General features: G+C 44.8%; 2 protein-coding genes across 3 annotated transcripts; one reads left to right on the top strand and one right to left on the bottom strand.

The window, feature by feature from the left end:
- Positions 1-49478: 49478 nt before the first annotated feature.
- Positions 49479-66787, bottom strand: LOC138663549 (oocyte zinc finger protein XlCOF8.4-like). Of its 2 annotated transcripts, none has more exons than XM_069749792.1 (7): positions 66728-66787; positions 57556-57703; positions 57247-57426; positions 57040-57163; positions 56865-56962; positions 56226-56316; positions 49479-52510 (listed from the first exon to the last, which is right to left on the bottom strand). In XM_069749792.1, the coding sequence occupies exons 2-7, from the start codon at positions 57625-57627 to the stop codon at positions 51564-51566; spliced, it is 1512 nt and encodes a 503-aa protein (XP_069605893.1). In that variant the 5' UTR covers positions 57628-57703; positions 66728-66787; the 3' UTR covers positions 49479-51563. The 2 variants fall into 2 exon arrangements, with proteins under 2 accessions (XP_069605893.1, XP_069605892.1); XM_069749791.1 differs by having other exon boundaries at positions 51440-52513.
- A 30-nt stretch (positions 66788-66817) lies between these two features.
- LOC138663551 (oocyte zinc finger protein XlCOF8.4-like) lies at positions 66818-120421 on the top strand. Its single transcript, XM_069749793.1, has 7 exons — positions 66818-66904; positions 72310-72459; positions 72589-72768; positions 72852-72975; positions 73059-73156; positions 73355-73442; positions 118046-120421. Exons 2-7 carry the CDS (start codon positions 72382-72384, stop codon positions 118978-118980), a joined length of 1503 nt encoding a protein of 500 aa, XP_069605894.1. The 5' UTR covers positions 66818-66904; positions 72310-72381; the 3' UTR covers positions 118981-120421.
- Positions 120422-144179: the final 23758 nt, after the last annotated feature.

Below are 144179 nucleotides of genomic sequence, written 5' to 3'. Positions count from 1 at the left end.
CATATGAAATTTTGTTTGGATCTAGTCCCAGGTTAGGCCGGTTTCACACGTCAGTGGCTCTGGTATGTGAGGTGACAGTTTCCTCACGTACCGGAGACACTGACTCACATAGACACATTGAAATCAATGTGTCTCTGCACATGTCAGCGTGTTTTCACGGACCGTGTGTCCGTGTGCAAAACACGGAGACATATCAGTGTTCGTGGCAGCGCACGGATTACACGGACCCATTAAAGTCAATGGGTCCGTGAAAAAAACACGTACCGCACACGGACGCTGTCCGTGTGCCGTGCAGGAGACAGCGCTACAGTAAAGCCCGCTGTTAATAAAATACCTGGCTCTCTCGCAGCGTCCTGTCCTCGCCGCACCTTCTGTATGAGCGGTCACGTGGGGCCGCCGATTACAGTCATGAATATGCGGCTCCACCTCCCATAGGGGTGGAGCCGCATATTCATCACTGTAATGGGCGACACCACATGACCGCTCACACAGGAGAAGGTGCGGCGAGGAAAGGATGCTGCGAGGGAGCCAGGTGAGTATTTTATTAACAGCGGGCGGGTGCACAGGGGGTGGGGACAGAGATCTTTATTTTAACCCCTTTCTGACATCGGACGTACTATCCCGTCGAGGTGGGGTGGGCCCCTATGACCACGGACGGGATAGTACGTCCAGCGCGATCGGCGGCGCTCACGGGGGGAGCGCGGCCGATCGCGGCTGGGTGTCAGATGCCTATCGCAGCTGACATCCGGCACTATGTGCCAGGAGCGGTCACGGACCGCCCCCGGCACATTAACCCCTGGCACACCGCGATCAAAGATGATCGCGATGTGCCGGCGGTGCAGGGAAGCATCGCGCAGGGAGGGGGCTCCCTGCGGGCTTCCCTGATGTGATCATGTGATCGCGTTGCTGCGAGGGTCTTACCTCCCTCCATGCCTGCTCCAGACCCGGATCCAAGATGGCCGTGGATCCGGGTCCTGCAGGGAGGGAGGTGGCTTCACAGAGCCTGCTCAGAGCAGGCACTGTGAAGCAGCCTGCACTGCTATCAGATCGGTGATCTGACAGAGTGCTGTGCAAACTGTCAGATCATCGATCTGTGATGTCCCCCCCTGGGACAAAGTAAAAAAGTTTAAAAAAAAATTTCCAAATGTGTAAAAAAAAATAAAAAAAAAATATTCCTAAATAATGAAAAAAATATATATATATTATTCCCATAAATACATTTCTTTATCTAAATAAATAAAAAAAACAATAAAAGTACATATATTTAGTATCGCCGCGTCCGTAATGGCCCGACCTATAAAACTGGCCCACTAGTTAACCCCTTCAGTAAACACCGTAAGAAAAAAAAAAAAAACGAGGCAAAAAACAACGCTTTATTATCATACCGCCGAACAAAAAGTGGAATAACACGCGATCAAAAGGACAGATATAAATAACCATGGTACCGCTGAAAGCGTCATCGTGTCCCGCAAAAAAATGAGCCACCATACAGCATCATCAGCAAAAAAATAAAAAAGTTATAGTCCTGAGAATAAAGCGATGCCAAAATAATTATTTTTTCTATAAAATAGTTTTTATCGTATAAAAGCGCCAAAACATAAAAAAATGATATAAATGAGGTGTCGCTGTAATCGTACTGACCCGAAGAATAAAATTGCTTTATCAATTTTACCAAACGCAGAACGGTATAAACGCCTTCCCCAAAAGAAATTCATGAATAGCTGGTTTTTGGTCATTCTGCCTCACAAAAATCGGAATAAAAAGCGATCAAAAAATGTCACGTGCCCGAAAATGTTACCAATAAAAACGTCAACTCGTCCCGCAAAAAACAAGACCTCACATGACTCTGTGGACCAAAATATGGAAAAATTATAGCTCTCAAAATGTGGTAAAGCAAAAAATATTTTTTGCAATAAAAAGCGTCTTTCAGTGTGTGACGGCTGCCAATCATAAAAATCCGCTAAAAACACTATAAAAGTAAATCAAACCCCCCTTCATCACCCCCTTAGTTAGGGAAAAATGTAAAAAAATTTATTTATTTCCATTTTCCCATTAGGGCTAGGGTTAGGGCTAGGGTTAGGGTTAGGGCTAGGGTTAGGGATAGGGCTAGGGTTAGGGCTAGGGTTAGGGCTAGGGCTACAGTTTGGTTTGGGGCTAAAGTTATAGTTAGGGTTTAGATTACATTTACAGTTGGGAATAGGGTTGGGATTAGGGTTAGGGGTGTGTCAGGGTTAGAGGTGTGGTTAGGGTTACCGTTGGAATTAGGGTTAGGGGAGTGTTTGGATTAGGGTTTCAGTTATAATTAGGGGGTTTCCACTGTTTAGGCACATCAGGGGCTCTCCAAAAGCGACATGGCGTCCGATCTCAATTCCAGCCAATTCTGCGTTGAAAAAGCAAAATAGTGCTTCTTCCCTTCCGAGCTCTCCCATGTGCCCAAAAAGGGGTTTACCCCAACATATGGGGTATCAGCGTACTCAGGACAAATAGGACAACAACTGTTGAGGTCCAATTTCTCCTGTTACCCTTGGGAAAATACAAAACTGGGGGCTAAAAAATAGTTTTTGGGGGAAAGATTTTTTTTAAATTTTCACGGCTCTGCGTTACAAACTGTAGTGAAACACTTGGGGGTTCAAAGCCCTCACAACACATCTAGATGAGTTCCTTAGGGGGTCTAGTTTCCAAAATGGTGTCACTTGTGGGGGGTTTCTACTGTTTAGGTACATTAGGGGCTCTGCAAATGCAATGTGACACCTGCAGACCATTCCATCTAAGTCTGCATTCCAAATGGAGCTCCTTCCCTTCCGAGCCCTCCCATGCGCCCAAACAGTGGTTCCCCCCCACATATGGGGTATCAGCGCACTCAGGACAAATTGGACAAAAAATTTTGGGGTCCAATTTCTCCTGTTACCCTCAGGAAAATACAAAACTGGGGGCTAAAAAATAATTTTTGTGGGAAAAAATGTTTGTTTTATTTTTACGGCTCTCTTTTATAAACTTCTGTGAAGCCCTTGGTGGGTCAAAGCGCTCACCACACATCTAGATAAGTTCCTTAGGGGGTCTACTTTCCAAAATGTTGTCACTTGTGGGGGGTTTCTACTGTTTAGGTACATTAGGGGCTCTGCAAACGCAATGTGACACCTGCAGACCATTCCATCTAAGTCTGCATTCAAATGGCACTCCTTCCCTTCCGAGCTCTGCCATGTGCCAAAACAGTGGTTTCCCTCCACATGTGGGGTATCTGCGCACTCAGGACAAATTGGACAACAAATTTTGGGGTCCAATTTCTCCTGTTACCCTCGGGAAAATACAAAACTGGGGGCTAAAAAATAATTTTTGTGGGAAAAAATTTTTGTTTTATTTTTACGGCTCTCCATTATAAACTTCTGTGAAGCCCTTGGTGGGTCAAAGTGCTCACCACACATCTAGATAAGTTCCTTAGGGGGTCTACTTTCCACAATGGTGTCACTTGTGAGGGGTTTCTACTATGTAGGTACATTAGGGGCTCTGCAAACGCAACATGGCGTCTCATCTCAATTCCTGTCAATTTTGCATTGAAAAGTCAAACGGCGCTCCTTCCTTTCCGAGCTCTCCCATCCGCCCAAACAGTGGTTTACCCCCACATGTGGGGTATCAGCGTACTCAGGACAAATTGTACAACAACTTTTGGGGTCCAATTTCTTCTCTTACCCTTGGAAAAAAATGAAAAATTGGGAGCGAAAAGATAATTTTTGTGAAAAAATATGATTTTTTATTTTTACAGTTCTACATTATAAACTTCTGTGAAGCACTTGGTGGGTCAAAGTGCTCACCACACCTCTAGATAAGTTCCTTAGGGGGTTTACTTTCCAAAATGGTGTCACTTGTGGGGGGTTTCAATGTTTAGGCACATCAGGGGCTCTCCAAACGAAACATGGCGTCCCATCTCAATTCCAGTCAATTTTGCATTGAAAAGTCAAATGGCGCTCCTTCGCTTCCGAGCTGTGCCATGCGCCCAAACAGTGGTTTACCCCCACATGTGGGGTATTGGCGTACTCGGGACAAATTGTACAACAATGTTTGGGGTCCATTTTCTCCTGTTACCCTTGGTAAAATAAACCAAATTGGAGCTGAATTAAATTTTTTGTGAAAAAAAGTTAAATGTTCATTTTTATTTAAACATTCAAAAAACAAAAAAATCCTGTGAAGCACCAGAAGGGTTAATAAACTTCTTGAATGTGGTTTTGAGCACCTTGAGGGGTGTAGCTTTTAGAATGGTGTCACATTTGGGTATTTTCTATCATATAGACCCCTCAAAATGACTTCAAATGAGAAGTGGTCCCTAAAAAAAAATGGTGTTGTAGAAATGAGAAATTGCTGGTCAACTTTTCACCCTTATAACTCCCTAACAAAAAAAAAATTTGGTTCCAAAACTGTGCTGATGTAAAGTAGACATGTGGAAAATGTTACTTATTAAGTATTTTGTGTGACATATCTCTGTGATTTAATTGCATAAAAATTCAAAGTTGAAAAATTGTGAAATTTTCATAATTTTCGCCAAATTTCCGTTTTTTTCACAAATAAACGCAGGTACTATCAAAGAATTTTTACCATTGTCATGAAGTACAATATGTCACAAGAAAACAATGTCAGATTCACTGGGATCCGTTGAAGCGTTCCAGAGTTATAACCTCATAAAGGGACAGTGGTCAGAATTGTAAAAATTGGCCCGGTCATTAACGTGTAAACCACCCTTGGGGGTAAAGGGGTTAAACACGAAAAAACAAAAAAAAAAGGATTTTTCATATCTTCTCTCCAGCAAACGCTGCTGGACAGAAGATATGAATGGCGGCTTCAGCACCAGATGCAGGGGACAGCGCTTATCTCTAGCGCTGTCTCCTGCACGCTCCGTGTGGTACCCAGTCGGCACACGTGTGCCGCACATGTGCCACACGGATGGCCTACGTGAGCTCATGGACACGGATAATTTCGGTACCAATTTTTTCCGGTACCAGAATTATCTGGACGTGTGGGACAGGCCTTAGGGGTATTCTTTCCCTCAGCAGCTGACTATGTAATATGATACTTTGTCTGCTTATGTAACTGACCTCACAAAGAAACTTGCTAATATCCATTCTCGAGTTTTTTTCTTCATTGCCAGATCCAGATTCAGTGTCCGGTATGCACTCCTTGAAGCCAGGAGACTGGGTGTTGGTGAAAAAAGTTTGTAAGGAGAACACCACTCGATCCCAGATCTGATGGTCCTGTCCAAAGTGCCGCTGATGACACCAACCTCTGTGAAGCTGGAGGGAAGACCCACTTGGATCCACGCATCGCATTGCAAGAACGCTCCTCTACCAGAAGATGACACCCAAGCCAGAATGATGTTGTGGATGCCCTGCCTGACCGAATAGATGACCTACCTGATAAAGAATACACTACCCATGCTGTTGAATAAGAGACTGATTGCAACGAACCCCCGTTAGGGACAGATCTCCTGACCGCCCATTTGCAAAAAGTCTGTACGGAGTGGGACGTAGGCACTAGGCTTGCGTCAGTTCACCCACAGCACAAAAGAGTTGCAGCGCTTTGGGACAGGAGGCTAGGTTTAGGGCAAGTGATATCTAAGGGGGGCTTGTGATAGAAATATTTAGATCAGTGTAATAACATCTCTGAGGGTCGGCTCCTCTTCCTGCGATATGCCTTCAGGTCCCCCACTCGCCCCTGCCATGCTGCCTCTCTCCTTCCCCCTCTGTACCTCATGCTTCTCAGCCATGCCTGCATCCTCCTCCTCCTTGTCAGCTCCAGATCCTTGTTCTGCCTCGTCCGCAGCCTCCACCCTGGCATACTGCTGCAGCTTTGCCGCTACCTCCATGCGCCGCTGACATGCAGCATTCTCCCTGTCAGCGTATTCTCTGACCTCGGCGCCATCTTGGCCGGCTCCTGCATCGCCGGCTCCTGCATCTTTCTGCCGCCTCCTGGTCATTATCGCCGATGCCGGTACTGCTGCTCAGCACCGTTGTGCCCTCCGGACCTTCAGCCAGCCGGTATACGGTAAATACTCCTGAAAATCGGGGTTAAAGCTGGATTTTTATCCTTCTGGCAGCGGGAGCGCCCTTCCCTGCGTCCGCTCACATGGCCAGCTAAGACACGCCCCCCCCGGCACAACTATAACTTACCAGAGCTACATAACTAAAAAAATATTAGTGAGTGGGAGGATAGGTGTATTTGTTTGGTATCACAACTCTTGAAAGATGGATAATTCAAGAACTTGTGATAGAAATATTTATATCATGTAGATCTCGCATGTATACTCCTCTATAATCATATATACTCCTATAAACGCAAATATATCTATATACACTATAATCAATTGCTTAAAATGGCTGACATAAACTGATATAAGCCAGACAAACTGTTCTTTGATTTCCATCCAAAAAAGCGGAAGAACTCCAGATGTCTTAAGTGCTGATCAGATGTCTCAACTTTGTCCTAAATGCCGAGAGGTACATTTTAGTTGCTTAATCAGCAATCATATTTGCATTAATCACAATATTCCATATATATTCAGATAACCAATAACAGAGGAGCTAGACAATATGGTAATTTACTAACCCCTAACCCCTAACCCCTTTCTATATGCAATTATAAAACTATGTATGTACAATAAAGAGTCAGTATTGATGGAATGCATTTCTGTCACAATGGTGTACAGTCCATTCTTGATGAGCGCTCAAAATACTCAGTCTTATTGGTAACGGCCGCAGCACACACAGGGATACATTTATCCAAACCAAATTTCCATATCAAGCTCTGAACAAATAAATGCAGATTTTAACCTTCCGCATTGGCTGTTTTATCAGTATCTGCAAATACGTCATGTGTATAGTGCACAACTTACAATAGGTGCCATACTGATTGATAGACATAGATATCACTGAGCACAGCGGTGGATACAAAAGGTCTAATATCTTTTATAGGCAGTTACTGGCCCTATGTTTTGATAGTTAAGACAAAATGGGAGGAGGATGTGGGTCCCTTATCTGAGGGGCAATGGGGGAAACACTGGATTTGACACTGAAACTTTCCTTGTCAGAGTCACAAAGATTGTCCCAAATTCTGCTCATCGATAGGGGATATAGATCCCCAAGTATTTTATTTAAAATACGAATGGATGACGCATGCCCTAAAAGTGGTCACAATGACGCCCCCCTGATGCATATGACGTGGGAATGTGTGAATATTGGCGACTACTGGAAGGGGGGATCGCTCTTGTACTATGTGTATTTGGGATACAACTTCAGTTGGAACCTAAAATCTGTATTCTAGGACTCCTGGGAGAGGATGTAGACCCAGACTCACATATGGCAATAGCTCAAGAATATTATTCTAGCCAGAAAGCTGTTGGCTCTACATTGGATAGACAATTCTCCCCCAACAATAACAGAACTTAAATCCAGGATAAATATCACTCTGTGCTTGGAAAGGGAAGCTTATATTAAAGGAACGCGCTCATATGGAACAATGGTTAATTACCCCAGGTTTTGTTTAAGAAAACCTCAGAAATACTATACTAGACCACTTCTACATTTCCTTACAGTAAACAGGGAATTTATATCCTTTTACCCTAGGTGTCTGCAGATAATAATTGTCTCAGACCACACTATTGCCCCTTCTTAGATATTTTCTTTTGATGTCCCAATAGTTGAAAAAAATAATCAGTGAGGAAGTATTCAGATATTTATGTCTGTACAAATGTAAAACTACTATTCCGAAGCCTTGTACTGTAGAGTGAAATTGGGATTTATATCATTGTAACCGGTTGTTGTATTGTTTACTGGTTTTTCTTTCTTTTTATTGTTTTTCTTACAATTTGTGTAAGAAAAACAAACTGTTAGTAATTCTTTGTTTTGATTAATAAAAACAATTTTATATTACAGGAGGATTTATGTAAACTAGAAGCTTGGGCTGATAAATGGCAAATGAGCTTTATTGGGGATAAATGTAAGGTCATGCACTTGGGTAGAAGTAATAAGATATGTAACTATGTGCTTAATTGTAAAACACTGGGCAAAACTGTCACTGAAAAAGTCATGAGGTATGGGTTGATGACAAACTCACATTTAGTGGCCAGTGTCAGGCAGCTGCTGCAAAGGCAAATAAAATAATGGGATGCATTAAAAGAGGCATAGATGCACATGAGGAGAACATAATTTTACCTCTATACAAGTCACTAGTGCGACCACACTTAGAATACTGTGCACAGTTCTGGTCTCCGGTGTATAAGAAAGACATAGCTGAACTAGAGCGGGTGCAGAGAAGAGCGACCAAGGTTATTAGAGGACTGGGGGGTCTGCAATACCAAGATAGATTATTACACTTGGGGCTATTTAGGTTGGAAAAACGAAGGCTAGGGGGTGATCTTATGTTAATGTATAAATATATGAGGGGACAGTACAAAGACCTTTCTAATAATCTTTTTACTCATAGACCTGAGATGGGGACAAGGGGGCATCCTCTACATCTGGAGGAAAGAAGGTTTAAGCATAATAACAAACGCGGATTCTTTACTGTAAGAGCAGTGAGACTATAGAACTCTCTGCTGTATGATGTGGTAATGAGTGATTCATTACTTAACCCCTTCATGACCCAGCCTATTTTGACCTTAAAGACCTTGCCGTTTTTTGCAATTCTGACCAGTGTCCCTTTATGAGGTAATAACTCAGGAACGCTTCAACGGATCCTAGCGGTTCTGAGATTGTTTTTTCATGACATATTGGGCTTCATGTTAGTGGTAAATTTAGGTCAATAAATTCTGCGTTTATTTGTGATAAAAAACGGAAATTTGGCGAAAATTTTTAAAATTTCGCAATTTTCACATTTTGAATTTTTATTCTGTTAAACCAGAGAGTTATGTGACACAAAATAGTTAATAAATAACATTTCCCACATGTATACTTTACATCAGCATAATTTTGGAAACAAAATTTTTTTTTGCTAGGAAGTTATAAGGGTTAAAATTTGACCAGCGATTTCTCATTTTTACAACGAAATTTACAAAACCATTTATTTAGGGACCACCTCACATTTGAAGTCAGTTTGAGGGGTCTATATGGCTGAAAATACCCAAAAGTGACACCATTCTAAAAAATGCACCCCTCAAGGTACTCAAAACCACATTCAAGAAGTTTAATAAACCTTCAGGTACTTCACGCAGCAGAAGCAACATGGAAGGAAAAAATGAACATTTAACTTTTTAGTCACAAAAATTATCTTTTAGCAACAATTTTTTTATTTTTCCAATGGTAAAAGGAGAAAATGAACCACGAAAGTTGTTGTCCAATTTGTCCTGAGTACGCTGATACCTCATATGTGGGGGTAAACCACAGTTTGGGCGCACGGCAGGGCTTGGAAGGGAAGGAGCGCCATTTGACTTTTTGAATGAAAAATTGGCTCCACTCTTTAGCGGACACCATGTCACGTTTGGAGAGCCCCCGTGTGCCTACAAATTGGAGCTCTCCCACAAGTGATCCCATTTTGGAAACTAGACGCCCCAAGGAACTTATCTAGATGCATAGTGAGCACTTTGAACCCCCAGGTGCTTCACAAATTGATCCGTAAAAATGAAAAAGTACTTTTTTTCACAAAAAAATTCTTTTAGCCTCAATTTTTTCATTTTCACATGGGCAACAGGATAAAATGGATCCTAAAATTTGTTGGGCAATTTCTCCTGAGTACACCAATACCTCACATGTGGGGGTAAATCACTGTTTGGGCAAATGGTAAGGCTCGGAAGGGAAGGAGCGCCATTTGACTTTTTGAATGAAAAATTGGCTCCATCGTTAGCGGACACCATGTCGCGTTTGGAGAGCCCCTGTGTGCCTAAACATTGGAGCTCCCCCACAAGTGACCCCATTTTGGAAACTAGACCCCCCAAGGAACTTATCTAGATGCCTAGTGAGCACTTTAAACCCTCAGGTGCTTCACAAATTGATCCGTAAAAATGAAAAAGTACTTTTTTTTCACACAAAAATTATTTTCGCCTCAATTTTTTCATTTTCACATGGGCAATAGGATAAAATGGATCCTAAAATTTGTTGGGCAATTTCTCCCGAGTACGCCGATACCTCATATGTGGGGGTAAACCACTGTTTGGGCACACGGCAGGGCTTGGAAGGGAAGGCGCGCCATTTGACTTTTTGAATGGAAAATTAGCTCCAATTGTTAGCGGACACCATGTCGCGTTTGGAGAGCCCCTGTGTGCCTAAACATTGGAGCTCCCACACAAGTGACCCCATTTGGGAAACTAGACCCCCCAAGGAACTTATCTAGATGTGTATTGAGCACTTTAAACCCCCAGGTGCTTCACAGAAGTTTATAACGCAGAGCCATGAAAATAAAAAATAATTTTTTTCCTCAAAAATGAATTTTTAGCCTGGAATTTCCTATTTTGCCAAGGGTAATAGGAGAAATTGGACCCCAAATGTTGTTGTCCAGTTTGTCCTGAGTACACTGATACCCCATATGTGGGGGTAAACCACTGTTTGGGTGCACGGCAGGGCTCGGAAGGGAAGGCACGCCATTTGGCTTTTTAAATGGAAAATTAGCTCCAATCATTAGCGGACACCATGTCACGTTTGGAGAGCCCCTGTGTGCCTAAACATTGGAGATCCCCCACAAATGACCCCATTTTGGAAACTAGACCCCCAAAGGAACTAATCTAGATGTGTGGTGAGGACTTTGAACTGCCAAGTGCTTCACAGAAGTTTATAACGCAGAGCTATGAAAAAAAAAAAATTATTTTCTCAAAAATGATCTTTTAGCCTGCATTTTTTTATTTTCCCAAGGGTAACAGGAGAAATTTGACCCCAAAAGTTGTTGTCCAGTTTCTCCTGAGTACGCTGATACCCCATATGTGGGGGTAAACCACTGTTTGGGCACATGTCGGGGCTCGAAAGTGAAGTAGTGACGTTTTGAAATGCAGACTTTGATGGAATGCTCTGCGGGCGTCACGTTGCGTTTGCAGAGCCCCTGATGTGGCTAAACATTAGAAACCCCCCACAAGTGACCCCATTTTGGAAACTAGACCTCGAAAGGAACTTATCTAGATGTGTGGTGAGCACTTTGAATCCCCAAGTTCTTCACAGAAGTTTATAATGCAGAGCCGTGAAAATAATAAATACGTTTTCTGTCCTCAAAAATAATTATTTAGCCCAGAATTTTTTAATTTTCCCAAGGGAAACAGGAGAAATTTGAACCCAATATTTGTTGTCCAGTTTCTCCTGAGTACGGTGATACCCCATATGTGGGGGTAAACTACTGTTTGGGCACATGCCGGGGCTCGGAATTGAAGTAGTGACGTTTTGAAATGCAGACTTTGATGGAATGCTCTGCGGACGTCACGTTGCGTTTGCAGAGCCCCTGATGTGGCTAAACAGTAGAAACCCCCCACAAGTGACCCCATTTTGGAAACTAGACCCCGAAAGGAACTTATCTAGATGTGTGGTGAGCACTTTGAACCCCCAAGTGCTTCACAGAAGTTTATAATGAGGAGCCGTGAAAATAATAAATACGTTTTCTTTCCTCAAAAATAATTATTTAGCCCAGAATTTTTTATTTTCCCAAGGGTTACAGGAGAAATTGGACCCAAAAAGTTGTTGTCCAGTTTCTCCTGAGTACGCTGATACCCCATGTGTGGGGGTAAACCACTGTTTGGGCACACGTCGGGGATCAGAAGGGAAGTAGTGACTTTTGAAATGCAGACTTTGATGGAATGGTCTGGGGGCGTCACGTTGCGTTTGCAGAGCCCCTGGTGTGCCTAAACAGTAGAAACCCCCCACAAGTGACCCCATTTTAGAAACTAGACCCCCAAGGAACTTATCTAGATATGTGGTGAGCACTTTGAACCCCCAAGTGCTTCACAGACGTTTACAACGCAGAGCCGTGAAAATAAAAAATAATTTTTCTTTCCTCAAAAATGATGTTTTAGCAAGCATTTTTTTATTTTCACAAGGGTAACAGGAGAAATTGGACCCCAATAATTGTTGCGCAGTTTGTCCTGAGTACACTGATACCCCATATGTGGGGGTAAACCACTGTTTGGGCGCACGCCGGGGCTCGGAAGTGAGGGAGCACCATTGGACTTTTTGAATACAAGATTGGCTGGAATCAATGGTGGCGCCATGTTGCGTTTGGAGACCCCTGATGTGCCTAAACAGTGGAAACCCCTCAATTCTACCTCCAACACTAACCCCCCCACACCCCTAACCCTAATCCCAATTGTAGCCATAACCCTAATCACAACCCTAACCACAACCCTAATTCCAACCCTAACCCTAAGACTATGTGCCCACGTTGCGGATTCGGTGAGATTTTTCAGCATCATTTTTGAAAAATCCGCGGGTAAAAGGCACTGCGTTTTACCTGCGGATTTACCCCGCGGATTTCCAGTGTTTTTTGTGCGGATTTCACCTGGGGATTCCTATTGAGGAACAGGTGTAAAATGCTGCGGAATCCGCACAAAGAATTGACATGCTGCGGAAAATACAACGCAGCGTTTCCGCGCTGTATTTTCCACACCATGGGCACAGCGGATTTGGTTTTCCATAGGTTTACATGGTACTGTAAAGCTGATGGAAAACTGCTACGAATCCGCAGCGGCCAATCCGCTGCAGATCCGCAACCAAATCCGCACCGTGTGCACATAGCCTAATTCTAAAGGTATGTGCACACGCTGCGGAAAACGCTGCAGATCCGCAGCAGTTTCCCATGAGTTTACAGTTTAATGTAAACCTATGGGAAACAAAAATCGCTGTACACATGCTGCAGAAAAACTTCACGGAAACGCAGCGGTTTACATTCTGCAGCATGTCACTTCTTTCTGCGGATTCCGCAGCGGTTTTACAACTGCTCCAATAGAAAATCGCAGTTGTAAAACCGCAGTGAAATGTGCAGAAAAACCGCAGTAAATCCGCCATAAATCCGCAGCGGTTTAGCACTGCGGATTTATCAAATCCGCAGCGGAAAAATCCGCAGAGGAACAGAATACGTGTGCACATACCGAAACCCTAACCCTAACCCTAACCCTATTCTAACCTTAGTGGAAAAAAAAAAATTTCTTTATTTTTTTTATTGTCCCTACCTATGGGGGTTACAAAGGGGGGGGGTCATTTATTATTTTTTTATTTTGATCACTGTGATAGATTATATCTCAGTGATCAAAATGCACTTTGGAACAAATCTGCCGGCCGGCAGATTCGGTGGGCGCACTGCGCATGCGCCCGCCATTTTGGAAGATGGCGGCGCCCAGGGAGAAGACGGATGGACCTCGGCAGGATCGGTAAGTATGATGGGGTGGGGGGGAGCATCGGGGGGTCGGAGCATGGGGGGGTGGATCGGAGCGCGGGTGGGGTGGATCGGAGCACTGGGGTGGAACGGAGCATGGGGGGTGGATCGGAGCACGGGGGGTTGGATCGGAGCACGGGGGTGGATAGGAGTGCAGGGCTGTTGGATCGGAGCACGGGGGGGTGATTGGAGCACGGGGGGAGCGGACAACAGCACGGGGGAAGCGGAGCACAGGACGGAGCGGTGCATAGCACTGATCTGAGGACTGGGGGGGCGATCGATGGGGTGGGGTGGGGGCACATTAGTGTTTCCAGCCATGGCAGATGATATTGCAGCATCGGCCATGGCTGGATTGTAATATTTCACCAGTTTTAATAGGTGAAATATTACAAATCGCTCTGATTGGCAGTTTCACTTTCAACAGCCAATCAGAGCGATCGTATCCACGGGGGGGGGGGAAGCCACCCCACCTGGGCTGAAGTACCACTACCCCTGTCCCTGCAGATTGGGTGAAATGGGAGTTAACCCTTTCACCCAATCTGCAGGGACGCGACCTTTCCATGACGCCACATAGGCGTCATGGGTCGGATTGGCACCGACTTTCATGACGCCTACGTGGCGTCAAAGGTCGGGAAGGGGTTAAATTTAAGAGGGGACTGGATACATTTCTGGAAAAGTAAAATGTTACAGGGTATATACACTAGATTCCTTGATAGGGCGTTGATCCAGGGAACTAGTCTGATTTTGCCATATATGGAGTCGTGAAGGAATTTTTTCCCCATGTGGAGCTTACTGTTTACCACATGGGTTTTTTTGGCCTTCCTCTGGATCAACATGTTAGGGCATGTTAGGTTAGGCTATCGGTTGAACTAGATGGACTTAAAGTCTTCCTTCAACCTTAAAAACTATGTTACTATGTTACTATGATCTGATTGAAAAAAGAAAGAAGCTAAAGTCGTTCACCCAGGGACATTTTCCATTTTTTGCTCCCTTTCATCCCAGAGCCATAACTTTTTATTTTTCTGTCAATATGGCCGTTTGAGGCTTGTTTTTTGCAGGATGAGTTGTACTTTTAAACAACACCATTGGTTTTACCATATAATATACTGGAAAACAGAAAAAAATCCTAAAAAGTGCTGTTTCACAATTATTTTTTTTTTTTTTACCATGTTCACTAAATGCTACAACTGACCTGCGATTATGATTCTCTAGATACCAAACTTTATATAGCTTTTTTTTATATTTAACTGGTGAAAAAATGGCGCTATTTTCTGAGACCCGTAGCGTCTCCAGTTTTCAGGATCTAGGGCTGGGCGAGGGCTTACTTTCTGTGTGCCAAGCTGACGTTTTTATCAATATTATTTCTGGGTAGACACAATGTTTTGATCACCCCTTATTGCATTTTAAACAATTCTGGTGTTTTGAATTTTTTTCTCATTACCGATTGGATTAATTTTTTTATATTTTGATAGATCGGCGTTTCTGGACTCTGTGTATTTTATTTTTTTTTTTTACAGTTTTATTTTGAATAGGGCGAAAGGGGTTGATTTGAGGTTATGTAGTTGTAAAACTTTAAAAACATTTTTAAAAACCTTTTTTTTTTTCTACTTCTTACTTGCTTCAGCAGTCTCCTTAGGAGACTAGAAGCTGCAATCATTCGATCACGTGTGCTGCACATAGCAAGGCTTCAGCCCTGCTATGTATGGTAAACATGCTCATCTGCTATGAGTGCTGGCCACAAGGTGGTGCTCATAGAAGATCTGCTATGATAACCACAGGGGTCTTCTGCAGACCCCGGGTTGCCATGCCAACCAATTGGCACCCCGCGATCATGTCACAGGAGCGCCGATAAGGGGATCTAGTGATGCATTTCCGACGTGGCCATGTTAAATTCCGCTGTCAGAGTTTGACAGTGACATTTAATATCTTAACAACCACGGGTGCATTGCGATGCCATCAGCGGCTGGTAGGGGCACATGACAGCTGATTAGATCAGCTGTCATGTGCTTGAAAACATGCGAACTCAGTGCTGGAGCCAGCATGGAGTATTCAGACCCCTTTAAATTTTTCACTCTTGTTTCATTGCAGCTATTTAACAAATTCAAAAAAAGTTCATTTTTTTCTCATTAATGTACACTCTGCACCCCATCTTGACTGAAAAAAAACAGAAATGTAGAAATGTTTGCAAATTTATTAAGGATGAGGCACTACCAGCAAGCAAAGAAAAAAAGGCCAGACAGCAACACCCAGAAGTGACAATAAAAAGTACAGCCAAGAAGCGAAGAAGAGTGGTTCTGGTGGGAGACTCACTACTGAGAGGCACAGAAGCAGCCATCTGCAGACTGGACAAAACCACAAGAGAGGTATGCTGCCTCCTAGGTGCGAAGATCAAGGATGTGACCGATAGGATACAAAAGCTCATCAGTTTCAAGGACGTCCACCTATTCTGATACATGTTGGCTCCAATGACATGGCAAGGAAGGACCTACGTACAATCAGCAAGGACTTTGAAGAGTTGGGGAAGAAAGTAAAGGACCTGGATGCACAGGTAATTTTTTCTTCTATCCTTCTAGTAGATGGGCATGGCACCAGGAGATGGAACAGGATCCTTGATGTGAACAACTGGCAAAGACGAAGGTGCAGACAACAATGATTCGGATTCCTAGACCACGGAGTAAATTACCTGTACGACAGAGATGGACTACACCTTAACAAACCTGGGAAACACTCATTTGCCAGAAGACTCGCTACACTCATCAGGAAGGCATTAAACTAGAAGAAGAGGGGATGGGAAGAAAAACGTTAAACACGAACATGAAGCCAGAAAATATACTGATGAAGGATAAGAGGAGCGGCAAAGAAGACCCAAAACAACATATTCAGAAGGGAGGTAAGAACAATTCTAAAACAATCCTCAAGGATCAGTTTGGAACAAAACAAAATCCTCTAAACTGCATGCTCACAAACACCAGAAGCCTGAGAAACAAGATGGAAGAACTAGAAGCAGAAAGATCTACAGGTAACTATGACATAGTGGGAATAACTGAGACATGGTTAGATGAAAGCTATGACTGGGCAGTTAGCTTACAGGGTTACAGTCTGTTAAGAAAGGATCGAAAAAATTGGAGAGGAGAAGGGGTTTGTCTTTATGTAAAGTCTTGTCTAAAGTCCACTTTTAGGGAGGATATTAGCGAAAGGAATGAGGATGTCGCGTCCATATGGGTCGAAATACATAGAGGGAAAAATAGTAACAAAATTCTCATTATGGTCTGTTACAATCCCCCAAATATAACAGAAATCATGAAAAGTCTACTACTCATGCAGATAGATGAAGCTGCAACCCATAATAAGGTCCTTGTTATGGGGGACTTTAACTACCCGGATATTAACTGAGAAACAGAGACCTGCAAACCCCATAAAGGCAACAGGTTTCTGCTAATAACCAAGAAAAATTATCTTTCACAATTAGTGAAGAATCCAACCAGAGGAGCAGCACTTTTAGACCTAATACTATCTAATAGACATGACAGAATAACAAATCTGCAGGTGGTCGGGCATCTAGGAAATAGCGACCACAATATTGTACAGTTTCACCTGTCTTTCACTAGGGGGACTTGTCAGGGAGTCACAAAAACACTGAACTTTAGGAAGGCAAAGTTTGACCAGCTTAGAGATGCCCTTAATCTGGTAGACTGGGACAATATCCTCAGAAATAAGAATACAGATAATAAATGGGAAATGTTTAAGAACATCCTAAATAGGCAGTGTAAGCGGTTTATACCTTGTGGGAATAAAAGGACTAGAAATAGGAAAAACCCAATGTGGCTAAACAAAGAAGTAAGACAGGCAATTAACAGTAAAAAGAAAGCATTTGCACTACTAAAGCAGGATGGCACCATTGAAGCTCTAAAAAACTATAGGGAGAAAAATACTTTATCTAAAAAACTAATTAAAGCTGCCAAAAAGGAAACAGAGAAGCACATTGCTAAGGAGAGTAAAACTAATCCCAAACTGTTCTTCAACTATATCAATAGTAAAAGAATAAAAACTGAAAATGTAGGCCCCTTAAAAAATAGTGAGGAAAGAATGGTTGTAGATGACGAGGAAAAAGCTAACATTAAACACCTTCTTATCCACGGTATTCACGGTGGAAAATGAAATGCTAGGTGAAATCCCAAGAAACAATGAAAACCCTACATTAAGGGTCACCAATCTAACCCAAGAAGAGGTGCGAAACCGGCTAAATAAGATTAAAATAGATAAATCTCCGGGTCCGGATGGCATACACCCACGAGTACTAAGAGAACTAAGTAATGTAATAGATAAACCATTATTTCTTATTTTTAGGGACTCTATAGCGACAGGGTCTGTTCCGCAGGACTGGCGCATAGCAAATGTGGTGCCAATATTCAAAAAGGGCTCTAAAAGTGAACCTGGAAATTATAGGCCAGTAAGTCTAACCTCTATTGTTGGTAAAATATTTGAAGGGTTTCTGAGGGATGTTATTCTGGATTATCTCAATGAGAATAACTGTTTAACTCCATATCAGCATGGGTTTATGAGAAATCGCTCCTGTCAAACCAATCTAATCAGTTTTTATGAAGAGGTAAGCTATAGGCTGGACCACGGTGAGTCATTGGACGTGGTCTATCTCGATTTTTCCAAAGCGTTTGATACCGTGCCGCACAAGAGGTTGGTACACAAAATGAGAATGCTTGGTCTGGGGGAAAATGTGTGTAAATGGGTTAGTAACTGGCTTAGTGATAGAAAGCCGAGGGTGGTTATAAATGGTATAGTCTCTAACTGGGTCGCTGTGACCAGTGGGGTACCGCAGGGGTCGGTATTGGGACCTGTTCTCTTCAACATATTCATTAATGATCTGGTAGAAGGTTTACACAGTAAAATATCGATATTTGCAGATGATACAAAACTATGTAAATCAGTTAACACAAGAGAAGATAGTATTCTGCTACAGATGGATCTGGATAAGTTGGAAACTTGGGCTGAAAGGTAGCAGATGAGGTTTAACAATGATAAATGTAAGGTTATACACATGGGAAGAAGGAATCAATATCACCATTACACACTGAATGGGAAACCACTGGGTAAATCTGACAGGGAGAAGGACTTGGGGATCCTAGTTAATGATAAACTTACCTGGAGCAGCCAGTGCCAGGCAGCAGCTGCCAAGGCAAACAGGATCATGGGGTGCATTAAAAGAGGTCTGGATACACATGATGAGAGCATTATACTGCCTCTGTACAAATCCCTAGTTAGACCGCACATGGAGTACTGTGTCCAGTTTTGGGCACCGGTGCTCAGGAAGGATATAATGGAACTAGAGAGAGTACAAAGGAGGGCAACAAAATTAATAAAGGGGATGGGAGAACTACAATACCCAGATAGATTAGCGAAATTAGGATTATTTAGTCTAGAAAAAAGACGACTGAGGGGCGATCTAATAACCATGTATAAGTATATAAGGGGACAATACAAATATCTCGCTGAGGATCTGTTTATACCAAGGAAGGTGACGGGCACAAGAGGGCATTCTTTGCGTCTGGAGGAGAGAAGGTTTTTACACCAACATAGAAGAGGATTCTTTACTGTTAGGGCAGTGAGAATCTGGAATTGCTTACCTGAGGAGTTGGTGATGGCGAACTCAGTCGAGGGGTTCAAGAGAGGCCTGGATGTCTTCCTGGAGCAGAACAATATTGTATCATACAATTATTAGGTTCTGTAGAAGGACGTAGATCTGGGGATTTATTATGATGGAATATAGGCTGAACTGGATGGACAAATGTCTTTTTTCGGCCTTACTAACTATGTTACTATGTTACTATGTTACTACAATCAGCCAGTTAGTCTGCCTATCTTTTTCCTGTCTAGTGTAAGTGCTGGTCTGTATGTGACACCTATATTAGGATCCATACTAGGAGACATAGGGACAGCCGACGGTGAGTGGGGGCGCCAATCTCGTATCTGTGCTTAGGGTGCCAACCTCCACTGATAGGTAGGCAGTACTAAGAGGTATTGTTTGACAGGGTTATCCCAGAGTGCACGGTTGTGTGTTTTATGTGTTTATCTGGTTGTATTTGTGGCATGGTTTTAATTGGTATATTAATTAAAAGCTATATTTTATCTGTGCTATCTTTAGTACATAAAGGGTTCCTATTGGTATAATATAGATTGTCGTTGACCTTTAAGTAGCTGCTAAGACAGCTCCAAGTGGTGTTGGAAAAAATACTTTATCTAAAAAACTAAAGTTTCCAAAAAGGAAACAGAGAAGCACATGGCTAAGGAAATTAAAACTAATCCCAAACTGTTCTTCAACTATATCAATATTAAAAGAATCAAAAGTGAAAGTGTAGGTCCCTAAAAAAAATTGTGAGGAAAGAATGGTTGTAAATGACGAGGAAAAAGCTAATATATTAAACATCTTTTTCTCAACAGTATTCACAATGAAAAATAAAATGCTAGGTGAAATGCCGAGAGACAAAGAGAACCCTATATTAAGGGTCACCAATCTAACCCAAGAAGAGGTGCGAAAATAGATAAATCTCCGGGTCCGAATGGCACACACCCATGAGTACTAAGAGAACTAAGTAATGTAATAGACAAACCTTTAATTCTGATATTTAGGGACTCTATAGCAATAGGATCTGTTCCACAGGACTGGGCGCATAGCAAATGTGGTACCAATATTCTAAAAAGGCTCTAAAAGTGAACCTAGAGATTATAGACCAGTAAGTCTAACCTCTATTGTTGGTAAAATATTTGAAGGGTTTCTGAAGGATGTTATTCTGGATTATCTCAATGAGAATAACTGTTTAGCTCCAGATCAGCATGGGTTTATGAGGAATCACTCCTGTCAAACCAATCTAACCAGTTTTTATGAAGAGGTAAGCTATAGACTGGACCAAGGTTTGTCATTGGACGTGGTATATCTTGATTTTTCCAAGGCGTTTGATACTGTGCCATCCAAGAGGTTGGTACACAAAATGAGAATTCTGGGTCTGGGGGAAAATGTGTGTAAGTAGCTAAGTAACTGGCTTAGTTATAGATAGCAGAGGGTGGTTTTAAATGGTATATTCTCTAACTGGGTCACTGAGACCTGTGGGGTACCGCAGGGGTTGGTGTTGGGACCTATTCTCTTCAACATATTTATTACCAATCTGGTACAAGGTTTACACAGTAAAATATTGATATTTGCAGATGATATAAAACTATGTAAAGCAGTCAATACAAGAGAAGATAGTATTCTGCTACATATGGATCTGGATAAGTTGGAAACTTGGGCCAAGAGGTGGCAGATGCGGTTTAACAATGATAAATGTAAGGTTATACACACAGGAAGAATAAATTATTATCACCATTACACCTTGAATGGGAAACCACTGGGTAAATCTGACATGGAGAAGGACTTGGGGATCTTAGTTAATGATAAACTTAGCTGGAGCAGCCAGTGCCAGGCAACAGCTGCCAAAGCAAACAGGATCATGGGGTGCATTAAAAGAGGTCTGGCTACACATGATGAGAGCATTATACTGCCTCTGTACAAATCCCTGGTTAGAACGCACATGGAGTACTGTTTACAGTTTTGGGCACTGGTGCTCAGGAAGAATATAATGGAACTAGAGCGAGTACAAAGGAGAGCAACAAAATTAATAAAGGGGATAAGGGAACTACAATACCCAGAGAGATTAGCAAAATTAGGATTATTTAGTCTAGAAAAAAGACGACTGAGGGGAGATCTAATAACCATGTCTAAGTATATAATGGGACAATACAAATATCTCTCAAAACTTCTGGAAGAAGGTAATTTGGAGTGATGAGACCAAAATTGATCTTTTTGGCCACAACCATAAATTTTACATTTCGAGGAAGGTCAACAAGGTCTATGATGAAATGAACACCATTACTACTGTAAAGCAAGGAGGTGGATCACTGATGTTTTGGGGATGTGTGAGATGCAAAGGCACAGGAAACTTGGTCAAAGTTGAAGAAAATATGAATGCAGCACGTATCAGCAAATACTGGAGGCAAATTTACAATGATCAGCCCGGAAGCTGCACATGGGACATACTTGGATGTTCCAACATGGCAACAATCCAAAACACAAGGCCAAGCCAACCTGTCATTGGCTACAGCAGTACAAAGTGAAGGTTCTGGAGTGGCTATCTCAGTCTCCTGATATCATTGAGCCACTCTGGGGAGATCTCAAGCACACAGTTCATGCTATACAGCCCAGGAATTTACAGGAACTGGAGGCTCTTTGCCAAGAAGAGTGAGCAGCTTTACCATCTGAGAAAATAAAGAACCTCATCCACAACTACCACAATAGACTTCAAGCTTTCATTGATGTTAGAGGGGGCAATACACGGTATTTAGAAATGGGGTATGTGAACTTTTAGATCAGGGGATTTGGATGTTTTGGGTTGTCATTATGATTTAAAAAGAAAAAACAGTAGTTTGACAATAACTGGCTTCACCCAACCACCAGCCATGAGTGTAGAAAAAATTTTTGGTGTTATCATTCATATTCTCTGAAAAAATGCCAAGAAAGCAAAAATTCTGCAGGGGTATGTAAACTTTTGAGCACAGCTGTATATCTGTATATGGAAATATATGTTACAGAGGTGCATAAATCCTCTTTTATAGTTAACAACTGTCAATCAAGCCAGCATCCAGAGGTAAAGGGGAAGAATGGTAATGAGATCAACTTTCATTATTTAATTGTGTCATCCATTTGCATAGTTTTTCCTCCTCTGTTTGCAAGCCAACAAGAAAGCTGGCCTGGAAAATATGTATCCAACATATCAGCAAAGATCATTATTCAATTATCCTGGGCCTCTAGTCATCCAGGATAACAGCACAATATGTAACATCAAATGTCAATTTACAAGTCAATATTATAGGTTTATAAGAACAAAACACCAAGGTTACTTACCGGTAGCTGGTTTTTCCAGAACCTATGACAACAAACCTGAGAGATGGATTAGCACCTGGGTTAGAGCATGAGAGGTCCTCCGGTTAGTTTACATGGAAAACCAACACCACATTATATCAACAAAACACACCCAAACTATAGTGCACACCCAAGAGATGAGAAGGGGGGAATATACGGGTGTTGTCATGGATTCTGGAAAAAACAGCTACTGGCAAGTAACCTTGGTGTTTTCCCTTCACCCATGACAGCACACCTGAGAGATTTTTGGAGAAATAAAAACAGCTTAGGGAGGGACCACCGCTTGCAGCACCCTTACACCAAAGTTTAGGTCAGCCGAGGAGGACAGATTCAGTCTGTAGTGCTTAAGAAAGTAGATGGTGAGGACCCGGTAGCAGCCTTAAGGTACCTTCACACATAACGATATTGTTAACGATATCGTTGCTTTTTGTGATGTAGCAATGATATCGTTAAGGACATCGTTATGTGTGACAGCGACCAATGATCAGGCCCCTGCTGGGAGATCGTTGGTCGCTGAACAAAGTCCAGAACTTTATTTCGTCGCTGGATCTCCCGTGGACATCGCTGGATCGGCGTGTGTGACACCGATCCAGCGATGTCTTCACTGGTAACCAGGGTAAACATCGGGTAACTAAGCGCAGGGCCGCGCTTAGTAACCCGATGTTTACCCTGGTTACCAGCGTAAAAGTAAAAAAACAAACACTACATACTTACCTACCGCTGTCTGTCCCCGGCGCTGTGCTCTGCACTCCTCCTGTACTGGCTGTGAGCGTCGGTCAGCCGGAAAGCAGAGCGGTGACGTCACCGCTCTGCTTTCCGGCTGCCCGGCGCTCACAGCCAGTACAGGAGGAGTGCAGAGAAGCTGAGCGCTGGGGACAGACAGCGGAAGGTAAGTATGTAGTGTTTGTTTTTTTTACTTTAACGATGGTAACCAGGGTAAACATCGGGTTACTAAGCGCGGCCCTGCGCTTAGTAACCCGATGTTTACCCTGGTTACCGGCATCGTTGGTCGCTGGAGAGCTGTCTGTGTGACAGCTCTCCAGCGACCAAACAGCGACGCTGCAGCGATCCGGATCGTTGTCGGTATCGCTGCAGCGTCGCTTAATGTGAAGGGGCCTTTACAGATCTGATCAATCGATACCTCTGCCTTTTGTGCCCAGGAACTAGCCACGGCTCTGGTGGAGTGAGCCCTGATGCCTTCAGGAACCAGAGCAACACTCGCAGAGTAAGATAAGCTAATGGCCTCTCTGATCCATCTGGCAATGGTACCTTAAGATACCCCATAACCCTTTCTGCGACTCTGAAAGGCTACGAATAGGGACTGATCTTTCCTCCATTGACTAGTCATGGACATGTACTCCAACATGGAACTCCTCATGTCTAAAGTATGGAATTTTTCCTCTCCTGGATTTTTATGGCTATCACAGAAGGAGGGTAAGGTGATCTCCTGGCTCCTTTGGAATTGGAATTTAAGAACTACTTTGGGGTGATAAGGTGGATCTGGTCTTGAAACCACCCTGTCCTTAAACACTTGCGTGTATGGGGGGCATATAGACAGGGCTTGTATGTCACTTTCATTACAGGCTGATGTTAAGGCCACGTGTTTTAAGCATGAGGAATTTCACAGGTAACTCCTGTAAGGACTCAAATGGTTCCCTAGTTAGTGCCTCTAAAACTAGGTTCAGGTCTCATGGAGGAATTTTAGAAATTATAACCGGTCTAGATCTGTTACAGGATTTATAGAACCAAAAACACATGGGCTACTTGCACAGTGAACAAGTCTGTAGAAACCTGTTCACACCACCAAAGAACTTGAAGACACAAAAGCGCACAGAGAGGTAAAAAAATACTCTGTTGTAAAAAAAGTCACAGTAACTAAGTAAATGCTAGTCAAAAAATGAAAAAATACAGAAATACAGGGTATTTAGTTAATACGTTTTTTTGCAAAAAAAGTATGTTAAGCTGCTCCACCAATCGCCAAGGTATACCCATAATAAAGCAGTCCTATCTAATGTATCTAATCCCTATCTGATGTATTTAAAAACCTGATCATCTGTATAGTACCTGTATGAGCAGGATTCAGAGAGAAAATATCCATGTGGAACTTGCAGGATGGAACAGCTACAATGCAAATGACCCACAGAGGAGTGGTGGACTCACCAGTCTTGTAGAAACAAGAGAACAATTATAGAACCAAAAACACATGGGCTACTTGCACAGTGAACAAGTCTGTAGAAACCTGTTCACACCACCAAAGAACTTGAAGACACAAAAGCGCACAGAGGGGTCAAAAAATACTTTGTTACAGGATTTAATAAATTGGGATACCGTATATACTCAAGTGTAAGCCGAGAATTTCAGTCCATTTTTTTAGGCTGAAATTGCCCCTCTCAGCTTATACTTGAGTCATACCCGGCAGGGGAGGGGGAGCGGCAGCTGTGTAATGTCATACTCACCTGCTCCTGGCGCTGTCCCTTCACGTCTTTTCCCGGCACCGGCAGTTTCTTCCTGTAGTGAGAGGTCACGTGGTACCGCTCATTGCAGTAATGAATATGCGACTCCACCCCTGTGGGAGTGGAGTTGGATCCATATTCATTGCTGTAATGAGCAATACCATGTGACCGCTCACTACGGAAAGAAGCTGCCGGCGTGGGAGAACCAGGGACGTGCATGGACTGCGCCAGGAGCAGGTGAATATGACGGGCAGTGCGCGATATTCACCTGCTCCTGTTCCGTCGGTGCCGCTGCGTCTTCCCCATCCTCTGCAGTGACGCTCAGGTCAGAGGACGCGGTGATGCGATTAGTGTGCGCCGCCCTCTGCCTAAACAGTCAGTGCAGAGGACGGGGAAGACACAGCGGCGGTCGGCGCTGGAACGGGGAGCAGGTGAATATAGCAAGTTCCGGGGGCCTGAGAGATGAGTGATTTTTTATTTTTTTAATCTCAGCAACAGCATATGGGGCAAATAGCTGTATGGATCATCTTATGGGGCCATGTGCAGCATTATATGGGGCAAATATCTGTATGGGGCCATGTGCAGCATTATATGAGGCAAATATCTCTATGGAGCATCTTATGGAACCATAATCCGCATTTGTAGAGCATAAAAACAGGGCAAATGTGTCTATGGAGCATCTTATGGGGCCATAATCCGCATTTGTGGAGCATTATACGGGGCAAATGCAGTGGCGTAGGAAGGGGGGTGCGGGGGGGGCGGTCCGCCCCGGGCGGCACAATGCGGGGGGCGGCCGGCGCTGCAGGAGGAGAAAGAAACAAACAAAAAAAAAGGACGCCCCTTTAAATCTTCGGGCGGCGCCGTCCGCCGCCACGACCAGGCTCCACCCGCCGCTCTCCGCTCTAATACTCACCTCTCCTGGTTCCTGCGGCTTCAGCGTCCTCTGACTCTGCGATGTCTCAGGGCAGAGGGCGCGATGACGTCACTACTGTGCGCGCCGCTCAGCCTCTCTGTCCTGAGCGTCGCAGAGCCGGAGAGACGCTGACTGCACCGGACCTGCGCTAGGAACGGGAGAGGTGAGGATTTTACTTTTTTTTTTTTTTTTCTTTATGTCTTTATGTCTGACTCTGGGGGCAATGCTGGACACACTGGGGCAATACTGGAGACCATGGGGCAGATTGCTGGACACACCGGGGCAATACTGGAGACAATGGGGCAGATTGCTGGACACACCGGGGCAATACTGGAGACCATGGGGCAGATTTCTGGACACATTGAGGCAATGCTGGAGACCATGGGGCAGATTGCTGGACACACCGGGGCAATACTGGAGACCATGGGGCAGATTGCTGGACACACTGGGGCAATACTGGAGACCATGGGGCAGATTGCTGGACACACTGGGGCAATACTGGAGACCATGGGGCAGATTGCTGGACACACCGGGGAAATACTGGAGACCCTGGGGCAGATTTCTGGACACATTGAGGCAATGCTGGAGACCATGGGGCAGAATGCTGGACACACTGGGGCAATACTGGAGACCATGGGGCAGAATGCTGGACACACCGGGGCAATACTGGAGACCATGGGGCAGATTGCTGGACACACCGGGGCAATACTGGAGACCATGGGGCAGATTGCTGGACACACTGGGGCAATACTGGAGACCATGGGGCAGATTGCTGGACACACTGGGGCAATACTGGAGACCATGGGGCAGATTGCTGGACACACCGGGGCAATACTGGAGACCATGGGGCAGATTGCTGGACACACTGGGGCAATACTGGAGACCCTGGGGCAGATTTCTGGACACATTGAGGCAATGCTGGAGACCATGGGGCAGAATGCTGGACACACTGGGGCAATACTGGAGACCATGGGGCAGAATACTGGACACACCGGGGCAATACTGGAGACCATGGGGCAGATTGCTGGACACACTGGGGCAATACTGAAGACGATGGGGCAGAATGCTGGACACACTGAGGCAATACTGGAGACCATGGGGCAGAATGCTGGACACACTGGGGCAATACTGGAGACCATGGGGCAGAATGCTGGACACACTGGGGCAATACAGGAGACCATGGGGCAACATGCTGGACACACTGGGGCAATACTGGAGACCATGGGGCAGAATGCTGGACACACTGGGGCAATACAGGAGACCATGGGGCAGATTGCTGGACACACTGGGGCAATACTGGAGACCCTGGGGCAGATTTCTGGACACATTGAGGCAATGCTGGAGACCCTGGGGCAGACTTCTGGACACACTGGGGCAGATTTCTGGACATACTGGGGCAATGCTGGAAACACTGGGGCAGATTTCTGGACACACTGGGGCAATGCTGGACACTGGGGGCAATATGCTGGACACACTGGGGCAGACTGCTGGACACACTGGGGCAATGCTGGACACTGGGGCAGGTTGCTGGACACATTGGGGGCAGTGCTGGACATACTGGGGCAGATTTCTGGACACACTGGGGGTAATATGCTGGACACACTGGGGCAGATTGCTGGACACACTGGGGGCAGGACTTGAGGCATGGGCAGAATGTAGATACGGGGCATGATTGGAGACACGGGGCAGGATTGGATCATGGGGCAGGATGGATACGATGGAGGCTGGTGGGGCAGGATGGGGAGATCATATGGGGTAGAATGGATACTCATGAGGGCAGGATGTGAGAACATATGGCTGGAGCCAGGAATGAGATAAACGGGGCCAGGGTGGGGAATAGTATTACCATAGGGGCTAATTAAGGGATATTATTACTGCAGTGATGTATTTATTTTATTTTTTGAGTATACTGTTTTAAATGGGGAGGCGGTCCTGTTACTGTGCAGAGTGACACTATATCACCTTTTTTTCTTCATGTGATGTAATGTAGAAGTTGTGAAAAATTAAGTAATGTGTTCTGCAAGCGGAGCTCGAGATAACTGTGTTATTTCCTGCAGAAACGAGTCCTGGCTGGAAGGAATGATGGCGGTCTGTGCTGGATGAAAGATGAAGGACTTCACCTAGAGACGTCACTGGTGAGTCAGTGTTACCTATACACTGACACTATACACTGTATACTATATACAGCGGTTCTGTGTACAATGTCACCAGTGATCTCTGTATTATCTATACATTATATACAGAGTTCCTGTGTATAATACCACCAGTGATCTCTGTATTACCTCTACACAGACACTGCATACTAAGTACAGATCTCCTGTGAATACTGGCACTTATGGTGATAGTATTGTGTTTTTGTTTTTTTTATTACTGATCAGTATTGTAGTATTCAGTCACTATGTGGTGGTAATATGTGGTCTGGAAATGCTGTTGTGGTATTTGTCCCTTGTATGTAGTATTATTCAGTCACTATGTGGTCTGGTCATGGTGTGGTGGTATTGAGTCACAGGTTTGGCATGTGGGGGTGACACCATTAGGCCCAGTTTAAGTTCTACAAAACAGGAAAACCATTTTTGGTAACCTTTGTGTGTATTGAGCCGGGGGAGGGGGGGGGCGCCAAACTCGGGAACAGCCCCGGGCGGCAAAAGCTCTAGCTACGCCTCTGGGCAAATGTGTCTATGGAGTATCTTATGGGGCCATAATCAGTATTTGTGCAGCATTGTATAGGGCAAATGTCTGTATGGAGCATCTTATGGGGTCATAATCAACATTTGTGCAGCATTATATGGGGCATATTTTAATATGGAGTATCTTATGGAGCCCATCATAAACTGTTTGGAGCAATATATGGGCGTATTATGTATGGAGCATCTTATGGGGCCATCACGAACTGTATGGAGCATTATATGGGGCTCCTGATTCAATATGGATATTCAAAAACACTTAAACTACTGATGTCTCAATTAATTTTACTTTTATTGGTATCTATTTTTATTTTTGAAATTTACCAGTAGTTGCTGCATATTCCACCCTAGGCTTATACTCGAGTCATTAAGTTTTCCCAGTTTTTTGTGGCAAAATTAGGGGGGTCGGCTTATACTAGGGTCGGCTTATACTTAAGTATATACGGTACCTGTTGTGAATTCAGCTTTTGTGCTCCCTCCGGTGGTTGTAGAGGGTAATGCAGTTGTGCCTGGACTGCAGGATTGGACAGGTGTATCTACTAATTGCAAAACTGACTGGGGTATATAGCTTTGCAGGACTCTTTAGTCCCTGCCAGTTGTCCATTGTTTTTGGAGGATTCACTTCCCTGCTGGTCTCTCCAGTTTGCTGTGCTTTTCTACAAAGATAAGTCCTGGTTTTGTTTTTGCTGTCCACCTGCTATGGACCTTATAGTTCTGTGCATATTCATGTTTTTGTCTTGTCCAGCTTTGTCTGTGAAGGATTTTTTGCAGCCAAGCTGTGTCTCTGGAGATGCAGATATACCTTCCATGTCTTTAGTCAGATGTGGCGATTTGTATTTTCTGTGGTGGATATTTTCTAGTGTTTTAATACTGACCGCATAGTACTCTGTTCTATTCTTTCTTTTTAGCTAGTATGGCCTCCTATGCTAAAATCTGATTTCATATCTGCGTATGTTATTTCCCTCTCCTCTCACCGTCAATATTTGTGGGGGGCTATCTATCCTTTGGGGATTTTCTCTGAGGCAAGATAGGTTTCCTGTTTGTGTCTTTAGGGGAAGTTAGTTCTGAGGCTGTGCTGAGGGGTCTAGGGAGTGTTAGGTACCCCCCACGGCTATTTCTAGTTGCGCTGCTAGGTTCAGGGTTTGCGGTCAGTACAGGGACCACCTTCTCCAGAGTCCGTCTCATGCTGCTCCTAGGCCACCAGATCATAACAGTACAACTGGCCAATAATGAGTTAAATGCATCTCAGAAGAAGGGAAGGAAGCTCTTGAGCCATTTTTTTTCTCTCCAGTCTATTCTGTGTTCTCTTCCCTCTTAATCTCTGGGTGGCTACGGAATCTAATAATAACATGAATGTTCAGGAGTTAGTTTCTCGGGTGGATCAGCTTGCTGCTAGGGTACAGGGTATTTCAGATTATATTGTTCAGACTCCTGCCTTAGAACCTAAGATTCCCACTCCTGATTTATTCTTTGGTGACAGATCCACATTTTTGAGTTTCAAAAATAACTGTAAACTGTTTTTTTGCATTAAGACCCCGGTCTTCTGGTGATCCTATTCAGCAGGTTAAAATCATCATATCTCTGCTGCGTGGCGACCCACAGGATTGGGCATTTTCCCTGGAAACTAGGAATCCTGCTTTGCTTGATGTTGATTCTTTCTTTCAGGCATTGGGGTTGTTGTATGATGAGCCTAATTCTGTGGATCAGGCTGAGAAAATCTTGTTGGCCCTGTGTCAGGGTCAAGAAGCGGCAGAATCGTATTGCCAGAAATTTAGAAAATGGTCTGTACTGACTAAATGGAATGAGGATGCCTTGGCGGCAATTTTCAGAAAGGGTCTTTCTGAATCCGTTAAAGATGTTATGGTGGGGTTCCCCACGCCTGCTGGTCTGAGTGATTCTATGTCTCTGGCCATTCAGATTGATCGGCGCTTGCGCGAGCGCAGAGTTGTGCACCCTGTGGCGTTGTCCTCTGAGCGGAGCCCTGAGCCTATGCAGTGTGATAGGATTTTGTCTAGAGCTGAACGTCAAAGATTCAGGCGTCAGAATAGGTTGTGTTTTTACTGCGGCGATTCTGCTCATGTTATTTCTGATTGCCCTAAGCGTACAAAGAGAATCGCTACTTCTGTTACCATTAGTACTATACAACCTAAATTTCTGTTATCTGTGACCTTGATCTGTTCATTATCATCATTTTCTGTCATGGCATTTGTGGATTCAGGCGCCGCTCTGAACTTAATGGACTTAGAATTTGCCAGACGTTGTGGTTTTCCCTTGCAGCCTTTGCAGAACCCTATTCCTTTGAGGGGCATTGATTCTACACCGTTGGCTAAAAATAAGCCCCAGTTTTGGACACAGCTGACCATGCGCATGGCGCCAGCCCATCAGGAAGATTGTCGTTTTCTGGTGTTGCATAATTTGCATGATGATATTGTGCTGGGTTTTCCATGGTTGCAGCTACATAATCCGGTGTTAGATTGGAAATCCATGTCTGTGACTAGTTGGGTTTGTCAGGGGGTTCATGATCATGTTCCTTTGATGTCAATTTCCTCTTCCCCCTCTTCTGAAATTCCTGAGTTTTTGTCAGACTTCCAGGATGTATTCGATGAGCCCAAATCCAGTTCCCTTCCACCGCATAGGGACTGTGATTGTGCTATTGACTTGATTCCAGGTTGTAAGTTCCCTAAGGGCCGACTTTTCAACCTGTCTGTGCCAGAACATGCCGCCATGCGGAGCTATATTAAGGAGTCTTTGGAGAAGGGGTATATTCGGCCATCTTCTTCACCGTTGGGAGCTGGGTTCTTTTTTGTTGCCAAGAAGGATGGCTCCTTGAGACCCTGTATTGATTATCGCCTCTTGAATAAGATCACGGTCAAATTTCAATACCCTTTGCCCTTGCTTACTGATTTGTTTGCTAGGATTAAGGGGGCTAGCTGGTTTACTAAGATTGACCTTCAAGGGGCATATAATCTTATTCGTATTAAGCAGGGTGACGAATGGAAAACTGCATTTAATACGCCCGAAGGCCATTTTGAATACCTTGTGATGCCATTCGGACTCTCTAATGCCCCATCTGGGTTCCAATCCTTCATGCATGATATCTTTCGGAGTTATCTTGATAAATTCATGGTTGTATATTTGGATGATATTTTGATTTTTTCCAATGATTGGGAGTCTCATGTGAAACAGGTCATGATGGTATTTCAGATCCTCCGTAATAATGCTTTATTTGTGAAGGGGTCAAAGTGCCTCTTTGGAGTGCAGAAGGTTTCTTTTTTGGGTTTCATTTTTTCTCCCTCATCTATAGAAATGGATCCGGTTAAGGTTCAGGCCATTCATGATTGGATTCAGCCCACATCTGTGAAGAGCCTTCAGAAATTCTTGGGCTTTGCTAATTTTTATCGTCGTTTCATTGCCAACTTCTCCAGTGTGGTTAAACCTCTGACCGATTTGACAAAGAAAGGCGCTGATGTGACGAATTGGTCCTCCGCGGCTGTTTCTGCCTTTCAGGAGCTTAAACGCTGATTTACTTCTGCCCCTGTGTTGTGTCAGCCAGATGTTTCTCTTCCATTTCAGGTTGAGGTTGACGCATCTGAGATTGGGGCAGGGGCCGTTTTGTCTCAGAGGAATTCTGATGGTTCCTTGATGAAACCGTGTGCCTTCTTTTCTCGGAAGTTTTCGCCTGCGGAACGCAATTATGATGTCGGCAATCGGGAGTTGTTGGCTATGAAGTGGGCATTTGAGGAGTGGCGACATTGGCTTGAGGGGGCCAAGCACCGTATTGTGGTCCTGACCGATCATAAGAATCTGATTTACCTCGAGTCTGCCAAACGGCTGAATCCGAGACAGGCTCGATGGTCCCTGTTTTTCTCCCGTTTTGATTTTGTGGTCTCGTACATTCCTGGTACTAAGAATGTTAAGGCGGATGCCCTTTCTAGGAGTTTTTTTCCTGATTCCCCTGGGGTTCTTGAGCCGGTCGGCATTCTGAAGGAAGGGGTGATTCTTTCTGCCATCTCCCCTGATTTACGACGGGTTCTTCAGGAATTTCAGGCTAATAAACCTGACCACTGTCCAGTAGGGAAGCTGTTTGTTCCTGATAGATGAACTAGTAAAGTGATTTCTGAGGTTCATTGTTCTGTGTTGGCTGGCCATCCTGGGATTTTTGGTACCAGAGATTTGGTTGGTAGGTCCTTTTGGTGGCCTTCTTTGTCACGGGATGTGCGTTCTTTTGTGCAGTCCTGTGGGATTTGTGCGCGGGCTAAGCCTTGCTGTTCCTGCGCTAGTGGGTTACTTTTGCCATTTCCGGTCCCCGAGAGGCCCTGGACACATATTTCTATGGATTTTATTTCCGATCTTCCTGTTTCCCAAAGAATGTGGGTTATCTGGGTTGTCTGTGACCGATTTTCTAAGATGGTTCATTTGGTGCCTTTGCCTAAATTGCCTTCTTCTTCGGATTTGGTTCCGTTGTTTTTTCAGCATGTGGTACGTTTGCATGGTATGCCGGAGAATATTGTGTCCAACAGAGGTTCCCAGTTTGTTTCTAGGTTTTGGCGGGCCTTTTGTGCCAAGCTGGGCATTGATTTGTCTTTTTCATCTGCATTTCATCCTCAGACAAATGGCCAGACTGAGCGAACTAATCAGACTTTGGAGACCTATTTGAGATGCTTTGTGTCTGCTGATCAGGATGATTGGGTGGCTTTTTTGCCATTGGCCGAGTTTGCCCTTAATAATTGGGCTAGTTCGGCTACTTTGGTTTCGCCTTTTTTTTGTAATTTTGGTTTTCATCTTCGTTTTTCTTCTGGTCATGTTGAGCCTTCTGACCTTCCTGGTGTGGATTCTGTGGTCGACAGGTTGCAGCAGATTTGGGCTCATGTGGTGGACAATTTGGTGCTGTCTCAGGAGGAGGCTCAATGTTTTGCTAACCGTCGTCGGTGTGTTGGTTCCCGGCTTCGGGTTGGGGATCTGGTTTGGTTATCTTCACGTCATGTTCCTATGAAGGTTTCTTCCCCTAAGTTTAAGCCTCGATTTATTGGTCCTTATAGGATTTCTGAGATTATTAATCCGGTGTCCTTTCGCCTGGCGCTTCCGGCCTCTTTTGCTATTCATAATGTCTTCCATAGATCTTTGTTGCGGAAATATGTGGAGCCCGTTGTTCCCTCTGTTGATCCTCCGGCCCCTGTGTTGGTCGATGGGGAGTTGGAATATGTTGTTAAGATTTTGGATTCTCGTTTTTCGAGGCGGAAGCTTCAGTACCTTGTCAAATGGAAAGGTTATGGCCAGGAGGATAATTCTTGGGTTTCTGCCTCTGATGTCCATGCCACTGATTTGGTTCGTACCTTTCATCGGGCTCATCCTGATCGGCCTGGGGGCTCTGGTGAGGGTTCGGTGACCCCTCCTCAAGGGGGGGTACTGTTGTGAATTCAGCTTTTGGGCTCCCTCCGGTGGTTGTAGAGGGTAATGCAGTTGTGCCTGGACTGCAGGATTGGACAGGTGTATCTACTAATTGCAAAACTGACTGGGGTATATAGCTTTGCAGGACTCTTTAGTCCCTGCCAGTTGTCCATTGTTTTTGGAGGATTCACTTCCCTGCTGGTCTCTCCAGTTTGCTGTGCTTTTCTACAAAGATAAGTCTTGGCTTTGTTTTTGCTGTCCACCTGCTGTGGACCTTATAGTTCTGTGCATATTCATGTTTTTGTCTTGTCCAGCTTTGTCTGTGAAGGATTTTTTGCAGCCAAGCTGTGTCTCTGGAGATGCAGATATACCTTCCATGTCTTTAGTCAGATGTGGCGATTTGTATTTTCTGTGGTGGATATTTTCTAGTGTTTTAATACTGACCGCATAGTACTCTGTTCTATTCTTTCTTTTTAGCTAGTATGGCCTCCTATGCTAAAATCTGATTTCATATCTGCGTATGTTATTTCCCTCTCCTCTCACCGTCAATATTTGTGGGGGGCTATCTATCCTTTGGCGATTTTCTCTGAGGCAAGATAGGTTTCCTGTTTCTGTCTTTAGGGGAAGTTAGTTCTGAGGCTGTGCCGAGGGGTCTAGGGAGTGTTAGGTACCCCCCACGGCTACTTCTAGTTGCGCTGCTAGGTTCAGGGTTTGCAGTCAGTACAGGGACCACCTCCTCCAGAGTCCGTCTCATGCTGCTCCTAGGCCACCAGATCATAACAGGTACCCATCTATTGGATGCCAGGTTGCAATTATTCAAGGCACACACCTGTATCTTGAGAGAATTAGTTGCTAACCCTAGTTGCAATACCAACCATAGAAATTCTAGAATAGTCCCTACCGGAGCTTCATCCCCCAAAGGCTGCCCTAAAAACTCCAGGAATTTCTTCCATGTTCTACTATAGATCTTTGAAGTAATTGGCTTCCTACTTTTCAACAGGGTGGAGACTAGCCCTGGTGAGAATCCTTGCCGACTCAAAATGCCCTCTCAAATTCCATGATGTCAGATGGAAGCCCTTCACTTGAGTGGCACATTGATCCCAGTAAGTAGGTCCGGGATCTCTGGTAGAATCCATGGATCAGTAACAGATATCCATCTTAGAAGAGAGAACCACAGTCTCCTCGGCCAAAATGGAGTAGTGAGAATTACTTTCACCTGATCCTCTCTGATGTTTCTCACAACCACTAGAATCATTGCTATCAGGAGAAACACGTAGGCCATACTGAACTTCCAAGGTATCTGAAGGGCATCTACCGCAAATGGATTTTCCCTTAGGTCTTACGAGCAGAAGTTCCTAATTTTCCTGTTGTGTAAACTGGCAAACAGATCTATCTCCGGCCTGCCCCATGCCTGCACTATTTGCTAGAACACTCAAGGATTTAAAAACCATTCTCCCTGCCTCAGTTTCTTGCGACTTAGGAAGTCTGCTTTCTATACCCCTTATGTGAAGTGCCGTAAGAGATAGCAGGTGTTGTTCTAGCTGGAGCAGGATGTCTGCTGCCCCCACAAGGGTATGGGACCTCGTTCCCCCCTGGTGGTTGATATGAGCTACCACCGCACCACCACAGTCGCGAGACTGTCCGACATGACCCGGGCATGGCGACCCCGAGGAAGGGAAGAAAGTGTCTTAAGGCTCTTTCCACAGCTCCTTTAAGTTTGAATCCTGATCTCTTTCTAGAGAACAGGTTCCCAGCACTGAGTAGTACCTCAGATGTGCACCACCAGGCAAGGGAGTCTCTACAGCTAAGAAAAGATGTACTTTTCCCTCTAAACGCCCTTTTAACGACCTCTGTGCCAACAGGACCTCCCACTGTAGCTGCCTTAGGTGAAACTGTGCCCATCTTACTTCCGGTATGCAAGAGGTTATGGATCCTAGCGAGGACATTACCTTCCTTAATGTCATTATAGGTTCCTGCATTGTTGATAGCCAAAATAATGAGCTTGGCACGATCTTGTCCTCAGGTAGGAAACAGACCTGGCGCTTGGACTCCAGAACCAACCCCAGGAAGGATTGTATTTTTTCCGGTCTTAACTTTGACTTGAGGGTATTTATCACCCAGCCTAGATCCTTTAGAGCCACAGCCACTTTGCTCACTTGCTCTGTACAGTGATCTTCTGACCTCCTGACAATAAGGAAGTTGTCCGGGTACGGGATGATAACAACATCCTGAGAACGAAGGCAGGCCAATACCTCCGAAATTACCTTGGTAAAATATCCTTGGAGCCACTGACAGACCAAATGGGAGGGTTGCATACTGATAGTGCCTGACCTGTCCCTGGACAGACAGAGCCACCTTTAGGACCTTCTGATGGTCACGTTGGATTGGGATGTGATAATAGGCATATTTTAAGTCTATGACTGCCATGAAGCAATCCTAGAATAACAGTTTTATAGCCATCTTTTCTGACTCCATTTTGAAAGAGTAATTCACAACCCATTGGTTGAGCTTCCTCAGGTTGACGATGGTCCTTAGAGAACCGTCCTGCTTCTGCATCAAAAAAGAGGGGGATGAAACACCCTTCCTAAAACTTCCACCTGGACTTCGCGCAGAACCTGCTTCTGCATCAGTCTCAAAATCTCCGCCTCCAGAGCTAGCTCCTGGAGATTTCCTGCGGGGTGTTAATATGTCTACGGGGTGGATGGACTATGTCTATCATCAGACCGTTCTTGATGACACTTAGGATCCAGCAACTGGGAGAGATTTTTACCAAGGCAGGAAGAGAGAGAGATCCTCCCCCCTACCTCTGACCTGATGTCATTGGGGGAGAATTCTTTGACGATGAAGAGGGTCCCCTGAACAAATATCCAGACCCTTTCCTGTCTTTGAAGTTTCAGCTTCTAAGATGTCCTCTAGTTTCTGACTGAAGAGAAACTGACCGTCACATGGAATGGAGCAGAGTCTATTTTTAGAAGGCAGGTCTCCCGGACACCCTTTTAGCCACAAGGCCCATCTAGCCGCATTGGATAGGTTTGCCGTCCTAGCTGCCAACCTCACCGAGTCGGCTGAGGAGTCTGCTAGGAAATCTGCTGCTCCTGGCCACAAAGTCATATTGGCCAAGATTTCATCTCTTGGAACCTTACTCCTCAGCTGTTCCTCCATCTGTTTTAGCCAGACCATAAGGGAATGGGCAGTACACATCCTGGCTATTGCCGGCTTTAGACCCCCTGCGGCTGCCTCCCAGGTGTGCCTAAGGCTAGTTTCACATTTGCATTCGAATCCGCAGCGTTTAATCCGCATCCGCAAGTGCTGGAAAAAACACATAGAAACATATACAAACGCAGCGTTTTTTAGACACTTTCGGGAACACATGCGGTTAAAGGGAACCTGTCATCTGAATTTGGCGGGACTGGTTTTGGGTCATATGGGCGGAGTTTTCGGGTGTTTGATTCACCCTTTCCTTACCTGCTGGCTGCATGCTGGCTGCAATATTGGATTGAAGGTCATTCTCTGTCCTCCATAGTACACACCTGCACAAGGCAAGATTGCTTTGCGCAGGCGTGTACTATGGAGGACAGAGAATGAACTTCAATCCAATATTGCAGCCAGCATGCAGTCAGCGGGTAAGGAAAGGGTGAATCAAACACCCAAAACCTCCGCCCATATGACCCAAAACCAGTCCCGCCAAATTCAGGTGACAGAGTCCCTTTAATAAAATACTGCGTTTTCACGCTTTTCCATGCGTTTTGTCATGCGTTTGCGTTTTTTGTGTGCATGGTGGAAAATTTTACAGGAGAAAAATCTAGATAACCAGACACCGCCAATGGGACTACAGAGGGCGTGTATTATGGGATATCTGTATATAGACCCTAGGACTGCTGAAATCTTAAGTGTGCTACTGTATCCTGTGTCATGATGAATCTTCGCATGGATAGCTTTTATTTCAACCTGGATTTAAGCATCAAGCTGTTTCTTGCCTGTGCGTTTGCTTGGGAGCAACACAGAAATCGCAAAAGATCGAGAAGGACACGGCATAGGCGTTTTTGGAGACACCCCATTATCGAACTACGTGAGAGCCGTGGAGCCTATCACACGCTGTATGGCGAGCTTAATGCCAACCCGGACAAATTCCCAGAATATACAAGGATATTGCAAGTCTCTTTCCAGGATTTGCTTGCTCATGTCCAAGGAGCCATCCAGAGACAGGACACCCAGCTCCGTAGAGCGATTCCACCAGAGGAACATCTGCTGGTTACATTAAGGTACGTAACAAATCTAAACAAATGCCAGTGCTAATTTTGGGTGTTCTGACATTTTTTTTTATTTTCCTTTATGTCTTTAGCATAACAACACCATAAATAGAATTGATGGTATTTTTTTTTTTCTTCCAGATTTCTGGCAAATGGAGAGAGTTTATCATCCCTCCACTTCCATTACCGGCTTGGAATTTCCATCCTGTCTGGAATAGTTGCGGACACCTGCCGGGCTTTGTGGAATGTTCTCCGGGATGAGTTTATACCCTTACCCACCGCGGACATGTGGATTGAAATTGCTGAAAAATTCTGGAGTGTATGTGATTTCCCCAACTGTTTGGGAGCGGTGGATCGGAGTACTTCAATTATAAAAAATATTTTTCTGTTGTGCTCATGGCAATAGCCGATGCGGACTGTCGCTTCATCGCCGTGGACATTGGAGCTTTTGGCCGTGGCAACGATTCACAGACTTTCAAGAACTCGGATATGGGGCACTGTGTGTATGGCAAAAAATTTTATTTTCCACGGCCACAACCACTCCCCAACACTCAAGGTCCACTGATGCCATTTGTTATGGTTGGGGATGAGGCCTTTCAGATGTGTGAAAACCTACTGAAGCCATATTCCAGTTGGGACTTGAACCACACTAAAAGGATCTTTATCTACAGACTCACCAGGGCCCGAAGAACAGTAGAGTGTACCTTTGGGATAGTCGATGAGGTGGTCAAAGCCTGTATGGTTCTCCACAATTACATAATGGCTAAGGAGCGACCCAACATTGAACTGGATGAACCAGTTGGAAACCCATTGTCAGATTACTAGCATCACCTGCTGTGGTCAACTGCTGAAGTTGGCCACATGCGGGACCAATTTGATGCCTTTTTTGATTCAGATATTGGACGTGTGTCATGGCAGGACAATGTTGTGTAAATGTCCTGTTGGGATTTGGTCTGTAACAGTTATTTTTTAAAATGTTAATAATATTTGATGTTAATAAACTTTATTTTTTGGTATCTTGACCGTGTCTCCTATGTATTTCCTCTACAAACCAAGGCTGCCCTCACACTAGCAGTATTTGGTCAGTATTTTATATCAGTATTTGTAAGCCAAAACCAGGAGTGGGTAATAAATGCAGAAGTGCTAAATATGGTAATATTATACTTTTCCTCTAATTGTTCCACTCCTGGTTTTGGCTTACAAATACTGATGTAAAATACTGACCACATACTGCTAGTGTGACGGCAGCCAGGTTGTTAGTGGTAAGGTTGTTGACGTCATTGCGTCCTGATTTTGTTCTGCAGTTTCCATTAGACACAGACTGAAGAGACACTGGCTGTTATACAAAACAGATCGATATGCATCAAGTCAGGTGTCAGAAATAATGAATTCATGATGCACATATAACAGCCTCATGAATTCACTATTTCTGACATGTCCAGGTGAGCATAGATATGCCTTGTATGACCGCCATCGTCCCTTCACTTTGTGTGAAATAGATTACGTACACAGAAGAGAAAATGGAGGTTATACAAGGCAGTTCTCTACTCACCAGGTCAGGTGTCCTAACTAATAAGTTTTTGGAAACCTGACCTGTTGAGTATAGTTCTGTATTGTATTGCCGCCATTTTCTCTTCAGTCTGCAACACTAGTCACAGACTAAGCTGAAGAAAGAGATTATGGAGTATAAAGTATTTATACAAGTATAAATTTTTTGGCCCACCTCATATCTCTATACTAAAGACACACAAAACTGCAGTGTTGGACTTGCTAACTACTGGAGGTATGATGTGGGCAAAAAATAAAGTGTACGACGCAGTTTTTTATTTGGCGCATGGTGTGTGTTGCCGGCGGCGAAATACACAATTAACCAAACCTTTTTGGGGGCAAAAAACATTATTATTTATTTTGTTAATAAAAAAAAAATTAACCGCCTGCCAGGGGTAGAGTGCTGTAAATGGGGGAAGGAGGGGATTGTAGCTGTGAAGCTAGCTTGACTCACTGTGGACGACAGAGGGATGGCAGGAGAAGGGGCAAGTAAATTCCAGGTGTCTGGCAGATCGGGGATGGGGCTCAATGCATGAGAGGGCTGAGACACACTGGAAGGGTGAGACAAACCTGACATAACAGACACATTGGGAGGTGAGAGGGGAGGAATAAAAATAGTCCGCTGTTTTTTTCTCCCTTTTTGGGATCGGCGCAGCGGTCTGGGGAGCCTCGGCGGGCTCATTTCTTGCCGCCTGGTCATAGTGGCCAAACTGTCACTGTCTTTATCATGCTGCTGCATGGTTGCGGTAGAAGTTTGTAAGGCTATGCCAGGGTCCTTCTGCATCGTGGTGGCGGAGAGGAAGGACATGCCAGGGTCCTGCTGCATCTTGGTGGTGGAGCGGAAGGCCATGCCAGGGTCCTGCTGCATCATGGTTGCGGAGCGGAAGGCCATGCCAGGGTCCTGCTGCTGCATGGTGGTGTCAGTGGAGGAGGTCCAAGCAGGAGCAGCAGTTGTCATGGTGGTGGCGGTGGGCTGTCCTACAGCACTCGGCATGGTGGTGGTGCTGTAGTGGTGTCCGGCAGTGTTGGAATGGAGGTGGTCATGCATTGGTATGCAGCAGAGGTCGGCATTGAGGTCAATCGTGACAGTGTAGGCACAGGCGGATATGCCGCCACTGTCTGATGAAAATACCGACTCTGCTGCATAGCCTGCACGTAAGCAGCATTGCAGGCCTGCATGACACTAAGCTGGAGATCAGGAGTAAGGTGTTCCAACATGCCCTGTTCAATTTGGTTAAAAAAATGATGTGCTGGCCTCTGGAGGTCGGTTTTTACTTGGTCAAGGCTTTTGGTGACCTCCTGGATATGTGTATTCATATGGCTAATGGCAGTATCCAGTTGGTCAACCAAAGCCTTGAGTCCATCGTGAAAAACCGAGCTCAAGTGCAAAAACTCGGGCATGAGTGACCTGTCCGATGCCCTCTGCCGCTGCCGGGAGGAGCCCCCAAAAAAAGGGGCAGAGGCAGAGGACAGGGAAAGGGGAACACCTGATGGACCAGCTTCCTGGCCTCCATTTAGTGTGGCAGGCCCACTTGCTGCAGCGCTGGGATGGGTCCGTGGCTGTCTGATGAAGGACCGCTTCAGAACCTGGGTCAACAGTGCTGCTCCATGTGCTGTAAAAAAAAGTAAAAAAAATAACACCAAAAACTAAAAAAAGCCAACTCCTGTTGAATAGAAACGTACAGATTATGGCAATACAACACAACCTAATACACCGGAAAAATACTTACGTTCTCTGGGCAAGGACCAGTCTTAAAAATGCCAGAATGCGGTGGTATTTATACTTTCGGATAATTGCGGAAGAAAAACGCTGCGGACACAACTGCAACGTCAGCCCCGTACATCACTGTCCGAGGAGGAATAGGAGGATGGTGAGGAGGAAGAGGAAGGGGACAGGGATTCCACATGATATTCCCCACCAGATTGCGAGGCCTCTGAAATCGTGATGAGCCCACAGAGCTCTCTTGCTTCTCTTTTTCAAAGCTGACTTTAGGGAACCTTTCACCTCCGCCCTGATTATTGCCCTAAGGCTCGTGGCAAAGTCGGGGGTCTCTTCCGGTAGGGTTTACTGAATGCAGTCAGGGCAGAGATCCTTCTGCCACTGAAGTGACAGTGGGGTTTGGCAAAGGGCACACTCTTTATTCTTTGTCTTGGCACTATCCTTCCTAGGCCCCCAGTGATTAAGCAGAAAATGGTCCCTATTAACAACAAAGGTGACATTCTCATAGATCACTCACCACCCGCTGTCAAACCAAAAGTACCATATATGGAGGCTGATCAGGGGTACAAACTATGTCCCTCCTAAATACTGAGGAGTCCCGCGAACTCTGGCAGGGAGGGTTGCCACCACTTAAGCGGCTGCTCCTCTTAGTGCGCCCAAGCTGGTGACCAGGCAAAGAATGGAATGCTCCTGCTGCTGTAAGGGCTACTGTCCACTGTGATCCTCCATAATGGAGAGCTTTGAACACGAGCACCTCTTCTGTGGTCATCTCTCCTTATAAGAGGGATCCACTGCGCTTCCTGCCTCCTCCGGTACCGATCCATGCACTTCCCTCCTCCAGCCACCCTGCTGGATTTTTAGCCATGGGGGCCACCATAGTGGCCCCAGTGCACACCCCCCGACGTCATGCGGGCACGCCCATTCCCAGTGTGCCTTGTGCACAATGTCAGAGGCGTGCACCCGGTAGCCCAACTCACTATGGAGTGGTGGTTAGCAGGCAGAGGGAGAGCGGCACAGCAGCTGCAGAAGAGTCACTGGGCCCATGACTACACCACTCTGCGCCTGCACATATGTCGAGGCCCAACAGGACTTGTGGACAGCGCTTCCACCACCTGAAGGCCAGCATACAGGTGCTATTCCTGTTCTTCTAGTGCCGGTACAGGCATGGGTGAGTGGATAAGAAAGTCTTCAAACAAGAATCCCTGTCAGGACAGGAAACCCAACTGAAGTGAGGGAGAGGTACCGCCCTTTTATTTCAGTAGGTTTCCTGTCTTGGCCAGGTGGATCCCTCTCTCAGGTGTGCTGTCAAGGGTGAAGGGAAAAGTCTGTTTTCTTGAACAACCAGGAAAACACATTCACAAGTGATTATATATGTATATATATATATATATATATATATATATATATATATATATATATATATATATATATATATAACAGTCAATGCCTCCTGGCTTACTGAAAATAGACCTCAGATTGATTAAGATAAAATTCTGTGTCATCACAAAACCCTTAAAGGCACAAGGTGGAGTGCCTCATAAAAAACACTCCTAAAGGCTTTGCACAAATGATAAGGAGGATCAATCATACACCCTTGAAGGCAACAACTGGAGGGCCTCTTTCGAATATTGAACATTAAAAACACTTTTTGTGCAGCTGTCATCTGGTAGTGTGAAAAAGTATGGGCTAATCCAGGCTTTATTCATTTTTGAGGATGAGCCTGTCAGCATTCTCTGTTGACAAGCAAAAGCTCCATTCTGCTATGACCCTTCCTGGTGGCATTAAAAACCCTCTCAGACAAGACGCAAGCGGCAGGGCTGCACAACATGTCCGGTGTCCAGCTTTGAGACCCAATAGTTGAAGGTCGCAGAGGAATTAGGGAGCGTGCTGGTTTTGTCAGCCAGGTATTGCTTGACCATTTTTAACCCCTTAATGACAGCCAATACGTCTTTTAACTGACCTGAGATATAAGAGAATAGCCTCCCCATACAGGTGACAATCCAGCAGCCATCAGCTGTACACTATAGCTGACAACTTGCTGTATCAGCCATGATCAGTGTTTGCACCCTCCAACTCTGTTTAACCCCTTAGATGCTGCTGTCAATAGTGACTACATCATTATAAATGGTTAACAGAGTGTGGGGGCTTCCTATTTAACCAAATTGGTGCCCTCAGATCTTGATTTTGTGGTCCATATTTTTGCCATGGCAGTTCATGACCAAATTGCGGCCTTAGAGTCTGATTGCTGTAGTAATCTGTTCAGAAGTTAGAGGCATTTAGGTGGTAAAAATGCACATTTTCATTCCTATCATGCCTCTTTGCATTAATTCCTGTAAAGCACCGGAAGAGTTAATAAACTACCTGACTGCAGTTTTCAATATGTCAGGGGGTGCTGTTTTTAAAATAGTATCATGTTTGGGGGTTTCCCAATATATGAGACCCCTAAAGTCACTTCAAACATGGATAAGTCAATAAAAAAATAAATTTAGTAAATTTTCTGGAAAAAATGAAAAATTGCTGCTACATTTTTAATCCTCCTAAAATGCTAACAAAATAAAATAACATTTTTCAAATGGTGCTGATGTAAAGCCGACATGTGGGAAAAGTTATTTATTAATGGTTTGCTGTGGCATGACTATCTGGAGTAAAGGGATAATCATTCAAAGTTTGAAAATTGCTAATTTTTTTAACATTTTTCTCAAATTGTTGATGTTTTTTTTTATAAATAAACTCAATACATATTGACCTAAATTTACCATTATCATAAAGTATAATGTGTCACGAAAAAAGTCTCAAAATCACTGGGATTTGTTGAAGCGTTCCAGAGTTATTACCACATAAAGTGACACTGGTCAGATTTAAAAAATGTGGCTCCGTCACTAAGGGGTTAAAAATGTTTCCCTCCTTGTGAAAAATACCCGGTCATCAGGCCCTGGATGCTAGGTTGGTGTAATGAAATTGGACCAGTGTACCCCTGCTTCTGCTGTGTGTCTCCTTCATCTCTCTTCCTGGGTTGGGCAAGGAAGCTTCCCCCCTGCAGCTAGTATTGTCTAATGGGAATTTTTTCAATTTATTTTCCATAATGGCTTTCTGGTATAGCAGCATTTTAGAAGACCTCTGCGCCTCAGGAAGGAGAGATGCAAAGTTCTCCTTGTAGCATGGGTCTAGCAGGGAGTACGTGTTGAAGCTGGTATTGCACAACTGGTCTCTGCTGCTCACAAAGCCTTACCAGTATGTGCAGCGTGAAGTTCCAATGCGTGGTCACATCGCATAGCAGTCGCTGAGCTGGCACTTGCATGCGCTACTGCAGCACTGCCAGAGTGTCAGCTGTAGCAGGCTTGTGAAAATGGGCAGTGATGCAGCGTACCTTGATCAGAGGATCTGGCAAATCTGGCTCAATGCTGTGCTCGGAGAACAATTTGGAATTGCCTAATGATGGTGCATTATAATGTGCAAAGACAGGTGAAGAGTGGAAGGCATCTGCACCAGTGTCAAGAACCAGAGATTGGGAAGCACCTAGCAGAGAACAAGCAGTGGTGTCACTCGCTGGCACCAATCATGGAACCAGGCATTGGGTGCTTAGATGACATGTGCTTAATCATGCTAATGGTAGTTAAGCTCTTAGCAGTCAGGTCTCAGAACTCTCTTTAAAAAAGTCCCATACTGAGGAACTCCTAACTTTTTCACGTAGAAATTCACGAATGTTGGTACTCTATGCAACACTTGCTTACCTTCTCCCTCTGGTCACCCCACTGCCTCTTTGTCTGTTTTGGTACTGCCAATTCATCCTCCTCAGCGCTTCTGGCCTCTCTGCATGCCACCTTGGGTCAGTGACTTTGTGATCCACCACCTCATCTTCAACCACTGCATCCTGGTCCTCATGACTTAGTAACTTGTCAATAACTGTGCCTCATAATCATCTTCCTCCTTAGACAAAATGTAGGTACTCTAAGTTCTGGGCATAATTAAACAGAATGTCCTCTTGTCCCTCTTAGAATATGCAGGTTGAGAGACCACAATCAATAAATTAAGTTGTAAAGAGCTTCTCGGAGTGTCTTAGTGTGGGATCACTAATCTCCTGAGAATGAAAGGAGGATCAGGGTGAGGATTAAGTGATCCAGACTGTTGACACTGGACAGCATGGAAGACTGTGATGCTGCCAAGCATGCTGGAAGCATTGTCTGCTATTCAACGGACCACCTGATCGCACTGTTCTGGCTTCAGAAGTGGTGTACCTTACTGTGATGGTGGGATATGGTATGTGAGGATCATTTTGTTTGTATTAATATTTTACTAATTGTCATGGTGTTCTCTTGTAGGATGAGTTGTTATTTGCTGATTGATGAATAGCTGTTGTTGCCATCTGATATCAGCCCCCCATAGTACTGTATTGTTATCTTTCCACGGGGTCAGTGAATAATGCTCTGTTGTGCTAATATGCTAATGACTTATTGAACTAGCTTGTTGACACAATAAGCCCCTGCGACCCTTCCCCATGACCTGTGAATAAGGAGCGGGACTTTTAGGGTATGTGCACACGTTGCGGATTTTGCTGCGGATTGACCGATGTGGATTTGCAGCAGTTTTCCATGCATTTACAGTACCATGTAAACCTATATTCCATAATAGGAATCCGCAGGTGTAAAATCGCAGGTGGAATCCGCACAAAATCTGGAAAAAAGTTGCGGGAAATCTGCGGTAATTCCTCAGGAAATCCGCAGTGTGGTTTACCTGTGCATTTACCAAAATCTGTGGAACTATGATGCGATCACAGCACCTCAGAGAGAAAGAAGAGTATATGGACTGTGTTATCCTCTGCTGGATTGTTGGAATCTCATTTCCCAGGACTTTTATCCTGTTACTGAACTGCATTCGGGTTCTGGACTATCTTATCCTTTGTGTGGTGGATTATATATGGGCCCATCGTATTTCTGCCTAAAAAAATGTCTTGGGATTGTTCACTCTTCTCTTGCTCTGTTGATTGTGTGATACCGAAGCAAAATCCGTGGCACTTACCTTCCTGCAAAGTGGGACAGAAACCTAGGTGAAGTGGATGGGCGCGGTTCTTGTGCTTCAGCAACAGGCGTAGTCGTATCTGCCCCACATCCTCGTTGTCTACGTGCACCATCATTAGCACCTCCACTTCCCTGTCCCTTCCTGCATGCATTACAAATTTTCTAATTGCTATGTCTCTGGAAGCCAAGTTTATTTTTTATAAAAAAAAATTGATCACCTGCACCAGTCAAAGCGTTGTTTTTTTTTTAGTTTAATATCACCATAATGTAATACAAAGCACATAAAAGTGTATGGATGACAAATAAAATCCAGAAAAATTTCTCAACACTTATTTGGATTGTTGTATTCCACAGAAATGCACCACAAAGCACGTAATACTCTATGGATAACACTATAGTCTATTTTCACCCACGAAAAAATGAATGTGGTCAACTGCTGCTATATATTTAGCAACAAACTGCAAAGCACTAAGCCCTGTCTAGAGACTGTATTCAGCCACTCCCCTGCTCATGCAACTGTCCCTCACTTCACTAGGCTAAATGCAGAATGTATCTCATACAAAAAACAAAGCACAAGATTAGCCCTTACAAGGGTTGTTAATATGTTGCTTCAGCACCAGTATCATCACTACAGGACTCTGATCCGTTATACTGTGCACACACAGGCCTGTACAACCACTCTCTTCTTCCAATAAGAACTGTCTCTGAGCTGTGCAATGGTGTCATTATGCCGAGCGTGGCGGCACCTGTTCTTTTATAAACCCGGATTATATAATACGGCCAGCCAATCACAGTAATGCCACTACTGAGATGGCTATGGCATCACAGTGACTGGCAGGGAATCCCCTGCATTTTTCTTGGCTGTGTAACATACAGTGAATTGCGAAAGTATTCGGCCCCCTTGAACTTTTCAATTTTTCCCACATATCATGCTTCAAACATAAATATACCAAATGTAAATTTTTGGTGAAGAATCAACAAGTGGAACACAATTGTGAAGTTGAATGACATTTATTGGTTATTTTAAATTATTGAGGAAATTCAAAAACTGAAAAGTGGGGGATGCAATATTATTCTTTTAACTTAATACTTTTTTGCGCCACCTTTTGCTGCGATTACAGCTGCAAGTCGCTTGGGGTATGTCTATCAGTTTTGTACATTGAGAGACTGAAATTCTTGCCCATTCTTCCTTGGCAAACAGCTCGAGCTCAGTGAGGTTTGATGGAGATAGTTTGTGAACAGCAGTTTTTAGCTCTTTCCACAGATTCTAGATTGGATTGAGGTCTGGACTTTGAGTTGGCCATTCTAACACCTGGATACGTTTATTTGTGAACCATTCCATTGTAGATTTTGCTTTATGTTTGGGATCATTGTCATGTTGGAAGACAAATCTTCGTCCCAGTCTCAGGTCTTTTGCAGACTCCAACAGGTTTTCTTCAAGAATGGTCCTGTATTCGGCTCTATCCATCTTCCCATCAATTTTAACCATCTTCCCTGTCCCTGTTGAAGAAAAGCAGGCCCAAACGATGATGCTGCACCAGCATGCTTGACAGTGGGGATGGTGTGTTCAGAGTGATGAGCTGTGTTGCCTTTACGCCAAACATATCGTTTGGCATTGTTGCCAAAAAGTTAGATTTTGGTTTCATCTGACCATAGCACCTTCTTCCACATGTTTGGTGTGTCTCCCAGGTGATTTGTTGCAAACTTTAAACAACAGTTTTTATAGATATCTTTGAGAAATGGCTTTCTTCTTGCCACTCTTCCATAAAGGCCAGATTTGTGCAGTGCACGACTGATTGTTGTCCTATGAACAGACTGTCCCACCTCAGCTGTAAATCTCTGCAGTTCATCCAGAGTGATCATGGGCCTCTTGGCTGCATCTCTGATCAGTCTTCTCCTTATTTGAGATGAAAGTTTAGTGGGACGGCCGGGTCTTGGTAGATTTGCAGTGGTATGATACTCCTTCCATTTCAATATGATCGCTTGCACAATACTCCTTGGGATGTTTAAAGTTTTGGAAATCATTTTGTATCCAAATCCGGCTTTAAACTTCTCCACAACAGTATCACGGACCTGCCGGTTGTGTTCCTTGGTATTCATGATGAGACTATCACAGAGCAGGTGCATTTATACGGAGACTTGATTACACACAGGTGGATTATATTTATCATTATTAGGCATTTAGGACAACATTGGATCATTCAGAGATCCACAAGAACTTCTGGAGTGAGTTTGCTGCACTGAAAGTAAAGGGGCCGAATAATATTGCACACCCCACTTTTCAGTTTTTGAATTTCCACAAAAATTTAAAATAACCAATAAATTTCGTTCAACTTTACAATTGTATTCAACTTGTTGTTGATTCTTCACCAAAAATTTACATTTGGTATCTTTATGTTTGAAGCATGATATGTGGGAAAAATTGAAAAGTTCAAGGGGGCCGAATACTTTCGCAAGGCACTGTACACCAAACATGTGGAGTGGGGATGCGAACTTCAAATCCGAACAACAGCTAATGCTCACCGAGTATTTCCAAGCACCCAGATACTCAAGTGATATCAGAGCTTCACTGAGCACGTTTGCTCGTTCCTAGTAATTACCCTTCTCATTTAATTATATGACTTATGTTTTTGTACAATTTGTCAATAACATATATAGTTTCTCCCCTTCCGAGTTATTTTTGATGGTCAACAAAATACGATTTTCAAGCTCATACTATATGATCACAGTAGGCAATGAACTGAGTTAAGTTGATAAACTCCAATGTTCGTGCCTAGTAAATAAAGTGGATATGTCCTGCAGGTGGTGCGTGCAAATGATCTATTTTGATAAATATACTGTTAATGTATAGCCAAGGTTCTCTTACCGTTTAGGAAGGTACACAGTCCTGTCAGTGGAATATCCAGTGTGTCCTTTAAGGATGGCAAGGTGAAGTAGGCAAAACATTCTGTGGAGCGATATCGGAGAGCTGCCCCGGCCAGTGGCAGCTACTCCGTGAAGTGTCTCCAGTAAACAGTGGGATTCCAGGTCCTGGTATCCAGACGCCATGTGGTAGGAGAACGGTATGTGCGGCTGCTCTGAAGGACCTGCGTGACGCGGAGTCTATCAACTTAACTCAGTTCATTACCTAATGTGGTCATATTGTATGAGCTTGAGCATTTATTTCAGCTTCCCTTTCTATTTGTCTTCTTCCAGCGTCAATATACTTTTTTCTTTTTTACTAGTCCCCTGTGACAATCTCTGTGGTGGTTATTTTATTCGCTGCAGGAAAGAGGTTTGACACCTTGCGCCACTTTTTTCAGACTTAAATACGATTTTCCATTAATTTATTTTTCACACTCTAGGTATGATAATGGTTTCTCTCTGTGTGGCATTTTTTTATGTATAAAGGTGATGTCCACTTCTTGGACAACCCCATCTCACTAGAAAGGAGATTTATCCAGCTTCTACTCCACAATTCCAAGGCATGTTTAAAATTATGAATTCTTTATTTTTTTAAAGTTAAAATATAGCCATATCAAAATGTCTTTTTTCTTTCGTGGTTGAAACATGTAGAAAAAAATTTATTTAATCCCTTTCCGACATCGTGCGTACATTAACACTGATTTCGGACACCATCCCTTTGATGTGGTCTCCAGCGGTGATCCCACATCTTTCCCGAAACATGTCAGCTGTTTTAAACAGCTGAGAAGTACCCGGAATAGCTGAGGGTGGAATCGCGATCCACCTGCGGCTATTAACCCGTTAAGAGTTTGACATCGGTATTTCACTATTTCACAGCAGCATTTAAATCGCGCTTCCGGCAATCACGCCGGAAATCTGCCCACCTTTGACCTCCGTCATGTGATAGCAGGTCACCAGTGGTTTGGCATGGAGACTATTGAAGCATACAAAAAGTAAAAAAAAAAGTTTAAATCGCCCTCCTTTCGCCCCATTTAAAATAAAACAATAAAAAAAATCAAACATATACATATTTGGTATTGCCGTGTTCAGAATTGCCCGATCAATAAAAAAAAAGGATTAACCTGATTACTAAACGGCGTAACGAGAAAAAAGTCAAAACGCCAGAATTACGATTTTTTTGTCGATGCAACATTGCATTAAAATGCAGTAATGTGCGATCAAAAGCTCGGCCTGCAAAAAATAAGCCCTCACCCAACCCGAGATCATGAGTCAAAGTAGAGATGCTACAGGTATCGGAAAATGGAGCAATTTTTTTTTTCAAAGTTTTGATTTTTTTTTTCACCTAGACATGTTTGGTTTAGTCAACCTAGTAAAAAAGCTAAACAAAAAAACAAGTGTGGGATTGCACTTTTTTTGCAATTTCAAAGCACTTGAATTTTTTTCCTGTTTTCTGGTACATGACATGATAAAACCAATGGTGTCATTCAAAAGTACAACTCGTCCTACAAAAAACAAGCCCTCACATGGGCATATTGATGGAAAAACCAAAAAGTTATGGCCCTGGGAAGAAGGGGAGCGAAAAACTAAAATACCTCCGGGGATTAAGGATCATAGGGAACATAGTAAAAAGACTAAGAATACCAAAGGCGTTTCAAAAGCAAGTGGGTTCTTAAACTTTTTTCACTGTCTCCACTTTTGGACATATCAAACAATAAGAGTAAGGTCGGTGTCACACTAACGTATGGCATCCGATGCGATATGCTAATGACCCTCGGCTCCTGTTCTGCTGCAGGAGTAGAGTGTCATGCGTCTGTGCTCCGAGCCTCCCGCACAAAGAGGATCGGAGCACAACTGAGGAGGAGGCGGAGAAATGAATTTCTCCATCTCCTCAATTGCCGGGTTCAGCGTATATCGCACATCACTAGGATGATATCTGAGTGATGTGCGTTGTCTCACTAGGCTTATATGGGTGTGAGTGAGCAGAGACTCAGCTGAGTGTTGGTGACAATCGCAGCCTGCTGTGATTTCACTCGCACGTACAATACGGCCGAGGAAAAAAGCGGTGAAGTGAGCTGCCCCATAGATGAATACTGGTCCGAGTGCTATGCGATGTTTTATCGCATAGCACTCATCCGTATTCCTCTCTAGTGTGACTCCGGGCTAAGTCAGAGCGAAGCCCCAGCAATAGCTTCCTGTTGATGTTCAATACATCCAAAGGCAGGAAGAGTGAAGCCAGTGCTGATTGGGAGCAGGGCTCGTGTCAAGACCATTGGAACGGCTTTGGCACGGAAAGTGAGTATGAGTGTTTTTATTTGAAATAGGCCAGACATGAGGAATGACAACCCTAGTAATGGACAACCCCTTTAAGAAATACAATGTTTGGTTAAAACATTTCCAACATTATGAACACGAAAAAGGCTTCTTCACTGTGTGGGTTCTCTGGTGCCTAACCAAAATTGATTTCTGATTAAAACATTTCCAACATTCTGAACAGGAAAAAGGCTTTTCCCCTGAGTGGATTTTCTGGTGCCTAACCATATCTGGTTTCTGTTTAAAACATTTCCCACATTCTGGACAGGAAAAAGGCTTCTCCCCTGTGTGAATTCTCTGGTGGATATCAAGAACCGATTTCTGTTTAAAACATTTCCCACATTCTGGACAGGAAAAAGGCTTCTCCCCTGTGTGAATTCTCTGGTGTATAACAAGATGTGATTTGTGGTTAAAACATTTCCCACAGACTGAACAGGAAAAAGGCTTCTCCCCTGTGTGGGTTCTCTGGTGGCTATTAAGATACGCTTTTCGGTTAAAACATTTCCCACATTCTGAACATGAAAAAGGCTTCTCCCCTGTGTGTGTTCTATGGTGCTGAACCAAAGCTGTTTTATGGCTAAAACATTTCCCACATTCTGAACATGAAAAAGGCTTCTCCCCTGTGTGACTTCTTTGGTGTCTAACAAGATTTGATTTGAGATTAAAACATTTCCCACACATGGCACAGGAAAATCTTTTTTCCACTGTGTGAATTTTTGGATGTTTAAGTAAAGACTTTTCAATGTTTTCAATGGGAAACCAATTTGTAAATTCTGAACATGAAAATGGCTTCTTTGATTTAGGACTATTTCTGTTTTTAATGTTTATTTTGTGACTTTGATTTTCCTTAGCAGTCGGCGATAAATCAGAAGACAGGACCTGTTTCAAAGGATCAGATGAAAGATCTTTGCTGTGAAGGGATGATGGTATATCTGGAGTAATGGCATTCAATTCAATTATATCCCGTGGGGTCCCACGATCATCGGATTTAAAAAGTGACAATGTTAGCTGTCCCTCTGATCTCCTGGTACAGTCATCTGCTAAGAATAAAACAAATTATTTTTGAATAAAATATCTTTGAATGTCATTTAACATTTCTACTTAAACTGTCTGTAAAAATGGCAAGTTATGTAAAAATATTGAATTATCCACCAAGACAATGACAGTTCACAGTCTAAGGCCGGGGTCACACTAGCATTAAATACAGACGAGTGCTATGCGAGAAAACCTCGCATTGCACTCGGACCACTGTTAATCTATGGGGCAGCTCACATCACCGTTTTTTTTCTCGGCGTATTCGGCATGCATGTAAAATCACCGCATGCTGTGATTGTACGTGTATGTCGCCCGAGTCTCGCAAATGCAAGCCTATGGGTGGGAGAAGAAAAAAATTGGACACCACACGGACCATCAGCATGACTTGTGAGAAATACACACACATTTTCCTCATTTCAGCCCATTGAGCCATTAAATTCAATGGGGAAAAGCAGTGAGAAATGTAAAGCCACATGCATGTCATACGGATGCCATATGGATACATGGGTGCAAGAAAATCACATCATCGCATTGCAAACGCATTACACACAGATGACAATACGGAGAACTTTTGTGTATGTTAAGTGTGATCCCGGTCTAATAGAAAACCTCATAAGATAAATACAGACCATAAAAGGAACCATTAGTGCAAATCTGTCGTGCACGTTCCACCACATGTGGGGAAACAGTGCAACAAGCATTAACAAAAGGACACTCCAAATCTAGATATGTTGAAAACAAGAGGAAAAAATATGGAGCTGAAGTCCAAATACTAAAAGGTATCAGCATTGCCCCTGATGAAGCCAACACGAAACGCGCGTTGGGGCTGCATGGCGTGGGTCTCGATATACCACATGATGGGTAAGGAACCATAGGATAGGAGATGGTCTGATATATATTGGGCACTTTGGCGCTAGGCACTGATTATTATGGTTGCTACTTACCATCTTACCACCTTGGGTTTTTTCCCTGATATGATGGAACGGCACTAAGCACTTTATTATACTAATGATGAGGTACTATTTGGTCTACACGCTGATATCTACCTGATCTCTCTGCTGAACATGTCTCTTGTATTAAAGTTACATGTATTTAAATGAATGTTACTAATTGAATCTATCAAATACATTTATACTTTTTTAGTATTTTGGACTTCAGCTCCATATATGTTCCTCTTGTTTTAATCTAATAGAAAACCTCATAGGATGATCCAGTGGAGCATTGTGTTCAACTGTTTGTTCATTCTACCTCCCAAATATGGAATAAAAGCCACAAAGTAGCATTATGTTGATGAACATAATACCAATAAAAACTTCTACTCATCTCATGAAAAAGAAGTTCCCACTCAGGTCCATCATCTGTCAGCGAAAAAGCAGAAGTTTCCACATTATTAGTGGCTCAAAGGCTCTTCAAAAGCAACATGGCTTCCATAAACCTATCCGGCAATATCCGTTCTCCCAAAGTCAAATCTCCCCCTTGCTTCTGAGCCTTGCAGTGTGCACAAACCACATTTAGCAAAAGAAAAAAACCCTTCCGCAGGCAGCTGCCAGTGGCAGCACCTGCACAGCACCATAATCACATATGTAATTAATTATATATACATTTCTTTGCTGTTTTCCTGAAATTCCTAATAAAAAAAACTGTTTGGAAATCAAGTCGGGAGCGCTTGCACAGTAGCAGCTATCAATGATCTGATAGATGCTATTGCGCATGTGCGCCATTTTGCTAGACAAAAAAAAAATCCTGCAAGATAACGCTGCCAGAGCCTCGCAATAGCAGCTATTGGCGATTGCTGATAACTGCTACTATGCAGGCAGCGCCATCTTGGAGGATTTTTTTTTTTTTTTGCTACCAAGATGGTGCCGCCGGTGCCTGCACAATAGCAGCTATCAGATCAACGATAGCTGCTATTGTGCAGGCACGACCGGCGCCATTTTCAAATGGATTTTTTTCAAGGATATATATAATTTTGATTATGTGAACTAGGGGGGAGCTCAATGAGTGATCAGTGACCTGTCAGAAGCCATACAGATGAATACCTAATCAGAGCACCACATGAAGACCCCCCCCACAGGCCGCCCCAGAGCATGGGAATATCATTAACCGAAAACTCAAAATAAGGATTAAACAACCACAAGTCGGATTTCATTATCCAAGGTGTCATTGTAATTAGTATAACGGCGCCGACCTGACAGTGTCTGTAGGTTACTGTGCACAATCCTACTTACAGGTTCCCTTCTAAAGGCTGGGATCAGGAAAACGGAGTAGATAGCATCAAGCCTTGGTGGCCATCTATTGAGCTGCCAGGTGACCCTGAACAGTGACTCCATTACGTTGTGTCTGCAAACTATTCCAGTAAGATCTTGATTCAAATTGTTAAATGGAGCTCCTTCCCTTCTTATCCCTGCCATGTGCTCAGACAGTAATGTACCACCTTATATAGGAAATTATAAGATTCAAGAGACGTTAGAAAATAATTTGTGAGGTCCATGTGTTTGTTATTCCCATTTGTGAAAGTGAAAAAATGGGGTTTATATTTTGTAAAGAATTCTAAAATGATCACCACATAAAGTGACACAAATCAGATTTGAAAAATGGGCCCTGATTATGAACACAAAACTGGTGGCAGGAACTGGTTATCAGAGTATTTTGGTAACTAACTACTGTAGTCAAAAACTGACTATAGACAATAACACATCTACTGAATCAAATTCAACAGTCTTCATCAGAAATAAATGAGTAACTAGTGGTGAAACCTCTCTGGGGTAATTACTGTATGTTGCTCGATGGCTCTTGGCAATCTAAACTAACGTAAGGGCCAATATTTTCTGTCAGATGAGTTTCAAGAACAAATATTATAGTCAAATATAAGAGTAGAGAAAGTATTAGTGCCCCCATTTCAGGAGAGATTGTGCAGTAATCTGAGTTCCTTAGGATTGAAAACATAATGGAATTTATGATGTGGAGTAAACCCATGAAACCAGAGCTCGAGCCAACACATCTCCTGCAGGCGTGAATAAATGTATATTACAGCCATCAGCCACACACAGCTTAGAGATATATCATGGCACAGGGGTAATGTTTTATAAGTAGTTTATCACAATCCATCTTAAAGTTAGTTGGTTTTAAAAAAAAGTGAGAAGCCAGGATAAAGGGAAACTGTGTTGTTATTGTACAGAAATTCACACTTGGCCCTCACTGCACATTTAATGTTGTCGATCATAACAGTGAAGGTTGGCCAGAAACACTGGACCTGGTCTTGTAGGCACCATATGAGCACATTCAGCAGCACAGAAGGAAGAGAAGGTAGATTCACCTAATAAGATATCAGGGTTCTAGGAAGCCATTAGCATCATTACCCTCCGCTTTCTCTTACAGGACCATCATAATATTTTTCTTCAAGTCATTTTCTAACTTGTCAGCACATTCTACGTATGCTGTCATTTGGCTTTGTGGTTTACAGATCTGGGCAGGTAATGGTCAGTGTCTTCTAATCCCAGGAAGTAGGTGGACCCAGGTTGTAAGTTCTATTGAAAAGGATTTCACAATTGCACAAAGTAATTTCAACATTTCCAAATGGAGCAGAATGTTGTGGTTTAGAGGCAAAATGGTGATCACACGATTGTAATATGGTCGGACAACACCATTGATAAAGCAGCCACAGCCGGTGACTGAGAAGAATCTGTGACTTCTCTGCATTTAATGGTTACTACTCACCTGGGTAGTCATATGTAGGAATCTCCTCTTTACACCACTCATCACCCCTCACATATGTCCCTGTAGTATTAATATACATCAGATCTTCACCCTGAAACAAATATTGTAAAAGTCACAGACAGATGGAGAAGTCACATCTATGATCAGCTGTAATCCAGCCATCTCCACCATTCTCATTACACAAGTATAAAACATATAATACAAGATTTATCTTGCGCATCACCCCTACTCTGAAACTCTCTACCACAAAATATCAGACTCTCGCCTACCATTGAAACCTACAAAAAGAACCTGAAGACCCACCTCTTCCGACAAGCCTACAACCTGCAGTAACCATCGATCCACAAAACCACTTGCACGACCAGCTCTACCCTCGCCTACAGTATCCTCACCCATCCCTTGTGGCTTGTGAGCCCTTGTGAGCAGGGTCCTCTCTCCTCCTGCACCAGTTGTGACCTGTATTGTTTAAGATTATTGTACTAGGTTTTATTATGTATACCCCTTCTAACATGGAATAAATGGCGCTATAAAAATAAATAATAATAATAATACTGGTGAATAAAACAAGACAGAGCACAAGACCGTCACAGCCGCCTACACATCATGGGGGAGATCTCATGACACATTCTCTCCATCTACCTGATGATCCTGAGGAACATTTGGGTCTTCTTGTTTACAGTCCTGTGGAAGAAGAGGACGGGGACATCTCTCTGGTGTTGTCCTCTTACTGGATAGATCTGGAGGAAACATACAAGGACTGAATTCATTCTTTACATACAGATAATTAGAGGCCGTGTGTATTTAGTCCTATTACCTGGTGATGTGAGGGGCTGGGGAACCTCCATCATAACGTCCTTGTACAGATCTTTGTGTTCTTCTAAATACTCCCACTCCTCCATGGAGAAATAGACGGCAACATCCTGGCCCCTTATAGGAACCTGACACATACAATGATACCGTCATCCCCCCGATCCCTTCATATTGTTACTGTATAATGTCCCAGCATTCCCAGCAGTGTCACCTCTCCAGTCAGCAGCTCAATCATCTTGTAGGTGAGTTCTAGGATCTTCTGGTCATTGATGTCCTCATGTATCAGGGGGTGAGGTGGAGACCACATGATTGGGCTCAGGGGTCTTCCCCATCCCTCAGACACAGGGTCCTGACAGCACTCACTAGAGATCTTCTTCACTACCGTGTAATCCTGGTTATGGAGAGACACAATAATAAATCCCACTACAGACATTTCCAGAGTCCTCACCTTTCCAGTTCTGTCCATCTATTATTCCCATAGATAAGAATGATGTAATGTGACATCATCAGAATCTCTCACCTCTCCAGTAAGCTGGAAGAGGATCTCTAGGGTGAGGTGTAATATCCTCTCCGCCATCTTGTCTCTGTCCATATCCTTACTTGATGGGTAAATCAGGAAAATTCTCTTCTACAGAAGATCTTCACAGAGGATCTGATATTGTAGATACCTGAATGAGAAGATGAGCCGATGTAACATCATAAAAATCCTGTGTAATAATACAGTTACTGGAGATAATAAGGGAAACATATGATATTTATTATTTTACAGTATTTAGTTTTCTTCTTTACATCTACTAATAAAACCTATATATTTAGGCCACAGACAACAAGCAGTTTCTTCCTCGGAGTCGGCAGCTGAATACGTTCCTCATAGACTCATCTTCCATAACGCTAATTCTCGTCTCATTTACAGAAACTGGAATCGGCATTAGTAATACTGCAGGAGATATTCATTACACGTGACAGGAGAAATAACTACTTCATGATGAGGACGACATCTTCATCTTCTACTACGGCTCTAGAAACAGATTTGTCCAGAGTCCGTCACTGACTCCATCACCACCGGCAGTCTATATGAGGGTTTCCCGTCTTCCCCGCACTGTAATCTTCTATCACATTCGATCTCAGGTCTGATTCACACACAGAAGTTTGAAGCTTTTATAATAGAATTTTTGTAATAAGACAGGAGATATTTGATAGCAATGTTTCCATGTACAGTGTTTTATTTTCTCTTTATATTATGTTGTGTTTTTTTAGCATCTTCTTGTAGGCTTCCATATATTACACGAAAAACAGAAAGTGGCTATATGGTATCAAGAATGGGGATAAGTGAGTTATTATCTAGTGGTTTGGGTGGTAGAATATTGTGTGGGGCATCTCATATTATCATAATGTGTTTGAAGGTTGGCGGTACTGTAAGAACATTATACTGTGTTGGGCCATGAGACCATGAGAGGGTCATGTGACACATCAAACTTAATGAGAATTTCACAAGAAAAACAATGGTGTGAATGGTGTAAATACCGTATTTTTCGCTTTGTAAGACGCTCCGGATTATAAGACGCACCCCAAATTTTGAGGAGAAAAATAGGAAAAAACTATTTTTTAATAAATTGGTGGGGCGTCTTATAATCCATGCGTCTTATTACTTACCAGGGGTTGTGGTGGATCAGGGTCCCAGGGTCGTTGCCGGAGGCAGGAGTGGAGCATTGCTGCAGGCTGGGATGAGGGGGTCTGCAGGGGGCTCCTGTGCTGCAGGGGGGCTCCTGTGCTGCAGCCTGGGATGAGGGGTCTGCAGGGGGGCTCCTTTGCTGCAGCCTGGGATGAGGGGTCTGCAGGGGGCTCCTGTGCTGCAGGGCTGTCTCCGGTGCTGCGGGGGGCTCTGGCGACATTTTGTGAAAGGCCAGAGCCCCCGGCAGTTCATCCATGCGTTCCTGTATTACTGACTCCGGGAAAATGGCCGCCGGAATCTCGAGAGATGAGATCTCAGCGCTGAAATCTCATCTCCCGAGATTCCGGCGGCCATTTTCCCGGAATTAGTCATACTGGAACGCATGGAAGAACTGCCGGGGGGCTCTGGTCTTTCACAAAATGTCGCCAGAGCCCCCCGCAGCACCGGAGCCTTCAGCATCACCCGGGGCAGCAGCGGACAACCCCGGCAGTGGTGGCGGACGACAGCGGCGGCAGCGGCGGCGGACACCCCCTCCTCCCAGCCTGTAATGGTAAGCGGTATATCCGCTTTGTTAGACGCACCCACATTTCCCCCCCAAATTTGGGGGAAATAAAGTGCGTCTTACAAAGCGGAAAATACGGTAACTCATGAAAGAATAAAGTTATGTTAAAAGAATGCACACCATTGTGTTTCTTGTGAAATTCTCAATAAGTTTGATGTGTCACATGACCCTTTTACCATTGGAAAAAATAAAGTTGGATCTAAGATAGCCGACTTCAAAATGGCCACCATGGTTACCACCCATCGTGAAATGTTTTCCCCCTCCCATATACTAATGTGCCACAAACAGGAAGTTGATATCACCAACCATTCCCATTTTATTTAGGTGTATCCATATAAGTGGCCCACCCTGTAGATCTATCTATCTATAGGTCTATCTATTATCTATCTATCCATCTGTGTGTAAACATCATTTTTCAATGGAGTATGTAAATAAAGAGGTTGGACAAAAAATTACATCACAATTCTTTTTTTTTTTTGCTAAATAATAGATCTTTATTTAGCTTACAAAAACGCATGAAAATCCGCATGAAAAACACATCAAATTTTCACCTGCGTTTTCTGCCAAGAGAGGAAGAATCTGAGCTGAAAATTCCATAGGCAAATCCACAACATGTGCCATATCCTTAGATGGATCCCCATCTTATAAAATTTGCTTTTTCTGTCATTTTCCACCCCAAAATTTGGGGTGCGTCTTATAGTCCGAAAAATACAGTAGTTTTAGAGAAAAAAAATTGCACAGAATAGTTTCATACGTAGCGAGGTAGCGTTTTAGTGTATCGGACGTCATAGTAAATTTTTAGGTAGTGCATTAGGGGAGCATACGTTGCATTGTTGATGACGTCCGGTTTTCTTTTGCAGAAAAAAAAGAATAGTCAGTGCCAGGTAAATTTATAGGGAGGACATTAGTGTAGTGGACGTCTCAATTTTTTTTTAGACAAACTATTTTTTTTCATCTATTTTTTCTTTTCAATTTTTTCGTCTAAGTGCTTCTTCTAAATTTTTTCCTCTCTACTTTTTATAATAGATAGTATCCTATACACAAGCTCCACACATTACATGTATAAAGCACCACTTACACACACATTCCCAGGGTTTTGAAAGATAAAATAAAAATTGCCCATTCATCAAGATGGTATTCACCAGAGGAGGCATACGCTTTCCTTGCCTCCAACACGGATTCAACCAGTGAGGAAGATCCCACATTCCTTTAGTCCTCCTCCTCATTTAGTTAGGAAAGACCTCTAGTAAGGTGCTCTAGGATACAGGCAACCCCTTCAACAATTGATCCCACATAGATTGCACTCCCTGAAAATTATCAGCCCGTCATTCCGGATTTCATCAGCAGCTCAGGAATCCAGTTTGACACCTCTGGCCTCACTGAAATTGACTTCTTCAAATTCTTTTTCAGTGAGGAAATAATAAATCTTATGGTGGCCCAGAAAAACTTGTATGCCCATCTATTTTTCACCCAAAATATAACGTCATCATACACCAGCTGGACCCCTGTAGATGCAGCAGAGATGATGACATTTTGAGGAATTGTGCTGCATATGGGCAAAACCAGGATTACTGGAGTACTGATATTCTCTACAGTACCGATATTCTGTATGGCCATGACAAGTACACGATTTGAAGAGATCCAAAAATGATTTCATTATAGTGATATACTCTATAGTACAGGTATTCTGTATGGCCATGACAAGGACACGATTTGAAATTATTGCATTATAATGATAATGAGCAGTGTTCTCCATGAGACGATACGAACTTTGATCGTCTATATAAAATTACGCCGGTAGTTGAACACTTCCTCAGGAAATTTGCTAAAGCATGCAACCTCCAAAGGGACATCGCTATAAATGAATCTCTGGTTCATTTCAAAGGGAGGCTAATATTTCACCAATACCTGCCCAGTAAGAGGGCCAGGTATGGAATTAAACTGTACAAACTGTGTGAGAGTACTCTAGGGCAGAGGTCCCCAACTCCAGTCCTCAAGGCCCACCAACATGTCATGTTTTCAGGATTTCCTTAGTCTTGCCCAGGTAATAATTGCATCACCTGTGCAATGCAAAGGAAATCCTGAAAACATGACCTGTTGGTGGGCCTTGAGGACTGGAGTTGGGGACCTCTGCCCTAGGGTACACCCACAGATTTAGGGTCTACAAGGGAAAGGACACTCCTGAATGCCATCCTGTCCTGGGAAAGAGTATGAAAATTGTGTGGGAATTGCTGTACCTACTGCTGGATAAGGGTTATCACCTCTACATTGATAACTTTCCCACCAGCATCCCACTCTACAAGGCCCTCTCTGTCAGAAGTACAGTTGCACGCGGCACCATGTGAAAAAAATCAGAGAGGCCTGCCTAAGCCGCTAACTGGGCAAATGCAGAGAAAAGGCAAAAGCCGAGCCCAATGCAGCAACAACTTGCTGGTGGTCAAGTTTAAGGACAAAAGGGATGTACTTATCTTCACCACCATACACCGTGACAACAGCTCCCTTGTCACTGTTCGTGGTACCACAACACAAGTCCCAAAGCCAGATTGTAACTTGGATTACAATCTGTACATGGGGGGTGTAGATCTCTCAGATCAGCTCCTCCAACCATACAGTGCCATGCGAGAAGCTAAAGTATGGTACAAAAAATTGGCTGTGTACATTGCATGGATGGCATCATACAATGTTTTTGTGCTGTTGTGATCTGCAGGCAATACGGGGACCTTCCTTCTGTTTCAGGAGGTAGTAATCAAGGCCGTAATGTTTGGCACTCAGGAAGGTGAGGGTTCCGGTACTTCTGAAACCGATAGTGCCCTTATTGTCCCAGGTCAACATTTTCCAGGACCAGTTCCCCAAACTGAAGAAAGGAAGATCACAAAAACAGTGCAGAGTGTGCTCCAAGTGAGGAATCTGAAAGGACACAATTTACCATTGTGAAACCTGCCTAAGAAACCTGGTCTTTGAATTGCTTCAAAGCATACCACATGTTCACAAATTAAAAAAAATAGTTTTTACCCTGTTGACACAACACACTTTTACAATTAAATGTTCATTTCCACATTGCTTCAGTTCCTGTGAAGCACCTGAAGGGTTAATAAACTTCTTGAATGTGGTTTTGAGCATCTTGAGGGGTGCAGTTTTTACAATGGTGTCACTTTTGGGTATTTTCTGTCTGATAGGCCCCTCAAAATCACTTAAAATGTGATGTGGTCCTTAAAAAAAATTGTTTTGTAAATTTGTTGTAAAAATAAGAAATCACTGGTCAACTTTTAACCCTTATAACGTCCTAAGAAAAAAAATTATGTTTCCAACATTGGGCTGATGTAAAGTAGACATGTGAGAGATGTTAGTTATTAACTATTTTGTGTGACATAGCTATGATTTTAGGGCACAATAATTCAAAGTTCGAAAATTGCAAAGTATTCAAACTTTGACACATTTCCAATTTTTTCACAAATAAACATCATATTGAAGAAATTTTAGGACTATCGTGAAGTACAGTTAAGTAAATAAGGCAGCACACTGCAGCGCCAAAACATGCAAACTTGAAAACACGAAATTTGAACTGCATTACTGCACTAGAAATATGAAAAATGAGAGCTTTTAGCGCATAAAAATGGCCAATTTTATGTGTACCTGGTAGCCTCTTTACGGCATCTCTCTTATACCAGGTCCTATGCTTGCCTTACCTCGCTGAGAATAAACGTCTCCATCTGAATGGGTACATGTGAAACCTCTTCTTAGACTAAAATTCTCTCTCTCTATGGAGGGGTATTGGACCTGCTGTAATTAAAACACCTGAAGCTAGGAGAGAGAGAGAGAATTTTAGTCTAGTAAGAGGTTTTCACATGTACCCATTCAGATGGAGACATTTATTCTCAGCGAGGTAAGGCAAGCGTAGGACCTGGTATAAGAGAGATGCCGTAAAGAGGCTACCAGGTACACATAAAATTGGCCATTTTTATGCGCTAAAAGCTCTCATTTTTCATATTTCTAGTGCAGTAATGCAGTTCAAATTTCGTGTTTTCAAGTTTGCATGTTTTAGCGCTGCAGTGTGCTGCCTTATTTACTTAACTATATACGAGTTGGCGACTCTAGGTTCAGCACCTGTTCACACTGAGTGTATGTTTGGATGTGCAGGTCAGGTTTTTGAAATATATCATGAAGTACAAACATGTCATGAAGAAAACAATCTCAGAATCACTAGGATCTATTGTAACGTCCATAGTTATTACCTCATAAAGTGACAGTGGTCAGAAATGAAAAAATTGGACTGGTCAGGAAGGTGAAAACAGGCTTCAGGGTGAAGGGGTTAAATACACGCTATAGCGCCACATGAAGGACACTAAAGAATACAACTTTATAATACTTAGGGGGCTGACAATAATCTAAGCGCTCCCTCCTATAACAACTCTCCCTGAGCTGCTTCCTGAGGACGGTGTGCCGAGCGTCGTGTCACTGGGTCTTCTATAAACCCGATGTGATGAGGCCGGACAGTCACAGTAATACCAGCAGCCAACATGGCTACAGCATCACCATGTATGGCGGGCAATCCCTGCATGTTTATTGGCTGGGAACTCGAGCACGGCGCTCCATCACCTGCGATACTCCAGTAACAAGCTTGTCCGAGCTCCCGATGCCGGATCGAGTAGTGGAGAGCGGCTCACTCATCACTAGTATCTACATTATTGTGCTGGAGCCAGGAGAGGAGTCATCGCATTGTGGGAGAACTTCTCTGGGCTTCTGTACTCTCATCCTGCAGTTGCCTGAATGGATCTAATGTGGGCTTGGGAACCAGCTAAGCCGCATTCTGTCCACAGCTGTTATGCAGTGGTGTAGCTACTGGGGTTGGGGGCAGAGGGGGAGGTCGCCGAGGGTCGCACGCTCTGAGGGGTCCACCTGGAGCTACCCTACTGTAATTGTATCGGCGTGCACAGCGCGCCCGTACAGTTACATTCTGCTTCAGTGCAGGGAGAATCGATCTCTCAGCTCTGCCACCCGGCCGCTATGAGGCCCTTGAGCAGGCGGGGGGCCCGATGTCAGCAGTGGCCCTCCTCCCATCATCGCAAGTTCAGCTGTATCGCCTAGATGCCGATACAGCTGGCCGCATTGATGAGAGAAGGAGTGTTACGCTCCTCCTCCCATCATGCCCCTCTCAGTGTCTGACATCACCGACACTGACAGGGGGTCGCGATTACGTCATTACTTGGCACCCGCTGTCTGGAGATGTGAGGGCACTCAGAACAGTGGAGGAACCAGGAAGAAAGGTGAGTATTGGATTTATTTTTTATGGGGCATTCTATAATGCTGTATATCTGCCCCCAACCCGACCTGTAAGAGAAGAAAAATAACTTTTATTTTACACACCTGCGGGGTGGCGTGGTCAGAGGGGTGTCGCTCTTCTTGATCCAGCGCCTCCCATCTTCTTATGATCGTAGTCCTCCTGCTTGCTTCGTGTGGAGGAAACATCACTGCGTTGTCCACACAGTCTCCTCGGCATTACGCTCCTGCGCAGGCGTACTTCTCTGCCCTGTTGAGGGCAAAGCAAAGTACAGCAGTGCACAGGTGCCAGGGCTCTTTGACCTTTCTCGACACTTGTTTGCAGTGCCAAAGAGTCTGTGTGGATGACGCAGAGACGCGTCAGACACATGAAGCAAGCGGGAGGGCGGGATCGCAAGAAGATTGGAGGTGCCGGACCAAAGCCTACAACACTCCTTGGAGAGGGGGCATTAGACTGAGTATAAGAGAGCATCATACTGTGTATAGGGGAGCTGTACAGGGGGAGACTCGGGACATTATAAAATGTAAAGTGGGCACTTATTGCTATAGGGGAACTCAGTCCTCCATATAGTATAATACACTCCTCAGTCCTCCATATAGTATAATGTACTGCCACAGTCCTCCAAATAGTATAATACACTCCTCATAGTGCTCCATATAGTATAATGCCTCGCCATTGTCATCCATGTAGTACAATTCACTTCCCATAGTATAATACACCCCACAGCTCTTCATATAGTATAACGTATTCCCCATAGTCCTCGATACAGTATAATGCAGCCCATAATGATGCCACTCCAGAGTATAATGCAGCCACCCCACAGAATATATTGTAGCCCCCTCAGTATAATGTAACCCCCCAGAGAATATAATGCAGCCCCCATATATAGTATAATGCAGCCCCTGCATATATATGGTAGCCCCATCATATATTATAATGCAGCTCCCCATAGAATATAATGTAGCCCCATCATAGAGTATGATGCAATCACCCCCCATAGAATGTAATACAGCCCCCCATAAAATATAATACAGCACCCCATAGAATGTAATACAGCTCACCTCCCAACAGAATATAATACAGTCCCCCATGGAACATAATGTAGCCCCCATAGAATGTAATACAGCCCAGCCCCCATAGAATTTAATACAGCACAACCCCCATAGAATGTAATACAGCCCCCCAATATAATGTAATACAGCAATGTAAGGTTGCCAGCCTCCATAGAATGTAATGCAGCCAGCCCCATAGAATGTAATGCAGCCAGCCCCCATAGAATGTAATACAGCACAGCCCCCATAGAATGTAATGCAGCACAGCCCCCATAGAATGTAATGCAGCACAGCCCCCATAGAATGTAATGCAGCCAGCCCCCATAGAATGTAATAAAGCCCCCCATAGAATGTAATACAGCACAGCCCCCATAGAATGTAATACAGCACAGCCCCCATAGAATGTAATACAGCCCCCCTAATTGCCCTACAATCCAGTTATCACTCATTGATATATTTTAAAAAAACACAAAAAAACACTCTCCTCACCTCTCCTCGTGTCCAGCGCTGCTCCCAGCTGCACGATGATATGACGTCATCACGCACCCGCAGTGTCAGCACGAGTCAGAGCGGGGAATGATGGGAGAGGGAGCCGACAGCGGACGTTCTCTCCTCCATCATTGCATTCAACTGTACCGGCGTCATAGACACCGATATAGTTGAATGCGGGGCGGGGTGAGGCGGGCAATCGGGGGGGGGGGGGGGGGTGAGTCAGCGCTGGCGGGAGGAGTCGGCCCTGGCACCGCTGATAGCAGCAGTGGCCCACTCCTGGCACCGGCCCTTCTGGCATTTGCTAGAAGTGCCCAATGGCCAGTCCGGCCCTGCTTATATGTTCTGTAGGGCTGCTATCTACCACTGACCATATGGCGGTAATATCACGGTCTTTATGTTCAGTAACAGGGCGGTCATCTGCTGAGGTTCTCCTCCACTATTAGGGTGCATCACCCAGCTGTAACAAGGTTACCTGGTTAGGGGCCCACTCAGAAGCGTCGTCCCCCTGAACCAAAACCCCAGCTATGCCTCTGTGTTAACATCATTGTTCACACCACACAGAGACCCCAAAAGTGCCCCAGTGCTGAAGGGGTTAATGTCCCCCGCACCCAGTAATGGGGAATCTCCAGCACCTACCTCCACCCGCAGAGCCGCACTCCACATACATGGCCTTTCTGTGCGCACAGGACCTGTGATGAGGTCACAGGAGGGGAGGAGTCAGGGGTCACATGATCAGGGGCCTCAGTGTATGCAGGACTCTGCTGTGCTGACAAGTATTCAGCTCGTCTGCTGGTGCTGCTCCTTTAAGAACAGGTAACGTTGCTAAAAGTAGAACAATTCCCCCCATTAAGTGATTGGATCCCCCCAGATCTTTCATAGACCTTAGTGATATTACAGACGGGAGATTCCAAGAGCGCTAGATTCAGGGGTAATCCTAGTGCTGACTGAGCTGTGCGCCTCCATCTAAGAGAGCGGCCACAACCCCAGACGATGCAGCGGCCGGAGCAATGTTATTGATGGAGGGAATTTCTGAGAGCAGCAAATTAATGAGAATGTTTTACCGGAACCTCCTGGGGCATCAAGGAAAACCGTCTCCTATTCCCACCTGGAATCTGAGCCATAATTGCCAAATCCCCCGATCTGTGGTCATCAACCAAAAGTGGCTTATTTACTGGGACAAATCCTCTCATCTTCCCAAATCCTGGCTTTCCTCTCCCAGAATATCTCTGCCCATAACACAGAGGCTGGTGGAGCTGGTGCCGGTAACCTGATGCTATTAGAGGGTCACTACTGATACATCGGCTCCGTTCTTCTAGAGTCAGGAAGACTGTGGTGAATCTGTCGGCAGTGACATTGATGTCTAAGTCCGGATTACCTCTCCTGCGCTCTCTATGAAGATCTTCTCTAGGATATTCTGTGTATTTGTCCCACAGAGCCCGGGGATTGGAAGGTGCACAGGTTGTAGTCATTATAGGGAGCAGGTTAGAAAGCGAGTGAGGGACGCCTCCTGCAATGTCAGGTCCCAGTGTGGACCATCTTCCATCAGACCACGCTTTTGGCATGGCCTCCCTGTAAGTGTTTGTTGGTTCAGTTGTATGTACAGAAGACGCTCGCCTTCCACCTTGGCATACAGATCTACTATACATTGAAGAGAAAGTTGCCTCCATTGTCTGATCATTATTTGGTAGGTGTAGACGTCCATAGCTGATATTTTATTGGTTGGTTTATTGGTCGGCCTCGCAGTGTTGGGATCAGTCTGCGTTAGATTATAGTGATCGCCATCTTGGCCATTCCACAATATTATCGGATATTGCAGAGCATCATATGATCTATGTGTTTCTGTAATACGTTGAACATGTTCTCTCCGTCGCTGAATAATTATATCTCGGCTTAGAAAGTCCCGTCCAACCATTACAATAGTTACTTCATTAACATTAGGGGAATTAAATCTCCTTTTGTGCCACCAGCCGGTGTCTTGTCTGCTCTTATTACACCCTGATATTCCGCACTTGACATTCTTTCTAAGGCTGTTTTATAAAGATTTATTAACTACCGCATATACTCGAGTATAAGCCAACCCCCCTAATTTTGCAACAAAAAACTGGGAAAACTTATTGACTCGGGTGGAAAATGCAGCAGCTACCAGTAAGGCTGTGTGCACACGATGCAGATTTGGTGCAGAATTTTCTGCATAAAATCTGCACTAAATCTGCATCTCCTGGCAGAATCCGCAGGTGCGTTTTTTTGTGCGCTTTTTATGCGTTTTTGTGCAGATTTTACCAATGGATTTCTATTATGGAGGGGTGCAGAAACGCTGCAGAACTGCACAAAAGAAGTGACATGCACTTCTTTGAAATCTGCAGCGTTTCTGCGCAGATTTTTCTGCACCATGTGCACAGCTTTTTTTTTTTTCACATTGATTTACGTTGTACTGTAAATCACAGTGCAGTTCTGCAGCGTTTCTGCTGCAGAAAAATCTGCTGCAGTTCTGCACTAAATCTGCATCGTGTGCACATACCCTAAATGTCAAAAATAAAAATAGACACCAATAAAAGTAAAATTAATTGAGACATCAGTAGGTTAAGTGTTTTTGAATATCCATATTGAATCAGTAGCCCCATATAATGCTCCATACAGTTCATGATGGGGCCCCATAAGATGCTCCATGCAAAATACGCTCCATATAATGCTCCATAAAATTTATGATGGGCCCCATAAGATGCTCCATATTAAAATATGCCCCATATAATGCTGCACAAAGGTTAATAATGGCCCCATAAGATGCTCCATACGGATATTTGGCCCATATAATGCTGCACAAATGCTGATTAAAGCCCCATAAGATGCTCCTTATAACAATGTGCCACATATAATGCTCCATACAGTTCTTTATGGCTCCATAAGATGCTCCATATAACAATGTGCCACGTGTAATGCTCCATACAGTTCATTTTGGCCCCATAAGATGCTCCATATAACAATGTGCCACATGTAATGCTCCATACAGTTCATTATGGCCCCATAAGATGTGCCATATAACAATGTGCCACATATAATGCTCCATACAGTTCATTATGGCCCCATAGATGCTCCATACAACAATGTGCCACATATAATGCTCCATACAGTTCATTATGGCCCCATAAGATGCTCCATATAACAATGTGCCACATATAATGCACCATACAGTTCATTATGGCCCCATAAGATGCACCATATAAAACTGCCACATATAATGCTCCATACAGTTCATTATGGCCCCATAAGATGCTCCATATAACAGTGTGCCACATGTAATGCTCCATACAGTTCATTATGGCCCCATAAGATGCTCCATATAAAAATGTGCCACATATAATGCTCCATACAGTTCATTATGGCCCCATAGATGCTCCATATAACAATGTGCCACATATAATGCTCCATACAGTTCATTATGGTCCCATAAGATGCTCCATATAACAATGTGCCACATATAATGCACCATACAGTTCATTATGGCCCCATAAGATGCGCCATATAAAACTGCCACATATAATGTTCCATACAGTTTATTATGGCCCCATAAGAAGCTCCATATAACAATGTGCCCCATGTAATGCTCCATACAGTTTATTATGGCCCCATAAGATGCTCCATATAAAAATGTGCCACATATAATGCTCCATACAGTTCATTATGGCCCCATAAGATGCTCCATATAACAATGTGCCACATATAATGCTCCATACAGTTCATTATGGCCCCATAAGGTGCTCCATATAACAATGTGCCACATATAATGTTCCATACAGTTCATTATGGCCCCATAAGATGCTCCATATAACAATGTGCCACATATAATGCTCCATACAAATCATTATGGCCCCATAAGATGCTCCATACAACAATGTGCCACATGTAATGCTCCATACAGTTCTTTATGGCCCCATAAGATGCTCCATATAACAATGTGCCCCATATAATGTTCCATACAGTTCATTATGGCCCCATAAGATGCCACATATAATGCTCCATACAAATCATTATGGCCCCATAAGATGCTCCATACAACAATGTGCCACATGTAATGCTCCATACAGTTCTTTATGGCCCCATAAGATGCTCCATACAACAATTTGCCCCATATAATGCTCCATATAACAATGTGCCCCATATTATGCTCCATACAGTTCATTATGGCCCCATAGATGCTCCATATAGCAATGTGCCACATATAATGCTGCTGCTGCAATTAAAAAAAAAAAAAAATTACATACCTCTCGTCACCGCCCGCTGCTCCTCAGCGTCCCGCCTCTCTGCATTGACTGTTGAGGCAGAGGGTAGCGCGCACACTAATACGTCATCGCGCCCTCTGACCTGAACAGTCACTGCAGAGGACGTGGAAGATGGAGCGGCGGTGGAACGGGGAAAGGTGAATATGAAATACTCACCTGCTCCCAGCGCGGTCCCTGGCAGCTTCTCACGGACAGGTGGTCTCCGGAGCCGGCAGCTTCTTCCTCTGTTCAGCGGTCACTGGTACCGCTCATTACAGTTATGAATATGCGGCTCCACCCCTATGGGAGTGGAGTCCATATTCATTACTTTAATAAGCGGTACCACGTGACCGCTGAACAGGGGAAGAAGCTGCTGGAGACTGTGGGACGTGCAGGGACAGCGCCAAGAGCAGGTGAATATGTGACCGTCGTTGCTCCCCCTCACCCGCCGACCCTGACTCGAGTATAAGCCGAGAGGGGCACTTTCAGACCATTTTTTTTGGGCTGAAAATCTCGGCTTATACTCGAGTATATATGGTAATTGTGTTGATGGAAAAATATGTGCAAATTCAAAACAATGTCGGCGTTGTGAAGTTATTCCTGAGACAAAAAGTCTCAGGAATAACTTCACAACGCCGATCAGCTTTTATCTGTTCATCTCCCAAACAGTAAATTTGTAAAAATGTTGGGTCTTGATTTGCTACAGGAAGCATCAGACCTATTTTGTGATTTATTTGTCCCTTGACTTTAAAAGTCGGCATAAATCCTGCTTCAAGTCCAGCTGTCGTACCTAAGGATGTCATCTGGAAAGATGAATTGAGTTTCCTAATAATATGCAGTAAATGCTAAGACTCAGGACTTGTTCCCGGCGACATGTATGAAAAAGTGGTTTAGGAGGCAGAGTTAAAGGTGACAAATTGACATTACCAGTTGACCACCACATACCGGGCGATTTTAAAGTTTTTTACTTGACAATCTTCTCATATTAAGTCGATTTTACCTATTATGACTTTCAGATGTGTTCTGAATTGGGTCGTAGTGAAATGCTTCCAAACTTAGGTCAGCCTGCCTCCATCATTTTGCCGACATTCATCCTTTTGTCGGATGTTTCAGCATCCCTTGCTTCAGCCTGTCTCATCCGTTTCCATTCCAGCTGATATTCGCGTTGTTCACTTGTCTCAGCTGTTTGACAGTTTTGCTTTCTTAGCTTTTGGATTAATTTGCCCAATAGATGGTTGTTTTTTAGGCAGCATTTTAAAACAGTTCTTATGACCCTTAGTTATCATCTCATACTGATAGAGATCTAATAGGTGATATATATATATAAAGCAGAAAATGTGTGACTGCGTCACAGTCAGACTGTTCTAGCTGTCCATAGCAACCAATCAGAGCTCAGCTTTCACTTTACCTCAGTAGCTTGAATGCTGAAAGCTGCACTCTGGTTGCTATAGGTAACCAGAACGATCTTACTATGAGGCAATTTTCATAAATGAGGTCACAGTTACTTCTGCAACAGCCATTACTATAATTACAGGCTTTAGAGTGACTTATCAAGTTGCCCAACCTTAGCAAGTATATGGTTGCTGCCCCTTTAAGAGCGACTCTTTGGGCGCTGTCTCTCTAAATCTTTAGGACTTTTTGGGAAACAACTGTCATTTTGCATTCATTACACAGACACCTATTTTCGCCTTTATTTCTATAGGGTCTTAATTCTGAGAGCCAAATCTCATGAAGGGGGGATATTTTGAGTTTTAATGTTCGCAGTATTTTTAGTCTGGTGTTAAAGGCGGGCCGTGCAAAATTTCCCTAAAACTTGGTGAAAAATGTGGCTAAGAAATTCCACGGGCTACCATACGCAGATTTTCTGCTTTATATAATTTAAAGAAGAAAACTAAATACTGTAAAATAATAAATCTCCAGGATTTTTATGATATTACATCAGCTCATCTTCTTCTCATTCAGGTCTCTAAAATATCGGATCCTCTCAGTGAACATCTTCTATAGAAAATAATTTTCTTGATTTACCCATCAAAGATGGATATGGACAGAGACAAGATGGTGGAGAGGATATTACACCTCACCCTAGAGATCCTCTTCCGGCTTACTGGAGAGGTGAGAGATTCTGATGACGTCACATTACATCATTCTTATCTATGGGAATAACAGATGGACAGAACTGGAGAGGTGAGGACTCTGGAAATGTCTGTAGTGAGATTTATTAATGTGTCTCTCCATAACCAGGATTACACAGTGGTGAAGAAAACCTCTAGTGAGCGCTGTCAGGACCCTGTGTCTGAGGGATGGGGAAGACCCCTGAGCCCAATCACGGGGCCTCCACCTCACCCCCTGATACATGAGGACATCAATGACCAGAAGGTCCTAGAACTCACCTACAAGATGATTGAGCTGCTGACTGGAGAGGTGACACTGCTGGGAATGCTGGGACATTATGTAGTAACGCTATGAAGAGATCGGGGGGATGACGGTATCATTGTATGTGTCAGGTTCCTATAAGGTGTCAGGATGTCGCCGTCTATTTCTCCATGGAGGAGTGGGAGTATTTAGAAGGACACAAAGATCTGTACAAGGACATCATGATGGAGATTCCCCAGCCGCTCACATCACCAGGTAATAGACAGGACTAAATACACACGGCCTATAATTATCTGTATGTAAAGAATGAATTTAGTCCCTGTATGTGTTTCCTCCAGATCTATCCAGTAAGAGGAAAACACCAGAGAGATGTCCCCATCCTCTTCTTCCACAGGACTGTAAACAAGAAGATCCCAATGTTCCTCAGGATCATCAGGTAGATGGAGAGAAGGTGTCATGAGATCTCCCCTATGATGTGTAGACGGCTGTGAAGGTCTTGTGCTCAGTTTTTTTTTATCCTCCAGTATTATATGTTTTATACTTGTGTAATGAGAACGGTGGAGATGGCAGGATTAGAGCTGATCATAGATGTGACTTCTCCATCTGTCTGTGACTTTTACAATATTTGTTTCAGGATGAAGATCTGACCCATATTAATACTACAGAGACATATGTGAGGGGTGATGAGTATAAAGAGGAGATTCCTACACATGACTACCCAGGTGAGTAGTGACCACTAAATGCAGAGAAGTCACAGATTCTTCTCAGTCACCGGCTGTGGCTGCTTTATCGGTGGTGTAGTCCAGCTGTATCACAATCGTGTGTTCTCCATTTTGCCGCTAGACCACAATATTCTCCTCCACCCAATATGTTCACATGGCTTTGGGCATTGAAAGCCCTTTCCTATAGAAATTACAATCCTCAAGGTTAAAATTACAAGACATTGACCGTTACCTGCCCAGATCTGTAAACTACAAAGCCAAATGACAGCGTACGTAGAATGTGCTGACAAGTTAGAAAATCACTTGAAGAAAAATATTATGATGGGCCTTTAAGAGAAAGCGGAGGGTAATGATGCTGTTGGCTTCCTAGATCCCATATATCTTATTGGATAAATCTACATTCTCCCCAGGGGTGTAATAACTGCGGTTGCAGCAGTAGCAGCTGCAACAAGGCCCGACAGATGCCAGCCTCTAACGCACAGACACATCAGGTCCGTGCGCCACAATACATGCTGCAGGCCAATCAAAGGCCAACAGCTGACATCGGTGTGCACGTGACCGGAGGCGCACATAAGTGACGTTATGCACTCCCATCACTTGTGTAATAGAGTGCAGGGTTGCGTATGTCACCACGGAACAGACAGGCCAACTGTTGGGGGGAATTTATTAACAGGGACAATATTCTCCTCACAGGGAGAAAACAGTAGAAAATTAACTGAAAAGATAACGGTGCAAAATATGGGAGTCAAACAGTGTAACCCCCAAGGGTGGTTTGCACATTATGGACCGGGCCAATTTTTACAATTCTGACCACTGTCCCTTTATGAGGTTATAACTCTGGAACGCTTCAACGGATCCCGGTGATTCTGACATTGTTTTCTCGTGACATATTGTACTTCATGATAGTGGTTACATTTCTTTGATATTACCTGCGTTTATTTGTGAAAAAAACAGAAATTTGGTGAAAATTTTGAAAATTTCGCAATTTTCCAACTCTGAATTTTTATGCAATTAAATCACAGAGATATGTCACACAAAATACTTAATAAGTAACATTTCCCACATGCCTACTTTACATCAGCACAATTTTGGAACCAAACTTTTTTTTTGTTAGGGAGTTATAAGGGTTAAAAGTTGACCAGCAATTTCTCATTTTTACAACACCATTTTATTTTAAGGACCACATCTCATTTGAAGTCATTTTGAGGGGTCTACATGATAGAAAATACCCAAGTGTGACACCATTCTAAAAACTGCACCCCTCAAGGTGCTCAAAACCACATTCAAGAAGTTTATTAACCCTTCAGGTGTTTCACAGGAATTTTTGGAACGTTTAAATAAAAATGAACATTTAACTTTTTTCACAAAAAATTTACTTCAGCTACAATTTGTTTTATTTTACCAAGGGTAACAGGAGAAAGTGGACCCCAAACGTTGTTATACAATTTGTCCTGAGTGCGCTGATACCCCATATGTGGAAGTAAACCACTGTTTGGGCGCATGGGAGAGCTCGGAAGGCAAGGAGCACCGTTTCACTTTTCAATGCAAAATTGACTGGAATTGAGATGGGACGCCATGTTGCGTTTGGAGAGCCACTGATGTGCCTAAACATTGAAACCCCCCACAAGTGACACCATTTTGGAAAGTAGACCACCTAAGGAACTTATCTAGATGTGTGGTGAGCACTTTGACCCACCAAGGGCTTCACAGAAGTTTATAATGCAGAGCCGTAAAAATTAAACAAAAATTTTTTCCCACAAAAATTAATTTTATCCCCAAGTTTTGTATTTTTCCGAGGGTAACAGGAGAAATTGGACCCCAAAAGTTGTTGTCCAATTTGTCCTGAGTGCGCTGATACCCCATATGTGGGGGGAACCACCGTTTGGGCGCATGGGAGGGCTCGGAAGGGAAGGAGCGCCATTTGGAATGCAGACTTAGATGGAATGGTCTGCAGGCGTCACATTGCGTTTGCAGAGCCCCTAATGAACCTAAACAGTAGAAACCCCTCACAAGTGACCCCATATTGGAAACTAGACCCCACCAAGGAACTTATCTAGATGTGCTGTGAGAACTTTGAGCCCCCAAGTGTTTCACTACAGTTTATAATGCAGAGCCGTGAAAATAAAAAATCTTTTTTTTTCCCCAAAAATTATTTTTTAGCCCCCAGTTTTGTATTTTCTCGAGGGTAACAGGAGAAAGTGGACCCCAAAAGTTGTTGTCCAATTTGTCCTGAGTGCGCTGATACCCCATATGTGGGGGGGAACCACCGTTTGGGCGCATGGGAGGGCTCGGAAGGGAAGGAGCGCCATTTGGAATGCTGACTTAGATGGAATGGTCTGCAGGCGTCACATTGCGTTTGCAGAGCCCCTAATGTGCCTAAACAGTAGAAACCCCCCACAAGTGACCCCATATTGGAAAATAGACCCCCCAAGGAACTTATCTAGATGTGTTGTGAGAACTTTGAGCCCCCAAGTGTTTCATTACAGTTTATAACGCAGAGCCGTGAAAAAAAAAATTTCCCCCCAAAATTATTTTTTAGCCCCCAGTTTTGTATTTTCCCGAGGGTAACAGGAGAAATTAGACACCAAAAGTTGTTGTCCAATTTGTCCTGAGTACGCTGATTACCCCATATGTTGGGGTAAACTCCTGTTTGGGCACACGGGAGAGCTCGGAAGGGAAGGAGCACTGTTTTACTTTTTCAACGCAGAATTGGCTGGAATTGAGATCGGACATCATGTCGCGTTTGGAGAGCACCTGATGTGCCTAAACAGTGGAAAGCCCCCAATTATAGCTGAAACCCTAATCCAAACACACCCCTAACCCTAATCCCAACGGTAACCCTAACCACACCTCTAACCCAGACACACCCCTAACCCTAATCCCAACCCTATTCCCAACCGTAAATGTAATCCAAACACTAAGCCTAACTTTAGCCCCCAACCCTAACTGTAGCCTTAACCCTAGCCCCAACCCTAACACTAACCTTAGACCTAACCCTAGCCCTAACCATAGCCCTAACCCTAATGGGAAAATGGAAATAAATTTTTTAATTTTTCCCTAACTAAAGGGGTGATGAAGGGGGGGTTTGATTTACTTTTATAGCGGGTTTTTATCAGATTTTTATGATTGGCAGCCGTCACACACTGAAAGACGCTTTTTATTGCAAAAAATATTTTTTGCGTTACCACATTATGAGAGCTATAATTTTTCCATATTTGAGTCCACAGAGTCATGTGAGGTCTTGTTTTTTGCGGGACGAGTTGACGTTTTTATTGGTAACATATTCGGGCACCTGACATTTTTTGATCGCTTTTTATTTTTGTGAGGCAGAATGACCAAAAACCAGCTATTCATGAATTTCTTTTGGGGGAGGCGTTTATACCGTTCCGCGTTTGTTAAAATTGATAAAGCAGTTTTATTCTTCGGGTCAGTACAATTACAGCGATACCTCATTTATATCATTTTTTTATGCTTTGGCGCTTTTATACGATAAAAACTATTTTATAGAAAAAATAATTATTTTTGCATCGCTTTATTCTGAGGACTATAACTTTTTTATTTTTTTGCTGATGATGCTGTATGGCGGCTCGTTTTTTGCGGGACAAGATGACGCTTTCAGTGGTACCATGGTTATTTATATCTGTCTTTTTGATTGCGTGTTATTCCACTTTTTGATCGGCGGTATGATAATAAAGCGTTGTTTTTTGCCTCGTTTTTTTTTTCTTACGGTGTTTACTGAAGGGGTTAACTAGTGGGACAGTTTTATAGGTTGGGTCGTTACGAACGTGGCGATACTAAATATGTGTACTTTTATTGTTTTTTTTTTTTTATTTAGATAAAGAAATGTATTTATGGGAATAATATATATATATTTTTTTTACTTAGGAATTTTTTTTTTTTTTTACACGTGTAAATTTTTTTTTTTACTTTGTACCAGGGGGGGACATCACAAATCGTTGAGTTTGCACAGCACTCTGTCAGATCACCGATCTATCTGAGAGCAGTGCAGGCTTACCAAGCGCCTGCTCTGAGCAAACAGTTGGTAAGCCACCTCCCTCCCTGCAGGACCCAGATGCCGCGGCCATCTTGGATCCGGGCCTGCTACAGGGAGGGAGGTAAGGAGACCCTCGCAGCAACGCGATCACATCGCGTTGCTGCGGGGGGGCTCAGGGAAGCACGCAGGGAGCCCCCTCCCTGCGCGATGCTTCCCTATACCGCCGGCACACCGCGATCATGTTTGATCGTGGTGTTCCGGGGGTTAATGTGCCGGGGGCGGTCCGTGACAATGAACTGGAAAGATAACGGTGCAAAATATGGGAGTCAAACAGTGTAACAGAAATAAGCGGGATTTCTTGAGGAAAAGAACACTTATCAGTCTGATGAGGACTTGCTTGAAGGGTCGTCTTCTCCAACATAGGCGCCGAGAAACAGCGGCACTTGTCGTCCCTCTGTTGTCCGTGGGCTGAGTAGTCTCTAGGAGCCCGCTGGCTGGGGTTTCTGGAGTTAATGTGATATGCACAGGCTCTGAGTCTTTAGCTTTTTGCAGCACAGCCTATCCTGGGAAAACAATGCTCAGTCTATTATTAAGTCTCTTAACAGGAATAAGGGGCTCTACACTGATACTGTGGGTTCCAGGGGTCATAGTCTCTGCATGGCCCCTGTCTCTCCACGGGTGTCAAAGCGCCCCTCTCCAGTCACAGCAGAGTCTGCTTTCATGTACTCACAAGATGCAGTCTTTCTGGGCAAACTCCCTGCATTTGTCCTCTGACCGGAAGGCTCTCTCTCCTCCCGGAGCACAGCTGCGTCCTGCCCTGACCGCTGCACACGCTGCTCTCCCACTTGCGCACGCGCCTCTCCCGCTCTCTGCCTGGCTTCTTTCCTGTCCCAGTCTCCAAGTCTGCCCCCCCGGGGAACCTATAGCACAGCTCAATGGTTCCAGGCACGGAGCAGAGAAGGTAACCGCCCCTGGACTCTTCTTGTGTTCCACCTCCTTACATTCCCTGTTATGACCTGGTGGTAAGGACAATAATGGACCTGGTGGTTAAGAGCACACGGAATGACCTGATAGTTACAAATAATATAGGACGAGCTCTGAGACGTGGGAACTCTGCTGACCGCAATCCCTAATCCTATCACACACACTAGAAATAGCCGTGGATTGCTCCTAACGCTCCCTATGCAACTCGACACAGCCTAAGGAACTAGCTAGCCCTGAAGATAGAAAAATAAGCCTACCTTGCCTCAGAGAAATTCCCCAAAGGAAAAGGCAGCCCTCCACACACAATGACTGTGAGTAAAGATGAAAATACAAACACAGAGATGAAATAGATTTAGCAAAGTGAGGCCCGACTTACTGAACAGACTGAGGATAGAAAAGGTAACTTTGCGGTCAGCACAAAAAACTACAAAAAGACCACGCAGAGGGCGCAAAAGACCCTCCGCACCGACTCACGGTGCGGAGGCGCTCCCTCTGCGTCCCAGAGCTTCCAGCAAGCAAGACAAAAATCAAAATAGCAAGCTGGACAGAAAAATAGCAAACTAAAGAAAAACAAACAGGAACTTAGCTTCTGCTGGGAAGACAGGTCACAAGAACGATCCAGGAGTGAACTAGACCAATACTGGAACATTGACAGGTGGCATGGAGCAATGATCTAAGTGGAGTTAAATAGAGCAGCCAGCTAACGAATTAACCTCGTCACCTGTGGAAGGAAACTCAGAAGCCACAGCCCCACTCACACCCAACAGAGGAAGCCCATGGACAGAACCAGCCGAAGTACCATTCATGACCACAGGAGGGAGCTTGACAACAGAATTCACAACAGTACCCCCCCCCCTTGAGGAGGGGTCACCGAAGCCTCACCAGAGCCCCCAGGCCGACCAGGACGAGCCAAATAAAAGGCACGAACCAGATCGGCAGCATGAACATCGGAGGCAAAGGCCCAGGAATTATCTTCCTGACCATAACCCTTCCACTTGACCAGGTACTGGAGTTTCCGTCTCGAAATACGAGAATCCAAAATCTTCTCCACCACATACTCCAACTCCCCCTCAACCAACACCGGGGCAGGAGGATCAACGGATGGAACCACAGGCGCCACTTATCTCCGCAACAACGACCTATGGAATACATTATGGATGGCAAAAGAAGCTGGAAGGGTCAAACGAAACGACACAGGATTGAGAACCTCAGAAATCTTATACGGACCAATGAAACGAGGCTTAAACTTAGGAGAGGAAACCTTCATAGGAACATAACGAGACGACAACCAAACCAAATCCCCAACACGAAGTCGGGGACCCACACAGCGCCGGCGGTTAGCGAAACGTTGAGCCTTCTCCTGGGACAATGTCAAATTGTCCACCACATGAGTCCAAATCTGCTGCAACCTATCCACCACAGTATCTACACAAGGACAGTCCGAAGACTCAACCTGCCCTGAAGAGAAACGAGGATGGAAACCCGAATTGCAGAAAAACGGCGAAACCAAAGTAGCCGAGCTGGCCCGATTATTAAGGGCGAACTCAGCCAAAGGCACAAAGGACACCCAATCATCCTGATCAGCAGAAACAAAGCATCTCAGATATGTTTCCAAAGTCTGATAAGTTCGTTCGGTTTGGCCATTTGTCTGAGGATGGAAATCCGAGGAAAAAGACAAATCAATGCCCATCCTAGCACAAAAGGCTCGCCAAAACCTCGAAACAAACTGGGAACCTCTGTCTGAAACGATGTTCTCCGGAATGCCATGTAAACGAACCACATGCTGGAAAAACAATGGCACCAAATCAGAGGAGGAAGGCAATTTAGACAAGGGTACCAAATGGACCATCTTAGAAAAGCGATCACAAACCACCCAAATGACCGACATCTTTTGAGAGACAGGGAGATCCAAAATAAAATCCATAGAGATATGCGTCCAGGGCCTCTTCAGGACCGGCAAGGGCAAAAGCAACCCACTGGCACGAGAACAGCAGGGCTTAGCCCGAGCACAAGTCCCACAGGACTGCACAAAAGAACGCACATCCCGCGACAAAGACGGCCACCAAAAGGATCTAGCCACCAAATCTCTGGTACCAAAGATTCCAGGATGACCAGCCAACACCGAACAATGAACCTCAGAGATAACTCTACTAGTCCATTTATCAGGGACAAACAGTTTCTCCGCTGGGCAACGGTCAGGTCTATCAGCCTGAAATTTTTGCAGCACCCGCCGCAAATCAGGGGAGATGGCAGACAAAATTACCCCCTCTTTGAGAATACCCGCCGGCTCAGGAACACCCGGAGAGTCGGGCACAAAACTCCTTGACAGGGCATCAGCCTTTACATTCTTAGAGCCTGGAAGGTACGAAACCACAAAATCAAAGCGGGAGAAAAATAGCGACCAACGAGCCTGTCTAGGATTCAACCGTTTGGCAGACTCGAGATAAGTCAAATTCTTGTGATCCGTCAAGACCACCACGCGATGCTTGGCTCCTTCAAGCCAATGACGCCACTCCTCGAATGCCCACTCCATGGCCAACAACTCTCGATTGCCAACATCATAATTGCGCTCAGCAGGCAAAAACTTTCTAGAAAAGAAGGCACATGGTTTCATCACCGAGCCATCAGAACTTCTTTGCGACAAAACAGCCCCTGCTCCAATCTCAGAAGCATCAACCTCGACCTGAAACGGGAGCGAAACATCTGGCTGGCACAACACAGGGGCAGAAGAAAAACGACGCTTTAACTCCTGAAAAGCTTCCACAGCCGCAGAAGACCAATTGACCACATCAGCACCCTTCTTGGTCAAATCAGTCAACGGTTTAGCAACACTAGAAAAATTACTAATGAAGCGACGATAAAAATTAGCAAAGCCCAGGAACTTTTGCAGACTCTTCACAGATGTCGGCTGAGTCCAATCATAAATGGCCTGGACTTTAACAGGGTCCATCTCGATAGTAGAAGGTGAAAAAATGAAACCCAAAAATGAAACCTTCTGAACTCCAAAGAGACACTTTGACCCCTTCACAAACAAAGAATTCGCACAAAGGACCTGGAACACCATTCTGACCTGCTTCACGTGAGACTCCCAATCATCCGAAAAGACCAAAATATCATCCAAATATACAATCAGGAATTTATCCAGGTACTCTCGGAAGATGTCATGCATAAAGGACTGAAATACTGATGGAGCATTGGAAAGCCCGAATGGCATAACCAGGTACTCAAAATGGCCCTCGGGAGTATTAAATGCTGTTTTCCATTCATCGCCCTGTTTAATACGCACAAGATTATACGCACCACGAAGATCTATCTTGGTGAACCAACAAGCCCCCTTAATCCGAGCAAACAAATCAGACAGCAGCGGCAAAGGATACTGAAATTTGACTGTGATCTTATTAAGAAGGCGGTAATCAATACAAGGTCTCAAAGAACCATCCTTCTTGGCCACAAAAAAGAACCCTGCTCCCAATGGTGACGACGACGGGCGAATATGACCCTTCTCCAAGGATTCCTTTACATAACTCCGCATAGCGGCGTGCTCTGGCACAGATAAATTGAACAGTCGGCCCTTAGGAAACTTACTACCAGGAATCAAATTGATAGCACAATCGCAATCCCTATGAGGAGGTAGGGCACTGGATTTGGGCTCATCAAATACATCCCGGTAATCCGACAAAAACTCCGGGACTTCAGAAGGGGTGGATGACGAAATAGACAAAAATGGAACATCACCATGTACCCCCTGACAACCCCAGCTGGACACAGACATAGATTTCCAATCCAATACTGGATTATGGACCTGTAGCCATGGCAACCCCAAAACGACCACATCATGCAGATTATGCAACACCAAAAAGCGAATATCCTCCTGATGTGCAGGAGCCATGCACATGGTCAATTGGGTCCAGTACTGAGGCTTATTCTTGGCCAAAGGCGTAGCATCAATTCCTCTCAATGGAATAGGATACTGCAAGGGCTCCAAGAAAAAACCACAGCGCCTAGCAAACTCCAAGTCCATCAAATTCAGGGCAGCGCCTGAATCCACAAATGCCATAACAGAATAGGATGACAAAGAGCAAATCAGAGTAACAGACAAAAGAAATTTCGACTGTACCGTACCAATGGTGGCAGACCTAGCGAAACGCTTAGTGCGCTTAGGACAATCGGAGATAGCATGAGTGGAATCACCACAGTAAAAACACAGCCCATTCCGACGTCTGTGTTCTTGCCGTTCAGCTCTGGTCAAAGTCCTATCACATTGCATAGGCTCAGGTCTGTGCTCAGATAATACCGCTGTCGGGGTCGTCACGACAATACCCTTCATCCACCAGTCATTCCAAATCAGATTAAGAGCATGTTGGTACCGGATAAGAATGATAAACCAATGTCAAAATGAACATAAGGCAATAATCACAATAAAGTATAAAAGTATAATTTTTATTACAAAAATGAATAACAAACAAAAACAAAATACAAAAAAAGAAAGAAAACAACCAGTAATACTACATATAAAGGATATACCGAATGAGGAGACCAGATCCATATAATAAAATATACTAAAAAAATAATATATAACTCTCCAAGGTGCAAAAGATGGATGAAAAAAGAAATGGACAATCCATCTCAATAAAGTGCATATGCTTTCATAGTAAATAGTCTAATAAAGACAAAAAGTGCAAAAAACCTCTGGAGCAATACTAGTACCAGTGTGAAGATGATCTGTGACCCTCAAGGACTCCGACTCCAACGTACGTTTCGCCTAAGTGGCTTTTTCAAGGAGTGAAGAGGAAGTGGAAAAGGAGTGTGTTTTATACATAGCCCCCACCAATCAAATGGAGTAAAGGGGAACATGTGAGCAATATAGATTGAAAAAATAAAAAATCTTTACTAAAACCATATGGAATATAATGTTTCACTCATTCGTGTGTATCCCAGAACAATATACACCTAATACATTATAAAATAAGATAAAAACAAGGCACAATATACGGCGAAACCGGAAGTGACATATCTTGATGGAGATTAACATAAATAAACATCTGACCACATACTTTACATATGAAAACAAATATATAATCCAAAACCGTTCACAAAAACAATACAGTGCTGTAAATAAGATAACAAAACACTCAAGCGCATCATATAACAAAAACCGGAAGTGACATGTCAAATTACCATATATAAACAGTGCTAGGCATATGTAAACAATGCTAGGCAAAATAGATCATAGAACAAAATGCTGTCCATCCAATAAAGGGGCGCAGCGCCAGTCCAATACAACCGATCCAATAGAGGGGCGCAGCGCCTCAAATCCGCAAGTAAGATAAAGTCCCCGAGTAGCCTCCGCCAGACCGGAAATGACGTTCCGCTATGCACATAGACACAGCGGGGTTGGCGCGATCACATGAGGCATCATATGGTAACCTAGCGACCAGGACCGGAAGTGACGTTCCGCTGTGCAGAAAAGAACAACGCAGCGAGGCTGGCGTAATCACATGAGGCATAATACGGTAACCTAGCAACCCAAAGGGGAGCGCATACCAAAAGTACGACCCGCCCCCCAAAGATGACAGAAACACAATGAAGCTGGCACACAATCACATCAGAAATAATGCAGTGACTTAATAACCTAAAAAGGAGGAGCGCACACATAAATATGTGGCGCGGTAATACAAGGCACAATATAGTAACCCGGCAACCTAAGGAGGAGCGTGCACCGTAATTAAGACATGCCCCCCAAGCTAACAGAGCGCTATAGACCCTCCCACAATAATGTGCACTAATAAAAATACTGATATAAAATAAGTGAAAGGGGCAATAACCCCTAATTGAAAAAATATTAATATAAATAAATAAAAGGGGCAAAGAACCAATTGGTCCAGCAAAACACAACCAATATAAATCCTACATTCAAGTTTGATCAGGCATACCAGCGGAACGATCAGACCGCTAGTGAACCGTCAAACAAAGTAGTATAAAACATAATATAATAAAATAATTACCCCCCTACAAAAATAAAAAATATAAAATATATATAAATAATAGTGCAGTGCAACACACGTGCGGACGAGTGAATAAAGAATAAGAAAAAAGGTCATGTTTATTAGATGTAAAACAAGAACAGCAGAATAATTTCATCCAATGTCACAGCCCGATATAGATACCGAAAAAAAGACCTAAGGATAAAAAACAAAAGAGAGAAAACAATTAAAAACTACCAATAAGCACTAAAAGACATTTGTTCGTTGAGGCCATGAGGTGCCAGGGTATTCAACCTGTAAATCCACTTGGCTTCAATTTGAGCCAACCTTTTCTTAATGTCACCCCCTCTCGTATTCAAGACAATATGGTCAATACCTCTCACCTTCAATAAAGAAGCATCACACTGATGATGCAGCCTAAAGTGCTTAGGCAAAGTTTTAAGAGATTCAACATCAATAGCCGTTTGAGCTGCTTTGATGTCTAAAACATGCTCCCTGACTCTTCTTCTAAATTCCCTGGAAGTTAAACCGATGTACTTAAGTTCACAGGGACAGCTCGCGCAGTAAATAACCGCAGTGGTAGTACACGTGATGGGGTAAAGGATGTTGTATCTCTTATTCCCATCAGCACTGGAGAATACCGTACATCTTTCCACATTAGGGCATGCTACACAAGAGCCACAAGGGCGACAGCCCCATTTGGGGCCTCGTGAACCAAAAGGATTATCATTCCTAATGTTCCTAATCATGCCCTAATGTGGAAAGATGTACGGTATTCTCCAGTGCTGATGGGAATAAGAGATACAACATCCTTCACCCCATCACGTGTACTACCACTGCGGTTATTTACTGCGCGAGCTGTCCCTGTGAACTTAAGTACATCGGTTTAACTTCCAGGGAATTTAGAAGAAGAGTCAGGGAGCATGTTTTAGACATCAAAGCAGCTCAAACGGCTATTGATGTTGAATCTCTTAAAACTTTGCCTAAGCACTTTAGGCTGCATCATCAGTGTGATGCTTCTTTATTGAAGGTGAGAGGTATTGACCATATTGTCTTGAATACGAGAGGGGGTGACATTAAGAAAAGGTTGGCTCAAATTGAAGCCAAGTGGATTTACAGGTTGAATACCCTGGCACCTCATGGCCTCAACGAACAAATGTCTTTTAGTGCTTATTGGTAGTTTTTAATTGTTTTCTCTCTTTTGTTTTTTATCCTTAGGTCTTTTTTTCGGTATCTATATCGGGCTGTGACATTGGATGAAATTATTCTGCTGTTCTTGTTTTACATCTAATAAACATGACCTTTTTTCTTATTCTTTATTCACTCGTCCGCACGTGTGTTGCACTGCACTATTATTTATATATATTTTATATTTTTTATTTTTGTAGGGGGGTAATTATTTTATTATATTATGTTTTATACTACTTTGTTTGACGGTTCACTAGCGGTCTGATCGTTCCGCTGGTATGCCTGATCAAACTTGAATGTAGGATTTATATTGGTTGTGTTTTGCTGGACCAATTGGTTCTTTGCCCCTTTTATTTATTTATATTAATATTTTTTCAATTAGGGGTTATTGCCCCTTTCACTTATTTTATATCAGTATTTTTATTAGTGCACATTATTGTGGGAGGGTCTATAGCGCTCTGTTAGCTTGGGGGGCGTGTCTTAATTACGGTGCACGCTCCTCCTTAGGTTGCCGGGTTACTATATTGTGCCTTGTATTACCGCGCCACATATTTATGTGTGCGCTCCTCCTTTTTAGGTTATTAAGTCACTGCATTATTTCTGATGTGATTGTGTGCCAGCTTCATTGTGTTTCTGTCATCTTTGGGGGGCGGGTCGTACTTTTGGTATGCGCTCCCCTTTGGGTTGCTAGGTTACCGTATTATGCCTCATGTGATTACGCCAGCCTCGCTGCGTTCTTTTCTGCACAGCGGAACGTCACTTCCGGTCCTGGTCGCTAGGTTACCATATGATGCCTCATGTGATCGCGCCAACCCCGCTGTGTCTATGTGCATAGCGGAACGTCATTTCCGGTCTGGCGGAGGCTACTCGCGGACTTTATCTTACTTGCGGATTTGAGGCGCTGCGCCCCTCTATTGGATCGGTTGTATTGGACTGGCGCTGCGCCCCTTTATTGGATGGACAGCATTTTGTTCTATGATCTATTTTGCCTAGCATTGTTTACATATGCCTAGCACTGTTTATATATGGTAATTTGACATGTCACTTCCGGTTTTTGTTATATGATGCGCTTGAGTGTTTTGTTATCTTATTTACAGCACTGTATTGTTTTTGTGAACGGTTTTGGATTATATATTTGTTTTCATATGTAAAGTATGTGGTCAGATGTTTATTTATGTTAATCTCCATCAAGATATGTCACTTCCGGTTTCGCCGTGTATTGTGCCTTGTTTTTATCTTATTTTATAATGTATTAGGTGTATATTGTTCTGGGATACACACGAATGAGTGAAACATTATATTCCATATGGTTTTAGTAAAGATTTTTTATTTTTTCAATCTATATTGCTCACATGTTCCCCTTTACTCCATTTGATTGGTGGGGGCTATGTATAAAACACACTCCTTTTCCACTTCCTCTTCACTCCTTGAAAAAGCCACTTAGGCGAAACGTACGTTGGAGTCGGAGTCCTTGAGGGTCACAGATCATCTTCACACTGGTACTAGTATTGCTCCAGAGGTTTTTTGCACTTTTTGTCTTTATTAGACTATTTACTATGAAAGCATATGCACTTTATTGAGATGGATTGTCCATTTCTTTTTTCATCCATCTTTTGCACCTTGGAGAGTTATATATTATTTTTTTAGTATATTTTATTATATGGATCTGGTCTCCTCATTCGGTATATCCTTTATATGTAGTATTACTGGTTGTTTTCTTTCTTTTTTTGTATTTTGTTTTTGTTTGTTATTCATTTTTGTAATAAAAATTATACTTTTATACTTTATTGTGATTATTGCCTTATGTTCATTTTGACATTGGTTTATATTTGATGGTGGACATTAATTCACTTCTGTGAATTTTGTTGTTTACCGGATAAGAATGAGTCAGACACAATGCTGGTTCAAACTCATTGCATGCTCGTGTGTAACGTCACAGCAACAACAACTTTATTTTCTAATACACAACATTATATGATATATTGGGGGAAGGTGTGCAGAGGGCGGGGTTAGGGGGGATTTAAGCAATGTATCTAGTATTTAGTCCTTCTGGTTGGCTCTGACATCATCTGATGAATCTTCCTTTGTCCACATCTTGTCCACATCGCTTTAAGTATCATTTCCAGAGAAATGATACTTGTCCTTCTGGAATGTGTAACTTGCTTCTTCAGCAGGGTGAATCTGGGGCAAAGGTGAATACTGGCAGCCATCTTAAATACAGTTAAATTTCCATTAGCAAGCAAAGGGGAAAAACTTATTGTTTCACAGCATAAGAATATATAAAAGTACAAAGAGTATAAAGATAATATATTTTTACCTTGACAATCCCCCCTAAACACTAAGTTTTTCCCTAAAAAGAAAGTTCCTTCGAGACTGTCCATGTGATGGGGAAAGGGGAGGTGGATTTCTTCATCCAGACCCCTCAGAAGCTCTCCCCTTGCGAGAGGCCTCCAGGCAGCTGAACCCTTCACTAGCTTCACATGGAGTTCTCCTACTGTCCCTAAACTAAATCTCTTAGCATCATCTGAGAGTAAAGGGTTTTGTCTATCTTCTTGAGGGGGACGTACATGGGGATCTCCCCTGGATCAGTGCCATCGCACTCTGGTGGGTCTACTTCTTGGTTGAGGAAGGTGCCAGTCGGAGTTGCTTCAGCAATAACCTTTTTATACAGGGGAATAACACAACAGAGAATTATTGATCCAACTACAAGGAGAGCAATCAGTACTAGACAAGCTTGTTGAAGGAATCCTTTGAGCCCATCCAACCAACCGGAAAAGAAAGATGTGTCTACTCCAACATTAGATTTTAATTCTGCTGCTAGCCCATTTATCTTTTTAAGGGCTATCATGGTCTTACCATTTACCCCAGAGTTCTGAGGGATATAGGTACAACATTCCTCTCCCACCATCCCACAAACTCCTCCTTTCTCAGCTAAGATCATATCAAGGGCTAGTCGGTTTTGGAGGGTCATTCTAGTGTTAGGGCCCAATTCCTCAACTATACCCTGGAAAGCATCACATGTAAAATTGACAAACCTTTGTTCACTGTAATATATAATTGATCCAATCAACATTTTTATTAATCTGCACCTGTGGGATTATAGAAGCAAAGCCAGCATAGATCTGGTTCTGGGCTTTAAATTGGTCAGGCACCCCCCTTGGCACTCCAATGCCATCGACATATACCAATGGATTTTCTTCATAACTCATGTGGAGCTGATCGAGACTTCTCCTCTTTCTGGTATATTCATCAGGTGTCTCTGGATCCCAAGGTAAAATCTTGAACTGCACAGCTAGTTTAACAAGGGTACATTGACCTGTCCAGGCATTAGGCAACCTAGGACGGAGCTTACCATCTCCACATAATCAATAAATAACATACATATACTGTGTATGATTAGCTAGCAAGTCAGTATCTAGGGAACTGTTCCCTTTGCAGAAACCTGTCTCGAAGACCCCTACTGGTGTACCTGTAGTGTCGTGGGAATTATAGCAGATATAATTATCAGCTAATACGGTTATCCCTCCTGGGACCTTTAATTTAGGTGCTTCATGAATTGGTGGGACATAATCTGAGCAATCAGTGGACTTTAGACCCTTCAACAGATTCATAACACAGGCAGTGGTATTGTCATCAGGAAAAAACAATGCATGTGTGTATAGATGTGTATTCGCTGCAGCACAAGCAACACATCCTACAGAGATATTCTGGACTCTTACATTGTATCTTACCCATTCTAACCATAAATTTGTCCTTGGGGCTGTTTGTGTTTCTATGGAGAAGACTTCTTGCCAACTAAAACCTGGAATGAGGATTACTTCGTTAACTATATTTTGCAAACACTCACCTAGGCCTGTTTTAGGTGTACTGGTAACGGGGGCCTTGGTTGGTCTGAGGCTAATATCATGGAGCTGTATATAGCCTAAATTCCCATAGTATCCACTATTAAACACATTATGAAAATATCTTCCCAGCACAATTGTTATCTCTGGTAACACATATATAATACTGGATAATTCCCTCTACCACCCGTGAGTCTCGGGGCACTTGACTACATCGCAGAAATCAAATCACCAGATATTTACCGGGGCCGTTAGGTTTACCCAGAGAATAGTGGCACCGGAATTCTTATTTACAATAGGGGCCGAAGGGGTAGGGGTGAGGATGACCCCTGGCCCTAGGACCAAAAACAACAACAACATTTTTCTTTAATCACTGCTGCGACTAGGCGCTGGTCCGGTCTCTTTTGCAGTGTGAAGCGTGGATCCAGGTGCTCTTTCCTTCAAGTTTTACTGACATAGCTTTTCACGACCATAAGACCACCAGACTTCAAGTTGTGACAAATATCGGTTTCTGCTGAATCTGGAAGGGAAGAAGAAACTAAAACATGGGTGTTAGCAACATTTTTTACTAAACTGAATAACATATTGAACAGCACGGTCAGTTTCCTCTATAACTACTGAGACTGGAAATTTGCAACTGAGAACCTAGCACCAAACAATATCTTATATGGGGACAGGCCATGTTTTGCAATAGGGGTAGTACGAACATGTAAGAGCCCTGGCCATGGAGCCATAGTCTCCTGCATCAATTTGGTCAATTGTCCCTTCAGTGTGTCGTTCAGCCTCTTCATTTTCCTACTAGATTGTGGATGGTATGAAGTATGGAGGGCTACAGTGGATCCAAGCATTGTCAGAACCTCCTGATACACATGAGAAGAAAAGTCCGGGGCTTGGTCACTTTCGACAACTTCTGGAACACCATATCTGCATATAACTTCCATCACCAGTTTCTTTGCTGTGGTTTTTGTAGTCACGTTGGTAACGGGGAATGCTTCTGGCCAACTGGAGAACATATCGACAACCACCAGACAATATTCATACCTTCCAGACTTAGGCAACGTGATGTGGTCCTGTCATCCACCTGGAGCTTTTGGAAAGGATAATCGGGCTTAGCAAGATGCTTTGGGGGTACACGTTGAAGTTGACCGGGTTTGCAGGTCTGACAGATACCTCGATGTGTGGGCCCATGCGCCCACATGACAATAGCAGGGTACATCCGCTTAGGGAGACACACAAGTTGGTCCTTTTTCCAGCGACCATGTCCATACGTGCTCCATCAGCTTTCCACTGCTTCACTTCTTCCTTTGGAGACATTCTCTGCATCGTCATTAAGCGGTCTCGCGGGGTCCGACAGAAAACCTCAGTCTGGCATAGATCATCAGGTTCCTGTAGAGTCAGTGTTTCTTGTAACTGTTTACGCTGAGAGCGTGTGGTCACCATAGATGGTATGGTCAGTTCAACGGGTAGGAGAGCAGCGGCTTTTGCTTGCATATCCGCAAAGGTGTTACCAACAGTCTGTGGCCTGTTCCAAAGTACCGTGCTCCTTAACTTTGATAATGGCCACCTGAGTAGGTAATTTGATTGAGTCCATGAGGGCTTTAACAGCTTCAACATTCTTCACTGAGTCCCGGCGGTAGTAACAAATCCTCGATTGGCTCATAGGGCTCCGAAATCATGAGCAATACCAAATGCATACTGTGAGTCCGTATATATTAGCCCGCCTGTCTTTGGCCAGAACACATGCAGTAGACAGAGCCTGAAATTCTGCTTCTTGTCCTGACAGGGAGGGAGGGAGTGCAGCTGCGTGCACTACAGTATCTTCCGTAGTAACAGCTTATCCGGTGTGGAATCTGCCAAAATCATCACCATATCTTGAACAGTCTTTCAGGGCATTGTAGAGAAATTGCATTATGCGGGATGCGTCCGGTATTCACTGACAACAATAAGTACATAGTCCAAGGAAACGCTGGAGCTCAGTCACATCTTTTGTAGCTGACGGCTATTTTTCTTTCTTCTGTGAGGTGTCTGGCACCCTGAAGGAGACAGTGACCCAAAAATATCACTTGACCAAGGCAGAACCGAAGTTTCGAGGCCGAAACCCGACAGTTCAGATCTGCCAGATACTTGTGAAAACTAACAGTGGCAACAATGGCTTCCTGCTCTGTCTGTGCACACAACAAAACAAAAAAATTACCCACATACTGAAGCAACGTGACATAGGGATATTCTAACTGCCAGGGTTAACAACACTATCCCCCCCTTTTTTTTTTTTTTTTTACAACTGATTGGGAAAGGGCGTGTAAGATACACATCTCATTATACTCATCTGCATAGGGGTTATATAACGTAAATACCATCTGACCATCATCTTGGAATTATATTCTGGAGCGGAACTTGTGATAATAAATCTGTCCCCAGTAAATTTACTGGACATAAGGGAGAGATTACGAACTGAGCAGTAACTTCAGGGAAAGGTCCCACAGGGATGGGTTTTGTGAGAGTCTATCAATTGGGTCTGCCATCCACTCTAATTAAAACAAGCTCTTGGTCTGAGAATTAACATGGCGAGGGAGATTTCCAGACACAGGGTTAAAATAGATATTGGAGTATGAGACTGGATTTGTGTAGGGGAGGGGGGCTGGAGCTGAAGTCTTCTGCTTGGGCCGCTGATAAGGAACAAAGCTGGAAGCTGTGTCCTTGCAGCTGGGGGGGGGGGGGGGGCTGAGAGTGGTGGGGGCTACAGAGCGTAGCTGCTGATACAGAATGGGTTAAGTTCTTCTGGAAACTTTGTACTACTTTTTCACTTTCAAATTCCAACTTGAACTTACGATATTTCTTTCTACTTCAATACATACAGTACTATTGCTTTAAACACAAATCTCTCAGCGCGTACTGAACCAAGGACAGAATATACACAGCTCCACCATATTCTTCAGTGCAGCTGCATAGCCCCCCTTTCTCTGGCCCGCAGCACAAAGAGGAGAAATCAGAAACAATTCGCGCAGGGGTTCACCCCTCCCATCAGCTATAAACACAGAGATAAGAATTTACAGCATTCCTCAACACAAAAGAAGAAAAACAACAACGCAGCTATTTGACTCCCCCCTCCCATCGGGTGTTTTCACAGATCTACACAGAGTAACGGATTACAGCAGTTCTCAGACTCAATTAATTTCTACAAAACCTTCACACAATTCATATACCAAAACACCTTAGAAAAACCAATGATTGAGGTATTTTATAGCCAAACACGGGCTCTGCATCCTCTCATCCTCCCTCTCCATCAACCTCTTTCCATCCCTCATTCTTTAAACCTCGCACAACTCGCAGATGAGCTTGCGCTTGTTCTAACAGTCCTTTATCTTTCAATATGCCCTTTTGGTTCTCTATGAGATTGTGCCATATAGACGGCTGCAATCTCCCTTTCGAGGGCAATCCTACATGCTTGTACAATCTCTCAACATTCTTGACTGCCTTCTTCCCCTCCCGTGACTCTACTATTGTCTTGACTTCCACAGCATCCTCACTTAACTCATGTGGCACGGACTTCTTCTGCTTCAAGAGACGCAACATGACTCACAGAATACTACGCCCTTCTGCAGCAGGTCGCTGACAGCGACAACACACTTGTGTCCTAAACACGGAGCTTCTCGTTCAACGTGCTATGAATAAAGAGCCTCGCACTCGATATCCTGTCCCTAACCTGAACACCAGTGATTACAGTCTGTCCTGTCACGATATTCTAAACGTTGGGAGGCTGTCTCCTAGTGAGACCCCTCCACTGAGATTCTGGTGGTCCCCCCACTTGGGACTTCTTAATTACCAATGTGATTCTGGTGGTCCCCCCACTTGGGACGTCTTAATTACCAATGTGATTCTGGTGGTCCCCCCACTTGGGACGTCTTGATTACCAATGTGTGCAAGTAAGTGATTCTGGTGGTCCCCCCACTTGGGACGTCTTAATTACCAATGTGATTCTGGTGGTCCCCCCACTTGGGACTTCTTAATTACCAATGTGATTCTGGTGGTCCCCCCACTTGGGACGTCTTAATTACCAATGTGTGCAAGTAAGTGATTCTGGTGGTCCCCCCACTTGGGACGTCTTAATTACCAATGTGTGCAAGTAAGTGATTCTGGTGGTCCCCCCACTTGGGACGTCTTAATTACCAATGTGATTCTGGTGGTCCCCCCACTTGGGACGTCTTAATTACCAATGTGTGCAAGTAAGTGATTCTGGTGGTCCCCCCACTTGGGACGTCTTAATTACCAATGTGATTCTGGTGGTCCCCCCACTTGGGACGTCTTAATTACCAACGTGTACAATATCACAGAGGCTGCGTCTCCTATCCCTTCCTCTAAGCCTCCCCCAATCCACAAACTTCTCAATCTTTCACTCTATCACTACTAGGCAACAGTCACGGGTAGGGTGGTTGAATGGAGTACAATGACCGGTGGAGGAGGTGTGGTGTACACGAGGACGCGCAGAGTGCGACGTCTCTCAGTTGCTGGTTCGAAGCGTGGCACGGGATCGCGCTCGGTCTCACCACTTGACCGGTCACTCCCCAGACCCAAGGAGACCACAGACTAACCAATAACGGCTGAAACACTAGCAAGTGTGACACATACATAGTATGTGATCTCCACTTACCGTATTTGGAGGGTGATCAGTCCTTGAGGTCAGCCACTACGGGTGTCATCCACGGACGTCCAGGCATGGGTCCAGGGGGTCTCGGATCGCCGGCCACGCCCCACGTTGGGCGCCAAATTGTCGGGGTCGTCACGACAATACCCTTCATCCACCAGTCATTCCAAATCAGATTAAGAGCATGTTGGTACCAGTATACTGCCTGATGATCCAAATTAGTATTTAACAAAGAAAACAAAAAAACTAATATATCCAAATAACTTTATTATAACACTTTTAGGATTAAAAACTCACACAACACCCAAACCCAATGTAGCGGGAGTGGGTAATAAAAGCCTGGCCCGAATGTATCAAGGGCAAAGGGTGGGAGTAAGTGGACTAAAGTACAATACTATGTGTCCCTATACTGCTCCCTGCCTGTCTGCGGAGGTTGGCACCCTCTTGGACGCAATATGGCGCCCCCGCTCTCGTCGGCTGTCCCTTAAAACCCTAAGGGTCCCTATACCTAGGTGGGGATGCTATACCTCTACCGATATTATCAAATAGCCCCACAACCTAGGGCCCAAATAATGATACTAATCTATACCAAACCGACGCCAGGTGGTAATTCACCAAAAACAACACACAACACCCGGTCTGACCGTACAAAAGCCCTATACACTTATACACCGCCTACTATTAAAGGCTAGGACACCCTATAGAGTCCCTAACCAGACAACCCTGCCTACCAGCGGAGGTTGGCACCCTCTTGAACGCAAATGGCGCCCCCGCTCCTCGGCGGCTGCCCCTAGCTTACCCTCACACAATCCCTCAAAAACTAGGGATACCGTCCCTGGGTGGTGCCTTAGGGGCTGCACTAGTGACTCATAGTGACGGTACCCTGTAGCTCGGTCAGACCACAGAAAACTATATAAATGACTAATATAGATAACTTGAAAGTACCTAGACCAGCAAAGAGCAAAATATACCTAGATACTAGGACATACAAGTTAGAATTATACCACAAGTAATCAGGTATTAATATATATTAGAGGATACAAGTTGAAATTATATCACAGATAATAAAGCACTCATATAAACCTCTGAGCTGGTCAACGATACCCAAATGGTGAAAAACCAAAAACAATTAAAAAACCTGATACACTTATCTGTGTTCAGGTCTTGCCTCTACGCATTTCCCCCCCATGATGTGGTTCCTCAGGAGGCATATGGGAAAATGGAGTTCCGTGTGCTTGAATCACATCGGAGATGTATGCTGTGCCTGGTTGCAAGAGCCTATGCCAAGTGTGGTATAGGCCAACGAAACCCCCGCACCCACAACCATCTTATCTTAAATCCATTATATATTGATAATATAGAGTATGCACACGACGTATCAAACTGGTGTACCCTTATCTTTTTGCTGCAAACCATCTATTAAGTCTGCAACGCTGTCTCATTCATATCAGGGGAGAAGGGGAGCAAAGACAGAACCGACGAAAACAATTCACACAAAGCAACTATAAGTTAACCACTCATTAAGTCCTCTTGGGACCACTGACTCCATCCTAAATATCCACTGGGTCTCTTTTTGTAGAATAACCCTATCCCAATCACCTCTCCTGCCATTTTGTTTTATCACCTCCAGAACACAGAAAGAGAGAGCCCTATTGTTACCTTGGTGTACCTCCCAAATGTGACGTGCTACGGGAGTATCTCTACCATTCTTAGTATCTCCCAGGTGCTCTCCGATCCTCCTTCTCAGTTATTATTATTATTATTATTTATTATTATAGCGCCATTTATTCCATGGCGCTTTACATGTGAGGAGGGGTATACATAATAAAACAAGTACAATAATCTTGAAAAATACAAGTCACAACTGGTACAGGAGGAGAGAGGACCCTGCCCGCGAGGGCTCACAATCTACAATCTACAGTTCTCTCTTGGTCTTCCCTATATAATTTTTTGGACATGTACACGTAGCCATATAGACCACACCAGTGGATTTACAGTTGGCAAAGTCCCTGCAAAAGAAGTGTTTTCCATTATGTGCACTGGTAAAGCTCTTACATGTTGTTACATAGTCACAAAATGAACAGTTTCCGCACCTAAATGTGCCATTTATACGTCTGTCAAGCCAGGTTCCTTCCTGTTTCGGTCTTTTATAATGGCTGTGTACAAGTCGATCTTTCAAAGACCGTCCTCTACGGAAGGTGATCTGGGGTCTATTTGGGATGATGTCCACCAGAGTCTCATCTGACTGTAGAATACCCCAATGTTTTTTGAGGATACTGAAAACCCGATTAGTTTGATTATCATAGGTTCCAATAATCCTCGGGATATTCTCAGCCTCTGGTTTACTGTTGGTCTGTAGGAGAGTGCGTCTCTCTCTGCCCACAGCATTTCTAAATGCCGGATCCAAGACATCATCCGGGTATCCCCGATCTCGGAATCTCTCTCTCAAATCATATGCTTGTGCCCTAAAGGTGGCAGGACTGGAGCAATTCCTCCTTGCCCTCAGGTATTGGCCCCGAGGAATACCCTTCTTCAAGGGAGCCGGATGGTGACTCTCCCACCGAAGAAGGGCATTGGTGGCTGTCGGTTTACGAAATAATCTTGTATCCAGCATGCCCTTCGCATTGATGGTAATTTTTACATCTAAAAACGCTAGTTCACGTCTATCACTCTCTGACATGAATCGTAAACCAAATGTATTGTCATTCAGCCCTTGTGCAAAGCTTTTAAACTCCGTTTCTGTACCACTCCATATGACCAGGACATCATCTATAAATCGGTACCAAGCCGATATTTTGTTGGTCCACCATTCCTCTACTCCAGAGAACACTACGGTTTCCTCCCACCAGCCCAGGAGGAGATTTGCATACGAGGGTGCACAAGAACAACCCATCGCGGTCCCCCTGAGATGGTGGAAGTACTTACCGTCAAAAAGAAAATAGTTGTGGGTTAACACAAACTCCATCAACTCTACAACAAATTTGTTGTGGTTCTCAAAGAAAACGGCTCTCATCTCAAAAATCAAAATAGCAAGCTGGACAGAAAAACAGCAAACTAAAGAAAAACAAACAGGAACTTAGCTTCTGCTGGGAAGACCGGTCACATGAACGATCCAGGAGTGAACTAGACCAATACTGGAACATTGACAGGTGGCATGGAGCAATGATCTAAGTGGAGTTAAATAGAGCAGCCAGCTAACGAATTAACCTCGTCACCTGTGGAAGGAAACTCAGAAGCCGCAGCCCCACTCACACCCAACAGAGGAAGCCCATGGACAGAACCAGCCGAAGTACCATTCATGACCACAGGAGGGAGCTTGACAACAGAATTCACAACAATTCCCCCTCTCTTAAAGCTCACCATTCCTTGGGCGAGGACTCTTCGTGCTTCTCTTTGCTCTTTTGAGGGGAGACAGATTCCTTCAATTCTTGCATCTCCTTCTGCCTTTCTCCTTGCATATACTGCCAAAATAAATGGTCAAGGAGTTGTTCATCAGTCAGGTTGAGATATGCCTCCTCTACTTCATCGACAACTGCTGGCCTCTTCTTTTTCTTCTTCTTAGCTTTGCCGCTAGCAGATGTCTGCGTAGATGATTCATCCTCTTCCTTGTCGCCATCGGAAACTCTAGGGGCTTCTTGCTCAGGCTCCTCAGTTTGGGGGCTTAGTACAAGTAATTCTTCTCCATAGCTCCTCTTCACTTTGACAGGAGCATTCTTGTCCAAAGTAGAATCAGATGAATTAAGACCATGCAAGCCGGATTCTTCGTCATCTGTGCCGGGCTCTGCCGGCATCACTTCCCAGGGCCACTTCTCAGCCACACGCCCCGTCTCACATAACTGTTCCACGTCCTCTGTTGTGAATTCTGTGGTCAGGCTCCCTCCTGTGGTCATGAGTGGTACTTCGGCTGGTTCTGTCCATTCCTTTGGTGGATGTGAGTGGGGCTGCGGCTTCTGAGTTTCCTTCCTCAGGTGACAAGGTTAAGTCGTTAGGTGCTGCTCTATTTAACTCCACCTAGTTCTTTGTTCCTGGCCTCCAGTCTATGTTCCAGTATTGGTCTTGCTCTCTCCTGGATCGTTCTTGTGGCCTGTCTGCCCTGCATAAGCTAAGTTCTGCTTGTGTTACTTTTGTTTGCTATTTTTTCTGTCCAGCTTGCTATATTGGTTTGTTTTGCTTGCTGGAAGCTCTGGGACGCAGAGGGAGCACCTCTGTACCGTTAGTCGGTGCGGAGGGTCTTTTTGCGCCCTCTGCGTGGTTGTTTGTAGGTTTTTGTGCTGACCGCAAAGCTATCTTTCCTATCCTCAGTCTATTCAGTAAGTCGGGCCTCACTTTGCTAAAATCTATTTCATCTCTGTGTTTGTATTTTCATCTTTACTCACAGTCATTATATGTGGGGGGCTGCCTTTTCCTTTGGGGAATTTCTCTGAGGCAAGGTAGGCTTATTTTTCTGTCTTCAGGGCTAGCTAGTTTCTCAGGCTGTGCCCGAGGCGCCTAGGTCTGGTCAGGAGCGCTCCACGGCTACCTCTAGTGTGGTGTGATAGGATTAGGGATTGCGGTCAGCAGAGTTCCCACGTCTCAGAGCTCGTCCTATGTTATTAGTAACTATCAGGTCATTTTCAGCGCTCTTAACCACCAGGTCCATTGTGGTTCTAAATCACCAGTTCATAACAGTCCTCTGTCCCATCAGGATCTTGTGAGCTGACAGCCAGCACACTCTTCACCTCAGCGGATGATATTAGTGGTTCCTCCGTCTCATCGACGAGGACCTTGAAAACGAGCGTCGCATGTACACTTGGCACTTTATCTCCTTCTTCGGGAACTCGTGCTGGGCAAGGTAGTAAAGCACTTCAGTGGTCTTCTCGAGTGGACGTCCCTTTCTTTCCTCCGGGCTGAGTCTCACAGACAAGACCTTCAGACCCAGGCTGGAGTTCCACCAGGCTCGCCTTCACACGTCGGGACAGCGCAGTCATTCCACCAGAGATGCTTGACACCTTCTCCACCTCTCCTTGGCGTCCGACATTGTGGTACTGTCTTGCCTTAGGTGGAACTCTTCTCTTCCTGCCGTACCATTCTCTCCAGGAGCGAGGTTTCCTCCAGTTAGCAGGACCCTCAAAGGGGTGAGCGGATCTCTGCCACCGCTCTTCTCGGGTAGGGCAATTTCTGGACATGTGTCCCACCCTCCTGCACGAACAGCACTCACGTCTGCGTCTGTCTGGAGGGCGCTTCAGTCTGGATCGTCAACCTCGGCGGGAGACATCTCTCATCTGCGGTTGCTCTTCACCCCAGAATACGGGGTTACACTCTGTGGCCACCACTGAAGCCTTCTTCATGCTACACACCTCTCCTCTATCTCTTTCTGGCGGCTTACGCATGTTACCTCGGGGTATGCCGCTGGTCCCCAAGAAGGCAGTAAGGGCTTTCCCCAGACTCTCAATCTCCTCCCAGATTCTTCTTATCTTCAGCTGGGAATCTCGGGTCCACATCTCCTCCTCTTCATTTTGACTGGGTGCTCTGCAATTGTAGCTTGTAGGAGTCTTCTTCGCCGAGGGGCACTAGTCTCACTTTGGGGGCCGGTCTCTCTTTCTCGCACCGGAGGGCTGTACTCTGCAACAGGGGTCTTCTTATATTCACTCACTTCCTCACGGACTCGCTTAACCTCCTTCTTCAAGTCTTCTACCCATTGAGGGGCAGTTACCTCCCCACTCCAGACCTTCCCCACTGGCACTATCACCCCTTGCTCTTGCTCGCGCGTGCGTGTGTGTCTCACTCCCGACCTCAGAGAAAGTCATATCTTGCTTTACGCGCATGCGCTCTCGCAGGGCCTGTTTCATCAACACATCTCGCAAGCCTGTCACCAGTTGGTCTCGCAGCACAACGTCAATTGACCCCACACCTACGCCATCCTTCCGTATGATGGCAATATGAAGCTCCTGCAGGGCATTCATATATTGCATCACCGTCTCCCCCTCTCTTTGTACCCGGCGGAACAGTCGCATGCGCAGCTCCCCTACATCAGTGGGGTCCCCATGCATCTCCTCAAGTATACGTAATACTTTGTCCAGGGTATCTCTCGCCTGGGGAGGTCTGAGCATAACAGAGTCCCGTGCATTCCCCTCTAGGGCCATCACAGCTATTTCCGCGTGCAGAGCTGGCGTCATAGGATGAGTCCGCATCATCCCTCGGATGCACTCCGTCCAACTTCACAACATGACATCGCTCCCCGAGAATTTTGGCAGGTTAACCAACATGGCTCCCAGGGAGATGCTAGACCTGGGGCATCCCCCAACTGCTTGGTCTGCCCTTTCCGCGCTACCGTGTGACATCCTGCCTACTACGCCAAGAGTAATAGAGTGCAGGGTTGAGTATGTCACCACGGAACAGACAGACCAACTGTTGGGGGGGAATTTATTAACAGGGACAATATTCTCCTCGCAGGGAGAAAACAGTAGAAAATGAACTGAAAAGATAACGGTGCAAAATATGGGAGTCAAACAGTGTAACAGAAATAAGCAGGATTTCTTGAGGAAAAGAACACTTATCAGTCTGATGAGGACTTGCTTGAAGGGTCGTCTTCTCCAGTGTAGGTGCCGAGAAACAGCGGCACTTGTAGTCCCTCTGTTGTCCGTGGGCTTGGGGTTTCGGGAGTTAATGTGGTATGCACAGGCTCTGAGTCTTTAGCTTTTTGCAGCACAGCCTATCCTGGGAAAACGATGCTCAGTCTATTATTAAGTCTCTTAACAGGAATCAGGGGCTCTGCACTGATACTGTGGGTACCAGGGGTCATAGTCTCTGCACGGCCACTGTCTCTCCACGGGTGTCAAGGCGCCCCTCTCCAGTCACAGCAGAGTTTGCTTTCATGTACTCACAGGATGCAGTCTTTCTGGGCAATCTCCCTGCATTTGTCCTCTGACTGGGAGCCCTCTCGCCTCCCCGGAGCACAGCTGCGTCCTGCCCTGACCGCTGCACCTGCTGCTCTCTCACTTGTGTGCGCGCCTTTCCCGCTTTCTGCCCGGCTTCTTTCCTGTCCCAGTCTCCAAGTCTGCCTCCCTGGGAACCTATAGCACAGCTCAATGATTCCAGGCACGGAGCAGAGAAGGTAACCAACCCCGGACTCTTCTTGTGTTCCACCTCCTTACATTTGCACACTGAAGTCAGCTGCCAGCTTGAGAAGTGGAACCTGCGTGGCGGTGAAGTGCAGGGAAGGTCAGTATTTAGTTATTTTTTTTCATTAGTGAGTACACAGTGGTCATACTATTACATGTATGACTATGGTATGTGCATTATACTACATGGATGATTATGGGCTGTGCTTTATATTACATGTATAACCATGGGCTGTGCATTATACTACATGGATGATTATGGGCTGTGCTTTATATTACATGTATAACCATGGGCTGTGCATTATAGTACATATATGACTATGGGCTGTGTAATATACTACGTGTATTTGGAGCGTCCCCCACGTAAGGGCAATGGGGTACTCGGTACCGGATCCTTCAGTTCCCTCAGCCGGGATGTCACGGTGGCCCGACCCGGACCGTGGCCCTATGAGGGGCGCCCAATAAAAGGGGTTAGAGTTTGTAGATGATGGTAGTGTTCATGACGCCACCTGTGGTATTCGGTCAGGGTGACCGACGCTGCTTAGGGGTCCGCTGGGGTGATGGAATGGCAGCTAGATGGTATACCTTCCCACAGGTCAAGTATATCCCCAGGGCTTCCCAGAAGTGTAGATGGTGATGGTGGATGGTGCAAGGCGCGGTAAATAACGAGGACACAATGGGTGCAGTCTCTTTACCTTTACTGAAGGCTTCAGCATCCACAGTCCAGGGTGCCGGATGACAGGGTCGGCAGAGTCCGGCCGGTCTGATGGCAATTCCAGAGTCCCCTTATCCAGGTGGAAATCAGTAGCCTTCCCCTTGCGCACAGTAACTTAGTAGCTCCCTACGTGCATTAGCTACCATAAGGTCCTCACTGTTGTTACTCTTCTCTCTGTCCCCCAGATGGATAAGACAAACTTGTATGACGGTGGTGGCCTGAGGCTATTTTATAGGGACCCTAGCGTCGCCACCTTGTCTGCTTAGGTTCTTAGGTCGGGCAGCCAACTTGGAATCGACTGTCCTTCCTGTCTCTGAAGTAAAGCGTTGAGTCTATTACTCCCTCGGTGTTCCGGCTACCGGATCTGCGCTCAGTGGGAGGCAGCCTGCTTCTAGCTGGTCTCCCACTGGTGTTATATGTTGTGAATTCTGCTCTTGGGTTCCCTCCAGTGGTTGTTGGTGGGAATGCAGTTGTCTCTGACTCGCAGTCCTGGCCAGGTGTATTGGATGATTACAATTCTGACTGGGATATTTAGGTGAGCAGGATCCTTTAGCCCTTTCCAGTTGTCAATGTTACTTGTGAAGTGTTGGATCACTTTCTGGCTTCTCCTGTTGCTGCCAAATTCAGCAAAGATAAGTGTTTGGTTTTTGTATCTGTGGCCCACTGCTGTGTGCTTGTTTCAGTTTTATTCCTGCTCTGATTGTAGGATTCACTGGAGTTGCAGATTTACGCTCCTACATCTTTTAGTAGATGTAGGAAGTTTTTTGTATATTCTGCTGTGTATGTTTTGAAGGGTTTTAATACTGACCGCACAGAACTCTGTCCTATCCGGTCCTATCTAGCTAGAGTGGCCTCCTGTGCTAAATCCTGTCTTTTCTGCCTGTGTATGTTTTTTCCTCTCCGACTCACCACCAATATTTGTGGGGGGCTGTCTATCCTTTGGGGATTTTCTCTGAGGCAAGATAGTATTCCAATTTCCATCTTTAGGGGTATTTAGTCCTCCGGCTGTGACGAGGTGTCTAGGTGTGTTAGGTACACTCCACGGCTACTTCTTGTTGCGGTGTTAAGTTCAGGATTGCGGTCAGTATAGTGGACACCTTCTCCAGTGAAAGTTCTCATGCAGCTCCTAGGTCACCGGATCATAACAGTTATACTCCTGTTGCTACGACTTCTGTGCTCACTCACTACGGCACACTTCCTTTCTTGTCCTTTCTTAGGAGGCTGCCGCATGGGTTGCAGGCGCAGCTCCGTGTCCTTCTTTTCCTTCCTGGTCCGAGCCCAGTCTGCTCCTCTCCTCTCCTCCTGACTATCAACTTCTCCCTCCAGTCAGAACTGCCTCCGTCTGCAACTGTCTAACTTCCTAACCAAACCCCCAGTTTTACCCAAGTGTGAGGAGTTGCCTAATAGATAGAACCCTTAGCTCCCCCTGGTGGCCGGCGTGTGAAGCGTGTGTGTGGCTGTGATACCTGGCAGGGTGAACTCCTTTGGTGCCATCAGATGTAACATCGCTCCCCCTGGTGAAAGAACGACATTACTGCAACGACCAGGACTCTGGGGCGCTGCATATTTAACATGAGCTGTGCATTATACTACATGTATGACTATGGGCTGTGCATTATCTGCGTATATGACTATGAGCTCCTCTGTGCATTATACTACATGCATGACTATGGGCTATGCATTATATTATGTGTATGTCAATGAGCTCCTCTGTGCATTATACTACATGCGTGACTATGGGCTGTGCATTATACTGCATGGATGACTATGGACTGTGCTTTATATTACATGTATAACCATGGGCTGTGCATTATACTACATCAGGGGTGGGGAATCTTTTTTTTTGCGATGGGCCATTTGGATATTTATACCATCCTTTGGGGGCCGTACAAACTCCACCCACAAAGTACATCCTGACTCTGGCACTGGTGTCAGGACGTAATCTTTCATTGCATGCCCTTCAGTGTTCAGTAGTGAATACTACATGCAGGGGTGGATTAAGGGTAGCCAGGGCCCCGGGCTGTTCAGACACTGTGGGCCCCCCCGGTCATGTGACGGGGGTCATGTGACGGAGGTCATGTGAAGGGGGTCATGTGACAGGGGTCATGTGACGGGGGTCATGATATACCCGAACCAGATTATTCCAGAAAAATGGCCGGGCCCTACTCTACTGTAACCTATTGAATATTTGTTAAAATCTGCAATACAATTTAGGTATATTTTGACCAATAATATCACATACAAGGAACAAATACCACCGCACCATGACCAGACCACAAATTATAACCACAGTGATTGAACAATATCACATACAAGGAACAAATACCACCGCACCATGTCAAGACCACATATTACCACCACTTGGTGACCAAATAGCACATACAAGGGACAAATACCACAACACCATTTCCAGACCACATATTACCACCACATAGTGACTGAATACTACAATACTGATCAAATAATAAAACCATCCCACAATGGCCAGCAGAGTACTTGGTCTTATACACATCCTATTAGTACTGTGTTAAAGCAACAAGACCAAGATAAGCATATAATATAGGACACTCCAAAACTACATAGAGACACTAAAGAACATACGGAGTCTAAGTCCCATTAATCCAAAATATAAGTACAACTCTTTATTAGTAAAACCGTACATTACATAACAAAATACATGAAGACATAAATAAATTGTAAATTGTAACAGACATATAATATTCGAACAAGGAACCAAAAAGTAACACTGAAAAGAGTCCCTGCTAGGCAGCAACCCCTATAAATCCCTGTCAATTGTAAATTCATAAAGTGCCAGTAGTGCATCAAGTCAGGGTGAAAGACACCACATGAACCCATAAGACTAGTACTCCATCCGTTAGCCTCCCCTCATGGGAACCTACGTGCCAGGTGCGGCAATTGTCATCTTGAGTCAGGCTCAGTGTCTCTTACCCATGGGACAGGAGTATACGGGTCACCGCCGCGGCCCCAACGCGCGTTTCGCGTCGGCTTCGTCAGTATGTCCAATTGTCCAGCATTGCCCCCAGTGTGTTCAGCAATCTGCCCCAGTGTCTCCAGCATTGCCCCAGTGTCTCCAGCATTGCCCCAGTGTCTCCAGCATTGCCCCAGTGTCTCCAGCAATCTGCCCCACTGTCTACAGCATTGCCCCAGTGTCTCCAGCAATCTGCCCCAGTGTCTCCAGCATTGCCCCAGTGTCTCCAGCATTGCCCCAGTGTGTCCAGCAATCTGCCCCAGTGTCTCCAGCATTGCCCCAGTGTCTCCAGCAATCTGCCCCAGTGTCTACAGCATTGCCCCAGTGTCTACAGCAATCTGCCCCAGTGTCTCCAGCAATGCCCCAGTGTCTACAGCAATCTGCCCCAGTGTCTCCAGCATTGCCCCAGTGTCTACAGCATTGCCCTAGTGTCTCCAGCATTGCCCCAGTGTCTCCAGCAATCTGCCCCAGTGTCTACAGCATTGCCCCAGTGTCTACAGCATTGCCCCAGTGTCTCCAGCAATCTGCCCCAGTGTCTGCAGCATTGCCTCAGTGTCTACAGCATTGCCCCCAGTATGTCCACCGTAATGGTTATCAAAAAACAAAACAAAACAAAAAAAGAGTCTCCTCACCTGACCTGTGCGCTCCAGCGGCGAGCTCCCTCCAGCAGCGCACACTCGCCGGCGACTGACAATGACGTCAGACGCCGGTGACGTGTGCACTGCGCCTGCGGCCGACATCAGCTGCCAGCCTCCAATTGGCTGGCGGCTGTTGTTAACTATTGACGTGCGGGCGTGCGCCCGCACGTCCGTAGGAAACCGCCGCAGGCAGCGCTGGAAGGAGCCCGATGAGCAGATGAGATGGGGCCCGATGCGGGCCCCCTCTCTCTGCCCACTGGGTCGGGGGCACACAAATGCCGGCGGCGGCCGGCGGGCAATCTGTGCGGTAGCCCAGGGCCCCCCACACCACTGGGCCCTGGGCTACCGCCCATATTGACCCTCTGATAATCCGCCCCTGACTACATGTTTGTGCTAACAGAGAGGAAGAAATTAATGAGCTTGTAGCAATCAAAATACAGCTCATTGCCCAAGAATGCGGACCCTAGAATCTGCTCAGGGGGCCTGATAAAAGGTCATCAAAGGGCGTAAATGGCCCTGGAGCCTGAGTTTCCTCACCCCTGTACTACATGGATGACTATGAGCTGTGCATTATATTACATGTATGTCTATGGGCTCTGCATTATATTACATGTATGACTATGGGCTGTGCATTATACTACATGTATGACTATGGGCTGTGCATTATAGTACATGGATGACTATGGGCTGTGCATTATGCTACACTTACGACTATGAGCTGTGCATTATATTACATGGATGACTATGAGCTGTGCATTATATTACATGGATGACTATGGCCTGTGCATTATGCTATATGGATGTCTATGGTCTGTGCATTATACTATATTGATGACTAGGAACTGTGCATTATACTACATGTACGACTATGAGCTGTACATTATATTACATGGATGACTATGGGCTGTGCATTATATTACATGTATGACTATGGGCTATGCATTATATTACATGGATGACTATGGCCTGTGCATTGTACTATATGGATGTCTATGGGTTGTGCATTATACTATATTGTTGACTAGGGACTGTGCATTATACTACATGTACGACTATGAGCTGTGCATTACATTACATGGATGACTATGGCCTGTGCATTATACTATATGGATGTCTATGGTCTGTGCATTATACTATATTGATGACTATGGGCTGTGCATTATATTACATGGATGACTTGGAGCTGTGAATTATACTATATGGATAACTGAGCTATGCATTATTCTACATGGATGACTATGGGCTGTGCAGTATACTATATGTAGGACTATAAGGGGTGCATTATACTATAGGGAGGACTATGGGCTGTGCATTATACTCATGCTATGTGGCCTTATGATTTGCATGTATTCCCCTGGTGAGTATAAAGATCCATTTTTTTTCTACACATTAAAGAACAGCGGCAGGATATGGAACATATACCAGTTTGGGTATATACAGTGCCTACAAGTAGTATTCAGCCCCCTGCAGATTTAGCAGGTTTAATAAGATGCAAATAAGTTAGAGCCTTCAAACTTCAAACAAGAGCAGGATTTATTAACAGATGCATAAATCTTACAAACCAAAAAGTTTTGTTGCTCAGTTAAATTTTTATAAATTTTAAACATAAAAGTGTGGGTCAATTATTATTCAACCCCTAGGTTTAATATTTTGTGGAATAACCTTTGTTTGCAATTACAGCTAATAATCGTCTTTTATAAGACCTGATCAGGCCGGCACAGGTCTCTGGAGTTATCTTGGCCCACTCCTCCATGCAGATCTTCTCCCAAGTTATCTAGGTTCTTTGGGTGTCTCATGTGGACTTTAATCTTGAGCTCCTTCCACAAGTTTTCAATTGGGTTAAGGTCAGAAGACTGACTAGGCCACTGCAACACCTTGATTTTTTGCCTCTTGAACCAGACCTTGGTTTTCTTGGCTGTGTGCTTTGAGTCGTTGTCTTGTTGGAAGATGAAATGACGACCCATCTTAAGATCCTTGATGGAGGAGCGGAGGTTCTTGGCCAAAATCTCCAGGTAGGCCGTGCTATCCATCTTCCCATGGATGTGGACCAGATGGCCAGGCCCCTTGGCTGAGAAACAGCCCCACAGCATGATGCTGCCACCACCATGCTTGACTGTAGGGATGGTATTCTTGGGGTCGTATGCAGTGCCATCCAGTCTCCAAACGTCACGTGTGTGGTTGGCACCAAAGATCTCGATCTTGGTCTCATCAGACCAGAGAACCTTGAACCAGTCAGTCTCAGAGTCCTCCAAGTGATCATGAGCAAACTGTAAACGAGCCTTGACATGACGCTTTGAAAGTAAAGGTACCTTACGGGCTCGTCTGGAACGGAGACCATTGCGGTGGAGTACGTTACTTATGGTATTGACTGAAACCAATGTCCCCACTGCCATGAGATCTTCCCGGAGCTCCTTCCTTGTTGTCCTTGGGTTAGCCTTGACTCTTCGGACAAGCCTGGCCTCGGCACGGGAGGAAACTTTCAAAGGCTGTCCAGGCCGTCGAAGGCTAACAGTAGTTCCATAAGCCTTCCACTTCCGGATGATGCTCCCAACAGTGGAGACAGGTAGGCCCAACTCCTTGGAAAGGGTTTTGTACCCCTTGCCAGCCTTGTGACCCTCCACGATCTTGTCTTTGATGGCCTTGGAATGCTCCTTTGTCTTTCCCATGTTGACCATGTATGAGTGCTGTTCACAAGTTTGGGGAGGGTCTTAAATAGTCAGAAAAGGCTGGAAAAAGAGATAATTAATCCAAACATGTGAAGCTCATTGTTCTTTGTGCCTGAACTACTTCTTAGTACTTTAGGGGAACCAAACAGAATTCTGGTGGGTTGAGGGGTTGAATAATAAATGACCCTCTGAAAAGACTTTTCACAATTTAAAAAAAGAAAAGAAATAACATTCTTTTTTTTGCTGCAGTGCATTTCACACATCCAGGCTGATCTACAGTCCAAATGGCACAATGCCAAGTTAATTCCAAATGTGTAAACCTGCTAAATCTGCAGGGGGTTGAATACTACTTGTAGGCACTGTATATTCCAGGATGGGGCCCAGGGTAAGAGACACATAATATATAATATATAAAGCTGAATGTGTGTGTGTGTATGTGTATGTCCGGGATTGGCATCTGCACTGTCGCAGCTACAGCCACAACATTTTGCACAGTCACACGTCTGGACCCCGAGAGCGTCATAGGCTATGTTGTGAGGCGAAATTTTAACCCCGCGCATTTCAATTCACCAAACAATTTTGCTCCTATCTACATAATGGGGAAAAAGTGAAAGGAAAAGTGTTGGAGGCAAATTGACAGCTGCCAGATGTGAACAAGGGGAACTTAAAGAGTGAGAGCGATGGCATCAAAGAGTATATACCGTACAGTTGCTTAGGTGGGGCCCCGACATGGGATACTCACCACACACAGGGATATAAACACACACACAAAATGCGCCATACACTACCACGTGCTTGAACACATATACCACCCTCAGCACACATTTCACCACACATACACCAACCTCGCCACATAAAAGTCGAAACACAAAAGTCGCCGCTCAAAACTCGCCACGCGCAAAACTAAGTTCATGCAAAACTAGGCTCATGCAAAACTCGCCACACGTGCAAAACTCACCTCATGGAAAACTCACCACACGCAAAACTTGCACACGCGGAAAAATTGCCACATGCACAAAAGTTGCAACACATGCAAAAGCTGCCTCACACAAAACTTGCACATACTCAAAACGCACCACACATAAAACTCTCCACACGCAAAACTTGCCATGCGCAAAACTTGCTGCACACAACTTGCTACACTAACCTGTCACATGCAACTCAACACACGAAAAGTTGCTACACGCATGTTGCCACACAAAACTCATCTCAAAAAAGTGGCTACATGCATGTCGCCACATGCAACTCAACACACACAACTTGACACATGAAACTCGCCCTAAAACACACACAAGTGTGGTATTATCCTTCAAAAATAAAAATCTGATTTAATAAGCAGACAAACTACAAGAGCAACAAATGTACCATATAGGAAATACGGCAGCTGTCAGTCACATGACCTGTCTATTATGTGTATGTGTGAGCTAATATATACTGCCAGGGGAGAGGGCTTCCTGTTGGCTGGGGATTTATCAGGCTGCCAATTTAGTTTACAAATACTGAGGTAAAAATACTGAGCAAATAACGTGTGAACGAGGTCTAATACAGGAGGAGATGACACACAGGTATATACTATATACAGGAGAGATGACACACAGGTGTATACTATATACAGGAGGAGATGACACTTAGGTATATACTATATACAGGAGGAGATGACACACACATATATACTATATACAAGGGAGATGACACACAGATATATACTATATACAGGAGGAGATGACATACAGGTATATACTATATACAGGAGGAGATGACACTCTGGTATATACTATATACAGGGGAGATTACATGCAGGTACATACTATATATAGGGGAGATGACACACAGGTATATACTATACTAGATGGTGACCTGATTCCAACGCATCGGGTATTCTAGAATATGCATGTCCACGTAGTATATTGCCCAGCGACGTAGTATATTGCTCAGGCACATAGTATATTGCCCAGTCATGTAGTATATTGCCCAGCGACGTAGTATATTACCCAGTCACGTAGTATATTTCCCAGCCACGTAGTATATTGCCCAGCCACGTAGTATATTGCCCAGCCACGTAGTATATTGCCCAGCCACGTAGTATATTGCTCAGCCACGTAGTATATTGCCCAGCCACGTAGTATATTGCCCAGCGACGTAGTATATTGCCCAGTCACGTAGTATATTGCCCAGCCACGTAGTATATTGCCCAGTCACGTACTATATTGCCCAGCCAAGTAGTATATTGCCCAGTCACATAGTATATTGCCCAGCCACATAGTATGTAGCAGAGCCGCGTAGTATATTGCCCAGCGACGGAGTATATTGTCCAGCCACATAGTATATTGCCCAGTCACGTAGTATATTGCCCAGCACAGAGCCACGTAGTGTAGAGACTTAAAAAAAAAACATATACTCACCTTCCGAAGGCCCGTTGAAGTCCTGCTATACTTACCATCCGCCGCCTTTCCCGCTCCTCACCACGCTCCCGGGACCGCTCCATTGCAAGCAGCAGCTTCCGGTCCCAGGGCTGGTGTGAGCAGGACCTATGATGACGTTGTGGTCACATGACCGTGACGTCACGGCAGGTCCTTGTCGCACACCAGCCCTGGGCCCGGAAGCTGCCACTTGCAATGGAGTGGTCCCGGGAGCGTGGCAAGGAGCGGGAAAGGAGGCGGATGGTGAGTATAGCAGGTTTTTTGTTTTTTTTAAATTATTTTTAACATGACATATTTTTACTATTGATGCTGCATAGGCAGCATCAATAGTAAATAGTTGGGGACACACAGGGTTAATAGCAGCGGTAACAGAGTGCGTTACACCGCGGGCCGTTACCGCTGCCATTAACCCTGTGTGAGCGGTGAGTGGAGGGGATCATGGAGCGGGCGCCGGGCAGTGAGTGCAGGGGAGTAGGGGAGGGACTAATCGGACTGTGGCCGTCGCTGATTGGTCGCGGCAGCCATGACAGGCAGCTGCCGAGACCAATCAGCGAATGAATAACCGTGACAGAAGGCCAGACAGACAGACGGAAGTACCCAGGCTGTGTAAGGGCTATTTGACCAAGAAGGAGAGTGATGGGGTGCTACGCCAGATGACCTGGCCTTCACAGTCACCAGACCTGAACCCAATCGAAATGATTTGGGGTGAGCTGGACTGCAGAGTGAAGGCAAAAGGGCCAACAAGTGCTAAGCATCTCTGGGAACTCCTTCAAGATTGTTGGAAGACCATTCCCGTTGACTACCTCTTGAAGCTCATCATGAGAATGCCAAGAGTATGCAAAGCAGTCATCAAAGCAAAAGGTGGCTACTTTGAAGAACCTAGAATACAAGACATAATTTCAGTTGTTTCACACTTTTTTGTTAAGTATATAATTCCACATGTGTTAATTCATAGTTTTGATGCCTTCAGTGTGAATGTACAATTTTCATAGTCATGAAAATATAGAAAAATCTTTAAATGAGAAGGTGTGTCCAAACTTTGCAAGCTGTACTGTGTATATATATATATATATATATATATATATATGTCTGTTTTAACAGGTTCATTCTGTATGATGGTTTGATTGTGGTGGGATCGGCCTGCCTCACTTATGTGAGTCTACAGCTACCTGGTATCTTTAATAAAAAGTCTCCATTTATTCTGCCAAATGACCGAGATCTAAATATAAGACACCTCAGCTCTGCACTATTACAAAAAGTTCTCTTTAAAACTCATCTGTCAGACAATATTGGCCCTTACGATAGTTTAGATTGCCAAAAGCCACCGAGCCCCGTACTCTAATTACCCCAGAGAGGTTTCACCACTACTTACTCATTTATAACTGATAAAGACTGTTGAGTTTGATCATTAGAAGTTATTGTCTATAGTCAGTTTTGACTACAGTAGCTGCTGCCCAAAATACTCTGATTTAACCACTTCCCACAACCAGTTTTGTGTTCTTAATCAGGCCCCATTTTTCATATCTGACGTTTGTCTCTTTATGTGGTGATAACGTTGGAATTCTTCACAAAGGATAATAGGAATCAAATAAAACTTATTTTCCAACTTCTCTTGAATCCGACAAAATCCTATATACGGTTGTACACTACTGTCTGGGCACATGGCAGGGTTAAAAAGGGAAGGAGCGCTATATAGTTATATGAATGTAGATTTTGCTGAAATAGTTTACAGACAAATTTCTATTGTTCATGGTCACCTGGCAACTCAAAAGATGGCTACACTAACAGGCTTGATGCTATCTATTCCGTTTTCCAGATCCCAGGCATTGTCTTGCTCACCACCCTTTAACCTTGTTACATGGATCAGGACTAAAGGTACCGTCACACTAAGTGACGCTGCAGCGATATAGACAACGAGCCGATCGCTGCAGCGTTGCTGTTTAGGTCGCTGTAGAGACGTCAAACACAGCAGCTCCAGAACGATGCAGGAGCGATCCTGTGACGTAACGGCGACTCACTTATCGTTGTAGCTGGTTGTTAGCTCCATGTAAAACATCACTGGCATTGTTGTTTTTGATGTCAAGCACAACGATACACGCCGACCTGACGACCAAATAAAGTTCTGGACTTCTAGCTCCAACCAGCGATATCACAGCGGGATCCAGATCGCTGCTGTGTGTCAAACACAACGAGATCGCTATCCAGGAGGCTGCAACGTCACAGATTGTTGTCGTTCTCGTTGTAAAGTTGCTGAGTGTGAAGGTACCTTTACACAGGGACTCCTAGGCTTTTGCTTCCATATTGCTTGCCGTTTGGTGGTGTGAGATAACAAGAACAATAGTAAAGTAACCGGGTCAGAACCAGGATGTCAGAGAAAATACAAAATCAGAAGGCACAAGAGTAGTCAGTTAACGGGACAGAGTTACAACAGGAAACAAATACACGAGCCGGGAGCTGAGCACAGAGGACTAAACCAGAGGAGACCAAGGCTGTATCTGACAGCTTCCAGCAATATGCTTTGAGTTTTAGTATGGTTTGGTACTTTACAACTGGCTGAAGCAGAGAGCTGATTACTTCAGCTGGACAGAGCACACACCCATACTGACAGACAGGATGCTACTACCAGTTCCGAGCACCCTAATCCTAGTTTTTGGACAGAGCCTACACCACCCTGAGCTTCTGGTTCTGACGTCTCCTCCATCACTAGCACCGCCTACAGAATGAATGAGGCCTGTCCTTGTGACAATAGCAGATGTTGCAGGAGCAGATACCAGAGAAGATAGTGAATATTTTGACTCCACAGCCATTGTTCAGAAATTAGCACACAGTGGATGTTGGAGAGTGAAAATTGCACATTTGCCATTTTATTACTAAACACATAATGCCCAGATTGTGCTAAAGCACTGAAAGAGATGGACAGGGTTCCCAAAAATTAAACCAAATTAAACTAAAAAAACCCCTCATACTATATACAGAATCTTATTAAAGATTATCATAAAAAAGGGGGATTTATAATTATAATAAAGTCATGGTGGTGGAGTGGGCCTGGACCTCAAATCATCAGCATGCAGCGTAATTTATAATATGTCCACACTAGCAAGTGACACTGATATTTTATCATCCAGTGGAACCAAAGCCATGTTCTGATTGCTTTGCCAACTAATTTGAAACCCTTTTCCATGATGAACCCCTTGAAATAGAGGGTGAAACATGTTGGAAGCTGGGAGCTATGGTGTATTATACTTTGAAGAAACTATAAGTATCATGTATATTTAATCAACTGATATGAACTACTAGATGGTGGCCCAATTCTAACGTATCGGGTACTCTAGAATATGTAGGTAGTATATAGCACAGGCTACGTACTATATTGCACAGTGACGTAGTATATAACACAACCGACGTAGTATATAACATACCTACGTAGTATATAACAGAGCTACGTGGTATGTAACACAGCGTACGTAGTATATAGCAGAGCTATGTAGTATATAACAAAGCCACGTAGTATATAACATAGACACGTAGTGTATTGTACAGGTATGTAGTATATTGGTCAGCCACGTAGTATATAGCAGAGCCACGTAGTATAGAACATAGCCACGTAGTATATAACATAGCCATGTAGTGCATTGTACAGGTATGTAGTATATTGGTCAGCCACGTAGTATATAGCAGAGCCATGTAGTATATAACACAAGCCACGTAGTATATTGCACAGGCACATAGTATATTGCACTGCCACGTAGTATATAACACAGTCAAGTAGTATATTGCACAGCCACGTAGTATATAACACAGTCACGTAGTGTATTGCACAGCTATGCAGTATATTGGTCAGCGACATAGTATATAACATAGCCACGTAGTATATTGTAGAGGCACGTAGTATATTGCATAGCTACGTAGTATATTGCACAGCCACGTAGTATATTGGAGTCATGTTGCATATTGCACAGTCACGTTATATATTGCCTACCTACATAGTATATAGCACAGAGATGTAGTATATAACAGAGCCCACGCAATATGTAACATAGCCCACGTAGTATATAGCAATGTGAGCGCTATATGCGTGGTTAAAAAAGACTTAAAATAAAAAATAAACATATATACTCACCTTCCGAAGGCCCCTTGAAGTCTTGGCGCTTGTGTGCGGTGCACGCGGCAGCTTCCAGTCCCAGGGTTGGTATGAGCGCAGGACTTGTGATGACATCGCAGTCACATGACCATGACATCACGGCAGGTCCTTCTCGTATAGCATCCTTGGCACCGGAACCTGCCGCTTGCACTGCGGAGGGTGAGAATAACCTTTTTGTTTTTATTATTATTATTTGTAACATTAGATCTTTTAACTATTGATGCTGCATAGGCAGCATCAATAGTAAAATGTTGGTTACACACAGGGTTAATAGCAGTGTAACGGAGTGCGTTACCCGCGGCATAACGCGGTCCAATACCGCTGGCATTAACCTTGTGTGAGCGGTGACTGGAGGGGAGTATGGAGCGGGCGCCGGGCACTGACTGCAGGGGAATAGGGAGGGACTAATCGGACTGTGGCCTTAACTGATTTGGTCGCGGCAGCCATGACAGGCAGCTGGCGAGACCAATCAGCGACGCGGGATTTCGGTTACGGAAGTTGCAGACAGAAAGACAGACAGACTGACGGAATTACCCCTTAGACAATTATATATATATATAGATGTCAGATATACACCATTGTCTCTATTATTTCTAATATTATTCATAAAATCAGTGAACATTTAGCTGAGACTTAGGAAACATTGTCCCTCTGTCTCCATTTGTGCCTGTATCTGGATACTGACCGATATATGGATATCTGATTATCAGATGTATATCCATTACATCTTTAACTACAATGCATGTGACTCCTTGCATAATATCTACCCTGAATGTGGGAGTATACTACCTATGCTGCCTATTTTATGTCCTGGAATATTCTGTGGTTACTGTATAATTTGATATTTGAGCAGATAGTTTAGATGTCAATGCTATTGTAAGGAGGAGAGCCGGCTTTGGCGTGCCTTGTCTGGGATGATTCCGGAACCACCGGTGCTGCCACCTGAGTTGCAAGGGGGAGAGTTTAGTTCTCCTGACAGACCTTTGAACTTTAGACCGGGGGCGTGGAGAGTATAAAAGGGAAAAAGTGCAGGGGAACGAGGTCAGTGGTGGCGGGAACTGTAGTGTGCTGAGGCAGAGTGTGAGCCCTCCTACGCTGGACAGTCAGGGCAGAGTAGGCCCAAGCCAGAGGGGCCTATGGAAGCTTACCGGAGACTTCAGGTGGAGACGCTTCCCGAGATTGCTGACAGTACTGACTCCCGTAACACCACTGAGCGTGAGTGACCCTTCCTTACGACCAGACCGCAGAAGGCGCACTCCGAGATGAGACAACCAGGCCACAAACAGAGTGAGGCTGCCTGACATACCTCCCGCATACTCCAGTACTGTGTTGGCGCGTAGAAGAAAGGACTGTCTCCTCTCCAGCTTATCTTCTCTTGGACCCAGGACCCGCAACATTACATCCCAGGACCATTGATGACACCGGGACTCAGGACCCCTTCCGGACCAGGAAGACGCAGGATTCTTCAAGCGTACCAGCCGGGACACCACCACCATCATCTCAGAGGCTGCTACTCCTCAACGCCAGATCAATAAGTTTGATACCTTTGAACTCTCCCCTATCCTATCATACACCTGTTGCCCCTAAGTTAATCAAGCACAGTTCTATTATCTTTCCGTCCATTTATTCTCTCTCTGTGTGGAGTAATGCTGTTTTATTAAACCCCTCTGTTAACCCTTGCTCTGCCTCCAACCTTTATTGCATCCTGTATACCTTGTATACCTGCTTCACTATATCTGGTATAAAGGTTAAATGGTCAGAACAGGAGATACAGATACTACCTATTAATATCCAGCAGATTACTCTATATATCTACGGTATTTACCAGCAATTAATCTAAAAGTATATTTGTGAGATTACGACCTTTTCTTCTTATCCTTTTGAGATAATTTGGTCCTCCCTTCAACAGTGACTGTTATGGAAATTTGGTTTGGATAAATCTATCCCTGTGTGTGCTGCAGCCGTTCCCAATAAGACTGAGCATTTTGAGCGCTCATCAAGAATGAGACTGTACACCATGGTGACAGAATAACATTCCACTAATACTGACGGTTTATTGTATATACATGGTTTTATAGGTGCATACAGAAAAGGGGTGGTTAGTTAATTAACATACAATTAAACTGCTATGTTATTGGTTGTCTGAATACATGAAAGATTCTTGTTAAGGCATAGCAACAAGCTGATTTAGCACTTCATAAGTAGCTGTCATCTTTTTCCTGCTATTCAGCAAAAATCTACACATCATCTAAGACATCTGGTGTTTGTTCCTATTTTGGTGTCTGGAAATACCAAGGAACTGTCTGGTCTGAGCTGGTCTGGCTCATGGGGTCAAGTTAAGCAACTGATTATAGTGTATATATTAGCTGTGAGTATATATGAGTTTATATGCAAGTGAGATCTATATGAAATATATATATTTCAATCACATGACCAAAACACAAATAAATTCCTTTGTGCTGATGCTATAACCCATCTTAGTGATGCCCTTTATTGCTACAGGATGATTATATTATTTTTGTATTCACTATTACTGTCAATGTATCACTTTTCTCTAGTATATCTAGAGCATAATAGGGTCAGGGAGGGAGAGCCGACAAGGAGCAGGGATATCATAATGCAATACTAGGGTGCCAACCTCTGCTGAACGGTAGAGTGGGGCTTTGGATGCTCCCATGGGGCCAGGCCCACTTCCCCATCATGATTTTATTATAATTATACATCCCTTTTTATGATAATCTTTAATAAGATTCTGTATATAGTAGGAAGTTTTTTTCAGTTTAAGTTACCCAGATTGTGCTCCAGGAGTCACACACCTACACCCTAAATTAAGTGGGTTCTGCTCACTATAGTAATGCCAAATACATGGATGCTAAATGATGTTTGGACACACTGCAAAGCTCAGAAGGGAGGAAAAGATTTTACTTTGGGAAAGCTGAAATTGCTGAACTGGCTTATGGAAGCCATGGTGCTTTTCAGGAGCCTTTGAGCCACTGATTATATGAAAACATCTGTTTTTCCATTGAGAAATTATGGACCTGAGTGAGGACTTGTTTTTAGTGAGATGAGTAGAAGATTATGTTGGTATTATTTCCTCCTAGAATTAGCAAACAGCATGAACCAGTGTAGTATGGTGTTCAACTATGAGGTTTTCTATTAGACTGTGAACTCTGTCATGGTGAGCCCATTTTTTTTAACATAACTTGCCTTTTTTACCCACAGTTTCACTAGAAATGTCCAAAAATATAAAATTCAAGGATATTTTATTCAAAAAGTAATAATTGGTTTTATTCTTGGCAGATTACTGTACCAGGAGATCAGAGGAACAGCTGACATCTTCAATTTTTAAACCAGATGATTTTGAGATCCCACAGGATACAATTGAAGTGAATGCCATTACTCCAGATACACCATCATCCTGTCACAGCAAAGATCTATCATCTGATCCTTTGAAACAGGTTCTGTCTTCTGATTCTTTACCGACTACTAAGGAAAATCCAAGTCAGAAAATAAGCATTAAAAAACAAATTGCTACTCAAGCAAAGAAGTCATTTTCATGTTCAGAATATGGAAATTGTTTTCCCCTCGAAATGTCTTTTCTTACACATCCAAAAATTCACCCAGCGGATCATAGATTTTCTTGTTCCAAATGTGGGAAATGTTTTAACCAGATATCAGATCTCGTTATACACCAACGAACCCACAAAGGGGAGAAGCCTTTTTCCTGTTCAGAATGTGGGAAATGTTTTAACCGGAAAGCTCATCTTGATAGACACCAGAGAACTCATACAGGGGAGAAGCCTTTTTTATGTTCAGAATGTGGGAAAAGTTTTGTACAGAAATCAAATCTTTTAGAACATCAGATAATTCACACAGGGGAGAAGCCTTTTTCATGTTCAGAATGTGGGAAAAGTTTTAAGTGGAAGACGAATCTTAATAGCCACCAGAGAACTCACACCGGGGAGATGCCTTTTTCATGTTCAGAATGTGGGAAATGTTTTACAGAGAAATCAAGTCTTATCAGACATCAGAGAACTCACACAGGGGAGAAGCCTTTTTCATGTCCAGAATGTGGGAAATGCTATAACCAGAAAACGCATCTTGATAGACACCAGAGAACGCACACAGGGGAAAAGCCATTTTCATGTTCAGAATGTGGGAAATGTTTTACAAAGAAATCAAGTCTTATCAAACACCAGAGAACTCACATAGGGGAGAAACCCTTTTCATGCTGAGAATGTAAAAAATGTTTTATGAAGAAATAATTTCTTCTTAGTCATCAAAGAAATCACACAGGGGAAGCCTTTTTCATGTTCTTAATGGGTGAAATGTTGTATCTTCTTAAAGGGACTCTGTCACCTGAATTTGGAGGGAACAATTTTCAGCCATAGAGGCGGGGTTTTGGGGTGTTTGATTCACCCTTTCCTTACCCGCTGGCTGCATGCTGGCTGCAATATTGGATTGAAGTTCATTCTCTGTCCTCCATAGTACACGCCTGCGCAAGGCAAGAGGAGGACAGAGAATGAACTTCAATCCAATATTGCAGCCAGCATGCAGCCAGCGGGTAAGGAAAGGGTGAATCAAACACCCCAAAACCCCGCCTCTATGGCTGAAAATTGTTCCCTCCAAATTCAGGTGACAGAGTCCCTTTAAAGTAGTCATCCACTACTAAGACAACCCCTTGTCATTCCTCATGTTTAGCCTGGTTACAATTAAATTATATCACATGAGCCCTGCACTTAATCAGCACCAGCTTTACTGTCCCTGTCTTCAGACTTATTGAACATCAACATGAAGCCAAGGCTGCGGCTGCTCTCTTACTTCCCCTTGATGTTTGATTTGTCCAAAGGTGTGGTCACCAGCGTTGATTGGGCTCAGGGCTCACATGACGTAACAACATCACATGAGTCCCAAGAAGGCAAGTGTTGACACCACTGGAATGGTGCCGACATGGGAGATTAGTTTGTGTTTTTATTTTAACAGAACTGTACAAGTACGTGCATGAAAATGTGCATATGTAGCAGAGATGTGTGTGTATATATAATTGTGCATATGTAGCAGAGCTGCGTGTTTATGACAATATGCATATGTAGCAGACAGGGCTGTGGAGTCGGTAAGCCAAGACTCTGACTCCACAATTTCCCTGAGTCCCGACTCCACAGCGCTGCCTCACTGAGCATGCACATAAAGTGCAGTACAGTTTCATCTCAACTAAAAGCCTTAATCCTTAGATCAGGAAGAGAACAGACATTTATAGGACATTTAATAACTTTCTCAAATTCTTATGAAAACATTTACAGTACATACTGCATTGAACTACTGTATCCAATTTATTATATATTTTTGGAGTCGGTCCATTTTATACCAACTCCACCAAAATGGATGCCTACTCCACGACTCAGACTCCACAGCTTCCGCAGCAGAGTTATGTGTGTATGTAAATGTGCATATGTAGCAGAGTTGAGAATGCATGTAAATGTGCGTATGTAGCAGAGTTGTGAATGTATGTAAATGTGCGTCGGTAGCAGAGCTGTGTGTATATAAATGTTCATTTGTAGCAGAGCTGAGTGCATACACTGTCCATGCAGCGGTGCTGTGTATATCTATATGTGTGCTTCAGTGTGTTCATTAATGTTGGTGCCATGACGCTATATGTGAATAAAACACATGATGCAGAAAAACACGAACAAAAGATTTATTACTTCCATATTTTATCCTAGTGATTTAAATATTCTAATATTCACCCCTCCATTTTACACCATCAGGGAAGATTTAAGTATTAGGAAAAATGTTTTTGCTTTTTTCTGATGTCTAAACCTTGGATTCATCTTATGGTTAGGTGGGTTTTATAGTCCAAAAAATACAGTATATTAGAAATAAAAATATATGCAGATACTAATATCTTAAATCCAAAAAGCTCATATTCTCTTCATTTCTGAAGAGACAATTTGCATACTTAATTTCCCAGTGGAGCGTGCAAAGCGTTTAATCCTACTCATCCTGGCGTACCAGACTTGGCATGTCACTCTCTACAAAGAGAAATCTTACCCCTTAGATTCCAAGCATTAATATAAAAAATATACAGTGCCAAATAAAGGTATAAAAAGTTAAAAACTAAACGACACACAAATATGCAAAACAGTTACAAAATAAAAATGGATAAATAGCAGAAATACCTTTTAACATTTCCATCTACAGTTATGTTCTGCTTCCTTAAGGGAAGGAGAATGAATTATGGTTCACACCGGCATATGCAGGCCCTCACATGTGAACAACTTTCTGTTTTGCAACCCATCTTTTATATACCTGGTCCTGTGCTCATGTTTCCAAGATAGCCTGGATTATAATATTACAATTGGTGGTCTGTGACTGGATCCTGGGCTAATTTAGGGGCAAACGCCTAGCACTTCATGCACCCCATCAACATAGTAAGTAGGGAATATCCAGCCTAGCCACAATCACCATCTGTCAACACTTTGAAGCTTTGCTTGCTAGACTGAGGTGTCACAATTGGCACCTCTCAGTATTCTTCCAGGAGACCCAACTATGGTTCTGAGTTCCTGCAATAAGAATAGGCAGACATGATGTCATTTGTGTGGAGAAAGTCATGTGAATGCAGATTTAACTTGTTCTTTTACTGCTGTTCTACATCACTCTTACAATTATACTGTATATTTCCTTCACATATGTCACCAATTTTCTAAGTTAATATTAGGTGCTATTGACATGAAATTATCACCAGAATGCCAGTGAACTGTCTCAAGACCTTTCTAACCTTATTGTAGTAAAACATAGTGATGGCTTTGGTTACAGAAAAATGTCTGAACTACTGAAGGTTTCAGTGATTACGGTTGCGGCAATAATCCAGTAGTTGAAAGAACATAATTTCACCATAAACCAGCCACGGCCAGGTTTCAGGCAATTTCAGAAAGAGGAATGAAAATAACTATCCCAAAATTTGTTCAAGAGCCAAAGACTACCCGAGAAAAGCTACAAATACCTGGAATCAGTAGGGACAATTGTTTCAAAGAAAACTATAAGTAATTCACTCAACCTACATGGCCTGTAAGCATGCTCACCTTGCAAAACTTCATTGCTGATCAAAAAGTATGTTCAAGCACGTTTAAAGTTCACTTAACAATAGTTAGACGAGTGTGAAATACTGGGAGAATATAGTCTGGTATGATGAGACCAAAATTCAACTCTTTGGATGCAATAATACACACCATGTTGGAGACCAAAATACACTGCTTATCACCCCAAACCACCATACCAACAGTGAAGTTTGGAGGTGGGAACATCATGGTGTGAGGCTGTTTTTCATCATACGCCACTGGCAAACTTAATGTAACTGAAGCAAGGATGAATGGACAAATTTTCAGCGGCATTCTTGAAAAAAGCTGCTGCCATCTACAAGGATGATGAAGATGAAACGAGGGTTTACATTTCAGCAAGACAATGATTCCAAACACAGTTGGCTTTAGATAAAGAAACTGTACTGTCAGACACAACCATTACACAGTACAGAGCAGAGGCACATTTATGAATGAATCAAACTTTTCATGATGTAGGGGTTTAAGTATCTTGGTCCTCCATAAAACAGAAGACTTAATGAAAGCAAATACAGTGGATTCTATGGGAGAGAGAAACCAGCACCAAACAACGCGAGAAACACAAGTGCTTCCCACTAAATTAGAATATCATCAAAACATTACCGTATATACTCGAGTATAAGCCGACCCGAGTATAAGCCGACCCCCCTAATTTTGCCACAAAAAACTGGGAAAACTTATTGACTCGAGTATAAGCCTAGGGTGGAAATGTAGCATTTACCGGTGAATTTCAAAAATAAAAATAGATCATTATTTCCCCATAGCTGTGCCATATAGTGCTCTGCACAGTTCATATTGCCCCATAGATGCTGCACAGATGCCCCATATAGTGCTGTGTGCCGTTCATACTGCCCCATAGATGCTGCACAGATGCCCCATATAGTGCTGTGTGCCGTTCATACTGCCCCCATATAGTGCTGTGTGCCGTTCATACTGCCCCCATATAGTGCTGTGTGCCGTTCATACTGCCCCCATAGATGCTGCACAGATGCCTCATATAGTGCTGTGTGCCGTTCATACTGCCCCCATATAGTGCTGTGTGCCGTTCATACTGCCCCCATATAGTGCTGTGTGCCGTTCATACTGCCCCCATATAGTGCTGTGTGCCGTTCATACTGCCCCCATATAGTGCTGTGTGCCGTTCATACTGCCCCCATAGATGCTGCACAGATGCCTCATATAGTGCTGTGTGCCGTTCATACTGCCCCCATATAGTGCTGTGTGCCGTTCATACTGCCCCCATATAGTGCTGTGTGCCGTTCATACTGCCCCCATATAGTGCTGTGTGCCATTCATACTGCCCCCATATAGTGCTGTGTGCCGTTCATACTGCCCCCATATAGTGCTGTGTGCCGTTCATACTGCCCCCATAGATGCTGCACATAAATCTGTGCTGCCGCTGCTGCTGCTGCAATAAAAAAAAAAAACCACATACTCACCTCCCTTGATTGCAGCTCCCAGCGTCCGGTCCCGGCGCCTCCATCTTCCCGGCGTCTCCGCTCTGACTGATCAGGCAGAGGGCGCCGCGCACACTGTATGCGTCATCGCGCCCTCTGCCTGAACAGTCAGAGCGCAGACGCCGGGAAGATGGAGGCGCCGGGAAGATGGAGCGACGCCCGGCGGCTGGAACGCGGACAGGTGAATATAACATACTTACCTAGTCCCAGCGATCCTTGCGCTGTCCCTGCCTTCCTCCCCGTCTTCTGTGCTGCAGCATCTTCCTGTCAGCGGTCACCGGCACCGCTGATTAGAGAAATGGGAGGTGGAGCCGCTTATTCATATCTCTAATGAGCGGTCCCACGTGACCGCTGAAGAGGGGAAGAAGCTGCAGCACAGAAGACGGGGAGGAAGGCAGGGACAGCGCGAGGATCGCTGGGACTAGGTAAGTATGCCTCAGCGCCCTCTCCCCCTCACCCGCCGACCCCACCACTACCGTGACTCGAGTATAAGCCGAGGGGGGCACTTTCAGCCCAAAAATTTGGGCTGAAAATCTCGGCTTATACTCGAGTATATACGGTAATTTATTTCAGTACTTCAATACAAAAAATGAAACTCATACTGTATATTATATAGAGTCATTACAAACAGAGTGATCTATTTCAAGTGTTTATTTCTGTTAATGTTGATGATTATAGCTTACAGACAATGAAAACCCAGTAAATTAGATTACTCAGTAAATTAGATTACTTTATAACACAGGCTTGAAAAATGATTTTAAAATCTGAAATGTTGGCCTACTGAAATGTATGTTCCGTAAATGCACTCAATTCTTGGTCAGGGCTCCTTTTGCATTAATTACTGCATTAATGTGGCATAACATGGAGTTGATCAGTGGCACTGCTGAGGTGTTATGGAAGCCCAGGTTTCTTTGATAGCAACGTCTTCAGCTCGTCTGCTTTGTTGGGTCTGGTATCTCTCATCTTCCTCTTGACAATACCCCATAGATTCTCTATGGAGTTAAGGTCAGGCGAGTTTGCTGGCAAATCAAGCAGAGTGATAATGCTATTTTTAAACCAGGTATTGGTACTTTTGGCAGTGTGGACAAGGTGCCAAGTCCTGCTGGAGAATGAAATTTCCATCTCCAAAAACCTTGTCGGCAGAGGGAAGCGTGAAGTGCTCTAAAATTTCCTCGTAGATGGCTTCGCTGACTTTGGTTTTGATAAAATACAGTAGACCTGCGCCAGCAGATGACATGGCTCCCCAAACCATCACTGATTGTGGAAACTTCACACTAGATCTCAAGCAGCTTGGATTGTGTACATCTCCACTCTTCCTCCAGACTCTGGGACCTTGATTTGCCAAATGAAATGCAAAATTTACTTTCATCTGAAAACAACATCTTGGAACACTGAGCAATAGTCCAGTTCTTTTTCTCTTTGGCCCAGGTAAGACGCTTTTGGCGTTGTCTATTGGTCATGAGTGGCTTGACACATGGAATGCGACACTTCTAGCCCATGTCCTGGATATGTCTGTGTGTGGTGGCTCTTGAAGCAATGACTCTAACAGCAGTCCATTCCTTGTGAATCTCCCCCAAATTTTTGAATGGTCTTTTCTTAACAATCCGTTCAAGGCTGTGGTCATCCCGGTTGCTTGTGCACCTTTTTCTATCACACTTTTTCCTTCCACTCAACTTTTCATTAATATGCTTGGATACAGCACTCTGTGAACAGCCAGCTTCTATAGCAATGACCTTTTGTGGCCTACCCTCCTTGTGGAATGTGTCAATGACCTTCTGGACATCTGCGAAGTCAGCAGTCTTCCCCATTATTGTGGAGCCTCCTGAAACAGACTAAGGGACCTTTTTAAACGCTTAGGAAGCCTTTGCAGGTGTTTTTTGGTAATTATTCTTATTTACTGAGATAATATGACTTTGGGGTTTTCATTGTCTGTAAGCCATAATTATCAACATTAACAGAAATAAACACATGAAATAGATCACTCTGTTTGTAATGACTCTATATAATATATGAGTTTCATTTTTTGTACTGAAGAACTGATAAATTAACTTTTTGATGATATTCTAATTTAGTGAGAAACACTTGTATCTTTTGCAGCCTTCAACAGGAACGATCAGTTCTTGCAGCTTCTCAGACCCGATGCTTCACTAAGGTGGAAGAGCATCGTGTAGAATCCCAAGGGGAAGAAAGGAGCAAGTGGCACTCAGAGGTCAGTGGAACATAAACCTTCTTGGACCCATTGAAGCGTCTGACATGAAATGGCCGTCGTCCATGATTTTACCAGCTCCGCTACATACATGTATTGTCCCAAATAAAAAAAGATTTATGTCCTACTGCCCCTTTTCCTAACTCCCAATCCCAAAATAGACTAGGACATTCAGAGCTGCCAATCCTCCCTTTTCTGTAGTCTTCTGGAGATAAAGTATCTTCAGCTGCACCTCTTTACCTCTCCTACAGACAAAATCGGGGAAAACGAAACACTTTTATTAATCAGTTATTATTATTAACCCTTTAGTGATAGACCCAATTTGCAGCCTAATGACCAGGCCAATTTTTACAATTCTGACCACTGTCACTTTATGAGGTTATAACTCTGGAACGCTTTAACGGATCCAAATGATTCTGAGATTGTATTTTTCATTACATATTGTACTTCATGTTATTAAAAATTTAGCAATTTTCAAACTTTGAATTTTGACGCTCTTAAATCAGAGAGATATCTCACACAAAATACTTAGTAAATAACATTTCCCACATGTCTTCTTTACATGAGCAAAATTTTGGAAACACATTTTTTTTTGTTATAAGGGTTAAAAGTTGACCAGCGATTTTTCACTTTTACAACAAAATTTACAAAACCATTTTTTTAGGGACCATCTCTCATTTGAAGTCACTTTGAGGGGTGTACATGACAGAAAGTACCAAAAAGTGACACCATTCTAAAAACTACATACCTCAAGGTGCTCAAAACCACATTCAAGAAGTTTATTAACTCTTTATGTGCTTCACAAGAACTGAAGCAACGTGAGAGGAAAAAAATAACATTTACATTTTTTTTTACAAACATTTTACTTCAGAGCCAATTTTTTTATTTTTACAAGTGTAAAAAGAGAAAATGAACTACAAAATTTGTTATGCAATTTCTCCTGAACACGCAGATTCCTCATATATCAGAGTAAACCACTGTTTGGGCGCATGGCAGGTGACCCCATTGTGGAAACTAGACTCCCCAAGGAACTTATCAAGATGTGTTGTGTGAACTTTGAACCCCCAAGTGCTTCACAGAAGTTTATAGCGCAGAGCTGTGAAAAAAAAAAAAAAATTTTCCCACAAAAATGTATTTTTAGCCCCCATTTTTTTATTTTCCCAAGAGTAACAGGAGAAATTGTGATGCAAAATATATTGTAGCACTGCTGTGGAGGCGCACAAGTAGGTTCCCAGGCCCAAAGTGTAATAACATGAAACTTGGCACTCAGCTTGATTTTGAAATCCAGTGATATTTTTAATGCAGTCCTGTCACAGTAACATGAGATGTTTCGGTCCTATATGGACCTTCATCAGTCCGACTGCTATGGTGATATGGATATATACAGTAGAGGATAATATATGGCTGTATATTAGGGAGACAGATCTCCGCATGTAATTTCTTTATTCAAGTAAAGGAATAGTATGTTGTGTTCGTCTCTCCTACATCAACACCGTGTCCGCTGCTTGTTGTTGTTCCAACAAGCGGCGGAGACCGCGTTGGTGTAGGAAAGACGAACGCAACATACTAATCCTTCACTTGAAGAAAGAAATTACATGCAGAGATCTGTCTCCCTAATATACAGCCATATATTATCCTCTACTGTATATATCCATATTGTTACGTGTTACGGAACCACTCAGCACCCAGAATATGTTGTTCCATGTGAGATGCATGTCCCTAATGCATCAGCCCACAGGCTGCGCCCCTGGGCAGAGGGGACACGATATTCCCCTTTTGTCCGCCCCCCACCTTTGTAATTCCCACAGTAAATATGCGGCTATTTGTAATTTATGTCTGGCCTGCCGCTTTTCTATTGGCCTGCCCTCTGTATCTGTGTTATATATTCTGTGTCCTGTGAGTAACATAGTAACATAGTAACATAGTTAGTAAGGCCGAAAAAAAGACATTTGTCCATCCAGTTCAGCCTATATTCCATCATAATAAATCCCCAGATCTACGTCCTTCTACAGAACCTAATAATTGTATGATACAATATTGTTCTGCTCCAGGAAGACATCCAGGCCTCTCTTGAACCCCTCGACTGAGTTCGCCATCACCACCTCCTCAGGCAAGCAATTCCAGATTCTCACTGCCCTAACAGTAAAGAATCCTCTTCTATGTTGGTGGAAAAACCTTCTCTCCTCCAGACGCAAAGAATGCCCCCTTGTGCCCGTCACCTTCCTTGGTATAAACAGATCCTCAGCGAGATATTTGTATTGTCCCCTTATATACTTATACATGGTTATTAGATCGCCCCTCAGTCGTCTTTTTTCTAGACTAAATAATCCTAATTTCGCTAATCTATCTGGGTATTGTAGTTCTCCCATCCCCTTTATTAATTTTGTTGCCCTCCTTTGTACTCTCTCTAGTTCCATTATATCCTTAAAGCGTTGTCATACTGGAAATACGTGGAGACGCAGTGATCTTTTATATGCGCCCATGTAACCAAGCAATTCCAGCCAGCGTCCTTCATTCAGACTCCAGCCAAAGCAGAGTGGACCTCCTGAAACATGGGGTGGTACTGAAAGAGGTACCCCAGCTTGGTAAACCCCGGTACACTGGTGGCAGACAGTGGGATATGATACCCCTTCTACAGGAGGAAAGGAATGAATGGAAAACAACTACCAGAAGTTAAAGAGGACTACATTAAAAGATCTGGTGGAAGCCCGAGGGTTGATCGCCAGCAACAAAACAAAAGCGGATTTGATAGCAGCCATCATGGAACACGACAGTGCAGCGCCCCCCAATGTGAACGTGGAGGAGACTGAATTCCAGAGGGAGGTAAAGAACAGATTGGCATTCTATGGCCCAAACCCTGCAGTAGAGATCATACGAGAGGTGATGGCTGATGTTCGTACTGATCTGAAGGAAAAGATGGCCGAGAGGACCAGGATAGAGCTAGCCAAGATGGAGATGGCAGAGCGGACCAAAGTGGAGCTGGCCAAGATGGAGATGGCAGTGCGGAGAGAGGAGAGTCAGCGAGCAGGGGGAGCTCTGGCCTTCGACCAGGTACCTTCAACAGTAAGCCACAAAAAGATCCAGTATAATGCCTTCCGACAATTGGGGGAGGCAGAGGAAGACATTGATGGCTTTCTGCAGGACTTTGAGCGGCAGTGTGCCCTTCATCAAGTGAAGCCGGAGGAACGGGTTCAGATTGTGGCCAGCAAGCTGACAGGCCGGGCAGCGGACGCCTATCGCACGGTACCTGATGAGGACTGTATGGACTATGAGCGGATCAAAGAAGTGATCTTGGCCCGGTATGCGCTGACACCAGAGGCATACCGCCAAAAGTTCAGCGGACTTATAAAACGCGTGACTGATACCCATGCTGAATGGGCCTGTAAATTACGGTGGTCACTGCTACAGTGGGTTCAAGGGAGCCAAGCAACCACTAAGGAGGACGTCCTCTAGCTCTTCTTGTTAGAACAATTCTTTAATGGACTAACCCCCGAGACACAGGAATGGCTTCGGGACAGGCGGCCAACGACTCTTGAGGAAGCCGCTCGTCTGGCCGATGAACATCATGATGCCAGGAGGCCTCAGTTGTCCGGATCAAAGATGGTCCTTAGGGGTCTGCCCATGGACCTGGAGGCCCCAAACCACCGAAGATTGTAGGGGGACCAGCTAGAAACCCGGCCTACTACAGTCTCCCTGGGGCGCGATGCCACACCTGCCGTTAGCTGGGCCACCTGCAAAGAAAATGTCCCAACCGGACTCAGCATACCCAGTGGCCAAAGGCGGGAACAGCTACCTTCAGCCGGGCTGCTGTACACTGCTACCAAGGCAAAGCTGACCCGGCATTGGGGGCTACTACTAACCAAGTAGTGGAAGAGACGGAGGAAGTGCTGCATGAAGTAGACCCCGTGCAGGCAGCCCGGGCAGATAATCGACAACAGCATTGACAGGTCGTGTGGGTTAATGGGAAACGTATGCAGGGACTAAGAGATTCCGGGGCAACTTTGACCCTTGTGAAGCCTCATCTCATCCGGGACCAAGAGAAGACAGACCGGACAGTGGCAGTCCGTGTAGCAGGGGGAGCTATACATCGACTGCCCACTGCCAGGATTCACCTGAACTGGGGAGTCGGGGATGGCCTTGTTGAGGTTGGCTTGATGGAGGATTTGTCTCCCGACGTTTTGCTGGGAAATGACTTGGGGCCCATCTAGTCTGCCTTCTCTGTTGCCCCTCTGGCTGATACATATCCTGTGACCACCCAGAGAAAAGCTCGAGCTGCGGAGGCAAAATCACACTCAGAGGACGCCCAGGTAAGACATCCCAGCCCTACACGTATTCCCATAGCCAGACACATTTCTTGGGCCACCCCAGATGAATTTAAGAGGGAGTTACTTGAGGATCCTTCATTGGAGGGATATCGAGGGAAGGCACAGGAGGGGAGAGGGGTACTGTAAGGGGAACAGTTTGTATGGAAGCAGGGACTCCTACCGGATCACAGAGCAGCACCACACAGGGACGAGCCCCACTATAAAACGACAGCTGGTAGTTCCCAAGAAGTATAGGCAGGAGTTACTGCGAATCTCTCATGACATACCCTTGGCCGGGCACTTCGGCGTCAGTCGCACCAGGCATCGTCTGACACAAAACTTCTTTTGGCCAGGGTAACCTATGATGTTCATCAGTACTGCCAGACCTGTGACAATTGCCAGTGCATTGGCAAGAGGGGATATCGATGCAAGGCCAAATTACGCCCCTCCCTTTGTGGAGGAACCATTTAGCCGAGTAGCGGTCAATCTGATAGGGCCGTTAGCCAAACCCAGTCCGTCAGGGAAAAGGTATATATTGACAGTGGTAGATTATGCCACACGGTATCCAGAGGCGGTTGCGTTACCTAACATACTGGCGGGCGCCCTGCTCCAGGTTTTCTCACGGTTGGATTTCCCCGGGAGATTATCTCGGACCAGGGTACCCAGTTTACAGCAGAGGTGACCAACCAACTGTGGAAGCTGTGCGGCATAAAGTCCATTAGAAGCGCCCTGTACCACCCGCAAACCAATGGATTGTGTGAACACTTTAACGGGGCGTTAAAACAACTCATTGGACTTTTACCAGAACCTACAGGGACTGGGAGGAATTCTTGCCACACCTCATGTTTGCCTATCAGGAGGTGCCCCAAGAATCCATGGGGTTCTCCCCGTTCGAGCTGGTATACGGGAGACGGTTAAGGGGACCCCTAGATTTAGTGCTAGAACACTGGGAAGGGGAGGGCCTCATAGGAGGGGTACCTATTGTGCCCTATGTGCTGGAATTCCAGGACCGCCTACAGGAGCTGACACAGGCTGTACGTGAGAACATGCAGGTGACCCAGCGGTGCCACCGCGTATGGTACGATCGGAGGGCCAGAGAGCGCACCTTGGAAATAGGGCAGAAGGTCCTGGTGTTAGAGCCCACTAGGCAGAACAAGTTCCAAGCTGCATGGCAGGGGCCCTACCAGGTAGTGGAGAAAATAGCCGACACAACCTATGTCGCCGATTGTGATGACCCCAGGGTTATCCGCATGTTCCACATGAATATGCTGAAGCCCTACCAGGAGCACCCTGAAGAGGTAGTGGCCATCTGTGCACCTGAAGCAGAGGATTTAGCTGGACTTCCCTTGCTGGATGTCTTAGGGGAAAGGATTCAGTCTAAAACATGGGACCAGGTACACTTGGGTGAAGACCTAGGCCCCCGGGAGAGACAGCAGGCGGAGGAGTTGTTGAGGCAGCGACAGAGGATGTTTTCGGGGAGACCAGGGTACACTCCCCTGGCACAACACAAGGTTGAGACCCAGGATCAGAGCCCCTGCGACAAAACCCCTTCCACGTCCCTGAGTCTGTACGAGAGGGGATGCGACAAGAGATACAAAAGATGTTGCGTTTAGGGGTCACTGAAGAGTCAGATAGTCCCTGGGCATCCCTCGTAGTGTTAGTGCCCAAGAAAGATGGGACTACACGGTTTTGTGTAGACTATCGTAAGCGCAATGAGAAAACAGTGACGGATGCATATCCCATGCCGCATGTGGATGAGTTGTTAGACTGGCTGGCGGGGCAAAGTATTTGACCACCATCGATCTATGCAAAGGCTACTGGCAGATTCCAGTTAGTCCTGACGCTATTCCCAAGTCGGCATTTGTCACACCGTTCGGCTTATTCCAGTTTCGAGTTATGCCATTCGGGATGAAGAATGCCCCGGCAACCTTCCAGAGGCTGGCTGACCGGCTTCTGGATGGTCTCCAGGACTATGCTTGTGCCTACCTGGACGACATTGCCATCTACAGTGCGACATGGGAAGAGCATCTAAATCACCTAGAGACAGTATTGGACAGGATCCACAAGGCCCGAATCACCCTGACCCCAAACAAGTGTCACATGGGCAAAGCAGAGGTTCAGTATTTAGGGCATTTGGTGGGAAGTGGGAAACAGCAACCAGAACCAGCCAAGAATGAGGCCATAGCCAAATGGCCCACCCCACGCACTAAAACCCAGGTCATGGCGTTTCTAGGGACAGCGGGGTATTACAGGAAATTCGTTTCCAATTACAGCAGCGTAGCCAAGCCCCTCACTGATCTGACCCGTAAGAACCAACACCGCCAGGTAACCTGGACCCCAGAGTGTGAGGAAGCCTTCTGCCAACTAAAGGACGCCCTCACCAATACCCCTGTATTGTCCGCACCCAATCCAACTAAACGTTTCTTTGTTCACACAGACGCTTCTATGTTTGGATTGGGGGCAGTACTGAGCCAAGTCGGGCCGGATGGCCAAGAACACCCGGTAGCTTACCTGAGTCGGAAACTACTGCCCCGTGAAGTAAGCTACGCGGCCATCGAGAAGGAGTGCCTGGCGGTAGTATGGGCACTCAAAAAGTTGCAACCATATTTGTATGGACAACAGTTTTCCCTCCTAACGGACCATAATCCCCTAGTCTGGCGCCAGACAGACAGCGGAAGGTAAGTATGTAGTGGTTGTTTTTTTTACTTTAACGATGGTAACCAGGGTAAACATCGGGTTACTAAGCGCGGCCCTGCGCTTAGTAACCCGATGTTTACCCTGGTTACCAGCGAAGATATCGCTGAATCGGCGTCACACACGCCGATTCAGCGATGTCAGCGGGAGAGCCAGCGACGAAACAAAGTGCTGGACTTTCTGCCCCGACCAGCGACATCGCAGCAGGGGCCTGATCGCTGCTGTCTGTCACACTGGACGATATCGCTAGCCAGGTCGCTGCAACGTCACGGATCGCTAGTGATATCGTCCAGTGTGATGGTACCTTTAGTCCCAGAAAGACCTGCTCGCTGCTGAATATTGCTGGCTAGAAGGACAGAGCTTGGAAGGGCAGTAGTAACCAGTCGTCCAGTATCAGCCTGAACTAGGGGACTGATGTCTCTGCTGAGCAGGCTCCACTGCGGCTGGAGAAGAATGGGAGACCACAGCGGAGATGGTTTGAGATTCCCCGTGTGCAGAGGCAGGAACTTGACACCTAACATGCCCCCCCTCCTTGGACCTCACTATGCTCGAAGGCCGCAATGAGCTGCGGAGCTCAAATGTGCTCAGCAGGCTCCCAAGACCTGTTCTCTGGGCCATAACCCTTCCAGTCCACCAAATAAAATTTCTTGCCACGTACCACCGTGCACCCCAAAATAGCGTTCACCTCGTAATCGTCTGTAGACGAACCTGATGTCCCGGCAGATGACTCAGAAAACTGGGACATTTGTACGGGCTTCAAGAGGGACACATGAAAGGTGTCGGTAATACCTAGGCGTGGACGAAGAGCCAGACGGTAGACCACAGGGTTAACCTGTTCGAGGACCTTGAAGGGACTCAAGTAGCGAGGTGAAAACTTAGTGGACTCAACACGCAGCCTGATGTTATGGGCAGAGAGCCACACTAAGTCGCCAGGAGCAAAAGTCGGAGCGGGGCGCCAATGAGCATCGGTGGAGGACCTCATTCTCTCCATGGAGGCCCGAATGGCATCCTGAGTGCGGTCCTAAATGTCCCGTGCCTCCACAGGCCAGTCTTTTTTTCTTTTTCCCTTTTTTCCACAGTGTGTTAACCCCTTTCTGACATATGATGTACTATCCCGTCGAGGTGGGATGGGATAGTACGTCATGCCCTTTATTGCGACACCGCGACTTAAGTCGCGGTGATCGCATTAAAATTCCGATGCCATCTTACCTTAAGGAAGATGGCCTCGGCATCCTGGGGTATGGTGCCGCCCACCCCCCCCTGATCGCTGTGATTGGCTGTTCAATCACAGCCTTTCTCATTGTTTCAGCCAATCAGATTGGCTGCAACAGTGAGGTCCCAGGCTAGGATCGAGTACTGATGTACTCGATCCTTGGGCCGGTGCCTGGCAATGCCAGGCATCGGCCAAAACCCCCCGGATTGGCGCAATCGACGATCACATCAACGGCGGTTACCGCCCTGTACCCTGCCTGTAACTTTACCGATCCTACCCCGAAGCCTTCAGCTACTGATTGGCACGATCGATGTGATCGTCAATTGCGCCAATCACAGGTCACAGCAGCGGTGTGACCGCGCTGTGCCCTGATGGTGATCTGCCGGCGACCTGCTGGTGACCTGCCGGTGACCTGCCTATGATCGGAGCTGTGAGCGTCACCAGGGCCTCCTCTGATTGGTGGGATCGATGTAATCATTCATCCCACAAATGACAGGTCACAGCAGCGGTGTGACCGCTCTGTGACCTGTCTCACCTCTCCCTGACCTGTCTGACTGCTCTGCAGGAATCCTCACACTTGTTGAGGATTCCTGCAGAGCGGTCACGCTGACAGATCCCCTCCTGTGCTGAGACTTGTGGTGACACAGTAGCCTGTGACACCACAATTCTTGCTAAAGAAAGAAGAAAGAAGAGAGACTGCAAACGTAAGTATTCATCCCCGATCCCGGCCCAATCTCTCTTCATCCCCTATCCCCCTTCCCTTTCCCCCTCCATCCCCACTTTGCGCCGCGTCCATCCGTGCCCAAATTTAGCAGCCGCCAATAGAATTGAGCGACCTTGACCTTTTTAGAGTCGAGCCGGGTTTCGCGAAACCCGACTATCTCAAAAGTCGGGTCGAGTGAAATCGGCCGATTATGACGTAAAGTCGGGATCGACCGAAACACGAAACCCAATGCAAGTCAATGGGGCAGCATAGTCGGCAGTGAGTGGGGGCCAGGAAAACACCTAGAGTGCCCATTTTAATGTCAAAACCATCCATTCTTCTTAATGAAGCTTGTCAAGCGTAATTTACCTTATAATAATTGGAAGGCATTTGAAATTGGGGGTCATTTGGCTAAAGTTGTGGTGGGTAGGGCTGGTTCAAGTAATTAGTGGGCCCAGGAAATCTGGACCACGTCACGGCAGTGGAGCAGGGAGAGGTAAGTATTTCAACTTTGCAAGTGCTGTGAACCTGAGCAAGCAGGGGGGGCCCACTCGTTGGCATTGGCACTGGCACAGGGCCCCTCAAAGTACAGCGGTGTGTTTGCACGGCGGGGGCGCCTCCCACCGGCAGCAACACTTTTGCGTACTATGAGAGGCCCTGTGCCAGTGACGTCGCCAACTAGTATTCCTCCCCCCACCTGATGAAGGAACCTGCACTTTCATCTGCACCTTCCTCTTTGTCCCCGTATAAGGTGGTATGGTATGCGGGAAGAGCAACCTGACTTTCAGCAGGGTCACAATGTTGTTGTGTAGCGTGCACGGGGAATGTTGCGTTATGGGTCAATGTACCAGCAGACTCATCTATCACTGGCTGGGCAATGGGCAGGATGAGGAGGAAACACAGATATAGGCCCAAAGAATAAAGTTGGCTAAATGCAGTTCAAAATTGGTAACACAGGAATAACCAGGGGGCATTGCAGTGGAGGACAACTGGAATGAGAGGCTGACACAGAGAGTAGGCCCAAATCAGTAAGTAGTCGAAATGCAGTTCAAAATTGGCAACCGTAGTAAACAGGCGGCACAGCTTTGTTCAGTGGAGGAGAACAGCAAGGAGTGGCAGACACCGATAGTAGGCCCCAACCCAACTAGTAGGCCAAATGCAGTCTAACATTAACAACTACTTAACGAGCGCCTGAAAACGGAATTTCAGGACAGGAAACCAGGAGAACAGCAAGGAGCGGCAGACACTGTTAGTAGGCCCCAAACCAACTAGTACGCCAAATGCAGTTGTTCCATTTAACCACAATTTAACGAGAGCCTGAAGATAGAAGCTCAGGAAAGGCAACCTGGAGAACACCTTGGAGTGGAACACACCATCTCTCTCCACCCCATACCCATTTTGTAGGCCTAATGCAGTGTAGTTTTCTACAACTACTAAACGAGAGTCGGAAGATCGAAGCAATGGCGAGGAAACCTGGAGAACACCTTGGAGTGTAACACACCATCTCTCTCCACCCCATAGCCAATTTGGAGGCCTAATGCAGTGTAGTTTCCAACAACTACTAAACGAGAGCATTAAGATCGAAGCTCTGGAAAGGCAACCTGGAGAACACGTTGGAGTGTAACACACCATCTCTCTCCACCCGATACCCATTTTGTAGGCCTAATGCAGTGTAGTTTTCTACAACTACTGAACGAGAGTCGGAAGACCGAAGCAATGGCAAGGAAACCTGGGGAACACCTTGGAGTGTAACACACCATCTCTCTCCACCCGATACCCATTTTGTAGGCCTAATGCAGTGTAGTTTTCTACAACTACTAAACGAGAGTCGGAAGACCGAAGCAATGGCAAGGAAACCTGGGGAACACCTTGGAGTGTAACACACCATCTCTCTCCACCCGATACCCATTTTGTAGGCCTAATGCAGTGTAGTTTTCTACAACTACTAAACGAGAGTCTGAAGACCGAAGCAATGGCAAGGAAACCTGGGGAACACCTTGGAGTGTAACACACCATCTCTCTCCACCCCATAGCCAATTTGGAGGCCTAATGCAGTGTAGTTTCCAACAACTACTAAACGAGAGCATTAAGATCGAAGATCTGGAAAGGCAACCTGGAGAACACCTTGGAGTGTAACACACCATCTCTCTCCACCCGATACCCATTTTGTAGGCCTAATGCAGTGTAGTTTTCTACAACTACTAAACGAGAGTCGGAAGACCGAAGCAATGGCAAGGAAACCTGGGGAACACCTTGGAGTGTAACACACCATCTCTCTCCACCCGATACCCATTTTGTAGGCCTAATGCAGTGTAGTTTTCTACAACTACTAAACGAGAGTCTGAAGACCGAAGCAATGGCAAGGAAACCTGGGGAACACCTTGGAGTGTAACACACCATCTCTCTCCACCCGATTCCCATTTTGTAGGCCTAATGCAGTGTAGTTTTCTACAACTACTAAACGAGAGTCTGAAGACCGAAGCAATGGCAAGGAAACCTGGGGAACACCTTGGAGTGTAACACACCATCTCTCTCCACCCGATACCCATTTTGTAGGCCTAATGCAGTGTAGTTTTCTACAACTACTAAACGAGAGTCGGAAGACCGAAGCAATGGCAAGGAAACCTGGGGAACACCTTGGAGTGTAACACACCATCTCTCTCCACCCGATACCCATTTTGTAGGCCTAATGCAGTGTAGTTTTGTACAACTACTAAACAAGAGTCGGAAGACCGAAGCAATGGCAAGGAAACCTGGGGAACACCTTGGAGTGTAACACACCATCTCTCTCCACCCGATACCCATTTTGTAGGCCTAATGCAGTGTAGTTTTCTACAACTACTAAACGAGAGTCGGAAGACCGAAGCAATGGCAAGGAAACCTGGGGAACACCTTGGAGTGTAACACACCATCTCTCTCCACCCCATACCCAATTTGTAGGCCTAATGCAGCCTACTTTCCGACAACTACTAAACGAGAGCATGAAGATCGAAGCTCAGGAAAGGCAACCTGGGGAACACCTTGGAGTGTAACACACCCTCTCTCTACACCACGGAAGGGCTGATTCTTAGGAAGGAAGGCTGTCGGAAAGAAGCAGGGCGCGTCCGAGGGTGATTATATTCTTATTAGGTATATACTCACCCTCGGACGCGCCCTGCTTCTTTATTTGTAATGAATGTTTATTTGCAATGTGGTTTTGACTTACTCTATTTTTTTGGTAAATAATGATTTTATTATTTTCATTGTTTTGCATCTTCTTGGCAATAATATAAAGAAGACGCGACAGGACAACACTCGGTGGATGCCATATCTGTGTCTTAAATTGAAAAAAACTTTCAGTTAACTACTTGCAGGAGAAAGTTATTGTAGCTGGTGGCCATTTTTAGTACTGTACCAGATTTTTGTTGTATGTGTTTGTTTTTAATGTTAAAATGTCTGCATTTGATATCTCTCCAGTATTTTCTTTTTTATAAGCAAAATACTTATTTTTATATTTTCTGATGTTGGTTCAAGAGGTACACGGGCAGCAGTAGACAGGTCAGTGGAGGCCTAGTGGAAGGAGGGACCGCAGACAGGCTTCGAAGGCCTAACATAATAAATTGGGCTGGCTGTAGGCAATTTAAAATTTGTTCCAGGGGAACACGGGCAGCAGTGGCCTGGTCTGTGTAGTAGTAGTGGAAAGAACGGGCCGCAGACAGGCTTCGAAGGCCTAACATAACAAAAATTGGGATGTAGGCAATTTACAATTGGTTCCAGGGGAACACGGACAGCAGTAGACAGGTCAGTGGAGGCCTAGTGGAAGGAGGGACCGCAGACAGGCTTCGAAGCCCTAACATAATAAATTGGGCTTGCTGTCGGCAATTTTAAATTGGTTCCAGGGGAACACGGGCGGCAGTAGCCAGGTCAGTGTAGTAGTAGTGGAAAGAACGGGCCGCAGACAGGCTTCGAAGGCCTAACATTACAAAAATTGGGCTGTAGGCAATTTAAAATTGGTTCCAGGGGAACACGGGCAGCAGTAGACAGGTCAGTGGACGCCTAGTGGAAGGAGGGACCGCAGACAGGCTTCGAAGCCCTAACATAATAAATTGGGCTTGCTGTCGGCAATTTTAAATTGGTTCCAGGGGAACACGGGCGGCAGTAGCCAGGTCAGTGTAGTAGTAGTGGAAAGAACGGGCCGCAGACAGGCTTCGAAGGCCTAACATAACAAAAATTGGGCTGTAGGCAATTTAAAATTGGTTCCAGGGGAACACGGGCAGCAGTAGACAGGTCAGTGGAGGCCTAGTGGAAGGAGGGACCGCAGACAGGCTTCGAAGCCCTAACATAATAAATTGGGCTGGCTGTAGGCAATTTAAAATTGGTTCCAGGGGAACACGGGCAGCAGTAGACAGGTCAGTGGAGGCCTAGTGGAAGGAGGGACCGCAGACAGGCTTCGAAGGCCTAACATAATAAATTGGGCTGGCTGTAGGCAATTTAAAATTGGTTCCAGGGGAACACGGGCAGCAGTGGCCTGGTCAGTGTAGTAGTAGTGGAAAGAACGGGCCGCAGACAGGCTTCGAAGGCCTAACATAACAAAAATTGGGCTGTAGACAATTTAAAATTGGTTCCAGGGGAACACGGGCAGCAGTAGACAGGTCAGTGGAGGCCTAGTGGAAAGAGTGACCGCAGACAGGCTTCGAAGGCCTAACATAAGAAAAATGTCAATACAATGGTATTGACAGTGCCAGGCATTGAAGGATGTCAGCGCATAGACTAAACATTGGTGGAGCTGTGAGAGAAAATTTTGCAAGTGGTAGAGCACTGTTTGAGCTGGGGGGGGGACTGTCTTGTGGCCGGCGGTACAGGCCCAGGGCCCCTCATATTACAACGGTGTGTCTGACGTTGGGTGCGCACCACCACCGCCAGACACTTTATTGTACTATGAGGGACCTAGTGGCAGTGCCGTCGACCAAAAGCGGGCACACCCACCTCCTCAGACAAACAGTACTCTCACGGGTGCTGGCGCCAAGTGGCGATACCACGGCCCCGTGTGGGGACTTTGGCCATTTAGGGAGGTGTTAACATGTCGGATGCTGGACAATCAGGTGCTGCAAATTACGAGATTGGAAAAGTCGTTCAGAATAGTCCACAGGCAAGACCTTTACATAGGAAAGCTAGGTGTCAGCCGGGCAAGGTGGGGCAAAAGATTTCGAAATCCAGTTGTGGTTCATTTTAATGAAGGTTAGATCATCTACATTTTGGGTAGCCAGACAAGTCCTTTTTTCTGTTCGTATTGAACCTGCAGCACTGAATACTCTTTCTGATAGGACACTAGCTGCCGGGCAAGCAAGCTCCTGCAATGCATATTCTGCCAATTCTGGCCAGGTGTCTAATTTTGATGCCCAGTAATCAAATGGGAATGACGGTTGAGGGAGAACGTCGATAAGGGATGAAAAATAGTTAGTAACCATACTGGACAAATGTTGTCTCCTGTCACTTTGAATTGATGCTGCAGTACCTGTCCTGTCTGCGGTCATAGCAAAATCACTCCACAACCTGGTCAGAAAACCCCTCTGGCCAACGCCACTTCTGATTTCTGCCCCTCTAACACCTCTGGTCTGCAGGCCCCTGCAGCTCATGTAAGAACGATCACGGGCGCTGTGTGCAGGGAATGCCAGAAGCAAACGGTCAACAAGAGTTGATTGTTTGGTTGCTAATATTAGTTCCAAGTTCTCATGTGGCATTATATTTTGCAATTTGCCTTTATAGCGAGGATCAAGGAGGCAGGCCAACCAGTAATTGTCATCGTTCATCATTTTTGTTATGCGTGTGTCCCTTTTGAGGATACGTAAGGCATAATCCGCCATGTGGCCCAAAGTTCCAGTTCTCAAATCTGTGGTTGTGCTTGGTTGAGGGGCAGTTTCAGGCAAATCCACGTCACTTGTGTCCCTCCAAAAACCAGAACCCGGCCTTGCTGCGCCAACAATTTCCACTGGCCCGGAAAAGCTTCCTCATTAAAAATATAATCATCCCCATCATCCTCCTCGTCCTCCTCCTCCTGTTCGCCCGCTACCTCGTCCTGTACACTGCCCTGGCCAGACAATGGCTGACTGTCATCAAGGCTTTCCTCTTCCTCAGCTGCAGACGCCTGATCCTTTATGTGCGTCAAACTTTGCATCAGCAGACGCATTAGGGGGATGCTCATGCTTATTATGGCGTGTGCATTCCTCAAAACACTGAAGGACTTGACACATGTCTTGAATCTTCGACCACTGCACACCTGACAACTCCATGTCTGCCATCCTACTGCCTGCCCGTGTATGTGTATCCTCCCACAAAAACATAACAGCCCGCCTCTGTTCACACAGTCTCTGAAGCATGTGCAGTGTTGAGTTCCACCTTGTTGCAACGTCTATGATTAGGCGATGCTGGGGAAGGTTCAAAGAACGCTGATAGGTCTGCATACGGCTGGAGTGTACGGGCGAACGGCGGATATGTGAGCAAAGTCCACGCACTTTGAGGAGCAGGTCGGATAACCCCGGATAACTTTTCAGGAAGCACTGCACCACCAGGTGTAAGGTGTGAGCCAGGCAAGGAATGTGTTTCAGTTGGGAAAGGGAGATGGCAGCCATGAAATTCCTTCCGTTATCACTCACTACCTTGCCTGCCTCAAGATCTACAGTGCCCAGCCACGACTTCGTTTCTTTCTGCAAGAACTCGGACAGAACTTCAGCGGTGTGTCTGTTGTCGCCCAAACACTTCATAGCCAATACAGTCTGCTGACGTTTGCCAGTAGCTGCCCCATAATGGGAGACCTGGTGTGCAACAGTGGCAGCTGCGGATGGAGTGGTTGTGCGACTGCGGTCTGTGGACGAGGTCTCGCTTCTGCAGGAGGACGAGGAGGAGGAGGAGGGGGTGCGAACGGCTACAGCCAACTGTTTCCTAGACCGTGGGCTAGGCAGAACTGTCCCAAACTTGCTGTCCCCTGTGGACCCTGCATCCACCACATTTACCCAGTGTGCCGTGATGGACACGTAACGTCCCTGGCCATACCTACTGGTCCATGCATCTGTTGTCAGGTGCACCTTTGTGCTCACAGATTGCCTGAGTGCATGGACGATGCCGTCTTTAACATGCTGGTGGAGGGCTGGGATGGCTTTTCTGGAAAAAAAGTGTCGACTGGGTAGCTCGTAGCGTGGTACAGCGTAGTCCATCAGGGCTTTGAAAGCTTCGCTTTCAACTAACCGGTAGGGCATCATCTCTAACGAGATTAGTCTAGCTATGTGGGCGTTCAAACCCTGTGTACGCGGATGCGAGGCTAAGTACTTCCTTTTTCTAACCATAGTCTCATGTAGGGTGAGCTGGACTGGAGAGCTGGAGATCGTGGAACTAGCGGGGGTGCCGGTGGACATGGCAGACAGAGACGGTGGGAGATGGTATTGTTGCCGCCGGTGCCCTAGATGCAGTGTTTCCTACTACGAAACTGGTGATTCCCTGACCCTGACTGCTTTGCCCTGGCAAAGAAACCTGCACAGATACTGCAGGTGGTGCAGAAAATGGTGGCCCTACACTGCCGGAAGGGATGTTGCATTGATGACTAGCTTCATTGGCCGAGGGTGCTACAACCTTAAGGGACGTTTGGTAGTTAGTCCAAGCTTGCAAATGCATGGTGGTTAAATGTCTATGCATGCAACTTGTATTGAGACTTTTCAGATTCTGCCCTCTGCTTAAGGTAGTTGAACATTTTTGACAGATGACTTTGCGCTGATCAATTGGATGTTGTTTAAAAAAATGCCAGACTGCACTCTTTCTAGCATCGGATACCTTTTCAGGCATTGCAGACTGAGCTTTAACCGGATGGCCACGCTGTCCTCCAACAGGTTTTGACTTTGCCACGCGTTTTGGGCAAGATACGGGCCCGGCAGATGGAACCTGTTGCGATGTTGATGCCTGCTGCGGCCCCTCCTCCTCCGCTTCAGAACTGCTGCCGCCTGCACCCTGTTCCCCCAATGGCTGCCAATCGGGGTCAAGAACTGGGTCATCTATTACCTCTTCTTGTAGCTCGTGTGCAACTTCGTCTGTGTCACCGTGTCGGTCGGTGGTATAGCGTTCGTGATGGGGCAACATAGTCTCATCAGGGTCTGATTCTTGATCAGCACCCTGCGAGGGCAATGTTGTGGTCTGAGTCAAAGGACCAGCATAGTAGTCTGGCTGTGGCTGTGCATCAGTGCACTCCATGTCAGATTCAACTTGTAATGGGCATGGACTGTTAACTGCTTCACTTTCTAAGCCAGGGACGGTATGTGTAAAGAGCTCCATGGAGTAACCCGTTGTGTCGCCTGCTGCATTCTTCTCTGTTGTTTTTGCTGAAGAGGACAAGGAAGCGACTTGTCCCTGACCATGAACATCCACTAACGACGCGCTGCTTTTACTTTTACCAGTTTCACGAGAGGAGGCAAAAGAGCTAGAGGCTGAGTCAGCAAGATAAGCCAAAACTTGCTCTTGCTGCTCCGGCTTTAAAAGCGGTTTTCCTACTAACAGAAAAGGGAGCATTCGAGGCCTTGTGTAGCCAGACGACGAACCTGGCTCCACAGCTCCAGACTTAGGTGCAATATTTTTTTCCCCACGACCACCTGATGCTCCACCATTACCACTACCCTCATTACCAGCTGACAATGAACGCCCCCGGCCACGACCTCTTCCACCAGACTTCCTCATTGTTTTAAAAACGTTACCAAACTAACGGTATTTGTTGCTGTCACACAACTTACACGGTGAGCTATAACTTCAGTATGATTTAGCTACCCCTTTACAGGTGGGTGAGACCACAACGAAAATCAGGCACAATGTTACACACTCTGTTGTTGGTGGCAACAAATGAGAGAGATGCCACACACGCAGGACTGTCACTGAAGCGCAAATGTAAATATTAATCTCCCACTGATTTGTTTTTTTTTTTTTAAAAGGGAGACTTTAGAAAAAAAAAAATAATAAAAAAAAATGATTTTTTAAGGAAGAATTTATAAACCAAATAAAATGAAATGATTGTTTCAGGGAGAATTCAGAAAACAAATAAAAAAAAAATAGGCTTTCTATGGCCCACTGAGTGAGAGAGGATGCACACAGGAGTCAGGAGTGGCACACAAGCCCAGAGGCCAATATTTATCTCCCACTGATTGATTTAGTGATTTTTTCAGGTAGATTTTGGAACCCAAATCAAGCAAAAAAATTAATAGGCTTTCTATGGCCCACAATTGGAGAGAGAGAGATGGCACACCCAGGAGTCAAGACTGGCACACAAGCAGAAAGGGCAATATTAATCTCCCACTGAGTTGATTTTTTTTTTTTTTTCAGGTAGACTTTAGAAAAAAAAAATACAAAAAAATGAATTTTTCAGGAAGAATTTAGAAACAAAATAAAATAAAATGATTGTTTCAGGGAGAATTTAGAAAACAAATAAAAAAAAAATAGGCTTTGTAGGGCCCACTGAGTGAGAGAGGACGCACACAGGAGTCAGGAGTGGCACACAAGCCCAGAGGCCAATATTTATCTCCCACTGATTGATTTATTGATTTTTTCAGGTAGATTTTAGAACCCAAATCAAGCAAAAAAATAAATAGGCTTTCTATGGCCCACTGAGTGAGAGATGACACAGACAGGGATGGCACTCTAGCAGAAATGCCAATCTTAATCTCCCACAAAAAACAAAAAAACAAAAAAAAAAAAGGAACTGTCCTTCAATTACTATCTCCCTGCAGTAATCTCAGCC

This window comes from Ranitomeya imitator, chromosome 2 (genome assembly GCF_032444005.1).
Source record: "Ranitomeya imitator isolate aRanImi1 chromosome 2, aRanImi1.pri, whole genome shotgun sequence".
Taxonomy (NCBI): Eukaryota; Metazoa; Chordata; class Amphibia; order Anura; family Dendrobatidae; genus Ranitomeya; species Ranitomeya imitator.
Note: the sequence above shows the minus strand (reverse complement) of the source record. Positions and strands in the feature narration are given on the sequence as shown.

Excerpts from the sequence above, each read along its gene's own strand:
- LOC138663551 (XM_069749793.1), top strand. The coding sequence starts at position 72,382 with ATGGATATGGACAGAGACAAGATGGTGGAGAGGATATTACACCTCACC. Across the intron at positions 72,976-73,058 it reads CCAGCCGCTCACATCACCAG|ATCTATCCAGTAAGAGGAAA; the intron begins GTAATAGACAGG and ends TGTTTCCTCCAG. Across the intron at positions 73,443-118,045 it reads TCCTACACATGACTACCCAG|ATTACTGTACCAGGAGATCA; the intron begins GTGAGTAGTGAC and ends TATTCTTGGCAG.
- LOC138663549 (XM_069749791.1), bottom strand. The coding sequence starts at position 57,627 with ATGGACAGAGACAAGATGGCGGAGAGGATATTACACCTCACCCTAGAG. Across the intron at positions 56,963-57,039 it reads CCAGCCCCTCACATCACCAG|ATCTATCCAGTAAGAGGACA; the intron begins GTAATAGGACTA and ends TGTTTCCTCCAG. Across the intron at positions 52,514-56,225 it reads TCCTACATATGACTACCCAG|CAGATGACTGTACCAGGAGA; the intron begins GTGAGTAGTAAC and ends TTTTATTCTTAG.